Here is a 144,179-nt window from a genome sequence, read left to right as displayed (position 1 = left end):
TTTCGCGTTGGGTGCGCGGATCCAAAAACATGGGCAAAAATATATAAAATAAAGTTTTGAACATATAGTTAAAAAAATATTTTGAAAAATATAAAAAAATATGTTTGAAAAACCCATTAAGTTCAAATAATAATTTTTAAAATAATTAATTGAAAAAATTAGTTTAAAAAATGGTGATAAAAAAGTATTTAAAAAAAAATGTAATTAATGAAATTGACACACTGAATTTGAAAAATCCAAACAAATCCAATCAAAATCATTAAACATGATATCTTTAGAGATAAGTTATAGATAGGAATTAGCATTTAAAAAACCTTTGAAATTCACGGAAAAAACCATAGGTTTCATGCACGTTATAGTTAGGAATTGGTATTTAAAAAACCTTTGAAATTCACTGAAAAAACCTAAGGTTTCAGGAGCGTTATAGTTAGGAATTGGCATTTAAAAAACCTTAGAAATTCACTAAAAAAAACATAGGTTTCAGGGGCGTTATAGTTAGCTGGACATTTCCCTCATACAAAACCCTAGAAATTCCCCTGTTATAGGTAGTTCAGCTAACTATAACTCGCGCCCCCGCAATGCACTGCTGATGACGTCACATATTACATCACTCATGACATGGTCAGTGACATCACTGATGACATCATCCAGTGAGTATGTGTTTCTGTACAGTTTTAATATGTTTAATATATATAGGGAAAGGTCTGTTGAAGAATGAGTGGGTGTACAAGTGTGTGAATGATTGATTTTCTAGGTGCGTAACTGACTCTATAAGTGAGTCATTAAATGTATCTTACTGCAGACTAGTGACTAAACTGTGTGAATGTCTGTATGTGTCTGTGTGTAGGTGTATAAGTGGCTGCATGGTTTTGTGAATAGCTATATGAGTGTCTATATGGGTTATTGATTGGTTGTCTGAGTATCTGTATGGGTGCCTGAGTGTTTGTGTGGGTAGGGTGTGTGTGACTCTATGCATAGATGTGTGAGTGGGTGATTCTATGGGTGCATGGTTTTAAGAGTGCATCTGTGATGGACTGTATGGTTGGGTGAGTGTATGTATGGGTGTGTTAGGGATTAAATGTATATCTCAGTGGTACATGTGTGAAAGGCAGTATATATGTGTGTAAGAGTATATAAGTGGGTATATGTGAGAGTGTGTGATTGTGAGAGTGGCTGTATGGATGAGTGTGTGCTTGTATCAATGATTGTATAAGAGCGTAAGAATGTGGTACTATTTTTATGAGTAAGTGAACTTGAGTATGTTTAACTGTATAGGTGAGTAAATTGGACTGTGTTTAATTAGTTGCACGACTGACTAGGTCTTGTCAGTACCTCAATGGATGATTGGCGGTGTGTGAGTGTCTATATAGGTGTATAAATGCATATGATAGTCTTGTACGGAGTGACTGTAAGTATGAGTGACTGTACAGGTGAGTGAGTGGAGGTGTATGTAGACCTGAGAGTTAATGAGTGGGTATGTAGTTATTGGTATTGGAGTATCTATGGTTTTCAAAACGGCCGTCTGAAATTTTGAGTCGGTGTACCAAAGGTTATATTAGGGTGTGAGAAGATGCACTAATTTATCACATCAGTGATGTCATCAGTGATGTCATTTGAGATGTCATCAGTGATGTCACTGACCATGTCATGAGTGATGTAATATGTGACGTCATCAGCAGTGCATTGCGGGGGTGCGAAATATAGTTAGCTGCAGGGGAATTTCTAGGATTTTGTACGAGGGAAATGTCCAGCTAACTATAACGCCCCTGAAACCTATGTTTTTTTCAGTGAATATATATATATATATATAACAGTGACAATCAGGGCCTCAAGTATTTTGTCATAGATGCGGTGAATGCTAGTAGAAGAGGGGGAGACCGTGAGTCCAAGTTACGTAAATTAGAAACCAGATACATATTACAACTGGACTCGAAGCACCCAGGAGGCCTTAACATTACAGAAGATTTACATACATGTTTATTTTAACTCAGTGGTGGTTTTTTAATTTTGATAGTAGATCCCTTTTGGGGATCTTTTAACTTTTTTAAATATTTATTGTTTTATTCATATTCAGTAAATTTGATTAAGTATATCTATAAGTATCTTTTATGTGTTTTCATGAGCTGTACACATTTGCGTTTGTCAATTACATCGACATACGCGTCTTTTACCACCTATTATAGTATTTATTTAGATTCCAGGATTGGATCAAATATCCATTTTTTAAACATGTATTCAATACTTCTGTCAGAGCATCCCTAATGACAATCATTTCCTATTCAGACAGTAATTCTATTAGGTCTGTATTTATTTATGAACAGATTTTCAAGAATACTTTTATAACTATTTTAAGTATTTATCTGCACAGGCCATTGTTGATGTATTTCTACCTTAGTATTGCTGGGATAGTCAGTGCCCCTATCCACTAATGAGAATAAGATCTCACGAAACTTTTAAAACAATTTTTTCACGAAACGTAAGGGTTCTATATATTTACAAGCAAACAAAAAATATAAGAAAAACGACTTTTATATCATAGAGATAAAAGATCTAATAAAAAGTCTCAGGGAGTAGATAAGCCATTTATTAACAAATGGATGACACAATTATGTGCAGCTAACAGTCTATCTGCACGTATATGGGTAATGAGTATGTGAACGGGGTGTTTTGAGACAAATTATTGACACGGGATTTAACCCATGATTGTACATTTATTGCACATACTAGAGCAGTCATTATTAAGATAAGTGGCATTTGACCACTTTTCAAAATCAATACTGTGTTCTATTTAACTGTTATTCAAATGTGCACTATTTGCTAATTTGCACAATTGGTTTTTAATTTTTAAATGTTTGAATTTAAAACAATTGTATAATAACCAACGTATGCAAGTCATTTCAATATGTTCGATATAATGTGAAACATTCGAAAACGCACTGTTTACATTCTACCACACGATTGTGTTTTTTCTACCTCTATTCCTAAAAACCTATCACATGCTTGAACTTTGAACTCTGACCAATCAGCACTGTCACTTTAAATAATGTGGTCTAACTCATTCACATTGTCATGTGAACAAGGCTCGGACGAGCCGAAACGTTATGGCGACATACTGCACCGAATACATTTTTGCACGAATTACCTGGTCCGTGTCCGTGTATGCTTCGAGGCAGTTCTACGGAATCTGGTGATATATATATATATATATATATATATATATATATATATATATATATATATATATATATATATATATACAGTTGAGACCAACTACTTCCATGGACGAAGCATTTTTTGTTTTGCTAATAACTTTGGCGCTATTTGACGAATCTTCACGAAAGATTGAAAATTAGGACACGGGTTAGGTCAGTTGCTGTCTGGAAAGTTTTGGGGTGTTTCGTGAAGTTGGGGGCCAACAAAAAGGGCAGGTCCCAAAACGCTTTTTTCCCATGCAATGTTTATGGTAATATTGCAGTTTTTAGACACGGCCACAGCCCGAACACCTGAACAGAATTACATCAAATTTGACTGGAAGCTAGATCTTGGTTAAGAAAGCGTGTGTTCAGAAGTTTCGGAGTTATTAAAGGAAGAAGACATTTTCGTATCTAAGGTTGTGAATCATTTGCAGATCCAATCACGGGTGATCTGCAGATCTGGGCAAACAGCAATGCCCTGATTGGCTGGCGGCAACCTGACAGGAAAGTTGCTGCCATCATTTTCTTTGTCGCTTGGCCGGGGGGGGGGGGGAATAAAGTGTGAAAACAAACAAGGGGCCAGGATACAGGTATCCTGACCCCTTAGGACAGATGGAAGGGTCACTGATGACCCCTTCATGGGCAAGAAATTGGCCAAAAATGTATTTTGGGCCGATTTGCGGATCCTCTCAGTGCGGCCCCCAGTGTAACTTCACAATGGATCTGCAGATCTGAAGCACAGTGGCAAAAATGACACCCAATTACACACCAAACTCTCGCCTAAAGCTGTGTGCAGCGTGGAGTTGGCTGCATGCGGGAGGGAGGGTTGACAGCAGCAATCACCGGCTGGTTACGGTGGTGGTTGTATTAACGTACAAAATTATATATTACTTTATGTTAAAAAACATACAAATTCACTGAAAAAAGCAAAGGTTACATGCTTGTTATAGTTAGGTTCCCGTTTAACCCACACAAAACCATAGAAATTCAGCAGTTATAGGTATGCTTATAGTTATACTTATCTAAAGAAACTATAACTTGTGTTGTTAATTAACTTTAGGCCCTATAACCTTTGCTTTTTTTAAAAGTGAATTTCTATGTTTTGTAACTAGTAGTCACGTTTGCAGAGTGGTGGAGAAAGGGGGTGGGGCCTCTGACCAGCTCTCAGGAATCCTGCTGTATGGGACTTACCAGTGGTAACAGGAGAGCTTCTTGGCCCCCAAAGTCCTTCAGCATCCAAGAGAACTTCATCCCCCAACCGTAGTGCACCAGGACGCATGTTTGCAGAGTGGTGGAGAAAGGGGGTGCAGCCTCCGAAGACCTTTCAGCAATCCTGCTGTGTGGGACTTACTGGAGGTAACAGGAGGGTAGTTGGCCCCCAAGGACCCTCAAGATCCAAGGAAACTTCATCCCCCAACTAGTAGTATGCAATTAGGCTTGTTTGCAGAGTGGTGGAGAAAGGGGGCGTGGCCTCCAGCAACCTCTCAGCAATCCCACTGTTTGGACTTACTGGTGGTAACAGGAGGATAGTTGGCCCCCAAGGACCCTCAGGAGTAAAGTGGACTTCATCCCCCAAACAGCAGTGCGCCAGGAAGCACGTTTGCAGAGTGGGGGAGAAAGGGGCGTGGCCTCCAAAGACATCTCAGCAATCTCGCTGTGTGGGACTTACTGGAGGTAATAGAAGGGTTTCCTGGCCCCCAATGATCCTCAGCATCCAAGGCGACTTCATCCCCCAACCAGTAGTATGGCAGAAGCTGCACTTGCAGAGTGGTGGAGAAAAGGGGCGGGTCCTCCGCTCACTTCTCAGCAATCCCACTTTGTGGGACTTGCTGGAGGTAACAGGAGGGGTTGTTGGTCCCAAGGGCCCTCTGCAGCCATGGAGACTTAATTCCCCAGCCGGTTGTGCACCAGGAGGTACGTTTGCAGAGTGCTGGTGAATGGGGAAGGGGCCGCCGGTGACTTGCCAGTCTGGCTTTTTTTTTTATTACGGGAGGGGTGGCGCGTAGATCCCCTTCCTTGGGCAGATTTGGGCCCTTGGGACCCCATCCCTGGGGCCAGGCTTTTTAAAAACATTTTATTTTTAAATTAAATGGAGGGGGGGCGATTACAGCCCCGGTTACCACATCCCACAGGGCCCGGCCTTTTTATTTTATTTAAAAACAACACACAAATGAAGGGGGGGACTGCACAGTCCCCCTCCCAGGCCATTTTCGGCCTGGGGGACCCTATCCCTAAGGGCCCGGCCTCTATTGTAGGTGCCCTGGTCCCACCCCGGGCACCCACTGATGGGGACCGTGGGGGGAGCCTCCAGTCCCCCGCAGTCCCTGTCGGCTCCCTGCCTCCTGCGTGGGAGCCAGCATTGCTTTGTTACAGAGGGAGCTGCTAAAGATGCAGCTCCCTGTGTGTCAAAGCAATTGTCCTCTGCTTTCGTGTCCGCATCTCTGCGGGCAGGGTAACAGAGGACAACTCAGCTCTCAGCAAGCGGGAACACAGTTCCTGCTTGCTGACAGCTAAGTGTTTGCTCTGACTTGGCGGGAGCTGTCAAAGCTCCCATCAAGTCAAAGCAAACAGCTATGTCCCAGGGGTGGCGCTCCAGGACATAGCAGGAGCCGGCCCTAGGCAGTGGCGGTCCCCAAAGTCGTAACTAGCTTCCTTGAATTTTGCCCCTGGAAGGTGGTGGTTCCCAGGGTGTAGGTGGTCCCTTGGCCCCCCCCCACATTAATTGAAAGTAAAGCCCGGGGCAGTGACGGTCCCTGGGGCTGCAGGGGGGGCTCACGCAGCCCCAGCATCTTTTCAAGTAAAGCCCCACGGGGCTGGTGGTGCCTGGGGCTGGGGGGGCCAAGAGGCCCCCCATTAAAAAAGTAGATAAGCCCCAGGGAGGGGGTGGTCCCCAGGTCAGAAGGGGGGGGCCTTACGGGCCTCGCCCGCATTCATTTATTAAGATGTCCCAGGGAGGTGTTGGTCCCCGGGGCACTATTAAGCCCCAGGAGTGGGGGCCTGTGTGCTTCCCCTCCCTTATTAAAAAAATGCCGCCAGGACCTAGCCCACCCAGGGGCAATAATTCACAAAGCATGGGAGCCCACACTTAGTTTTTAAAAAATGTTTAACAGGATCAGCAGATCCTGCCAAACCTTTTTTTTAAGGAAATGCTGTTTTGGTCCTGCGGGGTTCCTGTCAGACCCCCCCAAGAGGCCTAGGGGATCAGAGTATTTCTACCCTACCCCCTTTTCTTTTTTGTTATGTTTTTACTGGGACTCAGCTCAAGCCGAGGCCCAAGATGGCTGCCAACACTTTCTGGTGTAGGAAGCCAATCAGATCTCAGCACGAGATTGGAAGGTGCTGTGGAGCCACCATGTCCCTATATATACAATTGAGAATTTCTTTAAATTACTCCGCAACTACTGAACGGATCTACACCAATTTACAAAAAGGTCGCTTTGTGGACCAACAGCTACCTTTCTGCTGAATTTGGAGTAATTCCGTTCAGCGGTTCGGGCTGTAGCTGTGTCTAAAGTTCCTTTGGAAATGAACATGGGGAAAATGCGTTTTGGGATCCCCCCTTTTTCTCGCCCCTGCTTGACAGATCGCCCTGAAATCTTCAAGACAGAAGCTTAAGTGAGTGGCAACCAAGTTTTAAAAATTTCACGAGGATTCATCAAACGACGTCAAAGTTATTGACAAATGAAAAAACGCTCTTCCTATGGAAACGTCATCCTAGCTATAACTACCTATATTATCTACTGGCGGTCGCCAGTAGATAGTTATAGTTAGGACCGTGTTTCCATAGGAAATCTCAAAATTCTATTTTGAATAACTTTGGCGCCGGTTGACGAATCTTCGCGAATTTTTCAAAACTAATGGGGCACTCCGCTCAGCTCCTACCCTGAAAGTCTCGGGGGGATTCGTCAAGCGGGGGCTGAGAAAAAAGGGGGGTCCCAAAACACGTTTTCCCCATGCATTTTCCCATAGGACCTTTAGTCGAAGGTACAGCCCGAACGGCTGAACAGAATTACTTGAAATTTGGCAGAGAGGTAGTCCTTAGGTCAGGGATGTGCCTTTTGCATATATGGAGTCAATCTGTTCAGTAGTTCCTGAGAAAATTGCAGTTAAAAGCACATACATATCTATAGCCACGCACCGTGCACGCACCGTGCGCGCACCCTAACGTGCGCGAGCGTAATTCTGATTGGTTGTTACATGTCAGTCAACGTTCGAATCGGTCGAAATCAGGAAGTGTCGGCCGCCATTTTGTTTGTTTTCAGTGCGAGAGTGGAAAAGGAAGGTGGCGAACGTGAAAAGGGGGCAGGGTAGAGAGTTCCTGACCCCCTAGCCTTGGTCAGGGGGTCCCTGAAGGACCCCAAAGGCAGAAAAAAACAGTAAATTTTTTTTTTTTTAAATCGCGGGGGTGCACGCACCGTGCACGCACGGTGAAAAACCATTAAAAAAAAAGAAATTATAATACATACATAACTTAGCATTTAAAAAAACTTACAAATTCACTGAAAAAAACATAGGTTTCACACACGTTATAATTAGGAATTAGCATTTAAAACACCTTGCAAATTCACTTAAAAAACCATAGGTTTCACACATGTTATAGTTAGGTGGATATTTCACTCGTAAAAAAACAATGAAATTCCCCCGTTATAGTTAGTTGAGATAACTATAACTTGCGCGACCGCCACTCTATCACAAGGATGATGTCATCAGGGATGTCATGAGTGATGCCACTGACCATGTCACGAGTTATAGTTATCTCAACTAACTATAACGGGGGAATTTCATTGGTTTTTTACGAGTGAAATATCCACCTAACTATAAAATGTGTGAAACCTATGGTTTTTAAAGTGAATATATATATATATATATATATATATATACACACACACACACACATATATATGTGTATGTAATATATATTTATATATATACACACATATATGTGTATGTATGTATATATAATATATATTCACTGAAAAAAACATAGGTTTCAGACACGTTATAGTTAGGAATTAGCATTTAAAAAACCTTAGAAATTCACTGAAAAAAACATAGGTTTCAGGGGCGTTATAGTTAGCTGGACTTTTCACTCATACAAAACGATTGAAATTCCCCCGTTATAGTTAGTTCAGCTAACTATAACTCGCGCGCCCGCAATGCACTGCTGATGACGTCACGTATTACATCACTCATGACATGGTCAGTGACATCACTCATGACATCACTGATGACATCTCAAATGACATCACTGATGACATCATCCAGTGAATGTGTGTTTTTCAGAAAATACATATGTTTTATATATGTATATCTCAAGGTCGATGGAAGAATAAATGGGTATATAAGTGTCTAAATGGATGATTTGTTTTTGAAAAATTGATTGTATAACTGACTGATTAAGTGTATCTTAGTGAATACATGGCTTAGTGAGTAATGTTTAAATATGTAAATATCTGTATCAGTCTCTCACTTTGTGTATAAGTGGCTGCATGGGTTGGTGAGTAGCTACATGAGTGTCTATATAGGTTATTAGTTGGTTTTTGAGTATCAGTATGAGTGTCTGAGTGTCTGTATGGTTCGGTGGGGGGTATTACGTAGTGCATAGGTGCATGAATGAGTGACTCACTGTCTGTATGTGTTGAAGACAGCATGTGTGCAGGACTGTATGGGTGGATGAGTGTGTGCATGTGTGTGTTAGTGAGTGAATGACTGTCTCAATAGTGTCTTTATGAGTAACTACATATGTTTTAAACTAGTTTATGTGACTATTGGTGTATATAAGTGAGCATATGTGAGAGTGAGAGATTGAAAGAGTTCCTGTATTAATAAGTATGTGTTTCTATAAGTGATTGTTTAAAAGACTAAGTATGTGTAAGTTTCTGTAGAAGTAAGTGTGGTGGTGTGTGTGTAACTGTATCTGCAAGTAAATGGATGTTTGATTCTTTATTAGCATGAGTGACTATGTGTGTGAGTCACTCTATGGATGAGTGGCGTTGTGTAACAGGATATGTAGGTGTATGAGTACATATGATGAGTGAGTACATGTATGAGTGACTGTATAGGACTGTTGGTGAATGAGTGGATGTGTATGTGGATCTTTGAATTACTGAATAGGTTGTTGTAACTGGTATTGGTATGTCCATTGTTTCGAAAATTTTATTTTTTATTTTTGAATGTGTGTATCAAAGGTTATATTAGGGGGAGAGGAGGTCTGCCACTCTATCACAAGGATGATGTCATCAGTGATGTCATTTGAGATGTCATCAGTGATGTCATGAGTGATGTCAATGACCATGTCATGAGTGATGTAATATGTGACGCCATCAGCAGTGCATTGCGGGCGCGCGAGTTATAGTTAGCTGAACTAACTATAACGGGGAATTTCAATGGTTTTGTACGAGTGAAAAGTCCAGCTAACTATAACGCTCTGAAACCTATGTTTTTTTCAGTGAATTTCTAAGGTTTTTTAAATGCTAATTCCTAACTATACCATGCCTGAAACCTATGGTTTTTTCAGTGAATTTCAAAGGTTTTTTAAATGCTAATTTCTAACTATGCCAACAGAGATAGGACATGTGAAGAAAGAAGAAAAAACGCACAGAAAGAAAACAAAGAAATGCAGAAAGAAGCAACAGAAGTCCTCAAAGACGAAGAAAAGTGCAGGAAGACGGATAACATGCAGAAAGAACAAACAGAAGAGCAGAAAGAAGCCTTGTTGCAAAATCATCCTGTACCCTCAACTTTTTCAGACGGAAACTGGTGGTAAATGAGTCTGACTAACCAGTCCTAGAGCCAGTGCTATGTTAAAAGACACTCAGAATACAGTGAAAACACCTACATACACTAGGGAACACTATGCGTTGGGGTCCCCCTGTGATTAGCATGACCTCCTCTGTAAGCCCCTAGTATATAATACGGCAGGGGATTAAAACTACCTCTTAAAACGTGCCACAGGGCGTGTTCGCACACGTCCCCTCAGGCCCCGTCCCCTCCCTTCCCCACTGTGTAAACAAGCCCTGTGGCCGTTTTAAGTTGGGAGATTAAGTCCCCTTGAATCCTGAGGGTCCCTAGGGTCCAACTAGACCACTAGGTACCTTCAGTAAGCGCCACAGAGCTGCGTTGCAGAGAGATGTAAAAAGAGGCACGGCCTAGACCACCTCTCTGCAACGCAGCACAGTGGCGCTTTCTGGAAGCACCTGGTGGGCTTGTTGGCCCCCAGTGTCCCTCAGGATTGAAGGGGAATTACTTCCCCAACTTAAAACGTGCCACAGGGCTTGTTTGCACACGTTAACTCAGGCCCCGTCCCCTCCCTTCACCACTGTGTAAACACGCCCTGTGGCCGTTTTTAGTTGGGAGATTAAGTTCATTTGAATCCTGAGGGTCCCTAGGGTCCAACTAGCCCACTAGTTACCTCCAGTAAGCGCCACAGAGCTGCGTTGCAGAGAGGTGTAAAAAGTGGCACAGCCTGGACCACCTCTCTGCAACGCAGCTCAGTGGTGCTTGCTGGAAGCACCTGGTGGGCTAGTTAGCCCCCAGGAGCCCTCAGGATTGAAGGGGAATTATTTCCCCAACTTAAAACGTGCCATAGGGCGTGTTTGCACACTTCACCTCAGGCCCCGTCCCCTCCCTTCCCCACTGTGTAAACACGCCCTGTGGCCTTTTTTAAGTTGGAAGATTAAGTCCCCTTGAATCCTGAGGGTTCATAGGGGCAAAATAGCCCACTAGGTACGTCCAGTAAGCGCCATTGCAGAGAGGTGTAAAAAGGGGCACGGCCTGCACCACCTCTCTGCAACGCAGAGCAGTGGCGCTTACTGGAAGCACCTGGTGGGCTAGTTGGCCCCCAGGGTCCCTCAGGATTGAAAGGGAATTATTTCCCAAACTTAAAACGCGCCACAGGGCTTGTTTACACACGTTAACTCAGGCCCGTCCCCTCCCTTCAGCACTGTGTAAACACGCCCTGTGGCCGTTTTTAGTTGGGAGATTACGTTCATTTGAATCCTGAGGGTCCCTAGGGTCCAACTAGCCCACTGGGTACCTCCAGTAAGCGCCACAGAGCTGCGTTGCATAGAGGTGTAAAAAGGGGCATGGCCTCAGAACACCTGACTGCAACGCAGCTCCCTGGCGCATACTGGAGATACCTGTTGGGCTAGTTGGCCCTCAGGGACCCTCAGTATTGAAGGGGAATTCATTCCCCAACTTACAGCTGGCCAGGGGGCGCGTTTTCAGAGTGCTGCAAGGAGGGGGCATGGCCTCCGGCGCGATGCCGGTCTTTTATTTATTTTATTTTTTTAAGAAGGAGGGCTGTGTGCCCCCCCTTCTTTTTCTAATTTATAGGCCCTGGGGACCCCATCCCCCGGGGCCGGCCTTTGTTTTTGATTATTTAAAAAATATATATATTTATAGAAACACCGAGGACATGCTGGAAAACCGTATGTACCTATCACCATGACGATTTGCGTGATATTCATTAAAAGGCGACTATGCATACAATGAATCCACGTGGAATGTATTTACACTGCTAGTGAAGCTCTGACGTGTCTGACGCCCTACCGTGCCTAATCCCGGCGCCCCCGCCGGTGGGTACTCTCTAAGTAGACACCCTTGTCGTTTATTTATACAAACATGGGTAGCTATTGACGGGCACAATTAATACACACGCACACCAAGCCATTCAAAGGGGATTCGACAAAAATTCGACCAAACTATGCAAGAAACCCCCCTCACGGTTAATAAAACACACATCCACCGCCGGATGTGTAATACTTTTTATTTTACTCCCTGGAAAGGAGACGAACCTCACTTGAGAGTCACAGCGTGCTCCTGGTTGAGCCCAATGCTGTGTTACACCCTCCAGTGCCCGCCGATTGCCACACACCTCTGTGTTGTATTCCACGAGCTAGTGCGTATGCTATGACACTCGCTAGCCCATGTGCACTGTAACACCACCCCGTGAATATGTCAAGCCACACTTGCCTTCGCACGGGTTATATTGTCCCATCTAACGTGCCTTCCTCGATGCCTATGTTATAACGCACAGCGCTATGCCATACATATTACAATCTGGGATCCATATCTTTGTCACAGTGCATATGCAACGTTACACTCCCCAGCACATATTTTATATTACAACTTTAGAGACTAGTTAGGTTACACAACACTGCCCTGTGCATATTACACTCCAAGGCGCATATCGCATAGCACGCGCTAGTGCCTGTGCTATCTCGCGCTCTCCAATGAATCTGTCATTGCGCACAATGTATTGCATATTATATTTCACGCCCCAGTTCATCTTATATCACACTTTTTGGTGCATAGTTTATACTATATATACTATATCTAGTTTTCATTTTCAATCGTGCTCTCAGGACTATGTTCTATATAACACTGCGTCCACCTACCCTTTTCACGGGCATTACATTTTGTGATGGGGGGTGGAGGGTCAGGGGGTTGTTTCTGCCAAGTGAGCCCGGAGTCACAGTCTCAAACGTCCTCTTCTTCCTGAATAAAAGTGAGATTATGCTGCATACTTGTTCATATTTTAAGTAGTTCGCACAGACACACATTTTAAAAACAATAAAGTTCCAAATACCCACCTTCTCTGAACAGTTAGCTTGTTGCCCCATCCACCTCCTCCCTATCCTCTGTTGTCTGAATCCATGGACTAGCCTCCTCCCTCCTGCCATGCATGGTCTGATGTGCTGCCACTGCCCTCCATTTAGCATGATGTACCAGTCCACTCCTCCTGCCCTCCATTGCCCAATTCTATGGCCCATCATTGACCTCCCGCTTAGCCTCTGTGCTTAGCTTGCTGCCCCTATTCTCCTTCCCCCTGCCCTCCGATGTCTTTTTGCATGCCCCTGCTCCATCCTTTTTGCCCATCATGTTCCATGGACCTGCCACGCCTATCTACTCTGAGTGTTCTGTTGAGCTGCCACTCCCCTCCCACCTGCCTGGCATTGTCAGATGACTGTAACCTGTCCCTGCCACCTTCACCCTACCTGTCCACATGCCATGCCCCTATCCCCTTCCTCCTTTCCTCCATGGTCCATTTTACTGCCACACCCTTCTGCCCTCCCTGGTCTGTTGTGCTGCAACTGCTCCTCCTGCCTGCCCCGCGCGGTCTGTTGTGAGACCCCTTCCCCTGAACTCTCTTGTCTGTGCCTACGTCCTGACCCTCCCTTCTATCCTCCATGGTCCTTTGTGCATGCCCCTGCACCCTCCTTCTTGCCCATCATAGCCATTGTGCTGCCACTAACCCTCCCGCTTGCCATGCATGGTCTTCTGTGCTGCCATGGCCCCTCCCACCTTCCCTGTGTGGTCAGCTAGTTGCCTCTGACCCCCTCCCACCTTCCCTCCATGGTCTGTGTGTATTCCATCATAGTCTCACTGTTGCTCTCCATGGTGTGTCTTGTTTCTAGTGCCCATTCTGCATGACCTCCATGGTCATCTTGCTGCTCCTGCCCTGCCCCCTTGCCCCCAGCCCTCTGTTTCCATGTGCAGACCCCTATTCCCTCCCTCCTGGCTTGTCTGTTCCATTGTAATGCCCCTGATCCGTCCCTCCTGTCCTTTATGGTCTGTTATGCTTCAACTTTCTCTCCTGTATGTCCATTATGGTCAGCTAGCTACCACTGCCTCTTTCCCCTCTGTTCTCTGTTGTCCATGTGCCTGGTCCTGTCCCCTCCCTATTGCTTTCTATGGATTGTTGTGCTGCACTCCCGTCCCGCATGCCCTGAGTGGTGTATTGTGCTGCTGCAAACCCTGATGCCTGCCCTGTAGGGTCAGTTTGGTGCACCTCTCCATGTCCCTCCTGTCCTCTGTTATCCGAGTCCATGTTCCTACCCCAATTCCTCCTGCCTACCATGATCCAATGTACCATGCTGAAACGGGTCTGTTGGCATGTATGGTTGTACTATCACTGCCTCTTCCTTCTGCCCACAATGGTCTATTATATTGCCACAGCCTCTCTTGCCAGTCCTGTATTGTTGATTTGTTGCCCCTGCCCCCCTTTCCACTGCCCTCCATAGTCTGTTGTGCTGCCACTGCCCTTCCTGCCTACCCAGTGTGGTCAAATTGTTGCCTCTGCACTCTCCTACCTGCCTTCAATTTTCAGAGTCCGTGCCCCTGGCCTCTGCCTCTCAACAGTATCCCAATGAACAACTAGATTGCTAACATTCTATATTTATTACAAAAGTGTGGAACGCCTGACGTCATCTTGATGTAATCAAAACTGTAATACCTAGAGCATTTCCTTTAGAAATTACATATATGAGAGGGTCTTATTTGCATCAAAATTATGGTTAGTGCTCTAAAAAACTAAAATGAGGACATATTTTCTGAGTTTTCAAATAGCGACAAAGAACTTTTAAATTATTTGTAATCTTTATGTTTTTGTATCCAGTTGACCACTTGATTAAATGTTGCACCTAGGGGAGAGGATGTGGTGTTACTTCCAGAGCTGCAGACTTTGCAACTGGGGAACCAGGTTGGAGTTTCTGCTTCAGCTCAACATTCTGTGATTCTGGTCAAATCACTTAATCTCCCCATGTCTACAACCAAAATGAATTTGATCTTCTGTGATGTAACCAATGCTCATGTAAAGCACTCCAATACCTGACAAGTCTGCACTATATAAAACTGCAAATACACAAAAAATAAGTGTTTTGCACACTTCTGTCATTGGGCTACATGTGGGCTACATCTGGGTGATATTTGTGCTGCATTTGGGCTCTTTTGTCTCTGGTGGCCATCTTGGGAGACTTATGTGTTATGAAGTTTCCTAATTTCCTCATTTACTGCAGTCTCCTCAGTAGGAAATGCTTTCAGTTTTTTACTTTGATTCCATCAAGAAGGTATTCAGATATGTCACACATTTGCCATAAATTCTGAATGTTAGCACTCTAGTTGCTCATTAGATCACTGTAGTAAAGCTACTGCTCACCACGGAAGTCTGCTGCTGGTATTAAAAGTGCATGTTTCAGTCTGCATATCAGAATTTTTTAATGAAATAGAAGAGGATTTGAGAAGTCACTCAAAATGTGCCCTAATTTTTCTTTCTTCAGCACTAATCATAATTTCTATGGCAAAATGAACCCCCTCATTGTGTTCCTTTTTAAATTAAATGTTTCAAGTGTTACCAGTTTATTCCAATCAAGATGGCTTCAGGTGTGCCATACTTTTGTCATAAGTAAGACTGTTAGCGCTCTAGTTGTTCGTTAGAACACTCTGGGACATTCTGTCATTGGGCTATACTTGGGCTACATCTGGGTGATATGTGGGCTACATTTGGGCTCTTTTGTCTCTGGTGGCCATCTTGGGAGATTTATTTGTTATGAAGTTTCCTAATTTCCGTATTTACTGCAGTCTCCTCAGTAGGAAATACTTTCAGTTTTTTACTTTGGTTCCATCAAGAAGGCATTCAGATGTGTCACACATTTGCCATACATTCTGAATGTTAGCACTCTAGTTGCTCATTAGATCACTGTAGTAAAGCTACTGCTCACCAGGGAAGTCTACTGCTGGTATTGAAAGTGCATGTTTCAGTCTGCATGTCAGAATGTTTTAATGAAATAGAAGAGTATTTGAGAAGTCACTCAAAATGTGCCCTAATTTTTCTTTCTGCAGCACTAATCATACTTTCTATGGCAAAATGAACCCCCTCATTGTGTTCCTTTTTAAATTAAATGTTTTAAGAGTTACCACTTTATTCCAGTCAAGATGGCTTCAGGTGTGCAATACGTTTGTCATAAGTAGGATTGTTAGCGCTCTAGTTGTTTTTTAGAACACTCTGCAGTAGAACACAAAGGAATCAACTGACAGTCTCTGCCCTTGTTGGATGTACATGTTTTACTGAGAATGTCAGACTTCATTCTCACATGACTGAGAAATATAATGTGAATTTACCGAAAATATGCACTCAGTTTAGCTTATAGATCACCTTCCAAACCTCTGTGGGAAAAGCATGAGAAAATAGTTTTCTCTCAAACATGATTCATGATATCACAGCAGAAGGCTTTTTCACATGGTAAAATCACCTTAGAACACACCACAATTCCTAAAATGAGTATGGTACCATCAACAAATGATTTATAATGTAACTAAAGTCTTAAAACCTTCTATTAACTGCAATGCTTTTTAATGAGGTGCTATCATGTATATTGGTCCCAAGATGGCTGCCAACACTTCTTGGATGAAGTACTGACAGCCAATCAGATCTCACAATGAGATGTCTGGTTAGGCTCCGCCCAGATATATCTATAGATGTCTGGTTAGGCTCCGCCCAGATATATCTATCTTTTTTAACTCTAATTTTCTCAGGAACTACTGAACGGATTTACACCATTTAAGCAAAAGGCATGAGTCTGAACTGAGGACTACCTCTTTGCCAAATTTGGTGTAATTCCGTTCAGCAGTTCGGGCTGTAACTGCGTCAACAGGTCCTACTGGAAAATGCATGGGGAAGATGCGTTTTGGGACCCCCCTTTTTTCTCGGCCCCGCTTGACGAATCACCGTGAAATTTTCAGGATAGGAGCGGACCGGAGCTGGCCAAAAGTTTGGAAAGTTTCGCGAAGATTCGTCAATCGGCGCCAACGTTATTCCAAATAGAATGTTGCAGATTTCCTATGGAAAATAGGTCCTAACTGTAACTACCTACTATATATGCAAAAAAGAAGCAGAGAACTCTGGGTAGTTCTCAAGTTTTGGTGGAAAGCAGCTCCTGTATAGAGCACCCTCAACACCAGCGACACTCTAAATTTGCTCACCTCAAATGTCTGCTTTTCTATCAAAGTCTTTAAGTGTAGGATTAGCACAGTGCTATCCACGCCGAGATAGAAAGGGACAAAGTCTTTCTATCTCAACACAGTGTTCTACCCCTCCTTGCATCATCTCAGACCTCATTTACTATTCGGATCCCCCAAAACAAGCCTTTCTAAACCCTTCCCCCTGACTCTTCCCACTCCACCCCCTTTTACTCATCCCAAGCCTCCTCCTACTGCTATGAGCTCCGAAATATATATATATATTTCTAAATTATTCCCTCTTCTAATACCCCACTATCCTTTTCAATCCAAATACCAGACTAACATGTCCACCACTTAAATTAATTTCATATTTCACCATACTAATCACCATTAATCCTTTATTGGTTCAGGAGTAGCGTGCTACTAGCCGAAAAAGCGTTTCAACACCCCATCAGGGGTATCAAGCGCCAAGTAAATGCAAACCTTTTTCCCTATTCTATCCCTCCACTATCCTTCTCAATTCAAATAACTGACTAAGATATCCACCACTCAAATCACTTTCATATTTCACTATACAAATTTCCCACTAATCCTTTATGGGTTCCGGAGTAGCGTGCTACTTGCCGGAAAAGTGCTTGGACGCCTCATCAGGAGTTTTAAGTGCTATATAAATGCAATTACAATTACAATATGTTCTGTGACATCATTGATAACATCACTGATGACAACTGAATTGACATAATTGACAACAACACTGTGCATGGCGGGACACGAGGTATAGTTACTTGAAATATCAATAACTGTTGAATGTCAGTGTTTTTGTTTTAATTTAAACAGTTACATTTAAACTGACATTTTAATCTAACTCTAATGTCAGCTTTATACTGAATTTCTAAAGTTTTTTAATGCCAAGTAAGACATTATTACTATACCTAACTATAACGTGTCTTTAATATTTGTTTTTTCCTGTGAATATATGATGGTAAGGCTAAATTTCGGCTTTTAAGATGGGTAGTGGTAAAGAGTGAAAAAGGTACATTTTGAGGTTATGGGGTGGTTAGTGGTAAAGGGTGTAAGAGTAATTTTAGACTTTAGAGGTGGGGAGTGGAAAAGGGTGGTAAAGGTAACTTTACAGTTTTTGGGTAGGTAGTGGTATAGGGTTGTGAGGGTAATTTTAAGGTTTAGGGATGGGTGGTGGTATGGGTCATTTTATGGTTTTATGGTGGATGGTGGTAAGTGTCATTTTAGGGTTTAGGGGCATATATATATATATCCCCTTAAACCCTAAAATGACACTTACCACCATCCACCATTAAACCCTAAAATGACCCATACCACCACCCATCCCTAAAACTTATTACCCTCACAACCCTATATCTATCTATCTATCTATCTATCTATCTATCTATCTATCTATCTATCTATCTATCTATCTATCTATCTATCTATCTATCTATCTATCTATCTATCTATCTATCTATCTATCTATCTATCTATCTATCTATCTATCTATCTATCTATCTATCTATCTATCTATCTATCTATCTGTCTGTCTGTCTGTCTGTCTGTCTGTCTGTTTGTCTATCTATCTATCTATATCTATATATGTTTTATTTACATTAAATATACTTAGCTTGCATGGTAAAGGCATGCATGGTTACGGCTGCATTGTAAAGGCATGAGTGGTAAAGGCATGCGTGGTAATGTTGTCATATACAGTCATCATGTAGGGGTATATAGCGCTGCACAAATGCTATAATACAATTCCGAGTTCTAGGTCGTATTTGTTACTGCTGTAGAATGATTTATGGGCGCCCATAAAATGGTTTCTAGCTCCTATTGCTGGGGGATTGCTTACAGGAGGCTCGCGTGGACAGGATTTTGAAATGAACTCTCATTGCCTTATTTTCAAAATCTAAAACAAAAAAGTTAAAGGATATCTATAAAGTTGTTGAACAAAGATCAAAAAATTGTGGGTTTAACATGACTTTTTGCTTTACGATTTTCCTAAATTAGACAATTAGGAACATTTTTAGATGATTTTTAGAAAGGATGGGTGATCACAAAAAATAATTTGTTGGTCAATGACATACTGAATGAAACATGACCACCTGCGCTTTGTGTGCTCTGCTCTTAATACACCTGGTCTGGAGAAGCTCACAGTCACATAACTCTGCATAATGTCATCAATAGCCAGGTGACTTTCAGTGATGGCATTCCCATAAGAATTGCTCTGCAGCCAAACCTTATGTCTCCTTTTGTATTCAATATTGTCATTAAACTTCTACTGTTTTAGACATATCAGAGCAGGACAAGTGTGCACCTGCAGATTCTGGTGAGAGATGCCTTGTGGAAAAGGTAGAAGATCACACCATTTTACACATAAAATAATTCACAACTGTCAAATATGTGAATACACACCTGTGAGCTAAATGCTATTAGAAATACTGATCTGATTTGAATGAAAATGTGGTTGATCTTGCACTCAAGGGATCCAGGTACAGGAGTGCGTGTACTCCCTGCACTCATGGCTCATTCCAGTGACAAGAAGACTGACCTATTGACAGCTTTCTAGCACTAAAGACTAAGGGCCATATGTACGAACACGTTTTCCCATAGACACAGAATGGATAAATTAAACCCTTTTATACATCTGGCCATAAGAGTCTTATTTGGATGATGGTGGATGTGGGACATCTGTCAAAAAGATTCAGATGCTGCAACCGCCAGCCTTAAGGTGATCCCGCCCCTTATGGAGATGGGGGAGCTGATGGGCTTCCTCCGGTGGAACGTCATCTGGCTTCACCAATGGAGATTGTTGACCTGGCAGTCTGTCTACAAGTAGGCCGCTAAGCGGGGCAACGGCCACTCAATTTCCTTGCCTGGAGCGTCATGCGCGGTGTAGCTGTCCCAAGGTGGAAAAACAGTCAATGTCCTCAAAACACTTGGAGAAACCTCCTGGAACATCAGGGACATCGCTTTTAGAAACTTGGGCTTTGGGAGTTTATTTCAGTAAGAAATAAAAAATACTAAATAGAGTCAACAATATCATGACGCGCGCTCATCACACCGCGCCACCTTCGGTGCATCTTCTGCACTGGTAGATGCATGGAAGCCACAGAGATCCCCTGAGGCAGATGGGGTCTCTTATTGTGGTGTGTGCTGCTCTTGATCCAAGGAGCAGAGGACAGAATGTTCGCTGACTTGGCAGGCTGGCAGGCAGGCCTGAGTCCAAATGACTAAAAATATTGCTAAAAAAGGGTTTTACCTCTGTAACAAAGAAAGACGAGACTGTACATTGTAGATAATAAAACATTTCATGGACCAGCAATAGCTTGTAGACATGTACAACCACCTTCCTTAGATGTAACGGCTTTCAAATTAAGAGAAATCTTTTAACATAAAATGAACCTAGATCATTTGACCAACAAAAGATGTTTTTACATTCTTGAATCTCAGAAATCAAAGAGTGCATGCTCCTGGAAATAATTTCTGCACACAGCCCTGCATATTATAATTTTTGCAAAGAAAAAGCTTCCGTTTAATGGTGTTTGTGTGCTATGAATTCTAGCAGAACATCACAAATCAACATCAAATATGCGACAAATGTCGCTGTTTCTCCTGGAAGAGGGCCCACACTTCTCCCACAGTCATTCATAAAACCTATATTACAGTTTAGTCAGCCTATGGCGTAGTTGCTCAGTAGACCACATTTGGGCGCAGCACTGAGTGTGAAAAGCAGAATGTGTTTAGCAGCTCAAGAGTATTTTTATTGGCCGCTAAACACACGAAGAGCACAGCTTGTGCGGTATTTTCGAAGGCAGCTCTGCACAGCTCTCTGCTGTGGCAACAGTCCCTGACAACCCCTAGAGAACACAACGCAGCACTGCGAGTTATAAACGACTGCTCATTAGTAAACACATTTATCACTACCTAATTCACATTCCAAGTAGTTGGTTACAGCCTACGTCACAATTACTAATTTAAGAGATTTCAAATATCCAAATTCCATTGAAAGTCTTCCAGTATCGAATACCACAATATTATCATGGAAAGCATATATGGGGGACTATAGATTTATTAGTCTAACACATTTGCGTACATTGACAATATAGGTCAAGTCGATCTGTGGAGTGAATACTCGTGAAGGCCGATATTACAAACCCAATACTGTAACTCCTCACTTTCTAAACTGTGCTGTCCTGCAGGCAAGGCTCCAAAAAAGCCACATTTGTATGAATTCACCCTAGTTTTCATATAGACTAATTGATCTCCCACACTTACTGTTCCCTGGGACATTTCTTGCATTGAATGAAGTGCGTGATGCTGACGGATTTGCAACTGAGAGACCCTTGAATATAATGTTTCTAAAATGTATGCATGTTTTTTTTTTTGTTTTTTTTGCAGAGTTTTATATAGCGCAAACTTGACCCGAATCCAATCAGGTATCAGAGCGCTTTACATAGCACCAGTTACGCTACATGAGGGCACACATTCATTTTTTGTTTTTTTGTTAGGCACGGGGAGATTAAGTGATTTGCCCAGAATGGTTGTTCTTGTGCATGTGGGTGTGCAGGTTCTGAATGGTTTCCACTTGCATAGTGTATGTGTTGTAGTCAGAAGTAAGGGTCTTCATACAAAGGTTTGGAGCCATTCAAGTAGGCCCTTAGGTTACAGCAACAGCAGGCACATCCGGTCAGGGCTCCACCCTCTTTCTAGGTGCCCCACCTCCTAGCTCCCCCTCCTTACCACACAGCAACATTCTATTACAGCATTCACTTTCAGTTGTTGGCACCAGCTCAGACATATAGAGACTGGGAACACACTATACTATGCGTATACTATGCCCCTCTTTTTCTTACAAAGAACAGCCGTTCCCTTGCATAGAAAGTACAAGGCCAATTATTCACAATCACTCAATCTCTAACATGTCTAGCTTAGGTATTCATCCGAAATCAACCCATTAAACTCTTCAATTCCCTTGCAGGCACATGCAGACAACAAATAATGTCAGAGTCACTCTCAATATATGAGGCTTCCCACATCTCATGTTAAGCACAGAACAAGTTACTTACCTTCTGTAATGCATTATCTGGTAGCTGCAGATTCCTTACCTTTGAATTTCCCAGGCATCAGGCTGGATCGGGAAACTTTTGCTGAGCGATACCCATTGCGTGCGCCGTCAGTAGCTCCATTGGGCTCTGCATGACATTGTCGGCGTCGTTAGCGTCAGTTATGATGTTGCGGTACCCATATAGGCGCCACCCCGGCGCTCGGACATATATAGGCGCCACCCAGGCGCACGGACGTCAGTTCTTTCCGCGCCAGTTAAGTGCCAATCCGGGAAGAGCTACCCCTCTGTTGCTTTTTGACAGGCTTTTTCTCGACTTTTTGTCGACTTCCAGATTGTTTTCCATCATGTGCGAGAATGTCATTGAGGAAGATAGGATTTAAGCTGTGCGGGGCCTGTCCCTGCACGATGTCGGTAATCGATCCCTACCTCATCTGCCTCTGGTGTCTCGAGAGCGACCACGATCCAAAGTCGTGCTCGGACTGTCGGGCCATGGCTTCTAAGACTTTACAGGAGCTGGCTTTGAAGCTCCTTGCAGCTCAACAGACAACACTGTCAAGCAAGATTCCACAGAGTTCCCGGTCCCAATCAAGGAAGAGGAGGTCACAGGACCACTGTCGGAGCCCAAAGTCCTCTTAGTCCCTTTTGAGGTCGTTGGGACACTCGGGGAAGAGGTACAAGAAGAAGAAGAAGTCAAAGTGGACTTCATCTTCATCTCGACTGTCATCCGTCGACGAAGCAGGTAAGAAGCACCGATGCTATAGGCATGGTTCGCCGGAGCCAGGGTTGACTTCGCGCCTCCCCGCTTTTCCAGGAGCAGGAGCGACCCCCGCTCCGATCAAAGAGTATTGTTCAGAGCTCAACGAGAAGCCTGTTGAACCCATGTTGGAATTGCATTTAAAAAATGTAATCCGATGAAACGCAAGGAGATTTTAAGATTGATTGGTAGGAACGTGGCTGATGAGGTTTTTTGCTAAAAGTCATCTGATGGAGTCTGGGTCTGAAGTCTTCATATGGGTTGAGCTGGTACAAGATTTCACATTGATTTTAACGATAGAGCAAGGGGGCAGGGCATCTTGCTAGAAAATGTTTAAGTAAAGTCTGAGCTGTATCAAGGATTCCTAATTGAGAAATGAACTGAAAATAATAGTAGCTGTGTGGGGAACTTTCTCACTCAAATTGTTTACTGTAACGTTGCATTTATAAATAATAATAATGGTGCAATAAAGGTGGGAAAGGGCATTGAGAATATTTGTGAATATCCACAAAGTTGTGATTTTATATATGTGACAACATTTAAGTAATGCATGACCAGATGCTACTCGACCAGGGCCACACTGCGGCCCTCATCCTACTAGACCTCTCTGCAGCCTTCAACACCGTCTCACACCGTACCCTTACAGCCAGACTCCACAATGTCGGTATACGGGGAACCACACTCAACTAGATCCACTACTTTCTCACCAGCAGAACCTAAAGGACCCGACTCCCTCCCTTCCTATCCGAACCTACAGAGATCAACTGCGGAGTACCCCAGGGATCCTCGCTCAACCCCACGCTCTTCAACATTTACATTGCCCACCTCGCCATCATCGTCAGACAGCATGGGCTCAGCATAGTATCCTATGCCAACGACACCCAGCTCATCCTTTCTCTCACAAAGAACCCCGAAGAAACCAGACTCAGTTTTCAAGCAGGAATGAAAGACGTCACAGCCTGGATGAGTGACAGCTGCCTGAAGCTGAACTTGGAGAAGACAGAGGTCCTTGTCCATGGACCTTCCCTGACTGCGTGGGACAACTCCTGGTGGCCCCATGCCCTCGGAAACCCACCCACCCTGACGGACCACGCCCAGAACCTCTGCATCATTCTAGACTCTTCCCTCACCCTGACCCGCCAGATCAACGCCGTCGCCTCCGCCTGCTTCAACATCCTCCGCATCCTCCCAAGACCTTCAAGTGGATCCCCCCCCGAATACAGAAAGACCGTCACCCACGCACTCATAACCAGCAGACTGGACTACGGTAACGCCCTTTATGCCGGAATCAACAAAACCCTGCTACAAAAGCTCCAAACAATCAAAAACACCGCAGCCAGACTCGTCCTCGGAACCCCACGACACGGACACATGACTCAGCACCTTTGTGACTTACACTGGCTCCCCATCAAAAAGAGAGTAACCTTCAAGATACTCATCAACGCCTACAAATCCCTCCACAACATTGGACCCAAATACCTCAACAAAAGAGTTTCCTTCCACGTACCTAAAAGGAACCTCCACTCCGCCGACCTCGCCCTGGCAGAAACCCCATGCATCTGCAGAACAAGAGCAGGTGGAAGTGCCTTCTCCTACGTCACAGCAAAGACCTGGGACGAGTTCCCAGTCAACATCAGACGCTCCACCACTTTGCACACCTTCAGGAAGAGCCTCAAGACCTGGCTCTTCGACTGAACCGGAGTTGCACTTCTCCCCTGTCCAGCGGCTTGAGACCCTTATTTATTTATTTTTATTTTCATCACTTATAAAGCGCACTGTCACCCAGCGGGCATCCTGGCGCTATCATATGTGTGCACAGCTGAGCTCATGGTACATGAGGGGGGTCTTACCAATTTAGTAGAGTTATGCTTTAGGGTAGAGCCATGTCTTCAGTCTCTTCCTAAACTGGAAAAGATCTTCCAACTGTCGCAACTCAATTGGAAGATTATTCCAAAGTCGTGCAGCAGAGGTACTGAAAGCTCTACCTCATGATTTCACTTTTTTTCACTTGTGGTACCTTCACCATCTCGACAGAGGAGGAGCGAAGGCTCCTAGCAGGGGTGCACCATACACATTTATTCTGCATTGTCTTAGGTCCCGATCCATGCAACGCCTTAAAACTATGCAGAGGGATTTAAATTGAATTCTTTGCAGGATAGGTAACCAGTGCAGCTCCGCCGAGGCCAAGGAGGCAGATGAACGTCTCGGCCTCTTCAAGGCTACCTTAGCTGCGATTGTTTGAATCCTCTGGAGTCTATCAGTCATATAGACCCTCACGGGTGAGTAGTGCGCTCTATAAACTCCTGAATGATTGATTGATTGAGGTTAAAGGAAATGTTTGCTATGTAATAGATTGAGCTAGAGATAACATGCAGAAAAAGTCTTCACATCATGTTTCACTATAGGGAAAAGATTGCACAATAAAGGGGGTGCTCCTGCTGCGGTTTCTATCTTTATTTTCAGTCTTGGACAGAATTGCCGTGACACGCTTTATCTAAACTGGGCAAGCTTTTTAATGACATCTATTGGGGGCTAAGTAGCTCAACAAGTTTAGCAGGAAGAAAATACAAATTAAGTTACCTAACTGTGGTTCAACCTTCCAAATTTCTTGGCAAATCTCTAACAGACCAATGTCATGCTTAGAGGCTATTGGGGGAAAAATCGAAGTGGATCAGTTTAGAAGAGTCTTTTAAGCTTGCAATACTTTTAGCTTTGACTCTTGTGATAGGTAATATAAACCTAATGGAATCCCCCTCCCATTACTGTGCCTGCTGGATTAGCTTTTCTTCAAGCTTATTTCCTTACAAGGGGTAACATCTCTTACATTGTACTGAAGCATGCATAAGTGGAGACTCAAGGGGATGACATGGACACTTGCAGCTCCGGTGGTGTAGGGGCCCTAGCCATCAGGTACCCCATGCTCGAGTTTGCATCACTGCTTCCAACATGGGCATCACATACACCCATGTCTGCTTACAGTATCAACATTGCAAAACATAAATGTGACAAAAGACATCAAACAACGTGTCATTCAAAAAATAAATGTCTGACCGCTCTCTCTACTCTGCCTTGAACCCAGTAGCGTAACAGGGGCGGTTACCCGGGCTCAAAATTTTTAGGGGCATTCGTACGGGCAAATGGAATTCTTAGGGGCGCAAAATTTTAAAAGAAAAGTGGAAGGATACTTGCCTAGTCCCTGGGGCTGGCAACCCACGCTACGCAGCTGCTTGCATCTCTCAGCCTATGCCATGACCTCTGTGGCACTTATGGGATGTCACTTCTGTGCTCACTGGCTCGCCTCTATCTATGCTTGGCCAGCCCCTTAGGTTTTGCAATGATAAAACATCCCTATCCAGATGGTGGCCCAGCTGCGAGAGGCTCTGCATCAGAGGAGGGAGTCAGCACAGGCAAGGGAAGAGCTCCTCCAATGGGCTGCCAGATGCATAGTGTAAGACTGGTAAATGTCTCTCCCTCTGACTGAACACTTCACAGTGTCTGAAGGATCAGAAATGCAACCCTGTCATCATGCTATATGACGGAGTACACAAAGATGTGCTGTGCTGTCTGACAGTGCTTAGGGCTGGGTCTTACTGTCAGGGTTAGACCCCCGGGCGGCTCCGCCGTTATCGCGGAGGAGGATCCCCCCCCCCCTGAAATCCAGCAGAGGCAAAGGACAAAAATAAAATGATAATAAAACATTTTTAATAATATTTTATTTTTAGCCTTGCCGGCTGCGAGCCGTGGGAGGGTGTGGCTTCCCAGCCTGACGCTGCAGCACCGGGGAGGAGGGAGGGAGTGGTGGGCACTGCCAAGTGCTCATGACGGTTTGGCCAAACAGTCATGCGCACTTAGCCTTTCTTCACCGAGCTGTGTTGTACAGCTGGGTGGAGAAACCAACACAGGTTCGCAGTTTATGTCTGAGCACCTAATCGAGATGCTCAGACCAATCCCAGCGCTAGGATTGGGAGCTGGGAGCATAGGCAGTGTGCAGCAGGCTCCTGATAAGGACACGAGGATCAGCAGCAAAGAGGCGGCCGTCAGAGCAGGTAAGTTATATTTTCTTTATTTATACTTGCTTTTTTATTATTTTTGTGTTCCCCCCTCCCCCGCTCTCCACGTCACTGTACGAGTAGCCGCTACTGGTTAAACCCTTACTGTGGTCTTTTGCAAGTGTACAGGGAACCTGGCAGCAACGTGGCTTAGAGGCTGTCTGGTGATGTCCAGTTTTCCATAGCAACATACATGCCAACATTTTAAAATGGGAAAGTGGGAGATTTTGAAAAGAAATCACTGGAACATATTTTCCCCATTGACGTCTACTGAAGCCGAGGCAATTTTAGGTGGCAGACTGCTAAAATTAAGATATTTTTGGCTTAAACAATTGTCAGTATCCCACCTGAATCTGGTCTGTTGGCATGTTGCGGTAACGCGGAGTCAGTTAGAATCTGAGCAGTTAGCTGTGCCTTAAACTGACTACAGCATTCGACACCATTATCAGAAGACGTAAGTTAATCAGTGGGCTCTGTGTAAACATGCAGCTTACACACCTCCCTCTCCCATTTCCAGGTATGAGAAGTTGAGAATGATTACTCAGGATCAGGGCCCTCACAAGGGGAGAGAACCTACATGCCCTATCATCGCAATGGTGTAACAACCCTTCAGATTGGTTGATTATGTCAACTGTGGGGTGGTGCACACAGAGACAATAATGTCTAAACGAATATGCTTTCATCCATGTTCAGCTGATTATGTGTGAAATCTAACACCTTGTGGAGATGTGGGAAATTTTCCAACATATGTTAGTCTAACACGAGATGTGTGACACTTGCGAACTGTCCAAATGTTGGAATCTACAATCCTGGAATACAGATCTTAACTCCTTCGCTGTCAGGCCTCCCCCCCCCCGTGCCATGCACTTTTTTGGGCTGTTTGGGGGTGTTGGCGATTAGGCCCTCATACCTTTTTGTCCACATAAGGTATCCAGGACAAATTAGCGTCCTTTTCCTCCAACATCCTGAGGATTCTAAAGATACCCAGTGTTTGTGTATTCCCCTGGAGGGAACCGAGATATTATGCAGAATACAGCTATATTTTGGGTTTTATGGGAAAAAGTGCTGCAGACGACAGCGTCTGTTTTTTGCCCTGAAAATGGTATCAACAAAGTGTTTGTGGTGCTAAAATCACCATCTTCCCAGCTTTCAGGAACAGGAAGACTTTTGTCAGAAAACCCACATTTTCTACACAGTTTTGGCATTTTACTGGGACATAGCCTATTTTCCTATTTTTTTTGTGCTTTCAACCTCCTTCCATTTAGTGGTAGAAATGGCTGTGAAACCAATAATGAATCCCAGAAAGCTATATATTTCTGAAAAGAAGACAACATTTTGAATTCCGCAAGGGGTCATTTGTGTAGCTCCTTCAAGGTTTTCCTATAGCAAGTAGCAGTTGAAATAAAATAATTTTGAAATTGAGTTGAAAAGAAAAGCCATTTGTGCCTACATTTTCACCTGTAACTTCTTCTAACTATCCTAGATTTTTTTAAGCAATATACTGTTACGTCTGCGGACCCTTCTGGTTGTGGGGATACATCGGGCGTGTAGGTTCACCGAGAACCCCAGGTACCTAGAGCCTATAACTGAGCTGCACCTTGCAATGGTTTTTCATTGTGTACCGGGTATACAGCAATTCATTTGGTAAAATATAATTAGTGAAAAATAGGCATCAAGGAAACCTATGTATTCCCGAAATGGGAACAAGATATGGAGTTTAGAAGCAGTGGTTATTTGCACATCTATTAAATTGTGGGTAGCCTTTCTAGCATGTGTATTAGGGGGTATTTTTCAAAATGTCTTCTTTCTTAAACACTGTCTTACATTTGGAAGGCAGAAATGCATAGAAAGACAACTGGTAATAACACTTGTTTTACTATTCTGTGTTCCCCTAATTCTCTCAATAAAAACGGTACCTCACTTGTGTGGGTAGGCCTAGTGTTGGCGACAGGAAATTGGTCAAAACGCAACATGGACACGTCACATTTTTCCACTGGAAACGGACCCTTTGTTTGCAATGTGCCTAGCTGTGGATTTTGAGCCCTAGCTCAACCGGTACATAGAGAAACCTAGCAAACCTGTACATTTTTTAAAACTAAACACACAGGGGAATCCAGGATTGGGTGACTTGTGTAGCTCTCATCAGGTCCAGGTTCTGTTACCCAGAATCACTTGCAAACCTCAAAATTTGTAAATAAAAAAAATTTAAATAAACTTTTTTCTCACATTTCTATGATGGAAAGTTCTGGAATCTGCAAGAAGCCACAAACTTCCACCCACCCAGCATTCCCCAAGTCTTCCGATAAAAATGGTACCTCACTTCTGTGGGTAGGCCTAGTGCCAGTGACAGGAAACGGCCCAAAACGCAATGTGGACGCATCACATTTTTCCACAGAAGACTGACCCTTTTTTTGCAAAGTGCCTACCTGTGGATTTTGGTTGGGCCATATCTCAGCCAGCACCTAAGGAGACCTAGCAAACCTGTACATTTTTTAAAATTAGACACTCCGGGAAATCCAGGATGTAGTGACTTTTGCGGCTTTCATCAGGTTATGTTACCCAGAATCCCTTGAAAACCTTAAAATTTGTCACAAAAAAACACATTTTCCTCACTTTTCTGTGATGGAAAGTTCTGGAATCCGCAGGGAGCCACAAACCTCTACCCAGCCAGCATTCCCCCAAGTCTCCTGATACAAATGGTACCTCACTTGTGCGGGTAGGCCTAGTTCCGGTGACAGGTAACGGCCCAAAACGCAACATGGACACATCAAATTTTTCCACAGAAAACATACTCTTTTTTGCGATGTGCCTAGTTGTGGATTTTGGGCCCTAGCTCAGCCAGCACCTAGGCAAACCTATAAAGTTTTGAAACCTAGACATACAGGGGAATCCAGGGTGGGGTGACTTGTGTGGCTCTCACCAGGTTCTGCTACCCAGGATCCCTTACAAACCTCAAACTTTGCCCCAAAAAAACATCTTTTCCTCACATTTCTGTGATAGAAAGTTGTGGAATCTGTGGAGAGCCACAAACTTCCACCAATCCAGCTTTTCCCCAAGTCTCTCAATAGAAATGGTACCTCACTTGTGTGGGTAGGCCTAGTGCCCTTGACAGGAAACGGCCCAAAACGCAACAGGGACACATCACATTTTTCCACAAAAAAACTGACCCTTTTTTGCAATGTGCCTAGCTGTGGATTTTGGGGGCGAAGCTCAGCTGGCACCTAGGGAAACCTAGCAAAACTGTAAATATTTTAAAACTAGACACTTAGGGGAATCCAGCATGGGTGATTTTTTATGGCTCTCACCAGGTTCTGTTACCCAAAATCCCTACAAACCTCAAACTTTGTGAAAAAAAACACATTTTCACCCACATTTCTGTGATGGAAAGTTCTGGAATCTGCAGGGAGCCACAAACCTCCTCCGACCCAGCATTCCCCCAAGTTTTCCAATAAAAATAGTACCTCACTTGTGGGGGTAGTACAAGTGCCTTTGACAGGAAACGGCCCAAAACGCAACGTGGACACATACTTTTTTCCAAAGAAAACGGACCCATATTTCGCAATGTGCCTAGCTGTGGATTTTGGACCCTAGCTCAGCCGGCACCTAGGGATACCTAGCAAACCTGTGCATCTTTGAAAAATAGACACGCAGGGGAATCCAGAACGGGGTGACTTGCATGGCTCTCGCCAGGTTCTGTTACCCAGAATCCCTTGCAAACTTCAAACTTTGTCAAAGTAACCACATTTTTCTCACATGTCTGTGTTGGAAAGTTCTGGAATCTGCGGGGAGCAACAAGATTCCAACCACCCAGCATTCCACCAAGTTTTCCAATAAACATGGTACCTCACTTGTGTGGGCAGACCTAGTGCCTGTGACAGGAAATGGCCCAAAACATACTGTTGAGACTCCAAAATTATCGATGACAAAAAGAAATGGTTTTGCAAGGGAGTCATCTGCGTTTTTGGTCTTGGACTCAACAGCCATCTAGGGAAACCTACATAAACCCAGTCATTTCAGAACACTAGACACCCAGGGGAATCCAGGGAGGTGTGGCTTGCGTGAATCCCCCAACGTTTTCTTACCCAGAATCCCCTGCAAACATAAAGTTTGGTAAAACAAATTACATTTACCTCACATTTCTGTGTGGGAAAGTTGTGGGATTGCTGGGCCGACAGTAATTTCCTACCACCCAGCATTCCCCAGGTCGTCCGATAAAAATAGTACCTCACTGGTATGGATGGACCAATTGCCCGCAACAGGAAGGAGCCCAAAATGTATTGTGGAGACATCAAAATTGTCTATCACAAAACAACCTGGTTTTGAAAGGGGGCACCGGCGCTTTTGGTCCCGGGCTTGGCAACCATCTAGGGAAACCTACCAAACCCAGACATTTCTGAAAACTAGACACCCGAGTAGTCCAGGGAGGTTTGGCTTACACGGATCCCCCAAAGTTTTCTTACCCAGAATCCCCTGCAAATCTCAAATTTTGCTAAAAAATCACATTTTTGTATGAGATCACCATGCCGGTACAAATTTCCTACCACCCAGCGTTCCCCTTGGTCTCCTGATAAAAATGATACCTCACTTGTATTGGTGTCAAATGCAGAATCAGCCTAAAAATGTATATTAAAAAAATATAGCGCTTAAAGCTCGCTGTGCTATGCCCTCAATCTCTACATTTTTGGCCTTTCCCAGTTGCAGGCCCTTGGCCCACCCGCACAAGTGTGGTATCGTTTTACTCAGGAGACCGAGGGAAATGCTGGGTGGTAGGAAATGTGTGCTGTCATGGTGATCCCACATGTAAATGTGAGAAAAAATAGATTTTTTAGCTAAGATTTGTAGGGGATTCTATGTAAGAAGAAGATGGGGGACCCACGCAAGCTACACATCCTTGGACTCCCCCGGAGAAATGTCTGGGTTTGTTAGCTTTCCCTAGACAAACGCTGAGTCAGGGACCAAAAACCCAGGTGCCCCCCTTGCAAAACCAGGTTGTTTTGTGATAGATAATTTTGATGTCTCCACAATATGTTTTGGGCCCTTCTCTGTAGCAGGCACTTGGCCCACCCACACAAGTGAGGTACCATTTTTATTGGGAAACCTGGGTGAACACTGGGTGGTAGGAAATTTGTATCAAACCTGTGACCCCAATACTTTCCCACACAGAAATGTGAGGAAAATTAGATTTGTTTAGCAAACTTTGAGGTTTGTCGGGGATTCTGGGTAAGAAAACATTGGGGGATCTACGCAAGCCACACTTCCCTGGACTCCCCCGGGGGTCTAGTTTACAGAACTGTCTGTGTTTAGTAAGTTTTCCTACATGGCCTACGAGTCCAGGACCAAAAACGCAGATGACCCACTTGCAAACCAGGTCATTTTGTGATCGATCATTTTTGATGCCTCTACAATACGTTTTGGGCCATTCCCTGTTGCGGGCAATTGGCCCACCCATACCAGTGAGGTACCAATTTTATCGGAAGACCTGGGGGAATGTTGGGTGGTAGGAAATTTATGTGGGCTGGGTGATCCCTCAACTTTCCCACACATAAATGTGAGGAAAATATGATTTTGTTAAGCAAAATTTGAGGTTTGCAGTGGATTTTGGGTAACAAAATTTTGGGGCATCCATACAAGCAACACCTCTGTGGACTCCCCTGGTTGTCTAATTGTCAGAACTATCTGGGTTTGGTAGGTGTCATTAGATGGCCCCGAGCCTGTGACAAAAAAACGCAGGTGAGCCCCTTGCAAAAACAGGTTGTTTTGTGCTAGGTAGGGACCACCTGCGTTTTTTGTCCTGGGTTGGTGTCCATCTGGGGAAACCTACCAAACCCAGAGATTTCTGAGAACTAGATATCTGGGGGAGTCCAGACATGTGTGGCTTGTTGCGTGGATCCCCCAAGGTTTTCTTACCCAGAGTCCCCGGCGAACCTCAAATTTAGCTAAAAAGTCAAATTTTCCTCACATTTCTCTGTGGGAAGGTTGCGAGATCACCACTCAGGCACTTATTTCCCACCACCTAGCATTCCCCTCAGTCTCCCAATAAAAATTATACCTCACTTGTGTGGGTGCGCAAAGCAGAGTCAGCCTAGAAACTTATTTTTTTAAACTACCTTTTTTGACCCACTTTGGTTCCCCCTCAGTTTTTATTTTAGATGTTTTTAGGTTCTTTGCTTTGGGCACCCACACAAGTGAGGTATAATTTTTATCAGAAGACCGAAGGGAACACTGGGTGGTTGGAAATTTGTGTGAGCCTGGTGATCCCACAACTTTCCCACACAGAAGTTTGAGGAAAATATATAGAAATATAGATTGGCAACAACAAATAATGGGATGTTTTTAAGTGAGGGAGTGACATCAATAGACAACAAGAGTGAAGATTGATTTGTCTATGATGTCGCTCACAACCCAGAGGTTTAAAAGATCCTTCTCATTTACTTTTTATTCATCTATACTGCTATTTTATGCATGGTCCACAAAATCACCTGCATTGGTTTCACTTTCCAGGCAGGAGCAGAGGAGTTATGGGGGAACCATGCATAATAGTCTCTCTTGCCTGTTCCAAATGAAAAAAACTGGCCTCTTGCCACCCACTGCAATCCATCCTCTGTGCCTTCTCACCCTCTTCTCTCCTAAAGATGCGCTGGAGCCAGTAGAACACTGACATGCTCTTTAAAAGCCCGGCCAGTACAGCTTAAAATTCCTTTATGACACAGCAGCAGTGGGAAACAACTTTTGTTTTCCACTGTTGCCATGTCCTAGAAGTGAATAACCTAATTTAGAATCTGACATTCACAAGAGTGGCTCTCAGTGAGATCCATACAAAACATACAGAATTGTAGATGTGGTAACTGTGAATAATGGGGATGTTTTTCACCGAAGGGCAGAAGAGTAATGGGGGAACCATATGTAAGAAGCAAAATATTGTTTAAAAAACAAAATGTCTTCCTGACTGTTGGACTTGGCCCTTTTTGCAGGGTCATCCCTAAACTTTTTGCCTTCCTCATGTATTTTTTGCTGGTGTTAGCTGCTCAGGGCATTGTGCCACTGCCATCCTGTGCCACAGTGCAAGTTCTCCCTAGGGTAAAATGTATTATGTGAATTGACTTCCATGTTTGGCTTATTTGGTTTACTATCAGTCCCTAGTAGAGTGCACCAGGGGTGCCAAGGGCTTGTATTTCCAAATGCTGCTAGTAGGCTTGCAGCACTGGTTGTGCCACCCACAGAAGCAGTGGGGTAAAATGTGTCTAAGGTCTTCCATTGCAGAACCTGCATGCAGTCTGGTACTGTCATTCTGACTGGGCAAGTGTCCCCACTTGCCAGTCCCTAAACCTTCCCTTACCTTCATATTAGTCACCCCTATGGTAGGCCCTAGGGCAGGGTGCATTGTAAGGATAAGGTAGGACATGCCCTGAGGTGTGTGGCATGTCCTAATAGTGAATTACAGCCATTTCCGTTTTTCACTATTGTAAGGCTACCTGCTCTCCATAGGCCAGAATGGGCTGCTAGATTATAACACCCTATAATCCTAGCAGGCTCAGGAAGCATGGTAGAAACTCATGTTTAGTATGCCTGAACTCAGAATAATAAAATATATCTTTTAGCAAAGGTTATTTTAATATCCTGGGTTTGCAAATGCTACTTTTAGAAAGTTAGCCTTGGCATGCCTAACCATTTCAGTCCGTCTCTGCTGGGAGGGGTTATCGTTTTTGCGTGTAGTTTGAGTGACAGGGCTGGGAAGTTCCAGGAGACAGGCTGGGGCTGCCAGGTGGTGAATAGGGAGATTACACCAGGATGGGTGGGAGGAGTGCACCTTGACTCTGAATAGGGCAGTGCTCTGCCACCATAATGCTGGCTCCACCCCCTGGGGAGCGTCTGATGTCTCTGCCCTGCCTGCTGAAAGAAGAAGCCAGAGTCCCAACAACAAAGTGCTCCTCACTGAAAAGAACTGGACTGGAATTATGCAAAGGCCCCCCTGGCCTGTAAAGACAAAAGAAACTTAGTATAAATGTAGGAGCCCTGCTCCTAAGAATTCAGATCCTGATTGAACCACGAAGGAACTCTGCTTGACCAGAAGGACCTGGAAGAAGCTGAAGGAGGAGTAACTTTCCCTGACCTGGGGGATTGGCCTGCAGTTGGTGCCTTGCTGAGAAAGGAGAGGAAAAGACTGAAAGAGACTTTGCACTTGGTGTTTCAACTATCTCCAAGGGCTTGGAAGAAGAGCTTGCCCCCTGAACTGAGTCCCAGGACCATTGGACTAATCTGCCTTCAAAAATTGAGTTGCCTGGACGATCTGTGCTTGTTTCCCGCTGGATTTGGCCCCAGTACGCCTCGTACACCATCCGCCGCGAAGCCGTGTCTTTGCCACCCGGCACCGTGCGTCTACGCTGATCAGAAAGCGTTAGTACGCGCAGTATCCCTCCCGGCCGCATTGCACCTAACCTTCCCCGCCGATTCGAGACGTACATCACTGGCTGCCGAACCCTGTACGCCGGTCCCAAGTTCCATCGTCCCGCAGGTACGGTCCGTATGCTGCTAACGTACTGCACCGTGCCGTACTCAGAGCCGAGAAGCCGCAGTACGCTGATCCTCCCCGTACGCTGTACGGCGCCGAGAAGTGTCGCCGCCCATCCGCACCGAAGGTACGGCTCGAACGCCGAACGCCACGGACTCTGCAAGTTGATCCGGGCCATCCGTACGTATCCCTGAAGGTCCCGTACCAACGCCGCGTACCGACGCCGCGACCCGACCAGACCGAATACGCTGCCGAACTACGACCCGGACCCATCAACTTGTCCTGCACTGTCCGTCGCGGACCCCATGAACTTAAGGTACTTTGTTCTGTTCGCACCGCAGCGTGCGCGTCACGGACCCCGGAGTCCGCAACGATTGTTTGACTCGTACTTCCCTTGTTTTTAATGCGGACGAGTCGCACACACAGGTACGAACCATACAAAGCCTGAAAAGAAGCAGAATTGAGTAAAAGAAGCCTATTTTTGCATTTTAAGCCTTTTTACAAGAACATTGAACTTTAAAATAATACTGTGGTCATTTTAATCATTATTCTGGTCTTGTGCTAAGCCTTATATAAAGAGAACTATTTTTGATATAACCTTGACTGGTGTCCATTTGTGGGGTGTCATTGTATTACTGTATGTGTTCACAAATGCTTAACCTATGACGCCCTGAGAATAGTCTTGACTGCTTGCGCCACACTACCTAAGGGTGAGCAGGGGTTATTTGAAAGGGTGATCCCCTTACTCTGACTTAGAATTGAGAGTCCCTGCTTGTCGCAAGTGCATACCTGTGCCAACTAGAGATTCCCAATTCTAACATTGGTGGTCAGCGGTGAGGATTTGAATTTGCATTTGTGATTCATGTACAGTGATTAAGTGAACGCCACGTAGTGAGTTCAGACCGATAACGCAGCCACACAGTAATGATTTTTGTTTTGCTGAAGAATCTCCACTTTAAGAAACCATGCCTAGCTCAGTCAATGGAGGCGGGGCGTCCTCTATATTCTCTGGAGTTGATGACATAGATTGGGAGGAGAGGGCACTGCTGAAGTGCACAAATAAAGTCTTGAAAGGATACCTCTCCAAGTACAGAATTAACCAAACTGGATTGAAAAACAAGGAGCAGTATACAAAAACGCTGAGGGCCTGATACGAATCCAAGTTCCCAGAGAATGTGCTGGAGGTAATACCCCCAGAAGGTGCTTCTAAGCCTGGCAGAGGCCTGTCGCCAGAGGAGATGGCCGACAGGATGGCTGCAAGAGCACAAGAAGTGGAGATGGCAAAACTGCGAATGGAACTGGAAAGACAAAGGCTGGCCATGGAGCATGAAGTAAGAATGAGGGAGTTGGATCTTGAGGCCAAGAGTTTAGACAACTCTTCCTCTGGTGGCAGCAATATTGAATGTTATGGTGCTGAGAGAGTAGTACGCACACCCAGAGATGTGGCACCTGACTTGAAGGAGGGGGTTAACATACACCAGGAGGTTCAAGGGCATGAGGTAGCTCCAGTAGTGCGCAGTATCCCTGAAGGGAATAGGGTAACTGGCGCAGGGGTTCATGGTCCTAGTAGCAAGAGGGACACTCTACTGACTCTAGCTGAGAGGTGCAGGGAGAGGGGTTCCCCCAAAATTGAAGTCCTGGTGGGTGAGTGTGAAGACCGCCCAGAAGAGTGTGGGTTGTGTGACAGAGACAGTCAGATACTGTCTTGCCAGTCTCAGGAGAGTGGTGTGGAGTACGTGTGTGAGGCACTGGATGGTAAGGTGAAGGATAGTTTGGTTAACCCTGCTAGGGGGCTGTGTGATCCAATTGTGGGAGAGCATATTGTAAGTCCCTGTTTTCCAGAGCTATGCCAACACCTGTGTGAGGGTGAGTTCTCTGACCGCAGAGAGCCCACATTAGAGGCAGACCTTTTGGTGGATTCCAGAGGGTCTGGAGAGGCATTGGGGAGTGACCCCGTGGGGAGTGGCTCAGGTATCTTCCAACCCAGAGTGGTGGAAGTGGTGCAGAGTAGCCCAGCTCGGTCCCCTGGTAGTGGGAGGGGTGTAGGGGCTCACGTCCTGTCTCAGTGGAGAAGGAGTGAGTGTGGGGCTGCGTGCCCCCAGGTGCCCGAAACCCAGTCTCAGAGCCTGGATGGTTCTTTAAGGGAACACCAGGCGGGGAGCCTAGGCTGTGTTGATGGGCCGCCCATTGAGGGGGATCCCCTAGTGTCTAGTGGACGGAGAGTGTCTGTAAGCAGGCCTCCCTCGGTTCTGGTGTCTGGCAGTACCGCTCCAGTTGGGAGGGTGCAGAAGTCCAGAGTGAGGGGTGAGAGGGGAAAAGAGTCCCCAGTGGAGAAACCAGTGAGTCAGGGGCCAGCCAGAAGGGCTGCGTCCCCAGTGATTGACCAGGGTGACACCACTTCTGGCCTGGGGGATCTTCAGGCACTGTCAGATGGACAGGGGTCGGGAGATCAGCGCCAGGCAGACTATCACACGACACATGAGTTATGTGTCACCCTCAGGGGGGGCATGCGTGCTCCCCGGGAATTCCTGGTGCGCCAGGCGAGCGTTCAACCGCATGGGTTGGACCCAGGGTTGAGAAGCCAGGTTCAGGTGTTGTCTGACCTGGAGGGTGGGACCACTGTAAGCAGTATCCTGACCCATGTTTCTTCTAGGGGTACCACGCCAGTTGGGAGTGGGCAGTACTCTGGAAGGGGGTGCAGAGGGAGGGAGTCCTCACCTCTGACCCCGGCTCAACTGAATGGTTTAGACCCTAGGTTGGAGGGCCAGGTTCAGGGTGTCCCCCCTGACCTGGATGCCCAGTTGCAGGATAGAACCCCTGAACTGGTGGGCGAATTGCGCAGGACACCTGCCCCAGGTGCCCTGGCAATTCTGGAAAGGGGTACCACTCCAGGTGGGAGGGTACAGAGCCCCAAGAGGGAGGACCGGCTGTGGGAGAGGCCACCCCAGTCTTTAGTCCAGCCGCCGGGTACAGTCCTGGGGCTGGTGGGTCAGTGCCAGGATGTCATACCTGACCTGACAAGGGGGAGAATGGACAAAGGGTGCCAAGCACCTGGGGCTACTGCCCCCTGCTCCCTGGCGCCACAGAGGTTTGAGAGCCCTGAGAGGCATACGGCCTGGGTCTCATCCCTGACTACTGTCAGTGGCCACGGTAGCATTTTGCTGTCTGTCTGTTGGGACACACCTGTGGGCCAGTTAAGGTTAGGTGCTGCACAGGTGGTGTCCACAGGTGAGGAGAAGGGTTCCCCAGGGATTGGCTTGGTGGGCCATGAGAGTATGGACAGAGGGATTCCAATAGGTTCAGATTGGCGTAGAACTGGAGTCTGCCCCTGCAGTTGCGGGCCAGATCCTTGTTCTATCGCCCCAAGCAGGGAAGACCATCACGGTGGTGATTGGTGTACCCTGCGTTTTGGCTGGAAGGGGGTTGTGTTGGATTTGGCCCTTTTTGCAGGGTCATCCCTAAACTTTTTGCCTTCCTCATGTATTTTTGTGCTGGTGTTAGCTGCTCAGGGCGCTGTGCCACTGCCATCCAGTGCCACAGTGCAAGTGCTCCCTAGGGTAAAATGTATTATGTGAATTGACTTCCATGTTTGGCTTATTTGGTTTACTATCAGTACCTAGTAGAGTGCTCCAGGGGTGCCAAGGGCTTGTATTTCCAAATGCTGCTAGTAGGCTTGCAGCACTGGTTGTGCCACCCACAGAAGCAGCGGGGTAAAATGTGTCTAAGGTCTGCCATTGCAGAACCTGCATGCAGTCTGGTACTGTCATTCTGACTGGGCAAGTGTCCCCACTTGCCAGTCCCTAAACCTTCCCTTACCTTCATATTAATCACCCCTATGGTAGGCCCTAGGGCAGGGTGCATTGTAAGGATAAGGTAGGACATGCCCTGAGGTGTGTGGCATGTCCTAATAGTGAATTACAGCCATTTTCGTTTTTCACTATTGTAAGGCTACCTGCTCTCCATAGGCCAGAATGGGCTGCTAGATTATAACACCCTATAATCCTAGCAGGCTCAGGAAGCATGGTAGAAACTCATGTTTAGTATGCCTGAACTCAGAATAATAAAATACATCTTTTAGCAAATGGTTATTTTAATATCCTGGGTTTGCAAATGCTACTTTTAGAAAGTTAGCCTTGGCGTGCCTAACCATTTCAGTCCGCCTCTGCTGGGAGGGGTTATCTTCTTTGTGTGTAGTTTGAGTGACAGGGCTGGGAAGTTCCAGGAGACAGGCTGGGGCTGCCAGGTGGTGAATAGGGAGATTACACCAGGATGGGTGGGAGGAGTGCACCTTGACTCTGAATAGGGCAGTGCTCTGCCACCACAATGCTGGCTCCACCCCCTGGGGAGCGTCTGATGTCTCTGCCCTGCCTGCTGAAAGAAGAAGCCAGAGTCCCAACAACAAAGTGCTCCTTACTGAAAAGAACTGGACTGGGATTATGCAAAGGCCCCCCTGGCCTGTAAAGACAAAAGAAACTTAGTATAAATGTAGGAGCCCTGCTCCTAAGAAATCAGATCCTGATTGAACCACGAAGGAACTCTGCCTGACCAGAAGGACCTGGAAGAAGCTGAAGGAGGAGTAACTTTCCCTGACCTGGGGCATTGGCCTGCAGTTGGTGCCTTGCTGAGAAAGGAGAGGAAAAGACTGAAAGAGACTTTGCACTTTGTGTTTCAACTATCTCCAAGGGCTTGGAAGAAGAGCTTGCCCCCTGAACTGAGTCCCAGGACCATTGGACTCATCTGCCTTCAAAAATTGAGTTGCCTGGACGATCTGTGCTTGTTTCCCGCTGGATTTGGCCCCAGTACGCCTCGTACACCATCCGCCGCGAAGCTGTGTCTTTGCCGCCCGGCACCGTGCGTCTACGCTGATCCGAAAGCGTTAGTACGCGCCGTATCCCTCCCGGCCGCATTGCACCTAACCTTCTCCGCCGATTTGAGACGTACATCACTGGCTGCCGAACCCTGTACGCCGGTCCCAAGTTCCATCGTCCCGCAGGTACGGTCTGTACGCTGCTAACGTACTGCACCGTGCCGTACTCAGATACGCTGATCCTCCCCGTACGCTGTACGGCGCCGAGAAGTGTCGCCGCCCATCCGCACCGAAAGTACGGCTCGAACGCCGAACGCCACGGACTCTGCAAGCTGATCCGGGCCATCCGCACGTATCCCTGAAGGTCCCGTACCAACGCCACGTACCGACGCCGTGACCCGACCGGACCGAATACGCTGCCGAACTACGACCCGGACCCATCAACTTGTCCCGCACTGTCCGTCGCGGACCCCTCGAACTTAAGGTACTTTGTTCTGTTCGCACCGCAGCGTGCGCGTCACGGACCCCGGAGTCCGCAACGATTGTTTGACTCGTACTTCCCTTGCTTTTAATGCGGACGAGTCGCACACACAGGTACGAACCGTACAAAGCCTGAAAAGAAGCAGAATTGAGTAAAAGAAGCCTATTTTTGCATTTAAGCCTTTTTACAAGAACATTGAACTTTAAAATAATACTGTGGTCATTTTAATCGTTATTCTGGTCTTGTGCTAAGCCTTATATAAAGAGAACTATTTTTGATATAACCTTGACTGGTGTCCATTTGTGGTGTGTCATTGTATTACTGTATGTGTTCACAAATGCTTAACCTATGACGCCCTGAGAATAGTCTTGACTGCTTGCGCCATACTACCTAAAGGGTGAGCAGGGGTTATTTGAAAGGGTGATCCCCTTACTCTGACTTAGAATTGAGAGTCCCTGCTTGTCGCAAGTGCATACCTGTGCCAACTAGAGACGCCCATTTCTAACACTGACACCCACCATCCTCAACATATACTCTCCTCCTTCCCAAAATGGAAAAATAAATACCTGGCCTCTGGTCATCCACACTCACCACTTTCTGGAAATACCCTCCCCTGCCCATCTCCAATTATTTAAAAAAAATACCTGGCCTTCAGTCACCACCCACCACATCTTCTGTAAATACCTCTACCCCACACCTCTCTTTGACCAAAGTAGACCAAAAAAATACCTGACCTCCTGCAATACGCCCATATCACACTCTACAGAGTCCAAACTTAAAAATAATTCCCTGGCCTCCTGAGACTCCTCCCCCCCCCCACCCACCCACCACCACACCCATTACACTATCCCACACTCTCCCAGCCGAAAGATGTGCTCTCTACTCTCACTTTGAGAGCAGAGACCTGGCACAGCACTGACAGAAGATCTTTGAGATAGGGTCTGTAGAGACAAGCGCTGACAGAGAAGAAGGTGACTGGTGCAGGCACAACACCGCACGTGTACTCTTGCCTGTCTGTGGAGATCCGGAAGAGAAGGAAGAAGGCGGTGTGACTGCCATTCCACTGTTGCATTGGGGTCTCTGAAGGCCCAAACAAGGCAGTGGAACAATAGGGAAGCAAGCACTCTCACTGTGTGATGTCACAACAGTGGGAACCATGTTTGTTAACCACTGTTGCAATGTCACTGCAGTGCATAACAGGATTCTGATCTGGTGCTCCATGACCAAGGCTACAGGTGGATGCCATACACAACAAAGAGTTTCCCTTCAATAAACCTGACCTACAACTGACCAGAAAGGATGATGCACGCACTATGTCATTATCTCCAAGTAGAGCAGAAGAGTGCAGCTGTGTTGAAGACACTGCAGGAGGTCAAACCTGTATTGCAGGTGCCGCTGCCTTTGCAACTGTCAGGAACTGGACTGAACGCAGAAGGGGCAAAGATTGCCTCCGTTCACACCTTCTATTAGCTAGACAAGTATTTATTTAAATGATCTTAAATGATTGTGTGCAGTAATTGTCTGCGAATGAACTGTGGATCTTAAATCCAAGTCCTATGGCTTTCAAATCAAGTATAAAGAAATGTATCTATCTTTGTTCCTATCACACAGACAGAGCAAGCTTAGCCAAACGCAAGCACGCTTGGGCAGTAAATAACTCATACCAGCCGGTTTTTCCATCCTCATACCTTGTTTGCACATGCTCCTTGCACTTAAAACTAAGATTCATGGCTCTCAGACTGGGTGAGTGTCTCTTTTTGAAACATTTAGCTCATTGGTGCCGCCCAACACAAGAAACCAAATGTAGGATTGGTGGCATGTTCAGCAAATTCTAGGAGCACGTACTGTGCATTTGCCCAGTGATGATGGACTTGTGTAAATTATGTTGTAGGGCTGAGTGGAAGAAATTGGGAGTCTGACTCTGTCGGCAGAGAATTATAGCAGTATTGAGTTCAGAAAATACAGCCCTAAATCTCCGTTTGACTAAATGTATTCATCACGTATATTAAAAGTTCAGGTCTTTAGGTGGCCATCCAGGGAGTCCAGCCTGACAAACAACTATCTGTTACATTAAGGCCCTGCAGTGGCTTAGCGAAGGGGATGGGCGGTTCGCCCCGGGTGGCACAAGTTTTGAGGGTGGAGGCCTCCCCCCTCTTATCTGCCATCTCGGGCGGCAATCCACACCCCACCCCCACAAGCTTCAATCGTCTGCCGCAGGCAGACAACAAAACGGAGCAATCTTGCCAGCCCCCCTCCACTCTTCAATTCGGCCGCTGCGGGGCGTCAAACGCAGTGACCGCCAAGGGCGTCCAAAGTGCTAGCTACACCACTGATGTCCTAGCTTCCTTTCAGAATGGTTATGTATAAGCATATTGCCGTTAGCATCTCGAAGGCTTTTTGTTAACCAATTGGTATCATACGCACATAATTATAACCTGTTTTTTATTGCATTCAGTCAATTGATAATATGGATAGTTTTCTCTGGTCGACAACTAACAACATATCAGCTCTTGCACAGACTTGTTAAATGCAATTATAATGCAGCTAGTACCTGAAGGGACTTGAAAATGATCTGGGATTTTATGTATTCACCTAAAACTTGTTTTTATTACAAACTGATTTGTATCTTTTAATATGGATGCCCCTTTTTAGGTCTCACCTACGCAGCGCGCAACCGATGCATAGGAAAAAGACCTTTTGAAATCGATCCGGTTTTGCAGGCAAAAACATGCACGCGTTGCATTGCTTTGAATGGCAACACATGCACGATTGGCGATTCCCTTGCGGGAGCGAGCGGCGCCATGTGTTAGCAATTGTGAGTATATAGCACAGGGGAATGATTCAGGTTAGGGGACCAGAGGCTAGAATCAATATAATAACGAGTACATAAACAAAATACCTCTGACACCATTAATCACACTATTTCTTTTGTCCACGATAGTCCTTTTAATTGACTTTGGGTATTAATTCACAGTTTTTTCTTTTTCATCAAAACTTTTTTTTGATTTGAGAATTTTTCCTCATCAAACATATTTACACATCTCCTGTGTTTCTGACGACGTATAAAACATTTATATACAAAACAAATACACATTTATATCATTTCATAACAAACTCTAGACTGATTAGACAAAAGACATGTAATGGACTTTTTGACATTACACACCTAATAAACACATTTTTGATTGGTATATATTTTCTGTTGGTATATTTCCCTTTTGTCCTCAGGATATCTTAATTTGTAAAGTCCTGTATAGGGTCGGAGACTATTTCAAAAAACTCGATAAAGGAGCAGAGTTCATGCCACTAAACAGTCCTAATGGATCAATGTCTTCTTTTTCTAGTTTGCTCCGAACCGCTATATAATCAGTGCCAACGCGTTTTGACCTTATAAAGATGGGACCAAGAAAATTCTATTTGTGTTAAGGTCTTCTTCAGGGCTTGACATATTTTTGGAAGGACATCTCTTCGCCTGTAATGGTGACAATATGACTTATTTTTAGTGTGTATTTTTACATACAATGGACATACAAATTTCTACATTATTGTTTACTCGCGTACTGAGTTATGTGATATTTCTTGCAGGTGCAGTGACTTCCTGCCTGTTTAAATAAAGATTTAAAATATCTCAGTTAGACTGACCCTCCTCATCTCGTATGGACATTTCCCAACAGGATGTTTGTGTGATCCACGCACCTACCGGGTTTCTATCTATTGAGTCCTCCAATGTGGGGGCTTCTAGAACTCTGTCATGCGTTTTCCTGGAGGATAAATAAATAAATAAACGTGCATAAATTAGTCCCTGAACTGTTGTTATATAGATTACATAACTTCCACAGTCTTCTGTTATCTACTGTCCTGCCGTGTTTTTTTTTGCTCAATGTGCCTTTTTTCCTCTTATACGCAAAACTCAGGCATCTCTTTGTTGTGAAATACTTCTTAACTAGCCCGTTATGTTGTTAAAAAAGGGGGGTTTTGTTCTCGCTATCAAAGATGCAGCGTCATACCCGTGTTTTCGCCGCTCGTACCTTTCTCTCTGGGGTGATTTGCTTGAGGCATGCAGCGTCTTCTGATACTCCCGCTATTAGTCGGCGTCTCGTTTTTTCATTTCGTGTCAATAGCGTTGTTCGTTTTTAGCGGTCATTACGTACATATTCCGTTGCCTTGACAACGCTTGACACATTGACGTAGACTTTTCTCATTGGTTATTGCTCCGTATCGGCACGAACGTGATGTGACTGTGCTTGTTTATTGAACAGAGAACTGAAACTTTATTGTATTGCCAATGTTTTTAAACACATTGGCAATACAATAAAGTACATGTCCAATGTATGTAAAAATACACACTAAAAATAAGTCATATTGTCACCATTACAGGCGAAGAGATGTCCTACCAGAAATATGTCATGCCCTGAAGAAGATCTTAACACAAATAGAATTTTCTTGGTCCCATCTTTATAAGGTCAAAACGCGTTGGCACTGATTATATAGCGGTTTGGAGCAAACTAGGAAAAGAAGAGATTGATCCACTAGGACTGTTTAGTGGCATGAACTCTGCTCCTTTATACGAGTTTTGGAAATAGTCTCCGACCCTATACAGGGCTTTACAAATTAAGATATCCTGAGGACCAATAGATATATGGTCCCAGTGTATTGTATGTTTAAAACAGTAGGACAAAAGGGAAATATACCAATTGAAAATATATACCATTGTATATAAATGTTTTATACGTTGTCAGAAACACAGGAGATGTGTAAATATGAATGATGTGGAAAAATTCTCAAATCAAAAAAAAGATTTTATGAAAAAGAAAAAACTGTGAATTAATACCCAAAGTCAATTAAAAGGACTATTGTGGCCAAAAGAAATAGTGTGATTAATGGTGCCAGAGGCAGTGTTCCCTGTAAGGTGCGCGCGCGTGCGCACGCGCACCTCACTAACCCCTGAGTGCGCAGTGTCCCGAGGGAAGCGTGCACACATCCTGTTAACGCTTTCGCGCCGCCGCTTTTAAGACGCGAGAGGCGCGAAAACAGTAATTTTTCTGTTTGGGGGAACATCCAGCACTTCTTTCCTTATAGGTCGTGGCTGTGGGCTGTTGGTGGCCCTTTGGGAAAATATTTGTTAATTGCAGCACCGTCATGCGCTGCAAATAACAAACATATTTTCACAATGGCTCACAATCAGCGCCAGCCGTGCTCCATTAAGAGAAGAAATGCAGCAAGTCCAAAAGCACGATGTGTGCTATACACGTCGTGCTTTTGGACTTGCTTAAACGCGGCGGCGTGAAACCGTTAATAGGATGTGTGCACGCTTCCCTCGGGACACTGCGTGCTCAGGGGTTAGTGAGGAGCGCGTGCGCACGCGCGCGCACCTTACAGGGAACACTGCCTCTGGCACCATTAATTACACTATTTCTTTTGGCCACAATAGTCCTTAATTGCAGCGCATGATGGTGCAGCAATTAACAAATATTTTCACAAAGGGCCACCAACAGCCCACAGCCACGGCCCATTAAAAAGCAATGAAGCAAGTGCAAAAGAAAAGACGTGAATAGGCTTTGTCTCCCGCCTCTATCTTGCCGTGAATAGGCGCGCGTCTCCCGCCTCTAATTTGCCGCCACCTTAATCATGTCACTAGCCCCTCACCAGCGGTACAGGTCTCTGCCAGATTGTGAGCTGTACATGGAGATAGGCCAAGGCCGCTGCATGCAGCTGACTATACATATAATGAGGGTGTTGTCCGCGTGTGAAGAGCTGGATGCAGGGAATGGCAGACGTTTTTCCATGCAGACAAACCCTTTGGCTGAAAGCTGTGCCCAGGGCCGGCTCCAGATCGGTGCCACCACACCGGGCACTGACTTGGGGTGGAGGCGTCATTTTTGCAAGTATATTAACATTTTTAAAGCACTTGTGTGTTCCTGGCCTCCAGCAATTTTGAGGCATCAATTAAAATGTCTAGAGAGCTTCGGTGATTAATCCCCTTCCTGGAAAGAGACAGAGGTTAGTCTAGTGGAAGTTTTGACTCATCCAAAAGTCGCGCATTGGGTTAAAATGCCTGCTGCTAAGAAGGTGTATCATGCAGATCACAAAGTGCATCTAATGTACATAGGTCAGTGAGTTACTGCTTTTGTAAGAGAGCTCATTTTGTTACTTGTGGTTTGTAACACAAAATCCTAATATAGAGCAGTGAGCTATTAACCGTCATCAAACAGCGGCGTGTTAACTGCAAGTATTATGTTAGAGCAATATGTATTTTTGCCCTGTCTTTCATTATCCTAATCTTGCCAAAAGGGTTCATTTGGGTAAAAAAAACAATTCTTGTTTGTTTTTAAGAGAACCTCTAACAATGGTGTTACATTTTAAATTCTGAATTTGTACTTTTCCAGAATAAGCACTCTTAAACTATATTGCCTACTAGTATCGATGACATGTTACTCCTATACTACACCTTGTAGTCCTGTCTGATGTAACACTTCCTATACACTGATTTGCACACCTATGGTTGTCTCTGTGCAATGTGTGTGTGGTGTAAAGTGCTCTGACACCTTGCACTGCTATGAGTGGTGCTATAAAACTAAATGAATCAGAGAGACAGTGGTTCTGGAGACTTGAGGGCCGCTATTAAAGGGTGCTAGTGAGGGAATCCGTGCTAGAGGTGGCCATTGGGAGGGCGCCAACCAACATTGTCGCACAGGCCGCCACCAGTGTTAAAGGCGGCCCTGGGTGTGCCTAGTAGAAGTTGGCTGCCCAAAGTCCAAAAGCACGACGTGTAAAGCACACGTCGTTCTTTTGGACTTGCTGCATTTCTTCTAGGTAACAGGTAAGTTAGAAATCTCTCTGCTTAGCCTAGTGTGCCGCCTGGCTGGTATTTTGTTGCTTCTTTCTGTCTGTGCATCCAGATATATAATACAACAAGTAACATTACACCTACAGCAGTAAAATCTTACGATGGTACCAGCATTGGAGTCTTGTGCTTTTCTAAACCCGAAGTGTACTTGCCTGTGTAACCAGTTCATGTCATGGCTTGTGTATCTAAATTGCAAACCTGCCTTAAGACTCTTAATGTGGCGCTGTATGTGTGGAAATGCACAGTCTATCCACTTGTTTAAGCATAAGTTTGGAGAGATATGTGGCGCTGCACCCACATGCGCTGTCTGTTTCCTGGCGCACATAGACCCTACACTGCCGCACACAGAGGGAAAAAATTAGAGGGAACATTGGCCAGAGGTATTTTGTTTATGTACTCATGTGTTAGCAATTATCGTGCTCGCTGCCGCAAGGTAAAGGCTGCCTGCTCTCGGCCACACTCCCCCCACCCCCTACTTGTCTTACCTTCTTCTTGCAACGACTGGGCTTCGCCAGGCAACGGATGCCTCATGTGGTCCTTGATGCGCAGGAGCTGCTCCTTCCAGGTTGTAGGTGAGAGTAGAGATCACTTGCCGAGTCGACAACAATCCTCTTATCTCGAAACAGGCTTTGCAACGAATTTACATCGCCCCTCCTCCCAAAAAAGAGCTGCAACCCCGGCGTCCAGTCATCGCTCCTGTCTGCCAGTGTGTTTTGACAAGTGGAAGGCTATGACAAGAGGCGCTAGGAGAGCGCTAGTGTGTGTGTGACCTCAGGACTCGCCGGAGCGCAGGTACGTTTAGTATCCGTGGTAGTTATGTAGCGTCTAACACTCCCTGTGCCAGGCCTTAAACCCTTTACTGAGTGGCCCAGTTAGCAATACATTCTGCGCTTTATATGTTTTCCGCGGGTGATAGCGGATTGACCTTTTTTGGAGCTCCTGGTGAGACGCGGTATACTTGGCTAGCAAGCATTTTGTCCTGGCTGTTATCCCCTCTCTCCATCCATCAGGTGTAAGTGAGGCCTGGCTGTCCGTCAAAGCGTCACCCTGCTACGTATCCCACCTCGAATCGCTGCAAATGCTAGTACTATGCAAATGTATCATTTTATTTCACTCTCCGTTTGTGATTATTTAAACTCGTCTAAGAAGTTAGTGCAACATGTGTCGCCCCCTACTACACATGTTTGGAACTCAACGGGTAGAATTCAGACGGCGCTTAACCAATTCCTACTCTTCCTTTCTCTACATATCACTCATACAGGTTTCTTTTCATCCATTCTTTTTCCCCAGTCACTGTTTTCCTATATTTAATTCCCCCATATCCGTTTTCTGTCTTTCTCTTGCTCTGGGTCAGAGTATAGTGATGACAAATAAGACCCTCCCCCAGAAATGAGGTGCCTACCACTTTCAACTTCGGAACAAATTAAGCACTGGATACATTTGCACTCCATTGTGGAAAGGAACGACGTGGCAGTCTCCCTTTTCACCCGTAGTTCCTACAATTTAATTTCCCCAAGTGAGGATTTCTCGCTGCTTGTAAAACCACGAGCCAGGTTTTAATCTATTCAGTTGCCTTTTTTTGTGTGATTTTTGCTGTCGTGGTAGTCCAAATAATATCTGTGAAGTTTTCACAGTTCAGTGTTACCTACTTTTTTGATCAGATACCTCAAATAGGCCCAGAAAAGCTGCACAAGTTCATTATAATACATGCCATCAAATTATATAGTGAAAACTTCAAATTCCAAAGCACGTCATTCAAGGTCACATAATTCTTGGTTATTTTATTACAAGTAATCATATAAATCAGCATGCCACTCTATTATCTATGTTTGTTCACGTTACTGCAGTACGAATAAAACACGACGCCCTGAAACAAGCATTTCTATAGCATTTCAAATAAATGTAAGGAAGATTCGAAAATATCCTCTTTGCTCATCTAAAACTTCACAATTTAATAGAGCACGTGCGACAGCATCAAGGCAAGTCTCAAAGAGCTTTCAAATGCAGTCACCTCTCAGAAGATATTGCCATGCTCGAGTGAGCCTGTTAACAGATATTTGGCTGAAATGAAAGGGCAAAACTCACTCTGCTAGGTATGTGCTGGTATTTAAATCAAATATTACACGTGATGTAATTCCATACATAGCCCAATTTATAAATGCACCTCATTTACAGATTTATTTGGATCACAAGGAAAACTCCTGTGCCTAATCACAAGTTTCAGAGGCCTCTTGATCCTTTGATAGAACAATATGTCATAGCCAAGTCAGCCACTCACTCATCCAACTGAGTATAATTCTTGGTTGCCCTATTTCATAATTTCGTCAATTTTTAGTTGAAATATCAAAATTTAGTAGCTTCCAAGGACAAGACTTATTCAATCCAATGGATCATAAAGTGATACACTAGTCTGCATTTCAAACTATAGCTTCCTAACCTCTGTCATGACACCTAATTGGGACATTTCCCATATTTAAGGTTTTGTATTGTGCACACTATGCCTCCCAGCAACACTATGTAAACAAGCATTGGCATAGCCAATAGGTCTCGCCTTTGGGACCTTATAAGTGTTTAGCCATGCAACAGTTGATGTTGTTGCACCAAGGATATTGTACTGCATAGCTAAATACTTATAAAGTCCCAAAAGCGAGACCTATTGGCTATGCCAATGCTTGTTTCATATTTGTAAAGGTTTTTAAATAACCATATACAATAAAGATTATTATTATTGTAATTCTCTGTATTCTTTTTGTAGCATGACATTTTATTTTACTTTAATAATCTTTTTGAAATCATTAATAATGCTCTAAAATTGTTTAAAGTGAATCTTTATAGTTGCCATTTTAGGCTTATAATTCAAATGGGAAAAAATACTTGATTTTCCAGAATTTCACCTAAGTACAGTTCCGTGGAAATATTGTAAACGTAATTTCATTTATATAGTGCTTACTTCTCCTGATGAGGCATTGAAGCACTTTGTGTGGGTAGCATGCTACTCCAGAACCCAAGATTAGTGGAAGTAGGGTAGAACAGTAGTTCTTATTTGATTATTTTTGTGCTCTATGAAAACGCAAACATCACAACATTTTAGAAGAGGTAGGGAGACAGCTAAAAAAAACACCTTGGGCGTCTAAAATCGGGAGTATCCTGCCTGAATCGGGTCTATTGGAATGCTTGGAAACGTTCACTGCCAATTTTGTGAATAGAAGTAGATTAATAGGGTGTCAGGAGCCACTGTCCTCGAACCTCGGTATGGGTTCTGCCACTCCCCCGCAACAACCAGACTCTCTCTCTTCTCTACAGTTACCGGACGCCGATTTCACCCTAGGGAGCACGACTCACCAATTTTCCCCGGACTGGCCCTTTAATTTTCCCGAGGAGGAGGAAGACCACGCCCCCAAGAGGACGGACGACGGTAGCCTATGGCAGCACAAAAAGGAAGAGGCGGACGAAAGGATCGTCATCGACCGGAAGGAAGAAGCAGAGGAGACCCGAACGAACGAAGGCACGAGAGCTGTTGGAAACCCAAAGGCTGAAAACCCCAGCGAACGACCGGAGGACGCTGCGCCCCGCCACAGCCCTGGAGGGACGTGGCTACAACAGGCGCGTGCCAGGATCCGGGGAGTTGGGAGCGGGGAGGCAAAACCTGGGTTTGCCGGCAAAAACCGGGAGTCAAGCAAAGGTGGGCTGAGCTGTTCTGGGAAGCCTACGGCTTGATTCTCTTTCCCCTGGTGTTGGTTCTTCCTACCCCTCCCACACACACCATACTTATATTCGGGTGAAAATCCCTCACTCCCCCATTTCCCAGCGAGTTAAACAAACGTTGCATTAAAACTGGTTCCTTTTGTTCTTTTGTTTTTGAATTGCCCGAGAGGAATACAGAGAAGTGTAAGTGCCAAGGAGGAGACGCTTATCCCCCGAAGAGGAGCACCAGTGGACTGACTCTGTGTTAACTGCTGATTCCCTAACTGTTAGCTACCTTTAATCTTTGGCTCAAAAGAATAAAGTTCCCTTAATAGCAAAAGCATCGTATTGCATCAGCGTGGTCCCTCCTGCTACCGACTGTCACGAATCACCTTGGCCTCCGCAGAACACTGACGACCCACGCAGCCCCAGCGCGACGTTTGCGTTAACTAAAGACTTCAATTCCCAGGTTTCCCGTGAACAGGACGCCAGCGCTGACGTCAGGACGCTCGTCGAGGAATCCAGAAATACTTCCGGGTTCCCGAGGAGCGGCGCTGCTAATTCCGTGTTTGAGGTCGGCAGGAAGAAGACGGCAAGAACCGGTAGGGGTGCGGTTGCACCGATAGAGATCTTGTGATCTTCCTGTTTCGTATATGTTAATACCTGGTAGTGCCTGTAATTTGGATGCTCGTAGGAGCCACGCTGCATGACAGTTGCGCTACGCTTCAGTTTCAAGGGGAGTACCTACTCCCTCCTATGTTTCGAACCTTCCCCTGTGATAAAAGGGGAGTCAAGGTACTTTTGGAGGCTAACTAAGGAAGCGACTCGCAGGCCTGTTGGACAAGCCGTATTCTGCTCTTGCAGGCTTGCTTTACGCTCCTCCAGTCATCGGACCTGGAAGTTCCAAACCGCAGTGGCGGAAACATTCCTTTGTTGTAAATAGGGTGTGGTCTTTGGAGTTTCGGGCTGTATGAAATCAATGCCGTCTGAACCCCGATGCCAGGCTCAGTGAAACCATAGGGTTGCCATTACATTGCCTTGTGGAATTACGCACCGGTTGGTGTACATGATTGCTTTGAGAGAGAGAAACCTGAAAGACCGTTGAAGGACTCATAACATTGGAATAGCTCCTTGTCTGGTTGATGGCGCCAGTGTGCTTCCCTTAATTCCTAAGGGGGAAGCTCTAATGTTATTTCTACTTCTCGCCTTGTGTGTCAGGGTCTGATAGAGCTCCGTGGAAGTTAGCTCCTTACCCCAGTTACCTGTTGCTGTGAAACTCTAGGTACGCTCTATTTGTGACTGTCTTCCGTAACCTCACAAGTATCGATCACTTTGTATAGAACCTGAAGTAATTGTGCTCTCCCCTCTATAGAACAAGATAAAGACCGTGGCTTCTCACAGGCTACTCCCTCGCTTAAAGGAACCATTCTTTGTTTTTTCTTTACAGGTACAAGGGGGCACAGCACTTATTATTGTGAGGGATATTAACTGTAAGGCGTCAATAAGATATTGGCAGTAGGTTATTGATCCTTGTGTGTTTTTTCTTCACAGATCTCCCTCCCTGCTGTCCCCATCCTTTCCTTCCCTCACCTGATCACTCGATAGAGTCTGTGTTTCAAATCAGGCCTTTTGAGCTATCAGGAGGTGGACCCCATAGAGCATCGTACGTCTCCGAGGATCTGCGGACCTGACACCGACATAGGGTTTGGGTAATAAGGTTTAGGAATTTGACGAGTAGACAGATTGAAATACAGTTATGCAAGACCATGGAAGTCTGGAGATAGTGGAAGGATTCAGCGAGAGAGGAGGAAAGAAGGGCTCGGCAAAAAAATGGAGTGCATGCAAAGGATGGGTGATGTAGAGGGCCATCCGGCCGATAAAATACTTTGTAGCCATGCATCACCCCTCGTGACCGGGCTCGGTCTGAGGGTATAAAAAAATTGGCCCCTGGTCTCACGTGGCCTTCGGCCGACACCGAGCAAAGAGTCAAGTGTGTGACTGTGTCGCGCTCTAACCAGGCCACAGTCCTTACCTCTTGACAGCCCTTTACACTGGTGACGAGGGGGTGTGACAACCCTGCGTCTCCCCACACCGCAAGGCCACCACCCCAGCAGACTGGGTGCGACCGCGTTTGCCCTGGGAGCCTGCCGATGCCCACCGAGTCATCATCGTCACGGCCCTGGGAGACTGCCGACGCCCACCGAGCCGTCATCGTTGTGGCCCGATCCCCTCTGCAATCCAGCATCAGGGCGGTGAGTCACAGCGGGCAGCGGTGCCCCGCTCCCCTCGCAGCGGTGTGTGAGCAGCTTCAGCAGGAGCGGCAAAAGCTGACATCCGCCCCGCTCCAAGGCAGACCAGCATTGAAGCCTAGGCCCGTGCGCGTGTCTCAATACGTGAGGGCGGGGCCTTCAGGTCTGGCACGTGTGGTTTCCCCTGCAGAGCAGCACCGGAAGCCTGGCACAGGCAGGTGTTTGCACCTAGTCATCCCGATCATCCACTGGAGGCACTAGGAACTGCCACAGACAAAGAAATAGAAAAGAAAAAAACACATGAAAAGGCAAAAGGGAAAATAAACTAGAAAAATGGGCAAGAGAGGCAACAACTGCACAGGGAGAAAGCTCCACAGGAGAGTCACTGGAGACAAGGCAGACCAGTGCAACACACCGGCCCCACACAACAGAAGAAGGTCAGTGGGAGTCCCAGAACAGACAGTGCAGGGGGCACAAGACAGGGGAGGCACTGCACCCAGAAAGGGAAAGAAGCAGCACCACCACACGTGCTGTGCGCAACAAGGCAGCGTTGTAGGCAGAACGCCGTTTCAGGCCAACCAGCAGCAGGCACACGTGAAAAATAGCGCCACACTGTCATGCATCAGTGACGCCGATACCTCCGTTCAGCCAGCTTGTGAACCCCACCACCGCCGCACACAGTTGGAAGCTCTGGGTAGGCCGCCTTAATCATTACTTCACAGGGACCGAAGAGACCGATGGGACGGTGAAGCACTACCCGCTCATGCACTTTGGAGAAGACGAGCTCGACGAGCTGTTTGAGACACCACCTGATACGAGGGCGGTGCACGAATACGATGCAGCCATTGCGGCCCTGAACCAATACATTGACCCGCAGATGAACTCTGACTACGAGCGGTTCAAGTTGCGCCAGGCACGGCAAACAGAAGCGGAAACAGTGGACATGTTCTACGCCAGAGTCCGGAAGCTGGCACCATTGTGCACAGGCATTGATCCTAACGAAGAGATAGAGAGCAAATTATACAGGGATGCAAGTCCGTTGCCCTGCTGCCCCAGATGCTCCAACAAACTGGGATTTCCCATGACGAGATTTTGGTCCTCGCTCGCTCCCACGAGCTATTGGACAAGCGGGCCAAAGAGATAGAAGCAGTTCCAATCAGGAATACTCCAGCCGCGTTAACGCAGAAAGTAGTGCAGGTGAAAGAAGAGACCTTGGAGGTCGTGCAGAGGTGACCAGCACCAAGCCAGAGGTGAAACACTGCAAGCCGGCCTGGCGGCAAGTGTGGCCACTGTAGATTTGGCCACAAAGATCAAGACAGGTGCCCCGCAAGAGCACATTCATGCTCGAGGTGTGGCAAGGCCAACCTCTATGCCAGGGTCTGCCGCAGTGGCGGAGGGAGATCCCGCGGTGGCGCACCTAGACGGCGGTTAATGACCCTTCAAAACCTCACACTCGAGGAGCTGGCGAACCCCGAGGCACCACCCGAACAAGGCTCTACCACCTACTACGAGGACGACGGTGACACATTTGTCATCTCTTTCACAGGAAGGCCAGGTCGCAAGGGGCTTCAGTCCCCGATGTGCCACATGAAGGTCAACGGAACCTCTGTACAGGCCCTTATCGACACCGTTGCATCAGTCAACGTCATGGACTCAAACCAGTACGAACTGCTGTTGCCAAAACCACGATTATCAGCCAGCGCCGCCAAGATCTACCCATATGGAGGCATTGAACCGATACCACTGTGAGTGATGATGGAGGTCGAGGTTTTGAATTCCAAGTACTCCGTGAAAACCAAGTTCTATATTACTGAGAGGAAGAAATGGACGCTACTGATCTGCCACATGGCTGAAGATCTGGAGCAGGTTTTCTTTGCCAAGCAGACCCACGAGAATCACACTGAGAACATGATGAGTAAATTTCCGCAACTCTACCAGGGGCTGGGCAAGCTACGAGGACACCAAGTGAAACTACACATCGACCAGGCTGTCCAACCGAGAGCACTCCGAAATCGGCGCATACCCTTCCACCTCCGCCCCCTGGTGGAGCAAGAACTGCGGAACCTGGAGGACTTGGGAGTCATAGAGAAGATGTCGGGCCCACTCCATGGGTGTCCCCGCTGGTGGTGGTGCCCACGCCAGGCGCGATCCGGCTGTTCGTGGACATGAGGCTCGCAAATCAGGCCATCCGGAGAGAGAGACATGTGACCCCGACAATGGATGATATTGTGGTGGACTTGATCAGTGCACAATAGTTCTCGAAACTCGATCTGAACTCCGGATACCACCAATTGGAGTTAGCGCCGGAGAGCTGCTACATTGCCATCTTCTCCACACACGTGGGGCTCCGAAGGTATACCTGACTCAGCTCCGGGGTGTCATCCGCGGCTGAGGTGTTCCAAAATGCCATCAAGGAAGCCCTCTCCATCCTCGTAGGCGTAATCAACTTAAGTGACAACATTCTGATATATTCACAGAGTCTGGAAGAGCATCAAGCCCGGCTGAGAGCTATGTTGCAGAGGTTGGCTGACTGCGGGCTCACCCGCCACAAGAAGAAGTGCGCCTTTTACCAGGGGTCGATAGACTTCTTTGGCTATTTCTTCGTGAGAGATGGGCTTCGTGTCGACCCCCGCAAGGTGGAAGCCATCAGGAGTGCCCCAGGCCTGTAGAATCCCACGGAGATAAGAAGCTTCCTCGGGATGGCGACGTATTGTGGTAGGTTCCTTCCGAACCTCGCCACCGAGTCTGAACCGCTCCGGCAGCTGACACAGACTGGAACACCCTGGGAATGGACGCCCCGAGAGGAAGCGGTGTTTCAAGGCATCAAGAAAGCTCTCCTAGATCAAACAACGATGGCATACTTCCACCCCAAAAGGAAGACAGAGCTCGTAGTCGACGCCAGCCCAGTGGGACTCGGGCAGTCCTCCTGCAGGAAAACACCAAAGGAATCTGCATCCCAGTGGCATACGCCAGCCGTGCGCTGTCCCCGACAGAAACCAGATATGCGCAGATAGAGCGAGAGGCTCTGGCTATACGATGGGCATGCCAGCATTTTCATTTGTACCTGTGCTTTCATCCTTTTCAGGTGATAATGGACCACAAACCCCTCATACCGCTGTTTAGTGAGTCCACGCGCCTGGCGCCCCCAAGGATAGATAGGTGGGCAGTCCAGCTACAGGTGTACTCTTCCAGCTGCTATACCGACCAGGTGCGGAGAACACAGCCGACTTCCTGTCTAGGCACCCCACGGCGAAGGAAGGCGAACCCATCCCTAGTGATACTCCAAACACCAAGGCCTTCATCTGCATGGTCGAAGACAATGCCTGCCCCCTGCCAGTAACCAAAGATGATCTCTTCAGTGCCACGGATGCGGATGACACTATAAGAAGAATCAAAGAGGCCCTTGAGAAGGGGCACTGGCATTGTTTTCTGGATGGTCTCTCTCTGCTCACAGCGGAAGAACAGAACTCCCGGCGCCAAATATGGGGAGTTCAACACAAACTCAGCGTCAGCAGATCTGGACTAGTCCTGAGAGGACAGAGAATCGTTGTGCTGAAAAATCTGTGCCAACGAATGGTTGTGCTGGCTCATCAAGGTCATCAGGGCACCACCAAGACCAAGGCCAGACTTAAGGCGAAAGTGTGGTTCCCTGGCATGGACAAAATGGTGGACGAAGAAGTCCGGAGGTGTCACTCCTGCACCATCACAGGTGGCGACCCTGCTCCTGCGCCTATAATCACGGAGTAACTGTGCCACATGCCATGGACCAAGATCAGTGTCGACTTCGGGAGCTTCCCGGACAGGCGGCACACCATGGTTGTCTCGGACTCTTTCTCAAAATTCCTGGTGATAGAGTTGATACCGTCCACGGCGTTCACACGTGTCCAACCGGCCCTGGAGAAGGTCTTCGCCATCTTCGGACTGCCGGAGGAAATAAAGTCGGACAATGGACCTCCGTTCCAGGGTCACGACTTCCATGACTTCCTCGAACGTCGAGCCATTCAACACCGCCGCATCACACCTCAGTGGCCTCAAGCCAATGGCGAGGTTGAGCGGTTCATGAGGATACCCAACAGAGCCCTTCGAATTGGTGTGGATCAGCACCAAGATCCGGAGACGGGCTTACACCAATTTCTGCTCACATATCGGCAGACACCCTGCTCAACAACTGGATGTGCACCAGCCACGCTTCTGCTGAAGCGCTCACCAAGAGACCTCATCCCCGATTGGACGCAGCCAAGCCTGGATATTGAAAGAGCCCAACAGAAGCGAAAGATCACTAACGAGAAAGCAACGGTGAGCAGAGGGGACAGAACCCCGGCCGTGCGATTAGGGTCCCAGGTGGTCCTCAAAGATCGCCACTCATGCTGAAAGTTTCGCACGTCGTTTGAACCAGAGATGTGGACAGTCATCCGAATGGAGGGTGGAATGGTCATGGCTTGGCGAGGCCGCCACACTGTGGTGAGAAACGTGTCCTGGTTCAAAGAAGGTCCAGGAGCCCCTCACGCTGGTGGGGTGTCCTCAGAGGACAATGACGAACCAACAGATATGGCCACAGAACCCGCAAGAGACCTGAGCACGAGCCTAACACCTGCACTCGGAGGTGAAGCCCCAAGTATCCAAAGGGGAAGCCCTGGGGACCAACTGCGACATGGATTGTCGGAGGGCTCCCTGGAGAGCACGGCAGCCGACACGAGTGAGAGGCCCTCCCGAAGCCAACGCCAACGGTATCTGCTCCGACCTTGCACCCAGCCAGAAGTTAAGAGACTGCGTGTTGAGGCGTTGGGCCGGGCGAACTTTGGTCAACGACTGCAGCACCATGATTCTTGGTTGTATTGTTACTTTTGTTCTGATGTTCTTTTCCTCTTTCTTTTCACGTTTCTGTTTATCTTTCATCTAAAGGAAAGGAGGGATGTAGAGGGCAATCCGGCCGCTACAACACTTTGCAGCCATGCATCACACACCCCTCATGACCGGGCTCGGTATAAATAAATGGGCCCTTGGTCGCACGTGACCTTCGGCCGACACCGAGCAAAGAGTCAAGTGTGTGTCCGTGTCGCGCTCTAACCAGGCCGCAGTCCTTATCTCTTTACAGCCCTTTACAGGTGGCAGATAAGGATGAGTTGTATTGAGAATGCAGAAGAGTTTGTTTGTAGAACAATTTATTGTGGTACACGTAGCGGGAAGGTGTCGTTGTGTCTACCTTTAGAGCATGTACGTCCTACGATACCACAATAAAGTTGAAACTGCATGCAGAATTTACCATTAGAATTGAAATATAGGGCTTTAAAAGGTGCAATTTGGAAGAATAAACGCTTCAATTTAACTTTAGTGCCGAGGAAAATGTCCAGATGTTCCTTACTAGCAAAGATGTTTCTTTGCTCCTCACCCGCTGAGAACAGGTGTGTCATTCAACCTGGTGCGAGCGAGAAGGCTAGTTCAACCTGTTAATGCCAGTCTCTATTTCGAAACTTCTTGTGGTCTCTAAAATAAATGAAGGTTTTTCTGTACAGTCTATCATTGAGGTTCAGCACGTTTACCGGATTCATTTCAAGAGTGGAGTAAGGCTGACTTGCAGCATGAATTTTGTTTCTGATGTGTACATACACTTCCTTAGATACCGGGCCCGCCCTTCGTCGCCACCCGTTGCTAAGGACAAAGTGGAGCATGCGCAGTGCTTCATCCGGGAGGGACGTCATTTCCTAGTTGTTTAGGTAACGTGGCCTTACCGGTACCAAAAAGCAGCGGAGCTTGAAAGAGCAGTCTCTTCCCTCTCCGGAGCCCTTCTGCAGAGCTCCACGCAGCCTCGGCGCTGCACCTTCCCATCTCCCTCTCTGAACCCCGCAGCTCCCCGAACCTCCAGCCATGGCAGAGGTAGAGCCTCCCCCGTCGCTGATCAACGACTCGGACCCCACAGCTTCCAACGCATCTGCCCGGCTGCCGGCCTCCCCCGAGGGGACGGCGCTGGCCTACGGGAGCCTGATGATCATGGCGCTGCTGCCCATCTTCTACGGAGCCCTGCGGAGCGTGACCTGCGCCAAGAGCAAGGTATGGAGCTTAGAGGGTTATGGTGTAGGTGGAAGAAACTAGTGGACCGGCCATGTGTGTGCAGGATATAAATGAAGGAGCAGTCCAAGGATTGGGATGTTAGGACCAGTTGGAGAAACAAAGAAAGAAACAGTGGGCAGAGTCCGAGAGACGAGGACGGACCTAGAGAATCAAGGATGAATTAAGGGCCATGGACGGAAGGCCAGCCATAATGTAGTCGGCGGGACTTGATGGGAAGGATGAAAATATATTAGCCAAAGGAGAGAGAGGTTAGGGGGAAAACTGTGTGGTTACGAGAGGAATGGTGTGTGGATTGAATCGGACAGTACCCACAACGTTTTACAAGTGTAATTGGGCTTATGGCGACTCATAAGGTTAATGTATTGAAGGAAAGGGTTCATTCTTGAAATAAAGAGTAAGTGGCGGATACACGCGGGCCAGAGAAGCGAGATTTAGAGACTGGCCAGAGAGAGTGGCAAAGAAGCGTATTTGAAAATTTAGTAGACTTGACTGAGGCGCCAATGTGGGCAGCATATGTCTCAGAATTGTGGTGCTTTTTGCTCCTTTTTGTTGCTAAAGCCATCTGCAAAAAAACATCGAGCAAATGTCATATTTTACTGGCCTTTTGAAAGCTGGTCAATTTGCCTATCCCCCCAATGCTTTTTCTGTGGTTTTGATCTGAAGTTCTGTCAAGAAAAGACCTTAAAGGGGTCTCCCAGCGATGGGAAAAACAGTTTCCTTTACCCAGTCTTGCACCTCTAACATTCGCCAGCAACATGCATTCTAAAACGTTGCTGATGATGTCTCTCTTGGTGTGAGATGTAATGTAACGCCAATAGTCACTTTACACCAGCACGTCCTTTTTGTAACCACATTCACTAACAGGTCTGTAACTCCACTGTTTTGGATCTGATGATGTCTCCATTTGGCAAGGAAATGTGGACGAACCGGTTAAGACTGAGCACTGATTTTAATGTACTTGTGCAAATAGACATTTGGAGTGTGTTTATAGCGTTGTATTGACCTTAAGTGTTTTAACCCCTCACAAAAACACACCCCTGATGTGGCTTAGTTCTTAGTTTTAGAAAGGCAGAGGTGGGGCTATAACTTAGGTTATGATTTACCACGTGGAGGTGAGTGTTGGATTCTGCATCCATTTATGTTTTGTACTATCAACCATTAAAATGAATGACTCAATAGTGGTTATAATTCATTGGCACTTAATATTTACCCGACGAAAGGAGTACAGCGCTTCTAGTCGTAGATCCTTCAAATTAGTGAATGTCCCTTAAGTCTTTGAAACTTTTCTTCTTCAGTTATTTAGTGTATAACAAGTACCTAGGAGAAATACATCTACCCCGCTCCCCACCTGTTTTCAGCACAAATGTATTTTTCTTCTGCTGAACTCAGAGATGTTTGTATAAACAATAGGATGTTCTGTAGTAGTGTAAAAATGTAAATACAAGAATACTATTTACATTATTTGTTAATATTCGCATGGGAGCAGGCCACTCATCTACACACTTACAAGATTTTTTTTTAAAGTTTCCTTTTGAAATGAACTGAGCGATACCTTTTGTTGATTTTTGGTTCTGGTATATGCTGGACTTATTTGTGGTGTCCCTAGGCCTATAAGTGTCATTGTATTGGAAAAGAAGCATATGCTGCTATAGAAAACCTCTGTGTCTACTGGATAAAAAGTACAGGCATTGCTTTGTAAAATGTCGATGACTTTATTCCATAGCATGCATAAATTAGTCTTGAGCAATGTTATGTTTACATTTCCGTCATTGCTTGATGTGTGTTTTTTGGCCTTGCATAATAATAGGCTAAACAATATTCTACAAATATTTCAGTTATTGCTTTGTTATGTTGCCTAACTAGACACAATACTATTCCTCAATTAACTCTAGAACAATGTTATAAGCCGGTAGGAAATCTGCCTTTTCTATATAGTCACTCCAGATTTTTATTCTTTTGCTGGAACCTATATTTGTGCTGGCTTTAGAACTCTGCGCACTTTACCCCTGCTAACCAGAAGTGGAATGCAATTGCTCCCCCTTAAAACATAGTTAAATTGGCTCATTCCTAATTGGCACATTTAACTTGCCTGTAAACCCCCAGTATATGGTGTAGAAAGTGTATCTAGGACCTGGAAGTTAAATTCTGTTTGGGGAGGGCAGCACTTGTTGTGCCATCCACTATAGTAGCTGTAGAAACATGGCTTCAGTCCTATCTTTTGTAGCCTGGCTGCTGGAGTGTATAACCTGCAGTGCAGCCTGTTTAAATAACCATTTTGACAGGTAAAAATGCCCTTTTAAATGTAGTCCAGCTTCTGTAAGCCTGGTAGCCTGCAAGGTAGGGTTCATGGTATTTAAAAATAGGACGCGTAGAAGATCAATGCTACCATATTCCTACATTGACCAGGCCAAAAAAGGCTACCTTCCCAGAAGAAGGCTTAGCTGTCCTCTTGGCGAAAAGCAAAGGACAGATACTAATATGGTATCTCGGGAATGGGACCAGCAAGAAAATAATGGGATCACTATTTTTTATTGTTATTAAAAAAATCAAAATCTTGTAGTCTGATTTTTAATGCATGTTAAGGAAAAGTAAGTTTAGTAAAGTTACCCTTTACCTCTCTGGCCTGTTAGGTTGCTAATAAGCATAAGAATCTGCAGCTCCCAGCCTTGAATGACATGTGGAATGCGCCCCCCCCAACCCCCTCCCCGCAACTAACAATAGGCTACCCAGAATGGGCACAGGTGACTCCTGAACTTCACAAAATATTCAGAGTAGGGCTGTAGGCATCACGTGTCACCACGCTGTCAAATCCTGCTTGACAGATCTGTTAAGCCACATGCAACACTTAAGGCACACTAAACAAGCATTGGCATAGCCAATAGGTCTCGCCTTTGGGACCTTATAAGTGTTTAGCCATGCAACAGTTGATGTTGTTGCACGAAGGATATTGTGCTGCATAACTAAATACTTATAAGGCGAGACCTACTGGCTATGCCAATGCTTGTTGTTTCCCACTTTGACCACTGGGCACAACATACTGGGATCCTTCCTCCAAAAAGATAGCAATTCTCCTCTCTGACGATTGCCAAAAAGCATGAATTGTGTACATGAAAACTTCAACAACATGATTTCAAATTATAATTGCTAACTAGCTCGAGGCTTTTCGAATGGCTATTTCCGGCGGGCCAATTTGGCCGGCAGTACACGGAGCACATTAAACACTACAAATACCAGAATGCTTGGGGAAGGAAGACCAGACCGAATAAAAGACAAGAAGCGATATGTTGGGGAGGGAGCAATCAGATTGTGCAAGACTTTGTAAAATCGCAGTTTGTGCAAAAAGCCTGTCTGAATATCGGGGAGAGGATGTGGTATAACGGCCAAAGCTGCCTACTTTGGAGCTTGCGAATGAGGTTCGAGTCTCGGCGCCGGCTCAACATACTTTGATTCTGGGCAAGTCAATTAATCTCCCTGTGCCTACAAAAATTAATACATGTCATGTGTAATGTAATTGTAGTCCAGTAAAGTGTTCCAAAATCTTCAGGTTCTAGTAACTTTCAAACCCTAGAATTGTACGAGGCTGTGAGTGACACTAGTGTGTGCAAAGGAGGTCTTACTGTGTAGCACCTAAACACTAAACAGAGCCGTCTTCTAAGAGCAGTCACAGAGCTCCAGACAAATACAATTCTCACAACCCCACCCCCAATGATAATAAGGGGAGAAGAGCGGGTCTGGCCCTCTTAAAACCATCAGCATAAAGCTTTGCAATTGAGTTTTCTGCATTCCCGGTGTGAGCCGTTCTTTGTGCCACATTGTTTTGTTTATTTACTAACTTGCTGTTGTTGTCTCTTCTCCCGTCGTTGATCCCTGCTTCAAAGGTGGGGTCCAGCCCCCTGCAGCGTCTCTGTAATCGCCCAGCCTTCGATTGTATTATCTATGGTTGTCTGTTGTGAGCTTCACTGTTAAACCTTTGAAAACAAACCTGCACGTCATACGTTTTAAACGCCCTAGCCTCATGGTGTTGGGGTGAAATGTGTGCAAACCCAGAGCCGCCTGCTTTGGCGTGGCCGGTCAGCAGCTGTTCCGGAGCTGGTGGAGAGCTCCCGCAGGATGGAGGGCGTGTGCGGCCCGGAAAAACATTACAATGTGTTTTCACACACATGCTAATGAAAGCATGAAACACCATCCAAGCGCGAGAGGCAAAACGATAAAAATATTAAAGATGCGTGAGGCAGACTGTTGAAAGAAAACTTTATGCACAAAGCGTTGGATCAAGAATAAAGTTTATTCTCCAAATTAAAAGGAGCCCACAGGACAGCAATCTCCTCCATGAGAGACACGCAACAACTGCCACAGAGCCGTTGCCTGAAACACTCACCCAAAGCGAAGTTCCAGAGTGCAGATCATAAGCATACTATAAATAATAACAACAAGCGCGGCCCCGGCGAGCCTCGCATACAGGAAGGGGCCGCGAGACGCGCTCTGTGGTGGGGGAGGGGGAGGAGCATTGAGGCGCAAAAGAGAAAGCAGGCTGGCTGGCGAGTGGTGTGCGATGTGCGCGCACCATGACGAGAGAGGAAAGCCATATGGCGCCTCTGCTCGTCATTGTGCGCGTAACCGCACGCCCGTCGCCAGTGGGCTGAAGCGCTTCACAAAAGCGGATTGCATGGCGGCACGATGCACGTGATTGTGCGCGTGCACGCCATGCAATCCGCTTTTAGGAGCACTTTTGGGAGCCCCTTTACTAAAGTCTCGCTGAGCGATCGCTTACGCGATAGCCAGCGAGACCTAAAAAGGAGAGAACGGGATGCTAAGACAATTCTTCTGTATAGCCTGTCTGGCAGCTTTCTCTGGGTTTGTTTTGGGTATAGTGCCTGCTTCAAACTGTTTTTTAGTGTTAGATGCTTGAGGGCATTGATTATTTCCCTACAAAACTCCCACACACATCCAACCCTTAGAGCCCAAGTTTAGTGTGGCCGAAGGCTTTTGCCATCTTGAAAATGCATTGGCACATGGTATTTTGAGCCTATTTGCAGTAATGCAAACAGGAACAACTGAAAAAGTGGCTAGGGTTGGCTCTGGGACCTTTTACCTTATTGGTTAGGGAGTGCTCAGGAGTCGCCACTACCCATGAGCTTGTGTCCTTCAGGCACCCCAGTCAGTCCGTCACAATCTTTATTCTATTTTAGAAATAAAATCATAAAAGACAAATCAGTTAAAAAGAAAAAAAATTGACATCCACATATTCACATTTGCTTTAGAATCCCTGAAAGATAACATACAAGAAAGAAAACTAAATGTGGGTGAATTTAAAAACTGTAAATACAGTAAAGCTGGCCTGACTTGAGTAAAATTCATTGATTTTAAAATTGGTAGCAAAAACTTATATCGTAGGGTATTATTTTTCGAACAGATCATAACAATGTGTAATGTATCATTGACTGAGACATTGTCACAGTCACATAGGGGCAATTCCGAATCCTTAATCTTTCTACTACCTCCCTGTTAGACCTGTCAGCCCTTTGGGTGGTCCCTCCTCATCATTATTTATTTTGTCCCACTTTTGCCTCAAACCCTGTTTGAATTTTTCCTTTTTGGGAACCACCAGACTTTTTCGTGTTGCTGCAGATTCAGGGAGCCATTTTAGCTACCCCTGAAACTTCTGTCTGAGGGCCTGGAGCACAAAATGGTGGCCACCTGTGACATCACCAGCATCCACTGGAACCTACCAGCACCTTCCAGAACATTCCAGGAGCTTCCAGAACCCTGTGACCGTTGGAGGCGGTTTAGAATGTTGGGAGGACAAGAGAGGCAGTTGGCAGTTGGAGCTGGCAGTTGGCACCTGACTGGTGAAGAGAGAGGAGCACAACAGTGAAGGAGGAAGGAGTGAAGCAGCAGGGGTGGAAACTTGTGCCTGGAGTGGGGTCCATAAACCCACCCTTGATACTTGTCCCTACTGATGGATCCCAGCCTATAGCCCTGTGTGGGAAGAAGACAGAAGAAAACCATCCTAAGGACCTGGACAGCAGGAACAGGCCTTAGAACCAAGAAAACAGCAAGATTCTGACCTGAGAACTGGTTTCCCTGGAGTCCGGCGTCGAGTAGCCTGAAGACCTGGAGCCCGAGGTGGAGAAGCGGCGCTGACTGAAGTAGCAGACGTCGTACCCGGAGCCGCCTGAGGTCGTGAGAGGGCGCCGACGGGGGTCGAGAGGAATACCAGAGGTCGAGGAGGAAGTGAACCGAGGTCGAGCGAGCGGCGTCATCGGAGGAGTGAAGTCCGCCCTCCGGAGTCGTCGGAGACCGAGGTAGAGGAGCACCGGAGGTCGGGAGTGAGGATCGCACTCCGGAGTCGCCCGGAACCTGTGAGGAGGAGCACCGGAGGTCGGGGGTGAGGATCGCACCCCGGAGTCGCCGGAAGTCGACATCGAGGCCAGGCCGGCCGACGTCATCGGAGCCGAGAGCGCCATCGGACCGGAGCCGCCCGAAGTCGACATCGTGAAGAGACTGCCTGACGCCGTCGAATCGGAGGTCGAGATCGAACCGAGGCCACCGACATCGGACCGGAACCGCCTGCCGGCGTCGTCAAAGAACTGACATTGTGCCGAGGCCGCCGAGACCGAACCGGAACCGCCTCACGGCGTCGACACGACTCCAGCGGCGTCGGAACATCAGAAAAAGGGCAGTAAGTGGAGTAGAGGGCGCCTAAGGCCCTGTGGAGACCTGAGAGACTGCTCTAAGGGGCTAGGGAGGTGCTGAAACCAACCTGACTGTGCCTGGGGTGAACTGGGACTAACCTAGAGAGGTTGTGTGGAGAAGGAAAGCCAGGGCATTGGTATTTCCCCCCTTTGATCTACCTCAGTTTAGGCCTCAGCCTTGTCCCAGCCAGGGAGTAGCCTCCCCCCTCAAGCCTTCCACAACCCTACAAGCTGTGCCTGGGCCAAATCAGCCCTTAAGAAGTGAAGTGTCATCTGATTATATGAGGGGTGCTGTATACTTGTAATTATTTATTGGGGATACTGTATTTATTGAATTTTTATCTATTTATTGCTGCACTATATTTATAGGTCCACAGGACTTGTTGGTGTACAATATTTATTGGTGCAGTATTTATTGCCTCAAAGTATTTAATTGTCTGTATATATTGCACTTGTATTTATGCCCTGTTATTTATGATCACCCCTATTTATTTCATCAAACAGCCAATATTTATTTGACCTGCACTAATTGAAACTTGTATATTGTGATTGACTTATTTATTTTTCCAATCAGCAACTAAGAGAAAAAGATAAAGAAAGAATATTTTCATAATTTTTACGGTGTAGAGTCGTTTTTGGAACGGATGCACGCATGGTTATTGTATGGGTATATTGTATGCTTAGCACTGCGCCTGTTTCCTGACCACTCGAGCCAAGCTACCACAGTGTGTTCGGGGAGTCCACCACCACCCTGCGGAGTGGGAGTGGGCGTTTCCAACATAAATTGGTGTTCAGTGGTGGGATAGAGCTGTGCCTACATATACTCAACAATAACTGTGGGTAGTCCATAGGCCTGCACCGGGAGTTTTCTCACAGCGGCCTTCCAAATTGTGGGTTTTTGTTTTTTCCAAATTTACTCTGGTGGTGGGAGGAGGTATTACTAAAGGTACCCCCCTGCATTGTTACTGCACAAAACCTGACCTCTAACCTGAGTGGGCAAGATGGAGTTTGTACTGGAAGATTTAGAAACGTACACTGTGGCCCAACTCGGGGAGTTTTGCCAGCGGGAGGGGGTGTACTGTCCCCCAGGAGCAAAGAAGGGTGCACTCCAAACCAGCTTAAGGGCTTGGGGGGAGGCACGCCGAGAAAGCAAGGCTGAGGAGGAAGACCGGGATGGAGAGCCTAACCCCGAGGGGGCTGAGATGTACCAACCTGAGGTGGGGAACCTGTCAGCAGGGCCCAGGACACTTTCTAGGAAGGGCAGCACTGTCTCTAGTGGGGGCTTATCCAGCGTGGAGTTAGCAGATCGGAGAGAGAAAAGACAGCTCACATGGGATTTAGCAAAGCTGGAGAAGGAGAAGGAGGAACAGAGGTTGGCTCATGAGACGGAGAAAGAGAGGATGGCTCATGAGATAAGACTGAAAGAGATAGAGCTTCAGATCCTAAGAATTGGAGCACCAACTGTTCCTAATGGTGGCAGCCAAATCCAAGAGTCCACCAGGGAACCCAAACCTTACCTGCCAAAGGACATAGTAGCTAGCTATGGGGCGGGTGACGACATCGCCAAGTGGCTAGCAGCCTATGAGGTCTCGTTGAGGGCCCATGGGGTTCCAGTGAAGTACTGGGGAGGGGGATTGTATAAGTACATGCCTCCAGCTGGTAGGGATGCTTTATTGGCCCTCGAAGAGGATGAGCAGACCCACTACCCCACCATGAAACTGGCGCTCATCAGAAAGTTTGGACTAACACCTGAAAAGTACAGACAGAAGTTCAGGGGTAGTCACAAGCTGGGCACACAGAATTGGGTGGACTTCCTGGACTATGCAAAGAGGGCACTGGAAGGTTGGATTCAGGGCAGTGAAGTAAGGAACTACGAGGAGCTGTTTGACCTAGTACTGAAGGAACACCTACTCGAGAAATGTTTCCCTGAACTGCGGCAACACCTGGTGGATAGCAAGCTGACCAGCCCCCGGAAGCTTGCTGAGGAGGCGGACATTTGGGCTAGTACCCGGGTGTCCACAAGGGGGACTGGAGGGGATACTCAAAAGGCCGGACAGGGCGCCCCCCAGAAGAAAGAGGGAGGGGAAAAGAAAAAGGAGTTCTCCAAAGGCCCCCAAAATAACTTCCAAGGGAAGGGAACAGGATTCACCTCTAAGGCTAACCCACCCAGAAACCCTAATCCTGGCCAGAGTCAGCAGCCAAGGGTTGTCCATTGCTACGAGTGCGGTGGCGTTGGACACTATAAAGGAGATCCGAAGTGTCAGAAACGATCACCCCCTCCCACTGGAGGAAAGCCCCCCGGAGTAGCTAGTGTAGTGCTCGGGGAGGAGATGCCCTTAACTAAGGGAAGGGAGTGGGCGGGTGTCACTTTAGTGTCCCTGGGAGAACGGGAGATGGTTCCCAAGATCCAGGTGCCCGCAAATACCGCAAAGTATGGGCAGTGGATCACCATCAACGGCCAAAGAGGGGAGGCTCTGAGAGACACAGGAGCCAGTATGACTATGGTGCGTAGCCAGCTGGTGTCTCCAGAGCAGGTAATTCCCGATGTACTCCACCCAGCCGCGATGGCTGACGGCAGAACAGGTCACTATCCCGTGGCCGAGGTTCCCTTTGAATGGGGGGGGGTTGCAGGTTCACTTCGAGTTGCCGTAAGCCCTGCCGTGCCAGTCGATTGTCTGCTGGGCAATGACATGGAGCACAACGCTTGGAAGGAGGTGGAATACCGGACTCACACCGAGATGCTGGGTACACCTGACTGGGCCTGTGTTAGCACAAGGTCCGAGACTACCCGAAGAGGGAGTTCATTCCGGCTGGAGCCTGGAACAAAGGCCCAGCCAGCTGCCAGTCAAGGGAAGAACCGAGGACAGGAGGAGCCTGCCTCGGCGTCTCCACCCCGTAGGACGGATAGGCCACCGGAGGTGGTGGGCCAGGAGTCTGCGGAGGGGGACGTTACCAACCTGGAGGACTTACCCATCCCGGCCGAGTGGCACGTGGAGGGAGGCCCGTCCAGGGAGGAATTCTGCCAGGGCCAGAGGGAGTGCCCTACCCTTGAGGGGCTGAGGCGACAGGCCGAAGCCCAGGCAGCAGGGAACGTTGAAGGGAACTACAGTGTTTACTGGGAGGATGGCCTCCTCTACAGTGAACCCAAGGCACCCCTACATGGATCGTCACGAGCCTTGGTAGTTCCTCAACGTTATCGAGCCTTCCTTTTAGAGTTGGCTCACGAGATACCAATGGCAGGACACCTGGGGCAAGACAAGACCTTCGCCCGTCTTGTCCCACACTTTTATTGGCCTCAGATGAAAGTGTCGTCCGATACCTACTGCCGGACATGTGTGTCTTGCCAAGCCAGTGGGAAAACAGGGGTGAAGCTGAAAGCTCCCCTGGAACCACTTCCTGTCGTTAGCACCCCCTTTGAAAGGGTGGGCATCGACATTGTGGGTCCATTAGATCCACCAACTACAGCTGGTCACAGGTTTATCCTGGTTCTGGTGGATCATGCCACACGGTACCCAGAGGCAATACCTCTGAGGACCATAACAGCACCTGTTGTGGCTAGGGCCCTGATGGGAATCTTTACCCGAGTGGGTTTTCCCAAGGAAGTTGTGTCCGACAGGGGGACCAACTTCATGTCAGCATATATGCGGGCAATGTGGAAGGAGTGTGGAGTGACCTACCGGTTCACGACTCCTTACCACCCCCAGACCAATGGTCTGGTGGAGAGGTTTAACAAAACCTTAAAAGGCATGATCAGAAGTCTGCCTGAAAGCCTGCGGAGGAAATGGGACGTCCTCCTACCCTGTTTACTTTTTTCCTACAGGGAAGTGCCACAGAAGGGAGTGGGCTTCAGCCCCTTCGAGCTTCTGTATGGGCACCCTGTACGTGGACCTCTTAACCTGGTGAGAGACGGATGGGAAAGAACTCCCAGAAAGCTCCCCCAGGATGTGGTGAGCTACATGCTGGCCTTCCGGAGCCAAATGGCTAAGTTGTGGAAGCAAGCTTCTGACAACTTGGAAGCCAGCCAAGCAGTAATGAAGGCGTGGTATGACCACAACGCTCACCCGGTGGAGTTGGAGCCTGGCCAGAAGGTGTGGGTGATCGAACCCGGAGAGCTTAGTGCCCTCCAGGATCGCTGGTCAGGACCCTTTGAGGTGTTGGAGAAGAAGGGAAAGGCTACCTACTTGGTGGACCTGAAGACCCCTCGTCAGCCCCTGCGGGTGCTGCATGCCAACCGCCTCAAACCCCACCACGAGAGGCCCGAAGTCATCTTGATGATGGTGACTGACGGAGGAGAGGACGTGGAAAGCGAGCCTCTCCCTGATCTGTTTGCGTCTCAAGAAAAGGATGGGTCGGTGGAGGGAGTGATTCTCTCCCCATCTCTAACTCCTGAACAGCAGGAGGACTGTCGCCAGGTCCTGGGGCAGTACTCTTCGTTGTTCTCCCTTGTCCCGGGTAGGACTCACCTGTGCGTCCATGACGTGGACACAGGAGACAGCCCACCTGTGAAGTCCAAGATCTACCGGATGTCAGACAAGGTGAAGGCCAGCATTCATAGTGAAGTCACTAAGATGCTGGAGCTAGGAGTGATTGAACCTTCTAGCAGCCCCTGGTCCAGTCCGGTGGTGTTAGTACCGAAAGCTGCACCACCGGGTGCCCAACCAGAACTGAGGTTCTGTGTGGACTACCGGGGACTGAATTCAGTGACAAAAACTGATGCTCATCCGATCCCTAGGGCGGATGAATTGATTGACCGGCTGGGAGCTGCCCAATATCTAAGTACCTTTGACCTTACTTCAGGGTACTGGCAGATCTCTTTGACTGATGGAGCAAGGGAAAGGTCAGCCTTCTCCACGCCCAATGGCCACTACCAGTTCTGTGTGATGCCCTTTGGGCTCAAGAACGCACCTGCCACGTTTCAGCGCCTGGTAAACCAGATCCTCACCGGAATGGAGAGTTTCTCTGCTGCTTATCTGGATGACATAGCCGTCTTCAGTAACAGCTGGGAGGATCACTTGCGTCACCTGCAAGCTGTTCTCCAGGCCCTGAGACAAGCTGGATTGACGATCAAGGCCAGCAAGTGCCAGATCGGGCAGGGGTCGGTAGTGTACCTTGGACACTTGGTGGGTAGGGGAACGGTGCAACCCCTCCAGGCGAAGATCGAGGCCATCATGGCCTGGGAACCCCCCAAGACACAGACTGAGGTCCGAGCATTTTTGGGCCTCACGGGATACTATCGCCGCTTCGTGAAGGGGTACGGTACCATCGTAGCCCCTCTCACGGAGCTCACGTCCAAGAAACAACCTCGACGGGTAGTCTGGACGGAGGCTTGTCAGCAAGCCTTTGAGAGATTGAAGAAAGCCATGTGCGAGGCCCCGGTCTTAAGGGCCCCAGACTTTTCCAAGAAGTTCATTGTCCAGACAGATGCATCAGAACATGGCATTGGGGCAGTGTTATCGCAACTCAACGAAGAGGGTCTGGATCAACCCGTGGTCTTCCTATCCCGGAGACTACTTCCCAGGGAACAGAAGTGGAGTGCAATAGAGCGTGAAGCCTTTGCAGTGGTATGGGCTCTGAAGAAGTTGCGGCCATACCTGTTTGGCTCGCACTTCCTAGTTCAGACCGACCACAGACCCCTTCGTTGGCTGATGCAAATGAAGGGGGAGAATCCCAAGTTGTTGAGGTGGTCTATTTCCCTACAGGGGATGGACTTTCAGGTGGAACATCGGCCTGGAGTGGACCACGCCAATGCAGACGGTCTCTCAAGGTATTTCCGCCTTAGTGATGAGAACTCCCAAGGGATTGGGTAGCTCTCCCCACTTTCAGCTGGGGGGGACGCGTGTTAGACCTGTCAGCCCTTTGGGTGGTCCCTCCTCATCATTATTTATTTTGTCCCACTTTTGCCTCAAACCCTGTTTGAATTTTTCCTTTTTGGGAACCACCAGACTTTTTCGTGTTGCTGCAGATTCAGGGAGCCATTTTAGCTACCCCTGAAACTTCTGTCTGAGGGCCTGGAGCACAAAATGGTGGCCACCTGTGACATCACCAGCATCCACTGGAACCTACCAGCACCTTCCAGAACATTCCAGGAGCTTCCAGAACCCTGTGACCGTTGGAGGCGGTTTAGAATGTTGGGAGGACAAGAGAGGCAGTTGGCAGTTGGAGCTGGCAGTTGGCACCTGACTGGTGAAGAGAGAGGAGCACAACAGTGAAGGAGGAAGGAGTGAAGCAGCAGGGGTGGAAACTTGTGCCTGGAGTGGGGTCCATAAACCCACCCTTGATACTTGTCCCTACTGATGGATCCCAGCCTATAGCCCTGTGTGGGAAGAAGACAGAAGAAAACCATCCTAAGGACCTGGACAGCAGGAACAGGCCTTAGAACCAAGAAAACAGCAAGATTCTGACCTGAGAACTGGTTTCCCTGGAGTCCGGCGTCTAATAGCCTGAAGACCTGGAGCCCGAGGTGGAGAAGCGGCGCTGACTGAAGTAGCAGACGTCGTACCCGGAGCCGCCTGAGGTCGTGAGAGGGCGCCGACGGGGGTCGAGAGGAATACCAGAGGTCGAGGAGGAAGTGAACCGAGGTCGAGCGAGCGGCGTCATCGGAGGAGTGAAGTCCGCCCTCCGGAGTCGTCGGAGACCGAGGTAGAGGAGCACCGGAGGTCGGGAGTGAGGATCGCACTCCGGAGTCGCCCGGAACCTGTGAGGAGGAGCACCGGAGGTCGGGGGTGAGGATCGCACCCCGGAGTCGCCGGAAGTCGACATCGAGGCCAGGCCGGCCGACGTCATCGGAGCCGAGAGCGCCATCGGACCGGAGCCGCCCGAAGTCGACATCGTGAAGAGACTGCCTGACGCCGTCGAATCGGAGGTCGAGATCGAACCGAGGCCACCGACATCGGACCGGAACCGCCTGCCGGCGTCGTCAAAGAACTGACATTGTGCCGAGGCCGCCGAGACCGAACCGGAACCGCCTCACGGCGTCGACACGACTCCAGCGGCGTCGGAACATCAGAAAAAGGGCAGTAAGTGGAGTAGAGGGCGCCTAAGGCCCTGTGGAGACCTGAGAGACTGCTCTAAGGGGCTAGGGAGGTGCTGAAACCAACCTGACTGTGCCTGGGGTGAACTGGGACTAACCTAGAGAGGTTGTGTGGAGAAGGAAAGCCAGGGCATTGGTATTTCCCCCCTTTGATCTACCTCAGTTTAGGCCTCAGCCTTGTCCCAGCCAGGGAGTAGCCTCCCCCCTCAAGCCTTCCACAACCCTACAAGCTGTGCCTGGGCCAAATCAGCCCTTAAGAAGTGAAGTGTCATCTGATTATATGAGGGGTGCTGTATACTTGTAATTATTTATTGGGGATACTGTATTTATTGAATTTTTATCTATTTATTGCTGCACTATATTTATAGGTCCACAGGACTTGTTGGTGTACAATATTTATTGGTGCAGTATTTATTGCCTCAAAGTATTTAATTGTCTGTATATATTGCACTTGTATTTATGCCCTGTTATTTATGATCACCCCTATTTATTTCATCAAACAGCCAATATTTATTTGACCTGCACTAATTGAAACTTGTATATTGTGATTGACCTATTTATTTTTCCAATCAGCAACTAAGAGAAAAAGATAAAGAAAGAATATTTTCATAATTTTTACGGTGTAGAGTCGTTTTTGGAACGGATGCACGCATGGTTATTGTATGGGTATATTGTATGCTTAGCACTGCGCCTGTTTCCTGACCACTCGAGCCAAGCTACCACAGTGTGTTCGGGGAGTCCACCACCACCCTGCGGAGTGGGAGTGGGCGTTTCCAACAGTAGGGTATTATTTTTCGAACAGATCATAACAATGTGTAATGTATCATTGACTGAGACATTGTCACAGTCACATAGGGGCAATTCCGAATCCTTAAAACGTGTATGATTTAAAAAAAGCTAAATGCGGAAATGGATTCAACCTAGAAAAAATCAGTAAGCATCGCTGATTGTGTGTCATGTTCCTAGTCAAATAGGGTTCTAAATAACTAACAGTTTTCACTAAGATCGCATGTCGGACTGAGAGTTTCAATATTGTCCTCACGTTCCGCTGCCATCTTGCCCATAAGTGCCACTGCAACCCATTTGTGATCAGAGTGAACTATGCTTCTGGGATTAGCATATAACTCGGGCCTCCCTAAAGACATCATATTATGGGAGCTATCAGCCAGCCACAGGATCAGAAAGTTTAAGGGGTAAGTCGGATCTGGTCGATAATGTAACCTGATGCCAGTTCTTCGTGGACGATTTCATATGGTACACTTTGTGGGACTACCAAGAGGTCCCTTAAAATTATTTTCTGCTACATGAATCGGGGCGACCGGGCCATAGCCCAATATTCCACTGCCATAACTCGCTAGTAGGACGCACTTAGCCCTGAAAATTATCAAGACCGATTTAATGTGGGTGCACCCAAGCCACCGTGAGAAATCGTGAATGCTAAACTTGGCTCTATTGAAGGACATCGCATTCTGAGTTATAAGTGGGTACCAGTTTAGACTAGAGTCCAACTGGATCCCTAAATATCTGAACTTATCTAACTGACTGACGTGGTGTCCGTCTACTACAAATTTAATAGTTTTCATATTGGACGGACCAAACTTAGTTACATGTGATTTCGAAAAGTTGGTAGAAAGGTCAAGGCTGTACACAAAATCAATAAAAAGGTTAAGAAGCTTTTGTAAACCCTTGGCTGTTCGAACAATTAAAACTGTCATCTGCGTTAAGCAGGGCTGGTATAGAACGGGGACATCCACACCCACAAAGATTGTTGTATTTGGTTATTAAAAAAAATAAGTGGTGCTAAAATACAGCCTTGATAAACCCCACGACCCCACGCTGCAGTTTAAAGTGCTCAGTGCATTCCCTGTTAGGGCCAGAACTGACACTAGTAGAGAGATCTTTGTGCAAATCATACAGAAAATTAATTAATGCAGAGTCCACTCCTATCTGAGCCATCATGGACCATAGTTTGAAACAGTTGACACTGTCGAAGGCAGAGCTAAGGTCCATGAAGGCCAAATGGATTGCCCCTTTCTTGACCTTAGTGTACTTACAAATCAGTTCGTAAAGGTTCAGATTTTACTTGATAGTACCCCTTCCTGGCCTATACCCATGCTGTAGGTCGAAGAAAAAGCCTCTCTCCTCCGCTCAGTCTGAAAGACGGTCTAGTAGGATCTGACCAACAATTTTCACCTCTGAGTCAATCAGAGAAATGGGCCTGAAACAAGCTGGGTCTGAGCTGTTGCTCTTTTTAAAAACAGGGACTATTATTGATTGAGACCAAGCTAGTGGAAGAAGTCTGTTGACTACTGGGTTTAAATGCATCGTTCGCAAGGGAGCCCACAAGTCTATATCAGTTTTCAAAAGATCCCCTGGCACCCGGTCAGACCCGGTGCTTTGTTTGATGATAGTCGAGAAATAGCTGCTATGACCTCCAGATAGTTGGAAAACAATTTGCTGATTACTCCTTGTATCCTTCAATTCCCCATCCTCAACTATAGAGCTATAGATGGCCTTAAAGTGATCAGCCCAGGCTTGTGATGTGAGAGTACACGTCTGGTTAGAGAGATGATCATTGCTAAAAAGAGGACAGTTAACCACTCTCCAAAAGGCGGTACTGTCTCGCTGCAAGCTAGTGGTTGGTAACTTGTCCCAGGCCTCCTCTTTGAGCTGGGCTTTACGATCCTTACAGGCCAATCTATATGCAGCCTTAGCTCTTTTTATCTTGTCCTGGCACCTGGGTGTCACATGCAAAAGGTTCCAAAGATCCTTATGTGCTTTGTAGCAGCGTCCATCAAACCATCTTGCTTCACAGATAAAAAGGAGTGCACCTGCTCTACAGAGCGCTATTTTCATGAGCCTGCTAATGTTTAGAAAGGACTTTGTGATACCCTGACCGACTCTTCGTCAGACAAACCGGAATAAAAATCAGCTCGACAAGTGTAAACCAAATTTTGTACAAAAATTGAGGGAAAGATAGAGGCCCACCTCACCCTTCGTCCTTGATAAATCAGAATGTTTTTCTCTCTAGGTAAAGATACTTCTCCAATGGATTTTTTAAAATTCCCAGTGAAAAGCAGCCGTCAGGGGATTATGATCACTCGGGTTGTGCCTTAATACTTTAAATTCTGAAAAAACTGAGGATGAGCAAAGAGAGACAAAAATTCTTGGTGAGTATGTTTAAAATGCAACGGGTTAACAAATGAGTGCTCGGAGTCTAGGTCATTATACTTTGGGCATGAATAACAAAAATTAAAATTAAAATCACCAGCTAGCATGGTCACAGTAAATGTTGGTTCAGCTTGAACGAAGTCATCAATAAATACTTTGAGACTGGTGACAGCCTCTGGCTCATACTTCAGCATGACTGCTTTGTAGAAGTTAATAAAAGCAATCTACACTTATTTGTAAATAATAAAAGAATACTCAGCATGGTCTTCAAATTATACTTCAGAACCTCTACTCTACAACTAAGACCTAGATTTACTTAGGTGGTAAGGCCGCCATTGTCATGACCACTGGCAGAACGAGTTGCTGCTACTGAGTATGGTGTAAACATCCCTTTTCGTCCCACGTTTCCTGCAAACACTTTCCAGGCACCCACTGAAGAACACTTCCTGGATTGGCAGAAGATCAGAAGCAGACTGGGCCCCTGAAGGACTGGCCCTGCTCTATCTTGTTCCCAGGACAAAGAAATGGGCTCCGAGGATCAGTTGGTTGACCTGCTGAGGGGCTACAGGGAGAAAAAAAGCTATGAGGCCTCTTACTGGAAGTACTCATCTGACCATTGGGAACTGGGCCTAGTTCCTGGCCTCTGCCTGTGAGTCTGTAAATGCTTCCCCTGATGTGCTTGATGGCTTTAGAAGTGTAGTCCTGTGGTTGATTGGGACATAAAGACTGAAATTAGAAGGTAAAATCTTTCACTGGACCTAACCTGGTTGATGTATTTGACTTGCGCTTCATCGCAGTCATCCTGAAATTTCACATAGGTCCTGGTATACAGCGACCATAATATATAATTGGTACCTTGCTCTTTTTGGTGCTTTCCTAAAAAAAAAAAAAAAAAAAAAAACATTTCTCTTGTTGCCCATATTTGATTTTTGTCAGTTTGTATACTACATTTTACTATTTTAGTTTGAAAAGAATTCTTATTCTGTTTGGGTTTTTTTTTTTATTGTTTTGCAATTTGACGTCATTTCTGTTTTGGTACTGCATATTTACTCATCAAACAGATAAGCCTGTCTACTCTGCCATAGAAACCAGGGGTTTGAGCTAAGGTTACTTTAGTGACTTTGAGGGTTCATAATGAGCAGGTTTGTTATTCTCTAAGTGGGCAATAATAATACAGTTTCTTACATGGCCTTATTCTTTTAACATTGCTCGGTTACTGCTTGGTGCCTTGTTGAATAATCAAACACAAGATGATGGACAGAGTGCTGAACCTTTTCAACCACTCGCCCCCAGTCAAGAGATCTGGATTTAATCCATTTTTCTTTTGCTCACTATGCCACTCCAATTTGGGGTTGAATACTTGACATTGTTCAGCATTCCGTCCATCAATTCTTCTTTTTAGGTTGAGCCTAGCGCAGCGTGCTTCTCTAGGAGAGGGCCTCTTGGAATCACTCCAGACTTTTTGAAAGCTTGTGCGTGTGGTTGTCACATTCTATTTGCCTTTGCGTGTGGCTTTCAAAAATGAAAGCACGCAATTGGCCAAAGGCGGGTGCATGTTCCACCTTTTCTGAAAATGTTTACTCCCACGGCATCCACCTTGCAGGAGCAAGCAGTGGCGCGCAATGTGCCATCTGTTGTGGATCATGTTTCTAATTAGTGCGGTCGCTTTCACTTTCGTGGTCGCGCTTGCTGCCTTTGTCAACCGCTTCTTATCTGTATAGCCTGTCTTTCTGTGTGTCTGCCAGCGGCATGAAAACATGTTGCACGGCATTTGCTGATAGTGAATTTATCGTATATACTTTTGAACGGGTCGTCATATATACCCTTATTCGTGTTGGCTTGTTTTTTATTCCCTCTTGTGCCCTCACCACTGCCCTGCCTCTGCCGCGTTCTTCCCTCGTGTCTCCCACCCGTCAAGCCTAGTGTTTTGCTCTGCCCCGGGACAGCATGGCACATGCCCTGGAGCCTGTGGTGCAGCAACCCTGAAACTAGGGATACTGGAGGCTGCTGAAAGACACAAACCCTGTTCCGTTACCCGAACCCACCCCCAAGGACTTCATTGTCTGGTCCCTCTTCTGCGCTATCTTTATCAACTGCTTTTGCTCTCTGGGCTTCATGGCACTCGTCTTCTCGATCAAGGTATGAGCATTAAATGGCCCCTCCGGACAAAATACAACCGCAGAACATTCCGGAGTACATATAGAGTTACTTGAAGAGTCCAGGTGAACTGGAGCTCCATATTCCATTCCGGGATTTAATTTATCAAAACACTGCACTCTGGGAGTTGTAGGCCAGATGCATCATAGAGGACAAAAATTTAAATGAGGAAGTGATTGAACAACAACTGATACGGGGTGTTTGTGATAGTTGTGAGTTGCAAGCACCTGGGGTTTGTTGACAGATTGGCTGTGGGGTTTGCTGCAAAGGGTGGCGGTGTGTACTCGTGGTACCCACGCCATGATATGCCCACTCCCAGGGGGTCGTGCAGTTACCTTCTAGATGGAATGTGTTTTACTCGTTGCAAAGTTGCCCTGTAAGACTCCTCGTCGGAAATGCTGGCAGCGACCGACAGAAGACATATTTAGTTTGTGACAAAGCAGGGTAGCACCCACAGCTGGGTGGTGTTCTTGTGTGTCCTCTTTGTATTTTACCACCTGCATGTCCGCTTACAGGGTGCTCATTTGTGAAGTTTTGGAATGTGTGTGTGCTCATTGCACAGACGTGTGGCCCCAATACTGCTGCACAAATATTCGCAGTGCACCCTGCCATAGTTCGGGGGACGGGTGGAGCAGCAACACAGGTGTTTCATTCACTATCAAAAAACAATGCATCCTGTCATAGTTCAGTGGACGGGTGGAGCAGCAACACAGGTGTGTTTACACCGCAGGTGCTCACAATATTGCATTCATTGTGTTGTCAGTGCTACAGTTGTAACACATGCACTAGTACATTTGTGGTGCATGTTAGAATAACGATGGTATAGCTTACGAGCCAAATTCACAAATTATCACAGCCCTAGTCAGTGGTGGAAGTGGGATGGATCTGAGGGGCACACTTTAGGAAAACAGTCCCCCTGCTTTTTGTCAAAAGTCAACCGTTCCAGACCGTCCATTTCTACAGCTGAAGTGCTTCGACTGAAGTATAAGGCAGGGTGTCTCTTATGCTGCGAAACCAAGGGAGTGGCAGACAGCTAAAGTGGCCTTTTTGCCCGGGTATTGCTGACTGAAAGAAATGTAAATGTGCACAACTGGTCAATCTGCATATGTGAAGGGAGCTGGGAACCTGGCATTGGCTTTAATTGATTAATAACTTGAAGCTGCCTGGTAACACACATGTATTCTTTTTGAGAGGTGTTGTAAAGGACCTAGCTACCAGCTAAGCTGTGAAATGTGCTTTTAAAGAGGGGTAAAAAACATAAACCACTGCACTACATACAGCCTGCAAAATACCTATATTTTGGAAGCATTTTTGTATTTGTAACTTTTTATTTGTATTATTATTTTACAGTAAATTTCAATTGGTACATGGTTACATATTGACAGACAGCATACATAAGTGTTCCATACATGTATATAGTTTCTTATTCTCTTATATGTATCCATAATATTTGTTTGTTTATATACAAGGTATACGAATATGCAGGTTTGTCGTACAACACGTAGTCTTTCCACCGTAGTCTCCATTAGCCACTAACATCTGATAGTATGTCCTCTTGTGGGGGCTCGCATATATTTCCACGGAAGGTATTCCATTTACCCCCACACAGAGTCCATTTTTTGGGGCATCCCCTATGTACATAAACTGCTTATTCTGTTACCATAGCATTGTCCATGTCATGACACCAACTTCGCTGGGTAGGAGTCTGTCATGATCCCTAGTTGCGAGCTATATTCCGCTTTGCCAGTGCCATACCAAGTGTTACCCAGTCCTGAGTCGCGTGGTTAAGGTCTGTTGGTCTCCAGATATTGATTAGACATCGTTCTGGTTCAGGCGGAACTTCTACCCCCGTGACCTTTGAAATCGTGTGCATGACCGCCTCCCAATAGAACGTGATTTTTGGACATTCCCAGCTGGTGTGTAGAAATGTGCCAGGTAGGCCACACTGCCTCAGGCAAAGCGGTGTGTCGGTAGTGCCCAGTTTATGAAGAAGCGTCCGTTTGTAATACATTCGGTGTAGAACTTTCAGTTGTACTAGTCTTAGTTTTGAGGGGATCGCTACCTACCTGGGGGGTGCCAGCGCCTCCTGCCAATCTGCTTCGTCCAACGTTCCCAGTTCTCTCTCCCATCGTTCCTTAAGGGCTACCATGGGATCTGGCTGATTGTTTATTAGTTTCTGGTATATCAGGGAGATGACTTTCTTACTCAGATGGTCTGTGAGGAGTCTGTCCTCCAGAGGCGAGGCCTCTGATAGCTGTGTGCCCTGCGGGAGTGCTCCCTGGAGCGCATGTCTGATCTGCGTGTATCTAAAGGTCTCTGTCTGTGCCAACCCGTATGTTTTCTGCAGTTGGCAAATGGGATAACCTCTCCTTTCTTCCAGATATCCCCGACCTTCGCGATACCTATCTGGTTCCACTGTCTGAAACCATTTGTATTTCTCAGTTTGTCTAGGCGTCGGGTGTCCCATAATGGCGTAGCCTATGTTATCACACCCTCCCAGCCCATCGTGTGTTGTGCCTCAAACCATATTCGGATCGTATGTGCTGTTGGGCCCGTAAGTGTCGGGTGTCGTGATTTATTGTATAATGTCCCCAGAATTCCTTCGTTATCAAGGAGGTGTCTGTCCATGCAGAATGCTGGCTCATCTTGCGGCACATGAAGCCATTGGTTTATGGCCATGAGTTGTGACGCCCAGTAGTACTGTTTTATATTGGGGAGGGCAATTCCACTATCATACCATCCCCTCATGAGTTTAACACAAACAGGACAGGTAGTAGTGTTCCCTGTAAAGGGAAATGTCCGCACCTTCACTAAGTAAACAGTTGTCTCATAAATCATAAGACTTATAGTGTATAAAGAATTTTTGTTCTTTCTTTTAAAATATCTATACACGGGTGCTCGAATTGCCCAAAACACCTACTACCAAGAGGTGTTGTCGGCACACCTGAGTGTGCAACCAAATTAAACAAAAAAAAACTAAGGCATATACAGCACACCGTTAATAATTATTAAGATCCTCTGGGTATATATAACCCTTTCTCACATGTATTTTGAACGTAGAGTTGGACTACTGTGTAGTATGATTGCCTTTTTTGCACCAAGTAGCACCAGTCACTTTATGTCCATTTAGTACTGTCGCATTAATGCACTTTAGTAGATTATTTATTTGAACTTAGAGTTGGACTACTGTGGGAGTAAGAAATTTATTTACATGATGTTTTTTATCATAGCATGGTGAGCACTTTCAAAATAATATGACATACGACATACTGTCAATTGACACCTAGGAAAGAGATGTATGCGAAATATATTTTTTCTCTAATTATTGGCATTTGGGCTTTGAATCTCTAGTTACAATGTAACACAGTCTATGCATTTGCTAAAATGATTTTGGATTAGCGTAATGTATTTACTGACACTAAGTATGTCTTCTATGTTTATTGAAAATTTACAAGCACTTGCACTTTAAAAATGGGTTTGCCCAAGCGCGTGGCCAGGTGATCAAGGCCGCTTGGACGGCCGAAACGCGTCTTGATATCGATGGGGAAATAAATAAATAAAATTGTTTGGCACTTTAAGAGGTCTGCGCCCGTGATTCCCTAAAGGGAGTTGTATTGCGAGTTGTCTTGAGAGATATATATATATATATATATATATATATATATATATATATATATATATATATTCGTCATTAAACGTTTCGCAGCCATTGCTCGATGAGTGTTGTATAGCGCACACAATATTCGTTATGATTGTTCTTTAAATATTCCACTGTTATTTTGTAATGCTTTGTTTTATGACCAGGCACAATATTCGACCCAAACGACAAAATGGAATGATCGACAATTTCCCATAACATTTCACAGCCACTGCTTGATGCTTGTGCTCTGGTCCAGCACAGTATTGGCCACACACTAACGTATAAACTGGCAACGTTTATGTGATGCTGTGTTGTATCACCTGAAACAATATTAGGACTACACAGATGAACACTATTATGGACAATATTCTGTAAACGCCCCACAGTGTTGTGTGATGCAGGGCTGTCTGTCTTGGTACAGTGTCGGTTCCTGACCTGGGGCATGGCACAGCATCATTGGCGTTAGTCAGTGGCGTGAACGGTGTGCAGACAAACATTTGTGCTCCTGTTTCAAGGTGGCAAACCAAGTGTATGCTTTTTGAGGATGTGAGGTGTGATGGAGGAGACGGTTGTACTCTATACCTATTGTGGTGAGGGAGAGAGAGAGGTAAAGAGGCATTGGGAGCAGATGACTTGCCGTGATCTATATAGTTTAGATTACTTGTAAACAAGGGGAACCCGTTAGGTAAGAAGGACCTAGGGTATATACTATTTCAAAAAACAAATGGTCCTTCAAAATCATTTAGTATAAGGAAAATAAATATAGACCAGAATCAGTACTATATTACTTAGAAATGTCCAGCCGGACAAGTAAATTTAATGTTCAACGTAATGAATTGACTATAGAGCAAAACGAATAGAGTGGGACACAGTCCTGTGTCCTTCAACAGACAAAACATATAGAACATACAAAAAACAATCACATATATAAAGGGTTTTTCAGGCTAAACAACCAAGCTTTTACGCCGATCAAGAGGTGGGGGGGCAAGCTATTTGGTAGGAAAACAGACATGCACAACTTTTAACTCGTTCTTTAACATGCATGCTGCTGCAACAAGTCGACGACGTTTCGATCTATTACATAATATCTAGATCATCATCAGGACTAATCAATAACAAGCCTGAGAGCATGATGCCTGTAAGAATATTGGAAGGAACGGGAGAGGAAAGAAGGAGAAAATTAAATTTCCGTAGAGACATAAGAACAGTATGACTTAATTTGTAAACAGTGCACCTAGGTCAGAATATACAGGTTATGTCAGAGGGAACTAGCAATTCTAATGAGGCGAATGCGCGTTTAAAGGCAATGTCCAAAAAGTACATGCAGTAACAACGTATCAGGAACATGGTGGGGCCAGTGGTAAAAAAAAAAATTCAATTCAAGTTTTTATTCAAGTTACTGTGCAGTGACAGGATGCATTCTAAGCTAGAGTAAAATTGAGCCAGGTGAAGGCTAGTGAGGAAGACACATAGCGCAAGGTGGCTGACACAACGTGGTGGAGTGGTTTGTGACAGGCAAACAGAAGGCTCAGTAGGTGCTGAGTGAAGCGGCAAAACGTTTTACCGTGAACGAGTGCTCGGTCTGTCCATGCATGGACAAGAAGGGATAGACTCCTGGAAGGCGATGAAGTAGCGTCCGGAGAATAGGACATCTGGGGAGGGAAGCAGCCAGGATGAGGAGGGGAAGGGGATGTGAGGATGTAAGTACGAACCGCGGGAGTTGAAACTTACCCGTTTGTGCGGCCGACTGAGTCCCGTAATTGGCTCATTGAGGGCAATGGGCGCCGGTGCGTACGATTCCACTCTTCCACGTGAAGGGGCGTCCGGCTTATGGGACTTCTATGGAGGAAATCAGCCGGGATGAGGAGGAGGAGGGCATGTGGGGGAAGTAGCCACAAACCACGAGAAGTCAACCTCACCAGTTAGTATGGCCGACTCAGTCCCGTAATTTAGCTGATACATATTGTTTTGGTTCCGTTGTGCTTGCATTTCTTATATCGCGTTCTGTTGATTGCTTTACTGTTGGTGTTTATTCCGTTTTTAGGTCTCGCCTGAGTCCGCGCTTTAGCGCTGCTCTGGCGAGAGTTTTAGTAAGCGGGTTTTGGAAGTGCTAACCTAGTGGCTTTTTCAGGCCTCCAGCTTGCTTTCGCGATGTCATGCACGCGCACAACTGGCAGGCTTTCCTCCCCCTCTCTCACCCGCTCCTTCGCATGGCAGGCTTTCCTCCGCCTCTCTCACCCGCTCCTCCCCATTACTAGCTAATCAAACCGCAACAGCGAGACATGCCACTGCTCAAGCGGGGTGCTTCCAAGCCATATGTTTATTTTACTGGTTTCTGTTTCTTTTTGCAGACCCTCTCTCCTTCTACGTATCCGGTCTCTGTGTCCTTTCAAACAACCCCCATTATCTCTCGGCCCCTCGCTACCACCGATCCCGTCCAAACTGTCGTCTTCTGTTACTAAATGCAACGTTGTCCCCTCCCCTGAGTGCAGGCAAAAACACTTAAAGGGGAAGTCCGACTCCAGACCTGGTATCAGAATGCTCGTCACTCCTGCTTTCCCATATTCACACATCGTTCCTAGGAACATCCCAGCAGTAGCCAGGTTTTTAAAAGCTGGCAGGCTTTCCTCCCCCTCTCTCACCCACTCTTTCGCATGGCAGGCTTTCCTCCCCCTCTCTCGCCCGCTCCTCCCCATTACTAGCTATCTAACCGCAACAGCGAGACATGCCACTGCGCAAGCGGGGCGCTTCCAAGTCATATGTTTATTTTACTGGTTTCTGTTTCTTTTTGCAGACCCTCTCTCCTACGTATGCGGTCTCTGTGTCCTTTCCAACAACCCCCATTATCTCTCGGCCCCTCGCTACCACCGATCCCGTCCAAACGCAACAGCGAGAAATGCCACTGCGCAAACAGGGCGCTTCCAAGCCATATGTTTATTTTACTGGTTTCTGTTTCTTTTTACAGACCCTCTGTGAAAGCCATAAGGGCTGGGCAGTGCCACACGCATTGTCGAGCTGCTTTCTGCCCTTTAGGGTCCGTTTGTCTCTGCAGGGCCCCGAATTACCGTGACGTTATCTACACTCGCTCAATCACTCTCGTGGCACCGCGCTCACTTACTGATAAGATGCCCATGCTACAGCATTTAGAGAAACAGCCTTCTCCAAACAGAGCCTGCAAGTCCCGTTTCTCTCACAGATAATATCGACTGATCTTGTTATTGATTGAATGCTTTCAGAGGTTTTGTTTCCTGAAGGGCTTGGTAAAGGGGAAAGAAAGGTGACAAAAGATTGGTACTGGGTCCGGGAGATCTAATGGCCGCCTCGTGCATCAGCGCAATCTAAGATGAGGTCGAAGTGTTTGGCAAAAACATTAGATTCACCGACGACTTAATTTCTCCCCTATCTCGAATCTGTCTTTAAACTTACCAGGCAATTTAGTCTTCGTGTCACTGATGTTTAGCACCCAAATGTGCCCCTGTGAGGAACTGCACTCGGAGACATTAATCTGCTTCTGCTTTCGAACAATAAACAGCCTGTTCTCCCCTAAATGCGGAAGCAGCCACACTAGGAACATGCGTACAGCGAGTGACCCTTCCACTGATCACTGGATGCTGACGACTTGTCATTTTGAATCTCTGCCCTACATTTTTAGATCTAGTTTAAACAAAACAAAATCAGTTCTCTGCTTGTTCCTTTCCTGTAGACCTGCAGTCTAATCGCACGCAGGTTTTATTTTTTTTAATTGTGGACCATTTAAGGTCGAGCTGTGTCCTATTACCCCACGAAGAATACAACAAGCATTGGCATAGCCAATAGGTCTCGCTTTTGGGACCTTATAAGTGTTTAACCATGCAACAGTTAATGTTGTTGCACCAAGGATATTGTGCTGCATAACTAAATACTTATAAGGTCCCAAAAGCGAGACCTATTGGCTATGCCAATGCTTGTTCCCAAATATTGCTAGGGAGGGTATGCAGTGTTGGAAGGGACCAGGGTGTGTGCGGGGTTCTAAAGGAGCTTAGAGACCGGTCAGTGTGTTGTGCCCATCTGGCAGTTACTGCGCGTGCTGGGACCAAAACATGGCTGCCGCTTTCCTGTATACACTAGCGTTATGACCTCCAGTGAAGTGCCAAACCTTCAGTAATGTTTGTGTAAGCGCTTTGGCACGAGCAGACTGATTAAAGATTTGACTGTGGCCGGCTGAAGCAACAGTAAACATCTGCGCCTATGTTTTCTTGGAAGCTGGGCACTAGATGGCTACAGTGCCCGGCCGCTTTGAAGTCTCCGATGAACCCGACTGTACAGTCTTTATATTAGCAAGGCAAAGTAACCCTCTACAGTAAACAGGCCAGGACTTTCCGCACTCACCCTAAAGTATGGGCACTCGCAAACATTTTCCCAGGGGGCACAAAGTTTGGTCTGTGATGTGGCCGAGGGCCGCATTGATGCAAGTAGGGAGTCTGTCGTGGGCTGGGCGGGGCAAAGGAGGGAGGGGGTTGTGGCAAGGTGGGTGTAGGGTAGGCAAAGCATATATACCTAGTGTCTGAATTGCACAATGTGAAACAAAAAGCTTGGGATTAATCCCAGCTTCTCCACTTAATCAAATTGTGTGATCCTATGCATTTGTTTTAGTTCACTTTATCTCATTTCTTTTCTTCATTATCACGTACATAACTTCAGGATGTGTTACAACACCTTCTGTGTTTGATTTATTAAATTATAATGTTCATGTATAATTGAAACCCAGGCCACCAAGAAAATAACAACTGACTTACCTCTTGGTTCACTATTGGCATTGTCAGGGTGGGGTGGGGGGGTTGAAGATGAATGTTTCTAAATTCATGTTTCAAAATTATCTCTTAAAAGAAATAAATACTTGTCAACGCACTGATATAATCTGCTGCACTAAGGTGAAATGGTTCTGCATTGTTGATGAAATACACTTTATGAATTTTGAAAAGACTATCATACTTCTGCTGCAAGATGTCTTTAAAAATGAAGATGATATTTCTAAACTTTAGCGGTGCAGGACACCCTAGTTACTTCCTTTTTTTAACTTCAATCTGTGGCGGCTGGTAGGTGACTGTGGCGGGGCAGGTTGGGGGTGGGAAGGTTAGGAAATAAATAAAAAAGAAAACGGACCTGCTGTTCGCCTTCGCCAGTGGCCACCTCTCCTCACAGGAAACACACAGGCTTCCAGACTCCCCTAGCCAATCACAACGCTGCTAATAGCAGCGCCGTAATTGCTCTGAGTGCCGTGGTTCGACGCTCATAGAGAGAGTGGCAGCCTGGGCATGTACTGCCTCATGGAGAACATGCTAAGTGCGCATGACGGCCGGCCAAATAGTCATGAGCACTTTAGCTGCAGCATCAGCCACTCCTCCTCTCCATGAAGCGGGGAGCCCAGACCCGACCTGCCCTAACCTGGGTGCAACTGGGATAGTAAAAACAAAATAACTTCAGCTATTATAAATTTTTTTTTTCAATTGTAGTGGGGCAACATTCCTCCGCCTTAGCAGAGGAGCCTCCCCTGACTTCAATTGACTTTTAAATATATTCTTGTTGGTTTATTTAGCATTTATTTTAATTGTTATCGTTGAGTCCAGTAAACAGCAGACCCGGGCCATACTTCGATTATCACTGCCCTAAAGGATACGGACCCTGCAGCAGTGTGTGCAGGGAAGAGTTGGTTTAGTTTGCACCATCTTCTGGCATCGGTGGTATGTTTCCACATACGTGTCGTGATCAGAGCATATAGCAGGGGAGGGAGGAGATGTCCAATTCGACATGGTCAACTGTCTTTTAGACATACGGTTTCCACACAGCCTCTTTTCAGGCACTGTGCTTATGTGTTGGGTGTGGGGGGGATGCGGGTGAGGTGTGCCATACACTTTGCTAAAGCCACTATTCAGTATCCCAAGATTGTGAACAGAGCATATGTATACAAGTGCCATCTCTACTCCTCTACATGCCCTTCTCTCTTTCTCGACTCAGACCAGCCCATGCACATTCGACCTTCCTCCACAGCCCCGCTACATGCTCTCTGTTAGCAGATTTACAGCCCCATACTCGTCTACTGCCCACGGGAACACCTTGCCTGTCTTTTACCCTATATTTTCTCTCCTGTTGATTTGCCTCTTTTTTTTTTTTCTTATTTTTTTTTTTTTTCCAACTTAGTCTCATTTTTGCTCCATTTGCCCCCTTTTTGGTCTCGTCTGGCGTGGGCTGCGCACATGCGCAGTCTCGCTGGCGAGATTTAATGAGTTGGGGTATTTTTTGTAAAGGGCATTAAGCCCCGCCCCTCTTTTCCATTGGCCGGCGCCACCGTTTATGCTAAACGGAAGCCAGCCGTTGGAAATGAGCTGTTCGTGACGTTTTTGTTTGGCTTTTTGAGTCTTCCCACTTGGACTGGCTCGTCTGCCTTCCTCCCGTCGTAAATGGTTAGTTATCTTTCAAACACATGGCGCCATAAAGACAACAAATCGGCGGACATGCTTGTTTTATGTTGCTTTTTGGGGTTTTATCGTAAAAATAATGATCAAGCTTTGTTTCCCGCATTTTTCTTCACCAGAAACGTTGCGCGTTTAACTTTCTAGACTGTTTTTTAAAAAGTTATTACGAATCGTAAACTCGGATTGATGCCGATGCAAAGATTTCTGGGGATATATCTTTTTGTTTACGAATGTATTTGTCCAATAAAATATATATATTATGGTATTCACAAAAGTTTTCAGCTTGTATAAAGATGTTTTCGCACTTCCCTGCACCCGATGTATGCAATCTCTGTTTTAGTTACAATATAATGTTCTGTAGCGGAGACGCTCTAAATACAAATAATCTGCAGGTTTTGAGTAGGAGAGGATAAAATGAGCTGTTTGTAATCGGTGTTTGCACTTCTCAGACAAGCGGCGGGAAGGTGAAACATAGCAATGCTACAGTCACGCGCGCCTTTCCGGCCCTCTCCCGGGGGTGGCGGGGAGAAATGAATTCGAAATCTCCCAAAAAACAAATTAAATTAAAACCAAGTGATATAAACAGAAGACATCAAATACCATTCCTCCTCGCCCGTGGCGGATTACTCTGTACGAGGAGGTCAAATTATATTAAAACAATAACTTACTTCTGCAATGTATTTCGTAAGTGGAAATGTGTGCAAGGCTGAATTACCGTCTGTCGTAGCCCGCTCCCTGCATGCGCCTTCGCAGACGCCCCTTCAAGTGCCTCAGAAACGCGATATTAAAGAGGGTTATAGAATCTAAGCAAGAAAAGTCTGGGTTTTTTAGAATTTTTAAATTTTTCTTCCAGTGCTAGGCAGTCCCTAAGAGCACAAATGGCTATTTGTTTGTTATAAATGCAAATAGTACGTATGTTAATTATTTGTCAACCAGAGAAAGGCTTAACTGAGGCTGGCACAGGGAGTCCGTATTGTTATACCTTGAAACCGATTCTGGACATTATTCATATTGTAATTGCGTTTATACTACCCCTGACGCGGTGTCATCGGTGAGTAGTACGCTACTCCGGAACCCATAAAGTATCTTTTTTTACACAGCTACAGACAACCGCGGTTATCACTAGCATTATAATGATAATTTGTAATATTTATTAGCCTGAAAACGTACCTGCTCTAGAACCCTCGTATAACCGGAGTCAAGAGACTCATTACTTATTTATCCACTCGGTATCCTCGAATAAAGTTATTCATGTTATTGTTGCCTTTCTTAGTAGTTATCCGATTTATTATTTTTTGCGAGCTCTCACACGAAGACATGGAGCGTTTTTCGTTCCTCTTATTAATTGTGTATCTACCTCACTTGGCGTGTTGTGCTGGCGAGGAGCGTGCCCCTATTGGTTATCTTATCTGTCTTGAAAAGAAACGAAAAACACCCATTCCTGCCCCCCTCCCCTCGTCTCCTAAATAAACCTGAATTCGCCTGCCGAGCGGAACCCAGGGCAGAGCTGCGGTCCCCCGTTTTAATCTTTGGGGTAAGTGGGCATTTGCCCAGAGCCCCCACCTTCGAAGGTTCCCCGTGGGAAAGTGAACTTCCTCGCTATGAAACCTGTCTACCTCTCCCTGTAAACATCTCTTCCCTCGCTGCGTACATGTATCACTAAGGTCTTTTTCTTCCCATGTATAATCTTCTGGAATTTTGAGGTCCCACGCGAGATATATTTTGGCTGTTTTTTGTGACTCTGTTAAAATGTAACATATAAATCGGTCATGTTTGTCATCATGCTGGCGTATATTGGCAAGAAATGGGCAATGAAAGCCAAATTTGTTCCTTACACGGGTCTTGCCCGGGGCCCCCAAAATCCTTCATATGACATTGAGTACAGGATGAAGCATAAGACACCCAGCTCCTCCTTCCCTCAGTCACCCCTCTCCAAAGCACCCTGTGGTGAAGCAAGAGCCACCTGCTCTCCCCTTTCCTCAGTCGGCCCCGTCTTATGAACAACAGAAGGAGAAGCATAAGACACCCGCCCCTCCTCCCTCTCCCAAGCACCCTGTGGTGAAGCAAGAGCCACCTGCTCTCTCCTTTCCTCGGTCGGCCAGTCTTATGAACAACAGAAGGTGAAGCATAAGACACCAGCCCCTCCTCCCCTCAGTCACCCCTCTCCCAAGCACCCTGGGATGAAGCATAAGACACCCGGCCTCCTCCTTCCCTTGGTCACTCCCCTCTCTCGAGCCCTGCCTAGCAAAGCACAAGACGCCCAGCCATGGGCGTCTGCAGAAATTGTTCTGGAGAGCGGGGTGGGGGGACCTGCCAAATGAAGGGGCGTGGCTAGCGTTAATCAATAGGGGCGGGGCTAAAATGGCAGACAATCAGGATCGGGTAATGCTCAGGCCAAGCTGAGAAAAACAAGCATTGGCATAGCCAATAGGTCTCGCCTTTGGGACCTTTATAAGTATTTAGTTATGCAGCAGATCCCAAAGGCGAGACCTATTGGCCATGCCAATGCTTGTTTTTGCTGACTTCCTTTTTGCACCTCTTTAGCTCCCATCTTTCTTCTCTCTCCCCCCCCCCCCCCCCCCACACTTTCCTTTGCTCCTCTTTTCCCTGCCTCTACTTGTAGTTTAGTTTACCCCTTTTTAGGTCTCGCCTGAGCCAGCGCATGAGCTGCTATGGCAAGACATTTAGTAGCTGCTTAAAAAGTGCTACCTTGCCGGCCATCAGCTTGCTATTACACGCACAAGCGCACGGCGTGCAAAGCACTTTTTCCCGTTGCACGCTCGTGCGCACAACGCGCGTCACCACTCACGTTTTTTTTTTTTAAATTTCATTTTTGCACATTACACTTTTAACCTTGATGAGCGTTTACTTTTGATAACGCTGCATTCACAACTACATTTCGTGTCTACTTCTGATACATTTACGCTTCAAATAACGTCCTCTACATTTAAAAAAATGTTTTTGGATTAATACAAATGTAATGACATTAAACTAAAAGTTGGGTGGCCGTGCAACTGAAGGCTTGTCCACGTTAAACTCCTTTGTGTAATTTACGTACAAATAAATGTGTTGTTTTACTACGGATCGCATTAAAAAAGTAATATCGAGCAACAGCTCCCTCTAGTGGCCATTAGCTGCATTAGCATTAAAGACAAAAATCCGTTTGTTGAGGTCTGCCGATGCTCGCAGCAGAAGTACTATTCAGAACTATTTATGCGTGTGTGAAATTCCCGAATTGGCATTTGCTGTGTCCATATCCCTGAAATAACAGCACTGGGAAAATATCGCGGCTGAATAGTTCCATTAAAGTTTCAAGAAAGGACCAATATTTTCCTGTCCAGCAAAAGTGTACACCTTTTAATTATACCGGTCACTTCTAACTACTGGCTGCCATACAGTTGCCATTAAGAGTGCAAGAGTGAGATAGACCTTTTACTTTTTTCCCCATAGTTGCATTCAAACACTTCACGTGATATTTAGAGACACTCGTGATGTTTAAAACAAGCATTGGCATAGCCAATAGGTCTCGCCTTTGGGGCCTGCTGCATAACTAAATACTTATAAAGTCCCAAAATCAAGACCTATTGGCTATGCCAATGCTTGTTAATTTAACTCTTTGCTATACTTTTTTTTTCTTTTTTTCTGTTCAAAGTCTGCGTTTTGTCTTTTGCTTTTCTGGTCCCGTTTTTATTAGGTCTTACACCTATGCCACTTGCTCCATTCATTGTGGACATATTGTATTCTAAACTTTTCTTGGGAGTTTTGGACTAGCCATTCAGTCATTTGTTTTATTTGCTCAGAAACCTTCAGCCATTGGCTTAAAACAAGTCCATCACATCATGCATCAGCTGAGATGAGTGTTTGTCTCACCTGTTTTTTAGGTTGAGTTTACCAGACAGCACAAGCTGGTTGCTAAAAACCAATGGTCAACTTACCAACAACATACGGTGGGCCTAAAGCCTGCCCATTGCTTACCATTGGTTGGCTTTATTGTCACTCATTTGCTTGCTTCTTAATTGATGACATGCCTTGCCCATCTTGTGTTTGTCCCCTGAGTATAGTCACTTTACTTGTGTTCCTTCTACTGCTCACCCTTGGGAACTACTGCATTTTTTGCATAAGCAGTCAATGAGTGTGCATGTGTGCTCTTCTCACCCCCGCTACGCCCCATGTCCTACATGTTGCTCTCTGCGTGTGCATCTTCCCGCCCACAGTACATGCTGGTGTCTTTCGCCTGTGTGCTCCCAAGCCACTGCTCTCCATGTTGCTGCTCCCTTTACCCTCACGTTCTCCCTTGTGTGTTTCTCCCCCGCCCTTCTTGCTGCTTCCACCCGGATGTGATTCTTCTCTCTTTGCCCTGTGCCCCTGCTCCTTGTTTGCCTTTACCAACGTTGTACATCCTGAATCAAAGTAATTGGCGGATCCGAAAGATCTCAAAGGTGAGACCTGTCTTTGCCAATGCTAGTTCTGTTTGCTGCGCCCTTGGTTCCTTTTTTAGAATACATGGGGTGCTAATATACATTTGAAATCAGTAGGCAATGAGCTCAGCAGGCCTGGGGAGGGGCTTAGTCTCTGGCAAAATGGATATTCGAGAAAATGAAGCAATACTTTTTTTTTTCTTTAGCATCCATTTGAAGTTTCTTTTTTTGTCTTCTCAAGAAATATTTTTGATGCGTGTATGCCATGGGTATACTAGTACTATCACTATACATATATATGAAAACTACTGGCATTTTCTTTGGTCATTTATCTATCTTATCCCCCTGCACCCCCCTCCACCTTTCTTCCCAAACCATGCAGCTTGAAGTTTTTTGATTGGTAGCTCGTTGACAGCTTCTGTATGTTTATTTTTGGCCTGCTCATCTTCGACTAGAGTAGACTGTAGGTCTTCAAGATCTCCACCTCAGCAGCCTGTCGGCCTTTCGAGGCTTTGCAGTCTGCCCCGCCTACTCTTCCTTCACATGTTCTAACCAGTGATCACAGAGGGTAAATTATTTCTTGAATAATTTGCTTGCATTCTCGTGTTTCACCCAGCTTGCCTATCCCATATAGACGGTAAGACACTTTGGAATACTAGGAGGAACAGAATTTGTAGACGCGGTTTCCTGTTTAGCGCTCTGAAGACTGGTATGACAAGCCCATTAGGGGAAACCCTGCTTGCTAGAGACTTGCATAAATTCTAGTTCTATCCTTGCATGAACAATGCATGGGATTGATTAACTGCAATTCTTCGCCTCGGATTGTGTTGTACTCTAGAAGCCCATTAACCTATGATTATGAAGCACCGCTTCTACTCACGGCTTGTATCAATGACAGTTTGTTGGGGAAAAACATCATATTGTAAATCCCTTGCACAATCCAGTAGCACAGTGGTTCTTAACCTGTGGTCCGGGGACCCAGGGGGTCTGTGAAGCCTACTCAGGGTTTTCTGCAAATGCTTATAACATTTAATAATAGCAGATTAATACAGTGTATATAACTAAAGAAGTATAATGTAAAATAGAATTTTTAAAAATTCTGTAAATGTGAAGGGACTTAAAATTGGAGGCTAAAATTAGGTTAGTATCCTGATTGTAGGAGCAACAGAATATAGGAAGGACGATGAATTTCCTCAATTGAATTTAGAAACGCTCCTACCTTCTCATCTAAATTTAAAAAAAGTGAATTAAATAACATTTCCTTATTTGTGTGTTTGTTTGATTTATTTTTAATGTGCATTGTTGTGCGGTTGAAATAATCAAAAATGCTCAGGCCATGTGCCCAGATTCCATACATGATTCAGTGGGGTCCCCGGGTTCCAGTAATGATTACCTGGGGGGGGTCCTCAAAAGGTTAAGAACCATTGCCCTAACACACTTCCACCACGTAAGTTACTCTAAGTAGTTGCATATGCCCCAGGCCCTATTTGAAAACAATCTAACTCTTATTTCTTAAGATAGACATCTTGATGCCATAAGGGATGAAGAGCTCTACACTTTAATTTAATTATTAAGGCCCTTTAAAACTTTGGTTTACTTGTGAATTTCAGAAAAGTGACCAATTTGTTTCCAGTCGAGAAGCCTATTTTATTTAACATGACCTTTACCAGATAATCTACGTGACTTGAAATATTCTTTAAGGTATCCAGTCTAAACGTGGAATGATTGGAGAGCGGAGGAACAAGGTGTAATATCACTATCTAAGGCTGTTCCTTTTTAAACGTCTTTCTAATTGTCAAATTCTTAATGCAGTGTGGTAAACACTAAAAGGTGTGCAGGCAAGTCCGGCTAGGAGAACGAATGAGGCAAAGTAGAGAGAGCAATCCCAGATGGGTATGGTGGGAGGTGTCTCGCTCAAGATGGAGGGTCAGAGAACATATTGACAGGGATGAGTGAGGAGAGGGATCTCGCCAGACTACGTCTGTGTTTCCAGTGACTTGTGGCACTTTTCCATCCATTTATTATTATGAGTGAATCCGACCCAAAAGTTAGTCCACTGCTCAGCTAACTGTGTTGGCCTGCAGAACTTGGTGGTCCCTAATCAGCAGGCTCTTATAAGAATTTTCAGTGTGGTGATCTTCGACTGAGGTCTAAAGTCTACAAGTTAAGCTCCTTCTAACACCTTACCTCCACTGTAGACTATCATCATAAAACGTTGGCAGTTTGTTGGGCAACTCGAGATTTCTTTTGTGTATGCCACAAAAGAGGCGTGGAACTATAGATACTGTCTACTTAGGCTTTGGTACTGTGGTAGACTATTCACTTTGTGTATCTTTAAGTTGTGTAGTACTATGCTAGAGATGGGGAATAAAAACGGTCACAGTGATGGCAACATGCACAAAAGAGCTGTTAATGATGTCTTGATATTTTTTTTTCCCTTCAAGATCAAAATGTTCTCAGTGGGATGCATCTGTTTAGTGGCGCATATCCCATTTTAGATATGTTTAAGGAGGAGCTCTTTAATGTACACTGCGTTGGAAATGTGGGATGTCTGTCGAGTAAAACACAACCTGTGCCAAGTACGTTTGCTTATTGTGTGAGTGTGCACATATGTGTACTTAGATTTTGGATCTTTCCTGCTTGATGTGTTTGCATGCATGTTGGGGTTGTACATGCTTACAGATGAATAAAATGTACATTACTTTCTTACCCATCTAAACCAAGGACAGAAGCAGTGTTGAGATGACGTGATGTAACTTATGCATGGGATTAAAAGCAGTGTAACATTGGCAGACCTGTACGCAAACTAAAAATGCTTCTGGGTCATGGAGAGTTTAGAGTGAACCTCAGACCAAGCAAGATTTATATTGAAGTGTAGACAGGTAGACTCCATCTTATTTGCTCTGTCTGTACTCTTCGTCTGAGGACTTCTTAAGTGATGTCAAAGAAAATGGTAAGAAGCACAGTTTTTGAGTGGATGGCCTAATGACTGCAGTACACTACAGAGGAAGTGGTATTCCCACGAGTGCATAAACCAGGAATCGGGGATAGACCGTGATTCACTGTAACAATACATCAGTAGCCACTGTACCTTCTGTGGGTTTTTTGGGAATGCTTACAGAAATTATTTTGCTGCAGTCAGCTGACTCCGAGTGTGCTCCTTCCCTACCCTTCCCCATTGCTTAAACATACATGTGCAAGAGGATCTCAGTGGGCCTTGGTGTGTATCACTTTTTCATATTCCTGTCCCTTCAATAGGAAAGATTGTAATTAATGGAAGAACCTGTCTGTCAGGAAAGAAATTACACCTAACTTCCTCCTCTCTCAGCACTCCTAGATTTTGACCAGTGTAGACTTAAGATACCAGACTGCTCTCTCTAATAGGGGACACAACATCTAACATGTGCTTTTTCGGTTTCTCTCATCTCTTGACTCCAACATGTGTTTGATAGCAGCAGTGCGTCTGTTCTGGATAATATTTGTGACATATGTCTATATTCTGAAATTTCGCCTACACAGGTTTGTTTTCTTTTTGTTCTTAACATTCTGACTATTTTCTGGTCCTCCTTCACTTTTGTGGCTGATGGTGGTGACTGGCTGCACAAGTAAATATTTCAGTTGGAACCTTCCCAGCAACGATTTATGGTGGCAAAATGTAGCAGGACTGTTAAGGGGTGAAAGTTGTGGACACTGTGCTGCAATTGCTCTTTGGAGGGAGTATGTCCACAAAGTTTTTGGTAGCATGAAACATGTTTGCAGAGGTATAAAACGAAGTGACTGAAGGGTCCACCAGATGCAGAGGTGTGATCCTGAAACACAGGTGTTGCAGCAGGATCTGCAGTTAACTGTGTAATGTTGTATAGATCTTGTTGCTGTGGTTAGATATGGTCCCTGTCTTTGGAGATCAGTATGCTTATCTCGGAGCTTTGCTCTTGTGCTCTCTGCCTTGCTGCTGGAGCCGACTACGCTGGGGTTGGGTATGAGTCTGATGCCCCCACCCCACAGCCCTGAAGGCTTTTGTACTAGGATTGCATGAGTGAATTTAGCTTTGTGTGTGTGTATATAAAGTATGATATATATGTTAATGCCTCATTTATTTTCCATGCAGAACCCTGCAGACATGCCGGAGACTATCACAAGTCGGGATGCTGCCAGATTTCCCATTATTGCCAGTTGCACCCTTTTTGGACTCTACCTCTTCTTCAAGGTAAGCAATGGCACTACAGCAAGAGAATGGCACTGTGGTATGAGTACCCCATTTGATTAATATGGATATTTTCTTCTCATTTCAGATATTTTCTCAAGAGTACATCAACCTCCTCCTCTCCATGTATTTCTTCATCCTGGGCATCCTTGCCTTATCACACACCATCAGGTAACAGCTTTACAGCAGTTTTGCAACTTGGGGCTTCCTGTTGGGAGATTTTGTGTATGTAAGAATGAACAACACAAGTGTGGTGTGTGTTGGTTCCCAGATGTCTCGGTTGGATTGTGCTTCAGTAATTGTGATCACTTGCAGTAGCATTTAAGTCAGACAAGACAGCACTCGCCATGTCTTTAAGCACAGAAGGCAGAACTTAAGTCTCCTAGCTTCAAAGGTGGGATTCATGGTCCTCCACGACCTCCTGCCAGTGGATTAGAAAGAATATTATGGGATTACTTGGAGATATAAGCTAGTGTGTGTGCAGCCTGCAGGCCACAGGTTCGACTAGCTTGCTTAGCCTTCTCTCCTCTCGTGATTGATACAATTAGTAGAATTTAGTTGAGTCCTAAATCCTTTTTCACAACAGTACGCAATGGAACATGTTTGATAAAAATGCTGTATAAACGTCATTGTTCTTATGATACAGGTTTTGGTCTACTGATCCACTCTTATGCTTTTTTCACACCCCTTTTCTTTTCAGCCCTATCATGACCAGATTTTTTCCAGAGAACTTTCCCAATAAACAGTACCACCTGCTTTTTGTACAGGGAACGGGGGAGAACAAAGAAGGTATGTCTGAGCGTCTGTCCTTCTCAGTGACTCTTTGCATCCATTCCCAGTGTATGTCTGTCCCCAGCACCCACCTCTTTTTCCCTTGTTGATATTGTACTGTTTGGTTGATGTTTTCTGGACTTTTGACTGCTTCTTCTGTGTCTGTTACTTGTGTTCGAGTGGTTACAAAAAACAGTAGTGGTAAAATGCACTTGGTTATCTATATAATGGAAGGGAGTGCGTCACGGGAGAGCACAAGGCTCACTAACTCTTTATTTGGCCTTATGACTAATGGCCAACATACAAAACCTTTGTTCATAGGTTACTTTAATTGATGGGTCAAATAACCCAACTCAAAACCAGCAAAGGCTTAGATCGAATGCTAAGCTAAGTGACTAACAGAGTGAGGGACTGCAGATGAAAGAGATGTGAAGGGGAGAACACGAGTCGCTGATACTCTGAAGACCCCTCCCCCCTCCTCTGTCATATTCTCAGATTTAAAACATTTTCACTTCTAATTACACAACAAAATCGTTGTTACTAATGTAATCTGCTATTGCTAGCATGCATTGGCAAAGCCAATAGGTCTGGCTTATTTGCTGGCACATGTTCGTTTTCTGTGTGATATGGCTGGATGCAATAACAGAAAACTCAATAAGCACCCAAATACTGTTCACATGGCACACTTTGTAAAGCACAGGATTTTATTTAACATGTTTTTAAGCCACACCATTAATTGCATAGGTCATGCCTCTTGTAAACGATTCCTAGTAATACTATTTGACCATGCCCTTTTTAGAGACCCCATACTCCCAAACGCTGTTCATCTAACTTGAAGCACTGCTTGACAATTTTGTGCAAGTCAATATCTTACAGTAAGAATTGTTGCAGGATGATATTTAAAAGTTGATATTGTGATACCAACCGCCAAGAGTTCTCCACTGACTTCTGGTAGAGTTCAGGATAACTTCCAAGATGTTCCGTACCATCTAAGGAGCACAAATCTTTAAAACCTGTCTTCCCCCCCCCCCCCCCCCCCCCCCCAAGACCTTTCACAAACACCTACAATCAGCCAACCTGTAAAACAATGTGCCTGCAGACAACTAAACATGAAGGCAGATAACTGAAAGGCGAGGTCAAAACTCTGCATTTCTTTGATTGCTGTCTTGACTGCTAAACCTAATCACCTTCATTTCAGAAAACCTTTAAAGAATAAACTCTGTAAAACTGTGATTGGATAAAAATTTACTATATGCTTATGAGAGAGTGAGAGAACTGATTGATAGCGGTTATGCAACTCATTTGTTCTGATTCCAGCTACCCTAAATTCTTAAATCTCTGTTCAAATCTGCACCACACTCTGAAATATTCATGAGATGACATTCAGTGCTGTAGAAACTAGTAAGTACAGCCTTTTACCCACTCGCAGCAAACGTCTATTTTCTGGGCTACAATAGGTATCATGAGTAGGGCTCCCTTTTTTATGGGATTTATATTTTTGTCATTTCCGTCTGTATTTATCCATATTTATACTTTACAGATTTTACCTGTATTTATCTAGATTTATTTTAGGTTTTGTGGAAAAAAATGAAGCTGAAATGTGTATATTTCTGAATTTATTTAAGCACTTAATGTGCACTCGTGGCTGAACGCCTCACAGGTTTCAATGATATATACACACACTCAGGTGGTAAAACATGCACTTGTAAGAAAACATGTACATTTTAGTATCAAGGTTGTGCAAACCTACTGCTGTTTAAGGCTCTTCACTAAAATCCCTATATTTTAATCACCTTGCCTATCAATCTGCTCGCTATTTGCCTGGCAGTCATGACTGACCGCGTTTAGAATCATTCAAAAACAAGCCAATTGGATAGAGTGCTAGATGGACATGTACCGGACAGCACGATTTCATTGATCTATAAAAAAACTTATCAATGACCGCTCGGGACTGCTGACTAACCTTCGTGAGGCATGGGTGGCCGATGGATTGGAGCTGGATGACGAGGACTGGGTATCGGCGGTGGCCTCCCCGAAAGAGGTGGCCATACCGGCCCGCCTTCGCTTCGTCCAGCTCAAGATACTCCATAGGGTCTATGTTACGGGGCCAAGGCTACTGCATATGGGATATGCTGTAGACGGGTTGTGTAAGCGTGGGTGTGGTTCTTTGGGTACCTTTTTCCATATTTTGTGGGAATGCCCGGAGGTGGAGCGATTCTGGTGTGGTGTGCATGAGGTCCTGCGGGTGGTTACGCGTGTGTCGCTGCTGCCCGAAGCGAGGAGATGCCTGTTGAATGTGTGGGAGCCAACCGACTACTCTGTGCCGCAGACGCGGTGGGTGACTCTGGGATATATGGTGGCCAAACGCGACATTGCTCAACTGTGGGGTTCCCAGAGGTCGCCGACTGTCTCGGCATGGAAGGATAACATGGATTGGTGCATGTTTCGGGAAAAGGTGGTGTATGTTGCGAGAGGTAAGCCTGGGACATGGGTGAACGTATGGGGCCCCTGGAACGCCTACCGCGGGGGAATCTGTACCCCGCCGTTATTGCCCGATCCGTCACCGGCCCCATCCCCTTAGCCAGTTTATCTCCCCGGTCCCGGGCACTGAGTCCACCTAATCCCAGTCTTGACCTTTTTCCCCCCCTTGCTACTCCTATGGATTGGTAGGGTCCCCCCCGCTAGGGAAGCACATGCTGCTGTTTCCGATTGTGGGTTGCCTTGTGGATTTGTTCTTTTGTTGTTATTTATATTAAAATGAAACCGTTGTGTGCCCGGATGGTGTGGCTACCACCGCTTCTAACTCCTGTGCATTTCCCTTTGCCGCGGCATGCGCGCTATTGTTTGTATCACATGCTCCTCTTGCTTGCTAGCGGCCGGCCTGAAGGTTGTAGGCCCATCTTTGTATATTTTTTTAATTTTGTAATAAACGGTTTCAAAAAAAAAAAAAAAAAAAAAGCCAATTTCCGTTTTTATTCACATTTAAAAATAAATACAGACAGGAAAATAAATGTTTTTCTGCCTGTATTGATCTGTAAAAACGGAAAACAGAGAGCCTTAATCATAAGCATCTTGTTTTTTGAGTAAGCATTTAAACACTCCGTACCTGGATTCCATCTTTTAGCAACACAGGATACCTGGAAGATTACAAGGAGAGGGTGACCTGGCTGGCTCATGCAAATAATGCACATTGAAGCTTAACTTCGTACCTAAGATGGTGCCCAACCCCCACAGCCTTAAAGCCATCCTATTAAAGCATGCAGCAAGATTTTAAAACTTCCACATGGATCAAAATCTGAACTTTGCACACAAAAACTACAAACTGATGCCACCCTCAGGTGTGAGTGTCCCTAGGAAAGTACTTCAAAACATCTCCCTTAACCTCAGTTATTTTGGTTTTCTGGTGTTAAGTGATCAAGAGTAGATACACAGCCCAGTGCGCTTTTTGTCCTTAAGAATAAGAATGATGTAGGAAGGTCTTGGGTGGAGAGGCCAGCAATTGATTATGTTTGCCTGACAAATAGGAACATTCTTGGTTTCTCTGTAGTAAATAATACGGTAGTTTATTACTGCTTTTAAGGGCGCTCTGCTTTTATAGATCCTGGACCTTGAACAGAGCCTTCACTCTATAATCGAATGAAGTCAGACTACCTACCTCTGCACAGGACTCGTCCTCACCAGTCAGAAAACAATATGTCACTCGACCCTATTTTGCCATTGATCCAGCCCTCGTTATTTTCACCTTATTTAAGTCATAGTTCCCATATTCTGTTGTCTTCGTTTTTCTTCACGCTTAGTACCTGTGTGTTTTCACTGCCTCACTACCAGGGGACATTTGTTCCCTCATTACTTGTTTGCTTCCTCGCTCTCCTTAGGTTTTTGGCTGGCTGGTTGGTTGGTGTGGCCAGCCGATTGGTCCACCGGTTAACAGAATCAAGCCTTTTCAATGCCATCTATTGACTGTTAGTTTTATGTTTTGTCTTGAAGTTTCTTACTGGGTATAATCTTTCTGTTGTTTAGTCTTCCAGCTGATTTCCTCTTCTTTGCTTACTGCAACGTAGTATGCAGTTTTTTTCAGAAATGTCATGTTGCTTCCTATTTAGAGAGCAATGGAGATTGTTTTCAAATTTACACGAGTCATTTTTGTTTTGCAGAAATTCTGAACTATGAATTTGACACAAAGGACCTTGTATGTGTAGCCCTCAGCAGCATTGTCGGGGTCTGGTACATGCTAAAGAAGGTAAGTGTATGAGAGTGCATTGGGCACACAGATTCAGTGGTATTTGCAGAAAATGGGTATGTCTGAATTATGCGTTCTTTCATCCTGTCAATCTTTGCACCTGCGAGACCTGAAATGGCGATGTTGTTTTATTTATTTATTCATTCTTTTCTTTCCTTTTCTTTTCTTACTTCCTGTTGTCCCATTTTAACCATGAAAATTTTTAGTCAAATGCATTTATGTGGTTTTTAGTTACAAATTGTGTTTGAAGTAGTGATTGTGTATTGGTTGTTGCTGAATGTTATGAGTGTTTTGGCTGTTTCACCAGAGTAAAGGTTTGATTGTGTTTTTGGGTGTGAGCATTCTTGGTTTTTAGTCACTCTCGGTGGCAGGTGAATTGTTGATTGGTCACATATCGTTGGCCTTTCAGTGCCTATTGGCCAAATCCATCTTTTCAGTACTCTGGTCAGATGCAGAGGACTTCCCCTTTAGGCAGTGTGACTTCAGATGAATTGTGTAGTTCTAGAGATGGGTTGCAACTGTTCTACATTTGCTATGAAAGGATTCCTCCTCTCATGATCTCTGCACTAGAGTATCAAGAATCGAAGTGTTTCTTCGCACGCTTACGCTTGTACTCAAATATTCTAATGCTCTGTGGAAGTCTCTAATGTCTACCTCTGGGCAGCTGTAGATCTTTGTAGAAGAGGGATGCATGTTATTTTACTGATTCTAAATAAAGAATTTGTTGGTTGAGACTTATTTCTGATATGTGGATGGTGCCCTCTGACTGAAACCGTTGGTGATCCCACAGGCCGATAGATGCGAATCCTTTGTGTGTCGTTTTCTTGCATTGTAAGCTCATGATGACTTCTCTGTTTTTCAGCATTGGATAGCAAATAACCTCTTCGGCCTGGCGTTTGCACTCAATGGCGTGGAGCTGCTGCACCTGAACAACGTCAGCACAGGCTGCATACTGCTTGGCGGACTTTTTGTGTATGATGTGTTCTGGGTGAGGCCTCTAACTACACATAAAACTGGTGCGGGAAGAAATCATCGACATCATACCTAGGGCCTTTTGGAACTTAGCATGTGGGGACACGGTTGTTGGTGTATATGCTTTGTGGTCTCACCACGAGAGGGAGGTGAGCTTAATTTTGTGCATGCTGTGAAAGTGGGTGCTGTTCTCCAGTTCACCTGTTTGCCTTAAACACATGTTGACTCACAAAAATCTGCTGAGTCTATGACAAATCAGTTGTTTTTCGTTTTGGGTGAAATTATCACAGCCTAGAATGTGGGTGTAAATGAAGTCCCATGAAGTCTATCTATTGACCGACTTCTATATGCCTCAGGTCACTCAATTTTTAAATGTGCTTGTGTTTTTAGGGCTATTGTGCCTTAGTGTCTCTCCTAGGCTTTTCTGGTGGCTTGCTCGGCACCTCGTCTGCTAGGAGATTGGTTGTAATGTGTTTTTACTAATGTGCCCCCCCCCCCCCCATACTGGCTGAATTCTTGTATGCCAAACATCCAGTTTTATAAGTACTCTCCCAATGAAAAGGTGCTTTCTTATTTTGCAGTGTTTATTCCCTGTAGGAATTGGAATGTGTTCAGTAAAAACGGTAATTTATGCCAGCAACCTGAGCATTTTTATTGGCTAAGCCAGTATCCACCTTCCTATCTATTGAGCATTATTGAACTCTGAAGAGAGAGTCAACCACCGTTATTTATTTATTGTTTTAAGAATCCGAATTCCTCTGCAAAAGTTGTTTATGGCTGAAGCCAGATTTGTTTTTTATTGAAGAAAAAGGAAAACCAAATAGTAAACTGAAATCCTCAGATACGTACATAATTATGCCAATAACCACACAGCGATTAAGTCTTTAATAACCCAGCGACTTCTTCGTTAAGCACCGTTAATTATTTACCATAACCTTTGGGTTCGTGTCCCAGGTGCATAATGTATAAGTAGCAATTAACGTCTCCCATCTTGGTGGAGTAAGGCTGTTACATTCAAAGATATTTTTTTGAAAAATAGTAGGAAACAAAAGACCATACAAAAAAGAGCACCGAATAAAGGTACAGAGAATTATACATCATAGAATAACAAAGCTAATAACAATATCAAATTTAATATAAGAGCACATTAAGTCAATAAAGTACCCAAACTTTCTCAAATTCTGGGTTGGGGGGGGGGGGGGAGTACTGTACTAAAAGGAAAACTGAAAAAAGGGGAAGCAAATTAGAAGAACAGTTCAACTATAATAAACCTTTGGAATTGTAACACTTGTTTACAAATTGAAGATCTCATCATTTTTTGGCAAAAAGAATAGCAATCCCAATTTTCTTGTTATGCGGGAAGAAAGAATCCGAACCCATTTTTTGTTCATATAAGATAAAATTGTATCATCTATATGTGTCTCCTGAAGCATACAAATATCAGATGTTTGTCTAGATAAATAATCAAGAACCTTAGTACGTTTCACAGGGTGGCGCAAACCTTTAGCATTAAAAGAAACAATTTTTATACCAGCACTGTTACTGATTTTTATAGAATAGGAAAATCAGTAAAGCGAAGGAAAGAAACCTACATAGTAAAAAGTAGCTCCAACAAGGCATAAGAGGTTAAAAAAGGAAGTACACAGAAAAGACAACATCGACAATGTAAATAATAGCTCAGGATCACACATACGCCGAGACAAGATCAGCCAGCCCAAATGAAGCCCTCAAAGAAGAACGTATAAAAGCTAGGCGAGTTATGAGGAAGAAATTAGAAAAGATGACTCTAGTGTCGAACACATTTATTTCCATTGAGAGCAGTAACTACTGATCCAGGAAAAGACCAAGATCCTTGGGGCACTGAAAAGACTTGGAAAAATTATCTTACCATATTCTCATGGTAGATTGATCAAAAGGGTCATTTTGGAAACCACAGCTTCTTAGTCGAGGTCTGCGGTCCGAAAATTCCTTGCGAATTCTGGCAGTTTCTTTATCAAAATCTTGGTGATTAAAAAGTTTGACCATTAACCATCAAAGACGGAATCTCTCTTGCTGCTTTCCGAATCATCACCAAATGATATCAGAACCTTGAAAATCATTTAATGAGGTTTGTTATGACTGGGATTACGATGAGAAGGAAGTCTATGTGCCTTATCAATTTCAAATTTCTCTGGAAAAGTAATATGCAAATGACCCCAAAGCTATTTTTCTAAATGCTGCCTGCAGTTATTCCCTTTAACATCCTCTGATAAATTAAAAATATGAAGGTTACACTGTCTGTTTCGACTTTCTAAGTCAAGCAAGAGACCACTCATTGGCAATATTTTTCCTGTAAGAGGCATTAAACAACCAATTTTAGATTTGTTATCCTGCATTTTAATTGCATTGTCAGAGACCTTCATAAAAAAACTTGCCATATCTTTGCGAATATTTTTAATTTCAGAAGCAGTATTTTCTGTATTAGAACAAACAGCTTATAACAATAATAGAGTGGATAAAGAAGGTTCCTCAGATTCCACAATGTTTGACTTAATTGGTGGAGAAGAAATATTATGTTTGTGTTTGTTAGAAGCAGCATAGATATTTTTCCCTTCCATTTCAATAAATAAGTAGCCAACAATGACAAAAACAGCTTAAAATGATGATAGAAGTGACCATCTCTATAAAAGGATGCTGTGCAGCACCTAAAACCAACTATGGGTGTGGTATAGGCCAAAGCTACGCCCTTTCCGGTGAGGAAGGCTCCATCCTGAGAGATCTTTGACGGCAGAAAACTTGCCTGACCAGTAGAAGGCTGAAGCATGCAGATGCAGATGCAGGAAGAAATAGCCCAGAAACTACACCAACAGAAAGCTACTTCATCACTGTGCTCGAGAAGACCAAATGGACAGGTACATTCCTCCTAAAAACACAGGGTTTAATTTTCGATCAGTCGGGCTTTGCCAAGAATTAGCAAGCGGCGACCATCTTGCCTAGTGTGCTTGCGCGACCTGAGTCAGGCTGTTAAAATGCATCTCCTTTACCTTCCATACAAACAAACAAATATGCTACCTGACACTGGCTGCTTTATATCACTGGTACCCGCCTCCCTGAACGTGCAGTCAATGCCATCATCTTAAGCGTTTTGATTGGAGGAGCCAGTCATAGCATTTCATAGACGTGTGAATGAAAAATATACACCATTGACAAGATTGGTTATTCCATTCAGTACTTTCAAAATGTTCGAATGTGTCATAGCGTCTTTATCTTCCACATGTTACTCGCATTATGAACAAGACTGCTTTGTCCTTGAGCACCGTACCCCAGGCTGGTGATTAAGTGGACGTGGGGCCCACATCTTGCTTACATCTAAGATGTTGAAAGCAGTAACCAGTAACCCAATCTAGTCTGTATCACAGAGTGAAAACATGCATGGTTCCTTTGTCAGAAAACACTTGTGGATAACGTATTGTTGTATAAATGTTAGCTGCAAACATGTGTTTAAGTGATGATCTTTTCTGGAACTAATGCACATTGCGTTTCTGAATTGAACATTATGGATCCTCTTTCTATACAAGACCCTCTTTTCTCAGCCCAATTACAGCATGGTTTGCCAGAAGGGAGCTGACAGTGCCCATGCTGTCAACTGTGGTGGCCTGGTCTGAACATCCCCTCACCCCCCTCTGAATTTAGACAATTTCCACCTGCAACAGTTCCTATGGTGGGTGGAGATAACCTACAGTGTCCCTCTCTCCCTCCCAGTAAATCGTTCTTAGTCCCGACCGATTGACAATGTAAGATGTAGGGCAGGAGGGATTTTGGGCAATGTTGTTGACAGACTTTAACAGAGGAGCTAGGTCTAGACTACTAGACGTTGGCGAAGCCTGACCAGGAGGCAGAGGTGACTGGAGTTCTCCACACCCTATCCCATAATTGGACTCTAATTTGCAAACAATAAACAACAATGGTTTAAAAGGAATATCTGAAACAAATGTTATTACAAATGCATAACAAGAACCTCCCGATGGAAAAGTGTTATAGTATTTTGTACAAATCGAGTTCTCTGGGGGGGAAAAAACTAATGCTCTCGGTCATGCAAAACTTCTATATAAAATTGTTAAATATTAAACACTTGGCTCTAAACGCATGTAAGCAATTCAAGGCCTTTCATAATATATTGCTAAATGCATAATGCGTGCCGGTGTGTTAACTGAGTGCAGCTAAATCTGATATCGGCCTACACACTAAGCGCTGTTACCATGCTCTGATCCTCCATGCCTGATTTTGGTTTTTCTTTGTGAGAGAGATTAGGAACTTCAATCTCTTTAAACATTTTTGTATTTTAATGCTTTTTTTAAAAAACTGGATGCATTGTGGATCTGAATTATCAAATGTAGATGTATATCCGTGCATTCATAGGCATATTTGATAGAATAGGCTGATGGGTGTAATAGATTTAGATAGATAAATATGTTTATTCGGTCAATTTTGGCCACAAAACATCACACACAAACATCATATAAAATACATAATCCAGTACAATGGAGTATATGATACTATCACATCCTCTATAAATACAAGGTAATAAAAATACAAGTAAAATTCATTAAAATCAATAAGAAACTGTACCAAGCTGCAATAAATAACCTTCATAAAGTGCACATGCATTACAAGACCACTATGTAAACAAAATGTAATGACCATGATGAATTCAGGTTAATAAGGTGCCTAATTTTGAGGGATTAAGTACATCATAAAGCTTTGATTCAAGCGATGCAATCATCATAAAGGGAAAGAGTGCAAACCAAAACTTTACTATCGAAATTCAAAGACAATAAAAACACAAATAAAATTAGATAATAGATGGTGAGTAATAAGGCAAGTAATACAATCTCGATGTTCTAGACACCCAAGCTACATAGAAAGCTGGAGTGGAGTGTGGAGCCTGTACCAATCTGCAAAGAAAATTCTTTTCGGCGGATTGGATTCGGTCCAGCTTGGCATACCCCCATACCTCGCTGCTTTAGCGTATCTGGGAGATGTACTTAGCCTGATACATTTTTATCAGGTCCCTCGGCACCCTAGTGCCAAATTAAAAACCGCCTGTAGATCTGAGAAACTCTGCTCTTTTTGCCTGCACCAGAGGTTTCCAACAAATGTTAGCATCAAATAGGACCCCCCAAGTAAGAGAACAGCCTTATGGTCTTGCTCTTAGTTGACTTGGGGCCCACTACCATCACATATGACTTTGATAAATTAGCCGTCAAGTCAAGGTTCCCCATGAAAGACACATACCTATCCAGGACCAGGTCCGGCTCCATTGGCATATTTGCTGGAATAGGCTGATGGGTGGAATAGATTTATTCTGTGCTAGTGATTGGAAGAATTGCGAATTTGTGATGTTTTTGAGTGTGCCTTTTTAGACTAAAGCTTTTCTCGCATATGCTTGCAGCTCAGCTGTCTGAGCTAATGTTGTTCAAATTGAATCATTTCGCATGTCCACAAATGAGTGACTCTCATTCTTAATTAGGGCTACTTAGGGGAAAAAACTGTGTTCTTGAGTACTAGCAATATTCTGTTTGATTTCTTTTCCAAAAGCAAATTGTATTTTACCTTTTGACGTTCTTCCGAATGTACTGCGATGTAAAATATCGAAAATTGATATGAACAGGAGAACCCTACATTTCTCTATCTTTTTGAGATTTATAGAACAAGGGTGGTTTCATGAACAGGCCACAGGGCTGTTATGTGCTTGTGAATACTTTGCAGAATGTTACAATTTTCTAGTCGCTTTTGACGAAAGTTACTGTTGCTATGTCGTGTCTGTCAAAATCTCAGCGAAACGGCTATACTTTGGTCATATCTTTTGTAAATTGGTGCCTGTGACCTATTCGTTTTCAGTTCTTGTAGGTTTAGCTTCTGTCTTTTTTTAATTATTTTGTTTTATTCCTTAATGACCTTTTTTGTGTGAAATTGGGTACGAGTTGCTATCAGGAGACCTGATAGTGTTATAAAAAACATGCACAAATAAAGATTCTGGCAAATATTGCTCAGATCTAGAATTTGGAGGGAGTTAGTTATTGCTCCCAGGTTGCAGTTGGCTTTAGGGGCAAGCGAGTCTTATTCAGCCTTTATGTGATTCTTGTTCATGTACTCTGGCAGAACCTGGCAGATGTAAAGCTCCTTGAATCCCTGATGCAAGCTTCTGTGTGTTGTCAATTGGTTGAGGTTAAACAATACCACATTAAAGTGACTGTCAAAAACACTGGATATAAAAAAATCTAGTGTTTGTGTGCAAGTCTTTTTCCACGCTGTTCACCATAACGGCTATAACTATCCTCCACTTACCAACGTCGTGACCTCTTTTGCGGTCCACTGACTTCCTCCTTGACTTAGTGAGGCAGAAGTCATGTGGTGCTTGGAGCACCACTGGGTTGATATGAGAAACGTGAGAACCCCTGATGGGCAGAAGAACAGCCCAGGGAAGTGTTTTTTGTGAATGAGGAACTTTGTGTTTTTTGATATGTAACAATCTGTTAAATCATTTCTTAGGTGTTTGGGACTAACGTCATGGTCACTGTTGCTAAATCATTTGAGGCACCAATAAAATGTAAGTATATATTTGTTTTCCATGCTCCCCACCCCTGTACCTATGCTTGGCCTCCGCTTCGCATGCCTGTATTTCACGCCCTACTTCTTTTTCATCCTTGCCGTCTCCTGACTTGGACTTTCTCTCATCTGATCACTCCACCTGGCTATGCTCCTCTGTTGCCTATCCAGGTGGCCTCTTTCCCTCACCGAACCTTTCCTGTGATTGTCCTCTGCCCTAACCTAGCCTCTTTTGTTTCCTTGGCTCCTCTGTTCTGTTCCCTTTGGGAAGCCTTCTTTGGCTTCTTACTCTGGTGCAAAATACTTGGCATCTCCCCTGGTTCCTGTGTAGACTCTCCTCTCACCTGTTTGTCCTTCCTCATCTTCACTCTTTCCCATCACTCCTTGCTCTTCACTAGCATCTAGTTACAACTATCCGGTGTGCGCGCTTAGATAATCAATACGAAGTGACAGCATTTTGCGAATGGTTACACTGTGCCATTAACTTTACTTTGTGTTTTTGGTGATGAGGCAAGGAAGTTCCTTACCACACACGCATGTACACATCTTAGCAGCAAACAGATGTAGCTTTTTCAGTCCTCGCAGGGGCTTCACACTAGAGATTTCCAGCCATGCTGGCGCACTCACCCAGCACCATCCCACTGAAGACTGTTCCCCCGAGGCAACTCAGCAGAGCTCTTCACACACAAGCCAGATGAGTTGGCTTTGTCAATGCATATTTTACTCTTGTTTCCTTGATTCAGTGTTGTTACCCTCTTCATTCCACACTTTTCCCTTTTTCCACCAGTGTCTTTAATTTGAATTAGGCCCTCTCCTAGAGCTTTCCTTTCCTTTTGTCGGTGGCCCCCCTACGTCACTCTTTGTTCACTTTGCCCATCAAATAAACCTTCCCCTTATCTTTCAGGCTCATCGTGCCTTGTCCATCTCATCTCGTCCTGTATCTGCTCTGCCGCACCTTCCCTGCCTTGTTTAGTCCTGAACGCCTCCTCATGCTTTGTTGCTTTCCTTTTGTTTTGCCCATCCCATCACACCTCTATGTTCTTTCCATTGCCTCTTCTCCTGCCCATCCCTTCACTCCTCTCTTTGTTCTCTCTTTCCTCTTGTCCTGACCATCCCTTCACACCTCTTTGTTCTGTCTCTTTCCTCCAGGCATGCCCATTCCGTCATGCCTCTTTGGTCTGTCCATTTTCTTTTGTCCTGCCCGTCCCTTCACAACTTTGTTCTGTTCCTTTCCTCTTGTGCTGTCCATCCCTTCTCACCTCTGGGTTATTTTGTCCTGTCCTACCAATCCCTTCTTACCTCTCGGTGTTCGGTCTCTTTCCTCTTGTCCTGCTCATACTTTCACACCTTTTGGTCTTCCTTTGGTCTGCCCCATTTCTCTTCTGCCCATCCCTCCACACCTTTGGTCTGCCTCTTTTCCTATTGTACTGCCCATCCCATCTCACCTCTGTTCTGTCCCTCTGCTCTTGTCCTGCCCATCCCTTCACGCCTCTTTGTTCTCTCTTTCCTCTTGTCCTGCCCATCCCTTCTCACCTCTTTGTTCTGTCCCTTTGCTCTTGTCCTGCCCATATCTTCAGGCCTTTGCTCTCTTTCCTCTTCTGCCAGTGCGTCACGCCTTTGTTCTCCCTCTTTTCGATTGTATTGCCCATGCCATCTGACCTTTCTTTGTTCTGTCCGTTTCCTCTTGTGCTCGCCATGTCTTCACGCCTCTTTGTTCTGTCCCTTTCCTCTTGTCCTGCCCATCCCTCCACACCTTGGTTCTGTCCCTTTCCTCTTGTACTGCTCATCCCTCTCCCCCCTCAGGTGGCCCTTTCACTGTTCCTCCCTCTGTTGATGGTTGTGCTTTCTCTCTCTTCCAGTGGTTTTTCCCCAGGACTTGTTGGAGAAGGGGCTGCAGGCGAATAACTTCGCCATGTTGGGGCTCGGTGATATAGTGATTCCAGGTATGTTTATCCCCCTGAAGCATAGTATGATGGTTCTCCAGTAGCGTGTCTGTCCTAGATTCACGTGCCCTTGAGTATTACCAGCCTTAAGCCGTGTCATCAGTCTACAGTGCTCTGTTACTTTTAGATTTTTAGAAACAACACCATGGCATACAACATCGTCCGTTCACCTTGCTTCCATGTAGCCCTGTCTACCTTGGGTCTCAGCAGCCTCTTTATTTTTTACTGTAAACCTTTAACATATTGTAATATGCACGCCCCCCTCACGAGGGTGCTGTGTCCCAACTCTTGTCCGTCCTTCTCTAGGTCTGTGTTTTTGATTCGTCAGTGCGACGAACAGCACGAGGGCGCTTTGTCCTAACTATTGTCAGTCGTTCTCTAGGTCTGTGTAGTCGGGGTTTTCTCTGTGGCAGGCGTATTAAGAGTGAATACAGAGCAAAAGAGAGGCTGTCAGCCAATGAGGCCCAGAACAGGCAGGGCTCCTGGCTTGCCTGCGGTCCCTGGCCCCCAAACCCCCTGCCCCCCAACCCCACCCCCCCTTCAAGTTTCGTTACGCTAGTGGGCATATACTAGAACTAGTCGGCATTTTGTTTGGGAACAAGTACTTTAACTTAACTGTATTCAAGGTTCTTTCCAATCTTCACCTGATGAGAGGCATAGGATGCAGCTGCCTTAGTTTTGTTGTCATGCACTGTGTCCTGCCTACTGTTGTCAAGTTGTGTTTTTTAAAGCTTTTTCTTTTACATCCTTAACAGGGATCTTCATTGCCCTCCTTCTGCGCTTTGATGTCAGGTAAATTGGGGCAGGGATGAAGAAGGTATAATGATGGCGCGGCATATGTGTATTGGGCACTAGCCAATGGGGGGTTTGAGGAGAGTGCTGGAAGTGAAGGAATAGCGTAAGAGGACTGGTCGCTGTGGAGTCAAGGCTGCAGCATGGCTGCAAGTTAGGCACTGGTGTAGTGGTGGGACTGGAGTGGAGATTTGTAACCGACCACGTCTTCCACAGTGCGTGTGCGCTCTGGGTGGTATCGTGCTACGTCTGTGCTGTATGAGCAGGACATTAGTGCGTGCACTGCAGCGCGGAGGGTAATGGCACCAATATAATAGTTAAACCACCCTAAGCTTCAGTCCATGGTCTCTGTAAGTGTCCGACAGGTTTACATTTGGCCAAGACTTTTCTGGTGTGAGTGTTGTGGTGTGAGCCTGTTTACCATAAGAGCTTTAAGATTTGGCACATGGAGGCAAGTGGAGAGCGTGAATGGAAAAGTTTATTCACCTTACCTGTGTTATGTACAGCTTCATGTGTGCTGGACTGAAGAATCTATAGCAGTTTTCCAAGGTGACCACTACCAGCAGTGAGAAGAGGAAGAACGTGCAGATTTACCAGCTTTTTAATGCTTTACCAGTTAGTCGTTTTACTTACCGCATTGTTTTGCCTAAGTGTTTTTTGATCTGGAAGAATTCTGGAGAGGTGATCCTGGAATCACTGGCTCCCAGATCCACTTCAGCCCACATAGCCGTGTACGTTAGAGCAGTGGTGATCTAAAGAGAATGATTGGGAAAGCAATTTCTGAAAGCTGATCTTCTGCAAAGCAGCAGCATGTGTTGTGGTGAGGCTACAAAGCGGGGATGAACCTTTTGTTGTCCCGTGTCATCAGAAGCCATTGTTGCTTTTTCTGGATGACTCCATATATATTGTTTGGGAGCTAAGCCTGTTTGTCTTTCTCCATAGTCTGAAGAAGAATTCCCACACCTACTTCTACACCAGCTTCCTGGCTTACATCTTTGGACTGGGCTTGACCATCTTCATCATGCACACCTTCAAGCATGCACAGGTATGTCCTCTCTGTCATTATAACCTTTGTGTCGCTTTTCTGTGCTCGACAGCTGAAGCCAGTGTGAAGATGTAAAAGTCGAGAACAATAGACATCATTCCCTTCCTAGGCCGACACGCTCCTCTTGCATGTTCTGTGATGATGCTATCCTAAAAGAAAAGATATTCGTGGCTGAGTGTGTTGTTCATGATTAGGAATGCTTCACTTGTGCTTTGCGGAATCTGGTTTCTGATGGTTCTTTATTTTCCATTAATCCGTTCTTGGCTTTGTTCTCACAGCCAGCTCTCCTCTACCTGGTTCCCGCCTGTATTGGTTTTCCCTTGCTGGTGGCACTTGTGAAAGGTGAAATCGCAGATATGTTCAGGTAAGACTCATTCCAAACAATGTAATTCGAAAACCTGCAGGTGTCGTGTTGTATTCGGTGGATGGTTGTGCTTTTTGTATTTCGTATTTGCGTGTGTTTGTTTTTTATTTTAGTCTGCATCTCTGCGTGGCATACTTAGGAGGATGTTAATGGAAGGCATGGGCCGATATGTGCATCCGTGCTCAGTGTCTCTGAAGCCGGATCAGTCAAACCTATTCTACTTGGGTCCTGGGTAATGAAGTTCCTGCACATTTTATTTTCTTTAGTCATTGGTTGTGGGTGCTTAAGAAAGCTGGTAATTATCTGTAACAAGGATTCCTTAGTATGCATGTCTTCAACTCGCACTCATGGAAAACATTGTTACTGTTCTCGGGAGATTATCTCAACATGGGGTTAAAAGTATTTAATTGTGAGGTGTAACCAGCCTGGCGTCAGAATGGCCATTTTATTGTGCCCTCCAGTGAAGACTTTACTTTGTCAACGTCCGTGCACTGGCAAAACATGCTATGGCCAGTGGAGACCCTGAAACAAGGACCGAACCAGAAGAGCGTCGAGTACCTCGTATGTGGCACAGTAGTGTAACCCTTCTAACTATCACGCCCCAGCCTCCCCATTTCCCAGCTTCAGTCAACAGCAGATGAGCATGTCGTCCTTGTGCGTAGTGAAGTTGCTGAGTCCAGCTGCATTGCATAGGATGCTGAGAGTAGCTGTCACAACAGAGTAAGGAGCGTGAGGCAAATGGCCCATCATTCTTCTAATATAACCAGAGCTGAGGTACTCTTCCTTCCATGATTACCCACAGTGTTGTGGACAAGTTGAAAGGAGGAAGTCATGGTGGCAGCAATGGACGGAGAGACAGACCGGAAGCCTCCTGCACTATCCGGGATGTAGTGGCCTCTGAGAGCCACACATCTCTCACTTCTTCCAGCCGTTCCTAACCTAATAAGTAACTGTGACCTGCATGGAATTTAGGGAAAATGTTGGCGATATCGCCAAGTTACTAAAATGACAAGCTCCACATAGTTAAACCTTAATGTAGAGACCTGATGAATGAGGAAAAAGCTATATGCAAGGGGTCTAACTGCTCTAGACATTTTATCCTTTTCAGTCCATAAATAGCTTCAATTCATTTTAAATTACATGTGGTTTTAAATAGCTGGTTTGAAAAACAATTCGTGAGAAAACAAAGTGAGAAGTTTGGAGAAAAAGGTATATAAATGGGCTGAGTGTCAAGGTAAGAGAGGGGGCGCTACAGTTCGGTGTTTGATAAAGATGTTTTAGAATTAGGGTGAATGGTGAAGTTAGACCTACAGGTTGGGTTAGGCTTAGGGTGAAAGATGGGATTGGCAGTAGAATACACGTGAAGGGTCTCTGAGAGAAATAAGAATAAAATCCTTGGTGGTGTGAAAGAAAGTGTTTTTTTTATATTTTTTATTTTGGACATGGAAGCATGGATGAGACTCTCAACTTTAATTACTTTTTTCATCTGCCAAAACATAATGCATTTCTTTGAAGCCCTATTTAATGGAAACAAATAAGACAAGCCCATCAAATCAGGCCAACCCTGCCCTGTCCTCTAAATACTCATCATCCCACAAATCCGCCCTTTTTCTTTTGTACAAGTACCAAAATCAGTATTCCTGAGAATTCCAGATAGGTAACGACTGTCCCTTCCTGTTTCAGGTCCGATCATGCAAAATAACTATCCCTATCCGAATCATTCCCCCAATGTTATTTTGAGACATTGTAGTAGGAGGCCCCTTAGAAAGCCCACAGTGAGCTGCACAGGTCTCAGTGGACCACCAACAATTACAAACTTGGCAGTAGAGGGTGGTAGGGGTTAATAATTTAATTAAGCATGGGAATTGTTAGTAACCCAGTGTCCAGCAAGTGCTCTTATCTCGTAGAACAACAGGATCTTTATTACCAAGTAAGTAAAAAATAAGGGAGTTGACATCATAATACATGAAGATGTGACCCCCCAAAAAGATATTTTGTGTGTACAGGCTATGCATTACATTTTCTAGTAACAGCTGAGTTCCTGTTATACTTTGTGGAACTCTTTTTGAGCTGTTGCCCATTTCTGGGGCTCGTCTGCTTTACTCTGTTTGTAAACAAACTCAATATCTCTACCAATGTGACAGAGTAGGCCTACATAGAAATACAGATTAACAGGATTGCTCTACGTCTGCACGCTATTTCACTGTCTTTGTCTCTGGGTTTAAATGGACCGTTCAGTATGCTGAACCCCAAGCTGGTGAGATTTCAGTAAAGTAGCCATATATTCTTTCAACCCATTCTCTTCTGCTCACCACCCTCCGAACAGTGGTCACACACAAGTCAATTTCAGGGTGCAGAGCATCCGTGTCCAGTTTTTGAGGGATGCCATGAATACAGTTAATTAGACCAGTTGTGGATCAAATTGGTCTACTGGTTCCTTCATCTAGCACCCTCTGTGAAGTATCCTAGGGGCATCAAAGGGGCCGTCGTGGTCAAGATTTTCCATTTGCAGCTGCACTAGATCTCAATTTTTAAAAAATACCATCAAGGAAATGGTCTTTAAAATTATGTACCAAGCCCAACCATTATCTGTGCGGAACTGGAAAGGAAAATCTGTTTCTGAATCGTCATAACTGGCTCTAACCAGTGGATCTAAACTCTAGAGGCATTGTGTGATTTCAAAACCATGAATGAAATATCCTTTCAAAGCCGATGGAGTAGGCAGCTGTATGCCAATTCTACCTACTCATTTAGAGAGCGCCCTGATTTCAGAGCTCCTAATTTGTATTAGGCTGTGAAAGCGTTGTTGTCAAGAAGACATGAAGGATTTTTTCCTCCTCTTAACGGAATGAAACGTAAGGAGCAGCTTCCAGAAGGCCGCATGTGACTGCGGAAAGAATGACATTAAAATGGTGTGGCAATAACTTGGAGTTTTCCATATTTAAACATAAGCACTTGTTCAGAGTTCCTCCCCCCACTAATTATATAATGGAACAGTGTCGCCAAGCTCTTGACCCAAAGAATACCCCTCGCTGAAGACTCGCATGTGACGGCTTGTTCAGTTTTCTTGAAGACTTTGAAGTACTGAAGTGATATGAATTTGTTTCTCTGTGGTCCTAGTTTGAAGCACCCCTATACATGCATTTATTATACATGGTTTAGTTCTCGCTAGCAGGTACTACTTCGGTTTTTTTTTAAATCTCTTTTTGATTCTGCACTTTTTTTCTGTCATTTTCTAACCAGTGCAGGTTGGGAAAAATCATTTGTACTGCCCAAAATAAATCTCTATTCAGACATGACAATCCATTGAATTAAGCATTAATGACTATATTTACGGTCAACATTTCTATGCTTTGCTTTTACATTACTACCTCTCCATGAAGGAAAGTTATAAGGTGTGTGGCTTAATTCATAGTAGTTGGTTGGTGCATTGTGGTTAATCACTTGTGCCCACTAAATCACAGTGGCATGCAGAAGATTTTTGCACTAAGCATTTATAATAGAAGTGGCAAGTGCTTGCTTCACACAATATCCAGATTTTCAGGTTCTGCCCCTGCAGCAACTTAGTGTGTAAGATTTCTGTAGAACCCAGAATCTCAGCTAAAGTAACTGAACATGGAGTAGTTGTAAAGCTTTGAGAGGAGCTCCTCAATACAATGCAGAACAGGTAAATATATGTTTGTTGAAATCTATAGGTGATCAATTTTGGATTGACATTTCAAACCCAATAATGCTGTCTCTCTATATTAATTCATTTAAAGTTAGGCTACTAACCTTTAGGCCAGCACCAATAAAAGTTGAAGTTAATGATGCGCTTAGCGGATGTGGTGAGACCTGAGGGTGAATACAGAGAAAAAAAGATTGATGGGAGGGGTGGAACGCAAAATGGCTGCCAGTAGAAACTTTCTTACATGTTCTTCTTTCTCGCTGTTTCTTCCTCTTCTGTCTACCCTTTCTCTCCCCTCTCGCTGTCTGACTCCTGTCTTGCGCTCCTTTTCTGCAGCTATGAATCTTCTACTGAAATCTTGCCTCACACACCACGGCTCACTCACTTCCCTACGGTTTCCGGCTCTCCAGCCAGCCTCGCTAACTCCATGCAGCAGAAGTCTGCTTCTCCCCGCCGACGTCGGCAACTCCACCCCAGCACCATGTAGGGGTGGGAGCCTGTTCCCTCCCTCCTATCACTTTTCCTCCCATTGTCCAGGTAGGGAATACTGATGGTTTGTTGTAATTCAATCTGCTCCTCGAAAAGGGCCCGAAAACCCATGCTTTGGCTTAGGACAGTCTGTCCACCCCACCAGGAGAGCAGTCCAAAAATCTATTCCTTTTTCCAGGGAGGTAAGCCCCATCTCTGGTTTTGAGAGAAGCCTATTCTTCTGATCAAGGGGTTTCATGTCCATCTCTGAATACAGAGCCCAGTGTAGCATTCTTCTGACCATATAAAATAAGGGCATGTCTTCCCAGGTAGGGGTAACCTCAACTACAGGTGAAAAGAGATGTCCAGGGGATGGGTTGTGGTAAGCATGTTTAAGGCTCAATCAGACCTTTTTAGCATGTTTCTCTGAAGACCAATGATGTTCTGAAGATGTACTTGGTAAACTGTGCTTTGAAACAGGAAGACTCTATATCATGACCATGTTTCTAGCTTCACATTTTATACTGAGAAAATAAAGATACCGCTAAACATTCCTCTCAAACATTTCTTGGTGGATGTCCCTCCCTCCCACAAAACGGATGACATTTCACGTAGTTTATTTATTGTTAGAAAAAATATATATATATATATTACTTTTGGAGCATTTCTTTTCAAATGCTCATGAAATATTTCACTTCAGCTTCTTTAAATTACATATATTTGTGATACAGTAAGTAATACAATTAAATATTATTTGTTGTCTGCTTTTCTTGGCACGAAAGCCTTGGTGTAGCCTTTTAGTTTGCTTAAAATATTATGTCTTCATGTTAATTCTGCGAAAATATTAACTTTGGGTTCAAGCTATCCATTTTTGCTGGGTGTCCTCGTATAAAAATAACTGTTTGCCGCTGTCTAGGAGTTTGCACAGTCACTTCTGGCTTTAACACCAGGATTTCTTAGAATTCTGAGAACTGTTTTATTCTTTTCCCACTGTAAGCATGGGCTCAGAGTGCCTCATGTGCAAGGCGCCAAATCAGTCGAACATGATGTGGTGGTTGTGATGTAAAATGGTTAGAGCCTCGCACAGTCTTTGGATAATGTGTAATGAGTTTGCGAGCAAGAAATAACCACAAGAAACGCTTGAAGGCAGCACTGTATAGTTTCAAAGAACCTCCAAGTAACCGAACATGACCAAAAGGGTGAAGTTGTAGATATAGCACTTGGTAATTGTTAGTCAATGGAGCCCATTGAGCACATACTTTGGCTATACACAGTGTGGAATGTGAACACTCTGCATTTAATGATGTCATTGATGTCAACTTTTTGAAGGCAGTTGTGCATTGCCTTTGACTACATGTGCCTGTTCCTTTTTTATTTTATTTATTTATTTTTGCTTTACCACCAAAAACACAAGTCGACAAAACGTACTACTCCTACTAGTGGTGCACACCGTGGACTGGCTAAACGTTTCCCTCCAGTGATGGATGTCATTTGAGATTTCATAATGCTTTCTTGAGCAGCACAGGCAGAGTTATGGCATGCTGAGCTTACCATAAGTGGGGAATTTTCTTTAAATTGGTTTTGCATTGTAACCATAACACCATTTTACAGGTAGTTTTTTTTTTAAAGGGCATTTTTGAGGTTTTTATTAACGTATGTTAATTTTATGTCTGCAAAGGTAACCACAACCTACCTTTAACAAAGTTTTTTTGTTGAATTTCTTTTTCTATGATATACCACACGCCTTGTCCCATTTATAGCAGATGTGCATAACCCTCGGTCATGCAAAACAGCCTGTGGCAAGACCCTGTACCTATCCTCATCCTTGCAGGTTCTGTGTGTGGAACCCTGTCCCACCCAAATAAGTTGTACATGGCCTCTAGCAGGCTCAGGGTTCAGGCCCCATTCCATGGAAAACCACTTTGTATGACTTTTGTCTGTATGTAGCAGTCATCAGCAGAGGGCAGCAGTCTTGGGGCCGAGAATATGGCCAGTGGCATACCTTGCATCCCAGACTCTTACTCACTCAAGCCAGCAATTCCTAGGAACTGCTGTTGCATAGATTGGCCTATGGGCAGTCCCTGTGCATATCCCCTGTCCCTTTCTAATCGGCTTTGCTAGCCTTCAGCCCTGCACTGCAGTCTTCCAGCCCAACCAAATCACCCTGCGTATGGGCTCCCTTTGTCAGACAGTGGTTGGCTCCCACCTAGTGCCTCCCACCCAGATCGGATGCAGAAAGTTTGAGATTTATGGCTTGAGTATCATGATTTTTCTGTTTCCTTGTCCACAGGTATGACGAGAGCCCTAAGGAATCTTCTGAAGCCACTGAAAGTGAGAAAGAGACTGAGAAGAAAGAAAATTGATGTTGATGTGCAGCTGAATATGTCCTTGTGATGCCAGCCTGGATCCGTCATCCCAAACCAAGAGAAAAACACTGCAAAAGTGTTTGCACCCTATTTCAGGAGGAAAAGAAACTTTGGGAAAATGGAGGGCAGACTTCTGTATCCCTTGCCTGCTTGAGCAGGCACTTTACTATCCTTGGACTGCCTGTGCCAGCAGGTACCTCCTATGATCCCCTGTGTCTAAAAGGAGACATTCCTACCATCTGTACTGTGTCTGTGTGCACCGCACATGAACAGTTTATTTGTAAAAGCAGGCGTTCCACCACCCCACTGTTCTCTGCAAGCAGGTGCTCATCTCAGCTCTGTCTGTGCTGGCAGACACTCGCCATCCACGTTTTATCTATGAGAATAGGCGCTTTCATGTTTGATTGCAGGCAAGTGTTCCAGCAATCTCCAAAATGTCTTTGTGCACATACAATCCTGCTTATCAATACAAGCAGGTATTAGATCATACCTGATGTGCCTGTGCAAGTAGGCACCCACAGGTTTGTGTGCTGACACCCACCGCAGCTCTTTCTTCACGCGCAATTGCTCATATCTGTGTGAGCAGGTACTGTTACCTTCCTTGTAGTATATGTGCAAGCAGGTGCTTTTACCGCTGTTTGAAAAGGAACTCCCTGCTGTGCACATCTGAGACAAAGCTCTGCTAACATCCCTGGTTGTGTGTAGGCAGGCAATGTAACATCCCTCCAGTGTCTCAAGTGTGCATCCACTGCCATGATTCTGTGCCCATGTGAACCGGTGCTCCCAATATCCTGAATCCGTGCAAACGGGCACTGCAGAAATCCCTGCTGTGTCTGTTTGTGCAGCTATCGCAACAAAACCGATGTCGGTATCAGCAGTCTCAGCATACAGAGTGTGTGCAGGCACTCTCCGTACATCCAGTGTTTGTGCAGACAGCTTGTCCTGACATACAGTGTGCGTGCAGTCGCTCTCGAGATACCCATGTTCTGTGAGCGTTGCTCTTGCTATACCCTGTATCTGTGTGAACATACTCTGTTAACATACCTGCTCGTCATCCTGTGTCTTTGGGAGCAGGTATTATTGCATCCCCACTTCCTGTGTGAGCAGGTGTGGGTCCCAACCCCTTTACTCATGTTTGTGGACAGGCACTGCTACCACCTCTTCTGTCTTTGTGCCTTCCCCAAGCCTTTTTCTGACTTCTGTCCAGCTTCTGCCACCCGCAACCCTTCCTGTAAGTATTTTTGCTGTCAAGTTTAATTATTAGGTCGGGGAAAAAGAGGAAAAACATGCCATTTTTACATTTTGTATTGTTGACTTGCTTTCTAAGGTATTAAACCTGACTGTGCAGATGAAGATGTTTCATGAGTATAATTCAGTTGAACTGGAACATGTAAGGTCTTGTGGCACACAATACAAATACAATACAAATATGTTGGAAAAGGAAGTCTGTTTGTGTTCTGTACTGCACAGCCTTCGGTTGTAGATCAGCTACTAGTCTACAGCAGTTGCCTGGTCTTATTTTGGACTTTTTCAAAGACAAAAACCTCCACTTTGGTGTTCTGCAAATGCAGTGGATTTGCTGATAATCATTGACGTTTGTCGCCAAGGTCAAAGATGTATTGATTGTCTGTAATCAGTTTGGCAGTTCATCAGTGATCTCATCATTTCAATGTAATCCTCCGCCTGGGGAAGAGCAATTCCTGTAAAATCTTCCTATTCTGTACACCAATTAAATCAGATGATAGTTTTAGATGACAATGCATGCTTTGTTTTAATGGCGGTAGTGGCTTTTAGCCAGGAGTCTGTAACAAACCAGGCCATCTATGTATGTTTATTAAGTGTTTGTGGGGCCACCCATAAGTGATAAGGAGCATGGAGCAAAAAGCCCATAGGGACAAGATCGGGTCCAGTGGTCCACTGCTCTTTTTTAACCCATAGAAGAGATGCTACAACTACTGCTTGGTGTTGTTTACTGTTAGTTCTTGATTACTTTACTTGAAGATAGAGGAACTAGCTATAAACCTAAGGTTAGATCACCAAGCTTCTTCTGTAATATGGCACTCAAATATACGTCTCTGGGTACCACTGTTATCATGTATAGTAACCCAGTTTTCACCTTACATCCGGATATAATCTATCCTCGACTTGGAGTGTACCTGCAGGAAATCTACTGTTCAGAAACCTTAAGCCATGAGGGTGAGTGATGTAAGATGATTGGTGAATAATCCTAATAGATTGGGCGTTGTTCTTAGAACTGGCTGAGATACACCTACCTCAGAATAATAATCTGTTCACTCTGAGATTAGAAGGCACAAATCCTTTAGAGGAAACTTGAAATTCTCTTTCTGGGATTATTGGCTTAAAGAGGGTACCCAGCTTTAGTAGAGTAGTGTATTCTTTTTTTAGTGCGGTTATGTCTATTATAAATAATGAACAATCCTTAGCCTTGACCCGAAAAATCAATGGTTGTTGTAAATAATACCATTGTTTGGAAGCCGCTATCCTGATTTTTAGTGGGCCTTGCAATTAATGGCATTAGAGATTGTCTGTCCTCCTAGCAATCTGCTGCTTCCGGATCATTCCCCAAATTGCTTATACACCAAACTGACAGACCCCTGTAAGATGCACAGGTTTCCTTTGTACTCTTAACGGGTTGGACATCACTTGCTACAGTGACATCCTTCTAGTATAGTTTGTAATTTAATCCCCGCCCCAAGTCAGAGAGCAGTCTTTGAGTGGGAAAAACAAAAAAGCGAAATAAAGTGTACTGAAGCAGGTCAGGAAATAGGAGCAGCATGGCAGCAACTATTTTAAAATTAAAAAACAAGCTTATGGAGGAACTTGAATCGCAGCAGGGCTACGCTACATAGGAGATACACACAGGAAGAGGAAGGAAACTCTTTGACTAAGAAGGAAGCAAATGAAACTGACAAAAAGCCAAACTAATAAAATCTGATATTAATCCACCTAGTCGCTACTTTTATGTCTGTAAGTGGGGATTGTATATTGTTCTGTCTCGCCAACAAATGACATATCCATGGAGCACATTATAAACCAGATATGTGGGAAAAAAAACAGCAACCCACACTATTTTCTATAATGTTTGGTCTGTCTGCTGTCATAAGTCCGCCTAGTCGATTTTTACGTTCAATTGCCACTTCAGGTCTTGTTGAACTAAAATGGACGTTCATCTTGTAGAGTCTCTTTTCTCTCATGTGAGAATCACAATTGTGTGTGACTTCAGGGCAGAACCCCCTCTTATCCTGAACACAAAAGTAACCCAAAGTTAGGGTGAGAACAATAGATAAGTGTGACAACACATGCACGAACATAGGTTTGCTGTGTTGCAATGATAGAGCTACCACTGCGTATTTGGATCATTTATTTTTATGTGGGGTTTCCCAATGTCCACTCCACTGAGGTTGCTTTCTTCAATTTAAGAAAGCTATTTGTTGAACATTTTGTTTAATATCTTTAGAGGTACCAATCTGAACCAAGTATGTTGCGCAGTGATTTGCCTTCCTTGGTGTGATGTATTGAGTGGATGTAGCATAGGCTTGGATGCTGAACTAATTAGAGCCTTGACGAAGGTCGATGATTCGTAGGGGCATGGATGAAGGCCGAAAGATGTTGGTTTGATGAAAGTAGATGAAGGATTCATTAAATTTCTCCTGACATCCACAATATACAGTTATAATCATATCTAGGGTGTCCCACAATAAGTAGGAAAAACCTTCGAGGTATACCCCAAGATATTCCTACAAAAAATTCTGGATCCTGCTATTATTTAGATTAATATATCTGAGCTCCCGTCTAGCAGTTGAGTTTGCCACCTACCTTTGCGTGGGTAGGTCACCAATGAGGAAGCATTCCACAATAACAAGGGGGTGAGGTGACCTATACATATCTGTTCGAGGCATATGAGCTGCAGATCACACACTTAGGATAGTAGATCGCCATCTGGTGTTGGGCTCGGATGCTTGCAGGTTGTTGTCTTCGGAAGAAGTCTTTGGTCACGAGATATGTGACTCCTCCCTTGGACGACAGTGCGCATGGGCATCAACTCCATCGTCAGTTTTTATTTTTCCGCCATTGGGTTCGGATGCAACTTTTCCGAAATATCAATTCCAAGCTTTTCGAAGCGAAAAACTTCACAACAAAACATCGAAACACCTTCATCCTCGACATCGATTACATAGGCTCTATTCCGGACGCCGACGCGGGCCGCTGGGCCTATCCACGCCGTGAGGCCTACGGCTCATGGAAAGGACGCAGTTCAAAAAATGCCCCCAGTGTGAAGCAAAATTTCCGCACAGTGACCACCACAAAGTCTGCAACCTGTGCCTATCACCGGAACACGACGAGTCCAGCTTGCACATCCTTTCGATCTAAAAAGACCATTCGGGATCGTATGGCTCGACGCCACATCATGGCACAGAGACCAGCTCCGGAACCAGAGGACATCTTTGATGAAGGCCCCGATGTCCCGGAAGAAGATTCCGAAGATCTGCAAATAATTTCCGAAGCAGACGACTCAGACGACCCCATCACTCCGGGGCAACGTGTGAGTACTACTGCCCGTGCCCCAACCCCACCAAAAGCAAAGGCATTGGTCAAGACTTCGCCTGCTGGCCCCAGTCGAGACCGAAAACATCCTTCAGAAGCCCCGCCTCTGGGCTCGGCTCTGAAGAAACATAAGCCTTCCGGTAGCTCTGGACCGAGCAGACCGAATGTCATTGTCCAATCGGCACCGAAGACAAAAGACCACTCGGCACCGAAATCGGCTCCGAAGCCCTCTGCCCCGAAAACACCAAGGCCAATAGACACACCGGCACCGAAGGTTCCCAAGCCCACAGATAGACCTTCGGCTCCGAAAACCACATCAGCACCGAAACCATCATCGGTACCGAAACCACCGGCTAAGGACTCTCATACGCCTCCTAAAGCCAAACACGCTACCGATCAACCAAAACCTCGATCAGAACCGAAAAACTCGGTACCAAAGACTGTTCCTGAAGAACAAGAACTTTTTCATCCAGACCCAAGGCAGAAAAAGATCTCTATCAACCCCAAGACTGGACATGTCACCGTGGTGCCATGTAAAAAACGGAAACTGGACACACCACCTGCCCCAGTTCCTGTAAATAAGGACTCTTCAACATCCCCTATCCCTCCCTCCTCTCCTATACTGCCTCCTATCCCACCCCCTCTGCCTACACCACCATTACATATACCCTCTCCATCTCATACACCACCACCACAGGATGATTATGATGACCTAGGGGGTGGGGGTGATCCTAATGATCTGTTCATGGATCCAGACACCTCACCGTTGGATGATTGGGCATTCCCCTTACCAGACATGCCTGACCCTCAGCCATATCCCTCAAAACCATCGCCTCCTGACGATCACCTGGGGTTTGGACAGTTATTAAATAGAGCAGCAATATACCACGGCGTCATAATGCACTCCGACGCACCAGAGGAAGACTTCCTATTACACACTTTCGAACAGTCTCAAAAGTCTGTACAAATCCTGCCCATGATTAAAGGAGTCATAAAACACCCCCCGAAGTCTTTAAAGACCCCCTTCGTGCCAGGGTTCTCAACCCATGAATCGAAAAGAAATATAGGCCTGCTCCTGCAGATCCTAACTACATCAAGGGCCAACTCCCTTTGGATTCTTTGGTCATTTCCAATGCTCGGAAACGCGCCAACTCCCAAACCACAGGAGATACACCACCCCCAGACAAAGAATCCAAACTATTAGAAGCCTCTGGCAAAAGAGTAGCAGCACAAGCCGCTAATCACTGGCGTATTGCCAACACCCAAGCCCTACTAGCACGCTATGACAGGGCCCACTATGATCAATTAGAGACTCTTACATCTGCCAGACCAATACAAAACCCAGGCAAATGACCTCATTCAGGAGGGAAAGCTCATTTCAAATGCAGCAATTAAATGTGCACTTGACGCCGCAGACACCGCCTCTAGAGCAATTAACACAAGTGTGCTCCTTCGACGACATGCATGGCTACGCATCTCAGGTTTTAAGCCAGAGGTACAAACTACCATACTTAGTCAGCCATTCAATCAGGAACAGCTCTTTGGGCCAGCAGTAGACGCTGCCCTTGAAAAAATGAAAAAGGACACAGACGGTTAAGTCCATGGGAGCATTACAATCTCCCCAACCACGTGGCTCCTTTCGGCGCTCCTTCTATAGAGGAGCCTCCAAAAATATTGGAACGGACACCTCCTCTACATTCAAAACCACCACACACACATCCCCCCAGTAGAGGATATTTTAGAGGCGGATACAGAGGAAACAACAACAAGGGGCGAGGTTGAGGTAATAATAACACTCGTACCTCCCCTGCCACAAAACAGTGACTTTCCTCCACTCCCCCCAGACCATTCCACTCCGTTCAGGGGAAGACTAACAGTTCCTACCTGTCTGGAACTCCATCACAACAGACAGGTGGGTAAGACAAATTATCCAGTATGGTTACTGCCTGGAACTCACAACTACCCCCCCACATATACCACCCAAACAGCGTTCCATGTCACAAGATCATCTTACACTCCTCAAACAAGAGGTTCTCTCATTGCTTCATAAGCACGCAATAGAACAAGTTCCCTTAGAACATCAGGGTACAGAGGTATATTCACTCTACTTCCTAATCCCCCAAAAGGACGGGACTCTAAGACCAATACTCCACCTCAGACCCCTAAATCTGTATATCAACTCAGATCATTTCCATATGATCACTCTTCAACAAGTGCTCCCACTACTGCAACAAGGCGATTTTCCTTACCACACTAGATCTCAAGGACGCCTACTTTCACATTCCCATACATCCTGCCCACAGGAGGTATTTAAGGTTTGTGGTGGACGGACAACATACCAGTTTACAGTCCTCCCATTCGGGGTAACAACCGCTCCCAGAGTATTAACAAAATGTCTAGCAGTAGTAGCAGCACATCTCAGACGGCAACAAATTAATGTCTTCTCGTATCTAGACGACTGGCTAATAAAAGCCAAGTCATTCAACAAGTGTGTCCTACACACTCACCAAACTATCCAAATTTTACACAACTTGGGATTCACAATAAACTATCCCAAATCTCACCTCCAACCTGCTCACATACATCAGTATCTAGGAGCCACAATAAACACCTCCACAGCCCGGGCATATCCCAATCCAGCCAGGATAGCCAATATGCAAGCCCTTATCGCAAAATTCCAAATCCAACACTCTCTTCCAGCAAGAGTGTTCATGCAACTCATAGGCATGATGGCGTCACGCATCTTCATTGTGCCTTATGCCAGACTTCAAATGCGCCCCTAGCACGTCAGTGGAACCAGGCTCACGGACAACTTATGGATCTGGTGTTGGTGGACAGCCTCACACATCACTCTCCCACAAATGGTGGAACATAACAAACCTCTCCAAAGGACGGCCATTCCTAGAGCCTCTTCCACAGATAGTGCTGACAACGGACGCATCGCTCACAGGACGGGGAGCCCACCTCCTTGGCCACACCACTCGGGGCAAATGGACCACTCAACCAAAAATGCTCCATATCAATTACCTGGAACTGCTAGCAGTGTTCCTAGCACTAAAATCATTCCAAATACATCTCCAAAACAAAACTGTCCTCATTCGGACAGACAACATGACAGCCATGTATTACATACAGAAACAAGGAGGCACACATTCTCTCCAGCTGTCCCAGCTCGGAAAGAACATTTGGAGATGGGCCATTCCCCAGATAATATACCTACTTGCAGAACACCTTCCAGGGGTTCACAATCAGATTGCCGATTTGTTAAGTCGACAGACTCAACAAATCCACGAATGGGAACTACATCCCCAAGTTCTAATACCCTTTTTCCAACAATGGGGCCAACCAGACATAGATCTGTTCGCCACACACGAAAACGCAAAATGCCCAACAATCGCCGCCAGGTTTCCCCACCCGGAGTCAAAGGGCAATGCAATATGGATGAACTGGTCAGGCAGATTTGCGTATGCTTTTCCGCCTCTCCCACTCATTCCATTAGTGGTACGCAAGCTCAGGCAACAGTCTCTCAAACTGATCTTAGTAGCTCCCACATGGGCACGCCAACCTTGGTTCCCAACACTACTGGAACTCTCACTAGTGCCCCACCAAAAACTGCATCTCTCCCCGTCCTTATTAACCCAGAACCATGGAGAAATCAGACACCCAGATCCAGGTCAACTGAACCTGGCAATCTGGCTCCTGAAGTCCTAGAGTTTGGTTATCTCAACCTACCACCAGACTGCATGAATATTATAAGAGAGGCCAGACGACCTACCACTAGAGCCTGCTACGCTGCAAAATGGAAAAGATTTGCCATTTACTGTACTAACAATCATATAAACCCACTGGATGCATCCATCCAGGACATCATTTGCTACTTACTACACTTGCAAAGATGTAATTTGGCATACTCATCCATACGTCTCCACCTAGCAGCATTAGCAGCCTACTTACAAAATAGACAACACTTGTCACTCTTTAGAGTGCCTGCGATCAAAGCCTTCATGGAAGGACTAAAAATAATGATTCCTCCCAGATTACCACCCTCTCCAGTGTGGAATCTAAACATTTTGAACACAAGTTGGTCGCACACTGCTCGTCACACCAGCAAGTTGCCCGAAAGGACTGTGGTGAATGTAGTGGCGACGGCGGGTACGCCTATGCCACGATGTGTAAAAAGAAAACAGTATGTGTTGCATTTAGCCATCCCTGGACACGTGTTTCGAGGTAGTTGCCTCTCGTCAGCAGGGAGCAGGACAGTGTAACGGGGTGCCGAGTGGACTGCCAAAATGTAATTAAAACAGGTCAAATACCTCTCATGGCGCGCAGGTGCAGAACCAGGGCTCGTCAGCCCGTTAGCTCACGGGAGCCGTAATAATTTGAACACAAGTTGGTCGCACACTGCTCGTCACACCAGCAAGTTGCCCCAAAGGACTGTGGTGAATGTAGTGGCGACGGCGGGTACGCCTATGCCACGATGTGTAAAAAGAAAACAGTATGTGTTGCATTTAGCCATCCCTGGACACGTGTTTCGAGGTAGTTGCCTCTCGTCAGCAGGGAGCAGGACAGTGTAACGGGGTGCCGAGTGGACTGCCAAAATGTAATTAAAACAGGTCAAATACCTCTCATGGCGCGCAGGTGCAGAACCAGGGCTCGTCAGCCCGTTAGCTCACGGGAGCCGTAATAATTTGAACACAAGTTGGTCGCACACTGCTCGTCACACCAGCAAGTTGCCCCAAAGGACTGTGGTGAATGTAGTGGCGACGGTGGGTACGCCTATGCCACGATGTGTAAAAAGAAAACCGTATGTGTTGCATTTAGCCATCCCTGGACACGTGTTTCGAGGTAGTTGCCTCTCGTCAGCAGGGAGCAAGGCTCATGGGACCCCCATTTGAACATCTGCATAAATGCGAACTACAGTTCCACACATGGAAAGTGGCTTTCCTTATCGCTATCACATCCCTCAGAAGGGTGAGTGAAATCCAGGCTTTAACCATACAAGAACCATTCTTACAAATGCACCGTAACAAAGTGGTTCTTAGAACAAACCCGAAATTCCGTCCAAAAGTCATATCTCCGTTCGATCTTAACCAATCAGTAGAGCTACCAGTGTTCTTCCCAAATCCCGACTCGGTTGCTGAAAGAGCTCTTCATACCTTAGACTTCAAAAGAGCCCTTCTTTACTACATTGACAGAACCAAATCATTCCGCAAAACAAAACAATTGTTCATTGCTTTCTCACCACCACATAAAGGCAACCCCATTTCCAAATCTGGGATAGCTAGGTGGATAGTTAAATGTATCCAAATATGCTACCACAAGGCTAAACGCACACTAACGGTTCCCCCTAGAGCGCATTCCACACGCAAAATGGGGGCTTCCATGGCATTCTTAGGAAACATTCCCCTAGAAGATATTTGTAATGCAGCCACATGGTCTACAACACACACCTTCACTAAACACTATTGTGTTGATGTGCAAGCAAAGCAACAAGCTTCTGTGGGTCAGGCTGTCCTTAAAACTTTATTTCGAACTGCTGCAACCGATACAGGTGACCACCACTAGGGGAGATACTGCTATATAGTCTATCCTAAGTGTGTGATCTGCAGCTCATATGCCTCGAATGGAATATGCTACTTACCAGTATGCATCTGTTCTTGGCATGTAGAGCTGCAGAGTCGCACACTCCCACCCACCTCCCCGGGACCTGTATCTGTTCCAGCATTGTCTTACTTAGACAACACACATGGACATCTCTCTCTTTTCTACAAACTCCATCATTTCCCATCATGGCGAAAAACAATCTGACGATGGAGTTGATGCCCATGCGCACTGTCGTCCAAGGGAGGAGTCACCTATCTCGTGACCAAAGACTTCTTCCGAAGACAACAACAACCTGCAAGCATCCGAGCCCAACACCAGATGGCGATCTACTATCCTAAGTGTGTGACTCTGCAGCTCTACATGCCCAGAACAGATGCATACTGGTAAATAGCATATTCCTTTTGGATACCTGCAGCTGGTTTGGAAGTGACAATTTCTCACTGCTTCTCTGACCCCCAGCACATTTTGTGTGGTATAACTTGGTAAAATCTCACACATTCAGGTGTTTGTGTGTGACATTCCTGACCGGTACTGAAATGCTTCATACCACAGCTTCGCTAACAATAAGCTCCATCAATAAAAGTTGTTACTATTATCCTATTTAATGGTTCTCAGTGTATCACCACAAAAGGAGCGTTCAAGGATTCAAACTTATGTCCTGCAGGTCAGAAGAGATGTCCGCACTGAACACATAACTCTTAGTCATCTCTCCAGCATCATTGTGCTGCATAAAGCCCAAGACCCAACCTCAATGGATATGATCCAGTTCAGGTCATCTTCGACCTCCTCGTGTTGCCAAGATCACTCTGCTCCATGTTCTGGATGGACCGTTCTAATCATCCAACTTGTTTTCTTTGGTCATTTGGTCATACCTCAGTGTGCCCACTACCTCAAAAAATCTGTGGTAAATAATTTAATTACCGGGACTTAATTTGATACGGAAACATAAAAAAATAGCTCAGTAAATAAGAGGCAGAATCCGTGGTATTAGAGGTTCGGAATGGGTTTTATTCCAATGATCGATTATAATCGGTTGCTCCAAGTTCCATCACCACGGAGGTTCAGGAAGTGAAGTACATACATTATTGACAAGAAATGACTTTTATAGAACATACATTACAATGAAGCGAATGCGGTAGGCGTAACAATTGATAAGGAAGATGACGATTCACATGCGTAACCGAAAATGGGCGTAATGAGGAGTAAAAAGGAACATAATTGGTTATGATGTCATATATAGGTGGATCTATAAGATTATACTTGGCATAGATGCGTGCGCAGCAGCATGACGTGTGATTGACGTGCAACTAGGGGGTGAAGGGGACTTGACATTTAGCTCTACATGTGGAGACAAGAAGTCTGGGGGGTCAAGTCAACCTAATCCCAAATCATATCTAACATCCTATGTTTAAAGAACTATGTTATCCACAAAGGGAGGACTCTTGGACAAAATCTATTCTATACTGACTGTGTGTGCGTGCACAAGCGTCTAAGTGTCTAAGTGTCTATATGAGATGCGAGGGGCAGAAACCTTCCATGGTAACAGGGCTATGAATTACTTGCATGAGGACAGAGAGGCCGGGCCCTTTGCTCGGTAGCTGAAGGAAATGTTTACCTAAACTACTAGACAGGAATGCATCGGCTGAGGAGCGAAGCAGATAACTCGAAGGTGAAATACAGTTTTTGGCAGGCAGGCAAACCGGCCGAGGCAGGCACCGTTAGCCGCACAGGGAGTAGGACAAAGTTCATGGATACAGATGCGAGCTCAAACTGAAGCTGTCAGAGGCAGAGAGCAGAGAAAAGCTTGATGGCAGAATCGGGCCTACTCGCCTGAACTGCAAAATGGAGTAACTGAGCCATATAAAGTCGGTGGCCTTTCGTACTTAGGAATCGAATATCCAGCCCATTCATGGCGGATCTGACAGAGGACATGTTGACGGTGGACGCACATGTGTTTGCGTCTTCAGAACTAGAACTGGAGGGAACATACATGTACTTGTGATTCATACATGGAACCGTTGGGGTCCAAGATAGGGGACATAACTGATCAGAAAAATCCATATTTCTACATTCCCTCCTTGTCCCCTACTTGCCCGTTAAGAGATATCAATCTTCATCAATCCATTGATCTGTTCATATAGCATCATTTGTTCTTCTTTCTTCTTCCGTGATGAATGAAATCCTGGTGGTGGAATACACGATGTGGCACACAGACCACAGATCGCTGGTCCACATTGTAGACATAGACAGCAACTGAACAGTATGAGAAGGCCAATACCTAGGAAAGATAGGACCTTCCATCCAAAGGTAGATAGTACACTCCAAAACCAACCGGACCAAGTCCAGGTGCCTGGGTTCTGGTGTATCTGGCTTACAATCTTATGAAGGCGAGTTATGGCCTTATATACAGATGGCGAATTTTCTGGTATGAAAATGCAACAGCTTGATCCGATGACCCTACAAGCTCCGCCCCTATCAGCCAGGATGACGTCAAGGACAAGACGATTTTGAAGCACAACAATCCGCATAGCAGACTGCTCTTCTGTTAAATTGCCTAAAGCGGAAATAGTTTCATTCACTACTGCTTCAAGGGTTCTAGTTAATCTACGTATCAGCTTACTATTAGTAACAGTACCTATATAGGGAAAGAGACCTTTATTGAAATCTGTGTATTTTTCCCATGCTGTTTCAGTGTAATCGACTATTGGGAGATCTCTCCTTACTCTATTATTTACTAAATGAGTGTTTCTGTGATAATCAGGGGGAGCTAGAAAAACAGGTGGCAAAAGGAATCCAATGTAGCAAGTACCATCCCAGTCTAGAGGCAAACGTACATATGCCGTCTGACCACATATGAAATAGGAATGGCGGGAAGCTCTAAATGTGGACTTGCCTTGATCACTAAATTCTACTACAGTCGTGCATTTACTATGGCCCATATGTATGGAACCATTTTTCCTTACACATAGTTCACCCTTTACTGGAAAAATTGACATAGCGGGCAAAATTGGAGTAGCTTCGGATTCGACATTTAGGATCATAAGATTAAGCGTGAAATTACCTAATCCATACACTTCATTTTCTAGATCAGTTCCTGTTCTCTGGGGAAGTCCCTCCTTGTTGGGGTAGCAGACCTTAAGCAAAATTAAGTTCAAATTTCCCCATACCCAGTTATCTTGATGAACTGCAGAATTCGAATCTAGAGAATTAATTAAACTAAACCATGCTCCACAGGAGCCGTTGTGTGTGAACGGGTATGGAAAGAGAGGTAAAATTCCTTTATAATTCTGATAGGGAGGGAGTCGGCCACATATCCAACAATTTGTAGCATTGCTAACCTGATGGGAATGATGTAACATACTAATAAAAGTGTTATTGCGCAGCGCAAATCTATAAGACAACTCAAGCGGAGGTAATTCACTAAAAGAATGTTCAGCAGTAACATTGTAAACATGTCTAGAAATAGGATAATATATGTGCAACAATATACTTGCAGTAATTATTAAAAGACTCAAGAAAAACAAAATTAATAACGTCATTATGCAATGGCTACGCAGTGATTTACAGTACGCCTGTCGTTTCAACATTTTTCGGGTGCTTTCTCTATTTAGGTCCAAGGGATACATGTCAGAGACAATTCAACCGCTTCACCTTGGAGAGGACTTAAACAATCAAATTGCTTGACTGGTTGGACCTAAGCTTTAGTTTATAAAGTTCAGGACTACTTTTTTCAACAAAAGGAAGTTTTGAGTCAATGGGTGAAGACACACGAGGTGCGGTATTCACATCTGCTGATAGTCCATGGAATTTCTTGATATGACTTGAATGAATCCAGCCTTTCCTGCCCTCGATCTTCACGGCTGTTCTTGTGGTGAGCAACACCAGCTGAGGTGACCTCCACCTAGGTTCCAGCTGAGTCTTTCGATCAAAGTTCCTCACGAGGACCAAGTCTCCCGGAACTACGTCATGGGGTTTCACCTCGGTGTTGTCGGGAAAAGCTGCAGCTACCTGTGAACGACAAGATTGTAGTGCAGACATCAAGGAAGCCAAGTAATCTGTCAGCATATTACAGTCAATATCAGTTATTTTTCGTGGCATAGGCGTCCCCCACATATTTGGTGGTCTGCCGAAGATCACTTCATACGGGGATAGCCCTGTTCGAGAGTGTGCTACCATTCTCGTGTAAAAGAGTGCAACTGGTAGTGCTACTACCCAGTCGACACCTTTCTCCCTGCATATTTTGGACAATCTAATTTTCAGGGTCTGATTATGTCTTTCTACGAGACCTGCTGCCTCAGGGTGTCGGACACAGTGGAATTTCCACTGATAACCTAACAAAAGTGAAACATGTTTCATTAATTCGGATGAGAACGGCTGGCCGTTATCTGAGTGAACAACACGTGGTAAACCGTATCGTGGGAAGAATTCTCGAACCAACTGTTTGGCAGTAGTCGGGGCAGTGTAATCTGAAACCGGGTATGCCTCCGTCCAACGGGAAAGAGCACAAACAACTACAAGAACATATTTGAATCCTCGACATCGTTCCATCTGGATATAATCCATCTGGAGGACTTCAAAAGGGTGATCAGGAGGATGAAATCCACCCTGTTCTACGGGAACGCTTTTTCCTGGGTTGAACTGGCAACAGATCATACAGGTACGGACCTTTTGTTTGGCTGCTGCTCGTAAATGTTTATTGAACCAAATGTGTTGAATGCTATCTAGCATAGCTTTTTCTCCTAGATGTGCTGGACTATGTATAGTGTTAATTATAACTTGGACCATTGAATCAGGAAGGAACCACACAGACTTTTCCTTCATCATCCATCCTTGATCCGTTTGGATCCCTCCTAATTCGGTCCATTTCTTTATTTCATCTGGTGTAGCATGTGTCTGGATGTCAATTACGTCAAAAGTAGGATCTTTAACTGTCATACAATGTGTCGGCGTCGGGACTATTGTCTTTGTCATGTCGGATGTTTGTGTTTGAGCAGTCTGTTTAGCTGTTCTGTCGGCTAGATCATTGCCTTGAGAAATGATATCAGTGACTTTCGTATGAGCTTTACATTTCATAATTGATATTGCAGTCGGTAGATGTATCGCATCTAATAAGGCATGAATGAGGGGTCCGTGCTGAATGTGGGCACCGTGGGAAGTTAAATAACCTCTTTCTCGCCACAGCACGCCGAAGTCATGTACAACTCTGAATGCATAACGTGAATCAGTGTATATGTTGGCTTTTTTATTCGTGGCTTGAATACAGGCTTGTGTCAGAGCGATGAGCTCTGCGGCTTGAGCTGACAAAGTATTTATACGATTTGTTTCAATGACTTCAGTATCTGTTGTAACTGCGTAAGCAGCCACTAACTCTCCTGTATTTGTTCTCATACATGAACCATCTACATACAATGTCAGGTCTGGATCTGACAATGGGACATCGGTTAAGTCTTGTCTGGGTTTCGTCGTGATTGTAATAACTTCAATACAGTCATGGGCTAGTGGGTCTGTTCCGATTACTGGCAAAAGTGTGGCAGGATTCAATGTGTTACAGCGTCTGATTTCTATATGTGGCTGGAACAATGTAAGTTCGTACCCTGTAAGTCGCGCTATAGTCAAGTGTTGTGTTTGCGTTCTATTTACAAGAACCTCTACTGCGTGTGGTACTTGAACTGTCAATGGATGTCCTAACACGATGGCATCGCTTTGTCTGATTGCTAAAGCTGTCGCTGCCACTGATTTCAGGCATGCAGGCAAAGCCTGAGCTACGGGATCTAATGTACTAGAAAAATAAGCACATGGTTTGTGTGCTCCTGCTTGTTCCTGTGTGAGTACTGACAAGGCAGTACCTTCGCGTTCTGTAACAAAGAGTGTAAACTGCTTATGGTAACATGGTGTTGCTAAAACAGGTGCTTGACATAAGGCTGTCTTTAAGCTTTCGAAAGCTTGTGTATGTTCCTGAGTCCAAGGGAGAACAGTCGATGTGGCTGCCTCCTGTGTTGTCAACTGAATGAGTGGTTTTGCTAGAAATGCATACTGAGGGATCCACTGCCTACAATATGAAGTGAGGCCTATGAAAGCCCGCACCTCCTTTTGTGTCTTGGGTATTGGCATGTTAGCTATTAACTGAATGCGGTCGGGTGTAAGCTGCCTTCCCTCCTTGGACAGCGAGTGTCCAAGATAAACAACTCGCTGGACACAGAATTGCAGCTTAGAAGGGGACACCTTGTGACCCTTTTCAGCTAGAAATTGTAAAACTGTCAGTGATGCTTTCTCACATTCGGGTTCGCTTCTAGCCGTGATCAACAGATCATCGACATATTGAAGCAAGGCAGTGTTAACTGGCATGTGGATACTGTCAAGTTCTCGTTTCAGTGCTTGGCTATAGATGCTGGGGCTTTCTGTAAATCCTTGAGGTGCGCGTGAGAATTTAAAGCTACGTCCATTCAAACTAAATCCGAACAAATATTGGCTTTCCGGATCTATTGGGACGCTGAAAAAGGCATTTTTAAGATCAATTACAGTAAAGAATGTTGCTTCGGAATCCATGGCTGTCAATAATGACGAGATATCAGGGACCACAGGGAATTGTGGCACAATGCACTTGTTTAATTCGCGCAGATCAATAACCAATCGATATACTGGCGGGGCCTTCGGATCTGTTCGTTTAAGAATCGGAATTATTGGTGAATTACATACATTGGAGTCTGTTTCCACAACTACTCCTTGGGCAATGAGCTCGTCAATGATTTGCAGCAAAGCCACTACAGCATCTGGTGGTAACTTGTATTGTCGCATTCGTGGTAGTACCACTCCTGCCTTTAATGTGACTCGATATGGTGTAATATTCATGCAACCAACATCAGTAGGGCCTTGTGCCCATAGATGTGTAGGTAAAGTCTGTAGTCGGGGATCCATGTCTCTAGATACATAGTGACCTTTAAAATCACGTAAAAACAATCTTACTCCTTCCGGAGAACAACATATTATAGCTCCTAGAGCTTTCAGTGTTTTTATTCCTAACAGATTTTCTGGACATGATTTAGTAAGCAATAAATCTGTAGTTCGGGTCAAAGGTCCTATCGTAAGTGGAAGAGGTTGTGACACTTCATTAACAATAGGTTTTCCTGAAAAACCAAGGGAAATATTCTGAGAGCCTGAGAGGGGTGCCCCTGGAACTTCACTACGTTTTATGGTTGTTCGACTTGCCCCTGTATCGAGTAAAAATTTTCTGTCTTGGCCTAATAATTCACTATGTACATAAGGTCCTTCTTGATCTACAGGGATCTCGATAAGGGGTAAGTCAACTTCCCTCTCTAGGCTGGTTCATGCGTATCGTTGGTAATCAGGATAGTCGTACTGTGCGGTTTGGTACAGTTGTCGTGTCGTGGTTTGTGTGGCAGTAACAGGCAGCGCTGGTGCAGCTGGCACAAACTGTACAGACTGTGGTGGAGCTGGCATGGACTGTGCATGCTGCGGGGCTCCTTGTTCATTCTGATCCTGTCTAGGTGGCCGTGGTCTTTCTTTTGTATTACCTATGGCGATATTATGTTTCAAAACTGGACAATCGTGTACGTAATGACCTGGCTTTTTACAATAATTGCATGTCCCTTTTACAGGTCCTGCTGAATCACCGGAATGTGTCATACCCTTTTTATGTCCTTCAGCTGGAACTGTCTGAGAAACTAGCATTTTCATTTTCGTGTCTTTCATGCGTCTGTGTTCATGTTCTTGTTCCTCTCTAATTCTATTGTGATGGTACTGTAACATTTGTAACATTTGTGATGGGGTGTTACCTTGCCAGGTACTCTCGAATTTTAATACTCTGTTCTTTACTTGAGGCAAGGCATTTTCCACTAATTTTGTCACAAACAGATGTGGGTATGATTCGCTACTTGCTTTTATGCCACTATTTATACCAAAACATTTTTCAAATCGGGCATAGTAATCACTAGTGTCTTCATCTTGCTTCTGTTTACAGGCTGAAATAGTACCCCAATCTTCCTTTTTCGTAGTTAATAAACGTGGCAGTACCTGTACTAGTAAACCTGGTAGTGCTTTAGTTTTATCCCCAAGCCCTGCTCCTGCAGTTCGGGCCCTTTCTTCTGCTTCTAATGCTGACCATTCTATCTTTTGGTCTCCTACCTCCCACTCTTTTTCCCTGAGTTTTTCGTAAATGCCAGCAGGCATTAATACCTTTAATATTGTCATAATGTCGGGATAGGTATACTCTCCCATGAGTAACATGTCTTTAATTTCTCGGTGAAAACCCGCTGGGTCTTTGTCATGACTGGGTACCACTTTCTTCATTTCTAACAATTCTATTTTCGATATGGGCGTATATACAAATACGCGTTTAAACTCATTGTCCTCGCCTTTTATTGGGTGTACTTCTCGTAAGGGATTCTGTCTGTCCATGTAATACGTGGTTCTTTCCTTAATGGGCAGTGAGACATGTTCTGAGCATACAAAAAGAATGTACTGTTTTCTTGATTCTAATATTTCTTTAATTAATTTAGTACCTGAACCTCTCCATCTATTCATGAGTAATTCAGTCAATATATCAGGCAAGGGACCAGGATCCGAATGCTGACTCTGATATAGTATAAGGAGTTGTTGAATCATATAAATCCCAGCTAAACGCTGTTCATCTGGGGTAAGATTCAAAAATGTGTGTGCTACTGTATCATCACTATACTTTCCGGGACTGTCAACCCAATGGACAGCTGACCTGGCTAATTCTTGTTCATCCATAGAATCGAGAAAATGATAACCCCTTCGTTCTCGGAGTAATTTGTCAGCGGCTTGGAACGAATGCTCGTTAGACCTTATATGGACTATGGGTGTTGGGGAAACTCCTGTTATTATCTGGACATATCGGACGTATCGGGTCAATAAGACATCTATTACTATTACAAGATCTTCCTCTACCTACATAGGCTATGGTGTCTGACTGTCCTGTGGGCAGTCCTGATCCTTCTTCTTCGTTTTGTTCGAACTGGTCTACCGCTAATCTTTCTTCGTGTAGGCGTTCTATTTCTTTTCGGATCTTTCGGCACATGGCTATTATACAATTCTGCTTATCATGTCTTCCTTCTGATATATTCTGACTCCATCTGGTAAGAATTTGCATTGCTTCCGGGTCTACCCCTGGTCGGTCTTGATTTCTGATCACACAATTTATGAGGAAACGTAACAGTTCCCCCTGTATCTCCACTTTCTGATATTCCATAGCTCTGTTAATACATTCAGAATCTCGCCCTGTTTGAACAAAATGATATATATTATCTAGATGCGCAGTCATTCCTGGTAGCTTCCCTAAATACACCGTGGCTCGTCTGATGCGTAATGATGCCATGATCATTTCGTCCTCTTTGCCGGGCACAGGGTCATATCTACAATCTACAAGAAGTTCCTTAAGCGTACGGGCGTTTATGAGTTCGGGGGTACGTGAATGTGCTGACTCTTGAAAGGTAAGTTTATTTATTCTGGGTGGCGTAGAGAAAATGTTGGTAGCACCTCCCGTAGCCCCTTCTGGGGTATCGGGCGTGAAAGGATTCGTTGAACGCGATACAGCTACTATAGTTGTTGACACAGCTATAGAAGTAGCTGTAGGAACGGATGCAGAAACAGATGTGCTTGCCGGAACTTGTGTCAGGACTTGTTGCTGTAGAGATACGGGTACTGGATCTTGGCGTTGAACTTCCCTGGCAGGCGGTCTATGTGGGGCGGAATTAGCATACTCGGGAGCTGCGTCATCTAAATATGAGGAAAGAAAAACATCTTCTGCGGTTCTAGGATGCCCCTTAGGATGTACCTTTATTGGGAATAATGGGGGTGGCAAGTCTTTCGGTATCTCTGGAGTAGCCTTAGGTAATCCTTCGGCCAGAAGGGGATACATACCATTCATAAGGGCATGTCTTTGTCTGTCTACTTGTTCTGATTTCACTCTTGTACCTTCTTCAATTAATAGGTTTTCTCGTACTTTATTTGAATTCTCTCTATTTCTCTCTTCCTGTCGGAGGGCTTTTTCGGTACGTCTATGAGATTCTTTACGCCATAACTCAACGGCATCTTTCTGTGACTGTCTGACTTTCCTTTTCCATAACTCTTCCTCTACTTTCATGATGCACTCTGCATCCCAGGTTCCCGCTGTGGGCCACCTCTGACTTTCTGGTAATTCCTTGGTGTAGTCTACCCATAAATCAAGAAATAATATAGCATCTAAGCCATGTTTATGATACATGAAGTACCCTGGAGTGTCCCTAGGAGGAATAGGAACGGCTTCTTCGAGTACCCCTTTTCTTGTTGTGATCTGTCTTAGTTTCGAAAAGAGCGGCATATTGAGAACTGATCTGATACTTGATTTTGAACAAACTTAATACAGTAAACACGATAATGAACAGTCATTCATACCACAATATGCAGAACGTACTTAAAACATTTAACATTTACCTGAACAGTCAATAATGATGATGGTCTAAAGAAAACTTAATCACTAAAACATAATACTCGACTTTAACTGAATTATTCTGAATTTATATACTTGATATACTAGATATACTGCTAAACAGTACAGATACACTGCTGAAACAGTGCAGACCGGATTTGTGTACCCAAACCCGTCTTGACCGGCACAACCTATGTGCACGTCAGAACGCCTCCCCAGTAATGGTACTCACCGGGTAGCTCGGAAACGGAAGGCCTCGGAAACTGAACTGAACTTGAACCGGACTGGACTCGACTTGAACACTTCGGACACTGGACTCGACTTCGGACTTCGGGAACTGGTGGGCCTCTGTATACCTCGGATCTTGCTCTCTCAGCTAGGCTCTGGTCGGGATACTTCGCACTTCTCACCGCCTCGTCTGGGTGTTGATCGCAGCCTCAGTCGCCCCCGCTTGACCGGAGGGAGATACAGGAAATCCTGCTGGTACGCGTAATTGTCCGTCCAGCTGTGGCAGGAGACCGGGCCTGCAACTCACCGCCGGCGCGTGAGATGAGAAAGTGTCCCTGTTCGGGCGCCATTCATGTGGTAAATAATTTAATTACCGGGACTTAATTTGATACGGAAACATAAAAAAATAGCTCAGTAAATAAGAGGCAGAATCCGTGGTATTAGAGGTTCGGAATGGGCTTTATTCCAATGATCGATTATAATCGGTTGCTCCAAGTTCCATCACCACGGAGGTTCAGGAAGTGAAGTACATACATTATTGACAAGAAATGACTTTTATAGAACATACATTACAATGAAGCGAATGCGGTAGGCGTAACAATTGATAAGGAAGATGACGATTCACATGCGTAACCGAAAATGGGCGTAATGAGGAGTAAAAAGGAACATAATTGGTTATGATGTCATATATAGGTGGATCTATAAGATTATACTTGGCATAGATGCGTGCGCAGCAGCATGACGTGTGATTGACGTGCAACTAGGGGGTGAAGGGGACTTGACATTTAGCTCTACATGTGGAGACAAGAAGTCTGGGGGGTCAAGTCAACCTAATCCCAAATCATATCTAACATCCTATGTTTAAAGAACTATGTTATCCACAAAGGGAGGACTCTTGGACAAAATCTATTCTATACTGACTGTGTGTGCGTGCACAAGCGTCTAAGTGTCTAAGTGTCTATATGAGATGCGAGGGGCAGAAACCTTCCATGGTAACAGGGCTATGAATTACTTGCATGAGGACAGAGAGGCCGGGCCCTTTGCTCGGTAGCTGAAGGAAATGTTTACCTAAACTACTAGACAGGAATGCATCGGCTGAGGAGCGAAGCAGATAACTCGAAGGTGAAATACAGTTTTTGGCAGGCAGGCAAACCGGCCGAGGCAGGCACCGTTAGCCGCACAGGGAGTAGGACAAAGTTCATGGATACAGATGCGAGCTCAAACTGAAGCTGTCAGAGGCAGAGAGCAGAGAAAAGCTTGATGGCAGAATCGGGCCTACTCGCCTGAACTGCAAAATGGAGTAACTGAGCCATATAAAGTCGGTGGCCTTTCGTACTTAGGAATCGAATATCCAGCCCATTCATGGCGGATCTGACAGAGGACATGTTGACGGTGGACGCACATGTGTTTGCGTCTTCAGAACTAGAACTGGAGGGAACATACATGTACTTGTGATTCATACATGGAACCGTTGGGGTCCAAGATAGGGGACATAACTGATCAGAAAAATCCATATTTCCACAAATCCATAGATATCATCTTGAGAGAACCATAGTGCAAAACCTGTAGAAAGCCCTCATGAAGCTGTAGAGTTCTATATTAGAATAAGGGTCAAGATTATACTTTCGTACCAGACCCTGGCCCGCTCTCACTGACCACTACTTCTTGCTGGCACCCTCCAAAATCCTGATGCACGCGATTGACTAGCTTTTTCACCACTCTGGGGTTGCTTCCTGTATGTGCCTAAGATAGTTTCCTCCTTCAGATAGTCCTCCTCCTTGCTGGAACGAAGAAGGACACTCTGATGAGGACATTTTTAACATCTCATCATCAGTTTATTTTTTAGTTATTTTCTTATTTGCGTTTTATGTAGCACCAGAGAGCAACGGAGCATTATACAAGAGTTTGAGGCTGGGTCGTATAAAGATTGTCACTGGGTGTCTCAACACTGCAGAATGAATCTCTTCTAGGTTTCTATATTGGCATTATTCTGCCATGTGGTTGTTGTACTCAAAGGTATCTTGTAGTGTTTTTCAGCATTGATCATAGGTATGGGATCCTTTGGCCATGGTCACATAATTGATGAGTTGCCACATTTGTTTAATAATCCATCACCTGCAGATTTTGACAACAAATGTTTCTAGTGCAAATGGAACAAAAGCTGCTACAAGTGCAGCAACACTTGTTGCCACAGAGTGGAAGGCTCATCACAAATGGTGAATGGTCAACTTTCAGTTGCTTAGTGCTGCATTTAGGTATTAAACTGAAACTAATCAGGCACAGCCTTTGCACAGACCGTGTTAACATATGTAAAAATTATAAAATAATACAATCACAAAATGTGCTGGATTACACTGCATATTTTTAATTTTGTTGCCGCACAATTTGGTCCTCCGCTGCTGCTGCATAATTCGAGTGGACCTGGTCATAGTCCTGCTTTGAATGCTTCACTCATATATTGAGCCAAAGCTCACAAAGCCCCTCGCAATAGATGCAGAACCATCCATTGAGTGAGGAAGACTCAAGTGGGGTGTGGCCTGGATTGTTTATTGAAAATAGTACAAATTGAGGTTGGCGTTGGTCTTGGAAAATGGCTGAAACAGTCATATGGAAATGACTACCAAATTGTAACAAATTTAGCTTAATTTCCTTTTTTTCCAAAACTTAGCTACAGCAAACCACTGGTTGAGTTTTGATCCCAAGTCTCATTGAAAGCTCTCTTGGATTGGCATCCATAGGTTGTGCAATCTTTGTCATATGCTATATGACTCTGAGTGGTTGGTCTTGGTTGTGGAGGATCATGCCATCAGGTACGCAGAAACAGTGCCTCAGAGGAGCTTGACTGCATGGGTGGTAGCAAGAGCTCTCCTGGAGCGGAAAAGAGTTCTAAGGTT

The 144,179-nt window shown here is 45.3% G+C and overlaps 1 protein-coding gene across 2 annotated transcripts; it reads left to right on the top strand.

Annotated features, from left to right (window-relative positions):
• The first annotated feature begins 59,055 nt into the window (after positions 1-59,055).
• HM13 (histocompatibility minor 13) lies at positions 59,056-121,880 on the top strand. Of its 2 annotated transcripts, none has more exons than XM_085619537.1 (12): positions 59,056-59,436; positions 97,129-97,227; positions 97,313-97,395; positions 97,925-98,013; positions 102,150-102,235; positions 103,098-103,223; positions 109,739-109,796; positions 111,655-111,738; positions 112,494-112,530; positions 113,473-113,575; positions 113,854-113,939; positions 120,365-121,880. In XM_085619537.1, exons 1-12 carry the CDS (start codon positions 59,254-59,256, stop codon positions 120,435-120,437), a joined length of 1,107 nt encoding a protein of 368 aa, XP_085475663.1. In that variant the 5' UTR covers positions 59,056-59,253; the 3' UTR covers positions 120,438-121,880. The 2 variants fall into 2 exon arrangements, with proteins under 2 accessions (XP_085475663.1, XP_085475664.1); XM_085619538.1 differs by lacking the exon at positions 120,365-121,880 and adding an exon at positions 117,943-118,126 and having other exon boundaries at positions 59,070-59,436.
• Positions 121,881-144,179: the final 22,299 nt, after the last annotated feature.

The sequence above is a fragment of the Triturus cristatus genome, chromosome 7, assembly GCF_964204655.1.
Source record: "Triturus cristatus chromosome 7, aTriCri1.1, whole genome shotgun sequence".
Classification (NCBI taxonomy): Eukaryota; Metazoa; Chordata; class Amphibia; order Caudata; family Salamandridae; genus Triturus; species Triturus cristatus.
This window is presented reverse-complemented; position numbering and strand designations above follow the sequence as displayed.

Coding starts and splice junctions, on each gene's coding strand:
- HM13 (XM_085619538.1), top strand. CDS start 59,254: ATGGCAGAGGTAGAGCCTCCCCCGTCGCTGATCAACGACTCGGACCCC. Junction 97,396..97,924: donor GCCTTATCACACACCATCAG/GTAACAGCTTTA, acceptor TTTTCTTTTCAG/CCCTATCATGACCAGATTTT. Junction 112,531..113,472: donor CTTCTGCGCTTTGATGTCAG/GTAAATTGGGGC, acceptor CTTTCTCCATAG/TCTGAAGAAGAATTCCCACA.